At 42.9% G+C, this 144179-nt stretch overlaps 3 protein-coding genes across 11 annotated transcripts in view; 1 reads left to right on the top strand and 2 right to left on the bottom strand.

The window, feature by feature from the left end:
- Positions 1–62023: 62023 nt before the first annotated feature.
- On the top strand, positions 62024–65846 carry IZUMO1R (IZUMO1 receptor, JUNO). Its single transcript, XM_032426429.1, has 5 exons — positions 62024–62274; positions 63435–63604; positions 64338–64526; positions 64960–65095; positions 65203–65846. The coding sequence occupies exons 1-5, from the start codon at positions 62139–62141 to the stop codon at positions 65595–65597; spliced, it is 1026 nt and encodes a 341-aa protein (XP_032282320.1). The 5' UTR covers positions 62024–62138; the 3' UTR covers positions 65598–65846.
- A 5194-nt stretch (positions 65847–71040) lies between these two features.
- GPR83 (G protein-coupled receptor 83) lies at positions 71041–120075 on the bottom strand. Of its 2 annotated transcripts, XR_004302038.1 has the most exons (5): positions 119627–120075; positions 115271–115396; positions 112782–112915; positions 106734–109912; positions 71041–71071 (listed from the first exon to the last, which is right to left on the bottom strand). XR_004302038.1 is itself a non-coding variant. In XM_032426370.1 (4 exons), exons 1-4 carry the CDS (start codon positions 120008–120010, stop codon positions 109288–109290), a joined length of 1269 nt encoding a protein of 422 aa, XP_032282261.1. In that variant the 5' UTR covers positions 120011–120075; the 3' UTR covers positions 106395–109287. The 2 variants fall into 2 exon arrangements, 1 of the variants encoding a protein (XP_032282261.1); XM_032426370.1 differs by lacking the exon at positions 71041–71071 and having other exon boundaries at positions 106395–109912.
- A 9073-nt stretch (positions 120076–129148) lies between these two features.
- The window catches only part of MRE11 (MRE11 homolog, double strand break repair nuclease), a 78829-nt gene continuing 63798 nt past the window's right edge, over positions 129149–144179 (bottom strand). For 7 of the 8 annotated variants that reach the window (XM_032426228.1, XM_032426230.1, XM_032426227.1 and 4 more), the window contains 3 exons: positions 143917–143984; positions 135671–135749; positions 132245–132425 (listed from right to left, as the gene is read on the bottom strand). In XM_032426228.1, coding sequence (XP_032282119.1) covers positions 132369–132425; positions 135671–135749; positions 143917–143984 — 204 coding nt within the window. In that variant the 3' untranslated portion in view covers positions 132245–132368. Of the gene's footprint in view, positions 132426–135670; positions 135750–143916; positions 143985–144179 lie in introns of all 8 variants that reach the window. The other variant, XM_032426225.1, reaches the window with a different exon arrangement.

Raw genomic sequence — 144179 nt, 5'->3', positions numbered from 1 at the left:
CAGTAGTAAATAACCTTATTCTAACAACAGCTAACCCCCCAAGGTCCTAGAAGCCTTGCTTCCAAATTTCTTAGACCCTTACACTATCCCTAACCCCAGCAAACTAAAAAGTTAGAATCAGTCAGTGTTCACAATCCCAGCACCAGCTCTTTCTGCCCACAGGTCCTGTCCCCGGGCTAGAATAAAAACCTTTTTGTGCAGAAAACTTTGACCGTTTGCTCCCTATATCACATCAAGAGCCACATAAGTAATTTAGAATTTTCTAGTAGCCACATAAAAAAGTAAAAGGAGACACATGAAATTAATGTTCATAATTATTTTAACCCAATATATCAAAAATATAATTTCAATATAGCATATAAAAAATATTGAGAAGTACATTTTTTTGTACTAACTCTGAAATACCAGCATGTATTTTACACTTATAGCACATCTCAGGTCAGACTAGCCTCATTTAAAGTGCTCCAGTGATCACGTGTGGCCAGTGGCTACCATATTGGATGGGGTAGGTCACAACAGAATGCTTTGCCCATGTCTGCTCCCACCTAAAGGCATGTACTTTAATGTGCTTGTATCTTTGCTGGGGTTCTCTTGAAGCCTAGCTCCTTTCTGAAAGAATATGCGTCCCTCTCATCAGAAGGGTGGGATGTTTCACCCTTCTGCTACCTTGAAACTCAACAAGTCTGTGAGTACCTACCACCTGCCCACAAAGAGATGTACATTAAATACCTCCCTTTGAAGCAGTTTTAATCTGGAGTAAGAGTTTGTGGCTGCTTCCCCAACCACATGCTCTCTTGCCTTCACTGTTGTTTTGTTTGTTACTACTTGTCCTTGTTCTCCTCACATGGGCCATGGGCTCTGTTTAATTCAGGCGTCTTATCTTAGGGCCTTCACAGTAGACCTTCCCACCCCAACCTCTGTCTAGCAAGTGCCAAGCACAGCAAGATTAAGTGAGATGGAATTTTCCGGGAGAAAGTTTAAGTGTGTGGATGAAGTGTTTTCTTCCTCTGAGAAAAATCAAACTGCAGGTGCTCAGGGTCATTCTTTCTCCTCCAACCAAAGCCTTGGTGAAGGTGGGCAAAGAAGTGTAATAAGAGCTCATGGTAGATGCCCTCCAAAAAGGCTTGCTCACCAGTGAGCTGGCTAAGTCTTAGACTCTCACCACCCAGGTGGAAAAACATGAATACTTCACATGTTCCCCTCACAGGATGAGGTACTGAAACTCTAAAGAGAGACCTTTGAAGCCAGGAGTGGAGGATGGCATGCGCTGGCTTCTGGCAGCTCCCTTTCCACACCCAAGTCCCTGTGGTAGAGAGAGAAGCTCACGGCTCTGGGGTCAGAGTGTTGTTGAAAACTGACCTCCGTGCTTCAGAGCCAAAATATAACTCAAAGAGAGAATATGGAATAAAGAAGAATAGCTTTATTGCTTTGCCAGGCAAAGGAGGCTGCAGCAGGCTAAGGCCTTCAAAACTGCAACTCTGCCCTGAGGAAGGAGCTGGGAGATTTTTATAGGGAAATACAGGATCTAGTTGTCTTCAACAGGAACTGTGTACCTCCTGTCAGCCTCTTTTGTCACAATTTCCAAGTGGTACCAGATCCCTGAAACAAAAGGCTAAGAAGGGAGGAGGGAAGGTTTGGGGAAGAGAGGAAAAGGTTACTTAGTATAAAACCGAGCTTCGCTAAAGCATTAGTGCAGCCATTTTGATTTTTGTTCAACTTTATACTTTTAAGCAGTTTCAAGAGGAGAAGTAAATCAAATTCTTATTTCCTGCCTAGTGCTATATGACCTCCATGAGACTCAGATCTCTCATCTGTAGAATAGGATAATAATATAGGCTGGATCATGAGTAGAGGATTCGAGACATCATCAAAACCATAAAGTGAAACAATATTAGAATAATTGGAGTCCCAGAGGAAGAGGAAAGGGGGGGGGGCAGAAGGTTTATTTGAACAAATTATAGCTGAGAACTTCCCTAATCTGGGGAAGGAAACAGGTATTCAAGTCCAGGAGGCACAAAGAACCCACCTCAAAATCAATAAAAATAGGTCAACACCCTGACATATAATAGCGAAGCTTGCAAATTTCAGAGATAAAGAGAAAATCCTGAAAGCAGCTGGGGACAAGAGGTCCTTAACCTATAATGGTAGAAACATAAGGCTGGCAGCAGACCTGCCCAAAGATAGATGGCAGGCCAGAAAGGACTGGCATGATATATTCAAGGTGTTAATGAGAAAAATACTCAGCCAAGAATACTTTATCCAACAAGGCTGTTATACAGAATAGGAGGAAAAATAAAGAGCTTCTAGGACAAACAGAAACTAAAAGAATTTGTGATCAATAAACCAGCCCTGCAAGAAGTATTAAAGGGGATCCTTTAAGCGAAGAGAGAGCCCAAAAGTAACAAAGACCAGAAGGGAACAGAGACAATATACAGAAACAGTGATTTCACAGGTAATACAATGGCAGTAAATTCATATCTTTCAACAGTTACTCTGAATGTAAATGGGCTAAATGCTCCAATCAAAAGACACAGAATACCAGATTGGATAAAAAAAAATAAGACCTGGGCGCCTGGGTGGCTCAGTCGTTAAGCATTTGCCTTTGGCTCAGGTCACGATCCCAGGGGCCTGGGATCGAGCCCCTCATCTGGCTCCCTGCTCGGCGGGAAGTCTGCTTCTCCCTCTCCCACTCCCCCTGCTTGTGTTCCCTCTTTCGCTGTCTCTCTCTCTGTCAAATAAATAAATAAATAAAATCTTTAAAAAAAAAAAAAAAGACCCATCAATATGCTATCTACAAGAGACTCATTTTAGACCCAAAGACACTTCCAGATTGAAAGTGAGGGGGTGGAGACAATTTACCATGCTAATGGACATCAAAAGAAAGCTGGGTAGCAATCCTTATATCAGACAAATTAGATTTTAAACCAAAGACTGTAATAAGAGATGAGGAAGGACATTATATCATAATTAAAGGGCCTATCCAACAAGAAGTTCTAACAATTATAAATATTTATGCACCTAACTTGGGAGCAGCCAATTATATGAACCAATTTATAACAGCATTAAAGAAACACATTGAAAATAATACAATAATAGTAGGGGACTTTAACACCCCACTCACAGCAATGGATAGTTCATCTAAACAGAAGATCAACAAAGAAACAAGAGCTTTGAATGACACACTGAACCAGATGGACCTCAGAGATATATTCAGAGCATTCCATCCTAAAGCAACAGAATACACATTCTTCTTGAGTGCACATGGAACATTCTCCAGAATACACCACATATTGGGTCATAAATCAGATCTCAACTGGTAGCAAAAGATCGGGATTTTCCCCTGGATATTCTCAGACCACAATGCTTTAAAATTTGAACTCAATCACAAGAGAAAATTTGGAAGGAACACAAATAAGTGGAGGTTAAAGAGCATCCTACTAAAGAATGAATGGATCAACTGGGAAATTAAAGAAGAATTTTAAAAATTCATAGAAGCAAATGAAAATGAAAACAGTTCAGAACCTCTGCAATGCAGCAAAGGCAGTCCTAAGAGGGAAATATATAGCAATACAAACCTTTCTCAAGAAACAAGAAAAGTCTCAAATACACAACATAACCTTACACCTAAAGGAGCTGGAGAAAGAACAGCAAATAAAGCCTAAATCCAGCAGGAGAAGAGAAATAATAAAGATTAGAGCAGAAATCAATGAAATAGAAACAAAAAGAACAGTGGAACAAATCAATGAAACTAGGAGCTTGTTCTTTGAAAGAATTAATAAGATTGATAACCCTCTAGCCAGACTTATCAAAAAGAAAAGAGAAAGGATCCAAATAAGCAAATTCATAAATGAAAGAGGAGAGATCACAACCAACACCAAAGAAATACAAACAATTATAAGAACATATTATTAGCAACTATATGCTAACAAATTAGGCACTCTGGAATAAACAGATGCATTCCTAGAAACATATACACTACTAAAACAGGAAGAAATAGGAAACCTGAACAGACCCATAACCAACAAAGAAACTGAACCAGTAATCAAAAATCTCCTAACAAACAAGAGCCCAGGGACAGATGGCTTCCCAGGGGAATTCTACCAAACATTTAAAGAATTAATACCTATTCTTCTGAAGCTGTTTCAAAAACTAGAAATGGAAGGAAAACTTCCAAAGTCATTCTATGAGGTCAGCATTACCTTGATCTCAAAACCTGACAAAGACCCCATCAAAAAGAATTACAAACCAATATCCCTGATGAACATGGATGCAAAAATTCTCACCAAGATACTAGCCAATAGGATCCAACAGTACATTAAAAGGATTAATCACCACAACCAAGTGGCATTTACTCTTGGGCTGCAAAGGTGGTTTAACATCCACATATTAATCAGTGTGATACATCACATTAATAAAAGAAAGGACAAGAACCACATGATCCTTTCAATTGATGCAGAAAAAGCATTTGACAAAATACAGCATTCTTTCTTGATTAAAACTCTTCACAGTGTAGGGATAGAGGGAACATACCTCAATATCATAAAAGTCACATACAAAAATCCCACAGCAAATATCATTCTCAACAGGGAAAAACAGAGCTTTTCCCTGAAGGTCAGGAATATGACAGGGATGTCCACTCTCACCACTGTTGTTCAACATAGTACTGGAAGTCCTAGCCTCAGCAATCAGATAACAAAAAGAAATAAAAGGCATCCAAATCAGCAAAGAAGAAGTCAAACTCTCATTCTTCGCAGATGACATGATACTCTATGGGGAAAACCCAAAAGACTCCACCCCAAAATTGCTAGAACTCATAAAAGAATGCAGCAAAGTGGCAGGATATAAAGTCAATACACAGAAATCAGTTGCATTTCTATACACTAACAATGAGACAGAAGAAAGAGAAATTAAGGAATTGATCCCAAACCATAAGATACCTAGGAATAAACCTAACTGAAGATGCAAAGGATCTGTACTCAGAAAACTACAGAACACTTATAAAAGAAATTGAGGAAGACACAAAGAAATGGAAAAACATTCCATGCTCATGGATTGGAAGAACAAATATTGTTAAAACATCTATGCTACCCAGAGCAATCTATACTTTCAATGCAATCCCTATCAAAATACCACCAAGATTTTTCACAGAGCTGGAACAAATAATCCTAAAATTTGTATGGAACCAGAAAAGATCCTGAATAGCCAGGGAATGTTGAAAAAGAAAACCAAAGCTGGTGGCATCACAATTCCAGACTTCAAGTCCTATTACAAAGCTGTCATCATCAAGACAGTATGGTACTGGCACAAAAACAGACACGTAGATCAATGAAACAGGATAGAGAACTCAGAAATGGATCCTCAGTTCTATGGTCAATGAATCTTCGACAAAACAGGAAAGAATATCCAATGGAAAAAAGACAGTCTCTTCAATAAATGGTGCTGGGAAAATTGGACAGCCACAGGCAGAAGAATGAGACTGGACCATTTCCTTATACCACACACAAAAATAGACGCAAAATGGATGAAAGACCTCAATGTGAGACAAGAATCCATCAAAATCCTAGAGGAGAACACAGGCAGCAACCTCTTCGACTTCGGCCACAGCAACTTCTTGCTAGACATGTCTCCAAAGGCAAGGGAAACAAAAGTAAAAATGAACAACAAAACCAAAAGGAAACCGACAGAATGGGAAGAGATATTTGCAAATGACATATCAGATAAGGGCTGGTATCCAAGATCTATAAAGAACTTCTCAAACTCAACACTCAAAAAACAAATAGTCCAGTCAAGAAATGGGCAGAAGACATGAACAGACATTTCTCCAAAGAAGACATACAAATGGCCAACAGACACATGAAAAAAATGCTCCAGATCACTTGGCATCAGGAAAATACAAATCAAAACCACAATGAGATACCACCTCACACCAGTCAGAATGGCTAAAATTAACAAGTCAGGAAACAACAGATGTTGGCAAGAATGCGGAGAAAGGGGAGCCCACTTACACTGTTGGTGGGAATGCAAGCTGGTGCTGCCACTCTGGAAAACAGTATGGAGGTTCCTCAGAAAGTTAAAAATAGAACTGCCCTATGACCCAGCTATTGTACTACTGGGTATTTACCCCAAAGATAAAAATGGAGTGATCCTTAGGGGCACCTGCACCCCAATGTTTATAGCAGCAATGTCCACAATAGCCAAACTATGGAAAGAGCCCAGATGTCCATCAACAGATGAATGGATAAAGAAGATGTGGTATATATATATATATATATATATATATATATATATATATACAATATATATATATATATATATATATATAATGGAATATTACTCAGGCATCAAAAAATGAAATCTTACCATTTGCAACAATGTGGATGGAACTAGAGGGTATTATGCTAAGCAAAATAAGTCAATCAGAGAAAGCCAATTACCATATGATCTCACCCATATGTGGAATTTAAGAAACAAAACAGAGGATCATAGGGGGAGGGAGGGAAAAATAAAATAAGACAAAATCAGAGAGGGAGACAAACCATGAGAGACTCTTAACTCTAGGAAACAAACTGAGGGTTGCTGGAGGGGAAGGGGGTGGGGGGATGGGGTTACTGGGTGATGGGCATTAAGGAGGGCACGTGATGGAATGAGCGCTGGGTATTGTATGCAACTGATGAATCACTGGGCTCTACCTCTGAAACTAATAACACCCTATATATTAATTGAATTTAAATAAATTTTTTTTTAAAAAGATACAGAACTGTTTTATAACTACAAAAGAACTCCATGCCCCTTTATAGTCAGGCCCCCACCTACGCCTTCCCAATCCCTAGCAACCACGAATTCAGTCTCCATCTCTATAATTTTGTCTTTTCTAGAATGCTGTATAAGTAGAATCATACAGCATATCACCCTTTGAAAGGGCCTTTTTTTTTTTTCACTCAGCAAAATGCCCTGGAGGTCCATTCAAGTTGCTGCATGTATCAATAGTTTGTTCTTTTTTACTGATGGAGAATATTCCATACAAGCTTATTTGGAGGATCCTACAGAAAAACACAAAGGCAAGTCACGAGCACCGTGGTCAGTAAACATTAGTTTCCTGGCGAACGTTCCTGGCAGCTGATGCTGAGCTCTTGCTGAAGATGAACACCAGCCTGGGGCAGCGATTCCCACGGCCCATGAATTCACCCTCCGGCTCGGTTTGTCTTTCTGTTGAAAAGAGCCCTGTGGTCAGAGCTCATCGGGTCTACCCCTCCCTTGTAGAATGAAGGATGGTGAGGCCCAGAGAGGGGTGGCCAAGTATAAGCCCCTAGGTCAGTACTCCCTTCCCAGGGCTCTTTCTACTGTACTGGGCCTGCTTCCAAGCCTGCCGCCTATGGCAGCTGGTTAATCCCCCGCTGGGCCGGGGGCAGTCTGTGTGCAGCACTGTCAGCTGGGAAATTGGGCTCCTCACCAAGCCAGTGAGTCACCCCTGAACACTGATTGAGTTGGCCCAGGGAGCCAAAGATGATGTGTTTTTCCCTAGATACAAAGCTCCAGGGAGGAGACTTCACGACTTCAAACTCAGCTCAGCTGCAAGATGAGGTTGGCATTCATTCATTCAACAAAGGCTTTTCAACCTCCTACTGTGACCGATGGCAGATATAAAGTTGAACAAACCAGTGGGCCCTGGGCTTCATGGAGTTTCCTGGGTATGTTGGTGGCCAAAGGGCGGGGGAGGCTGAGAAGGACTAAGGCTTTGTTTCCATCCATCAGTGCGCTGCCCCTAGCCGTGTGCTCGGTCTGAGGCTCAGACTAACCAGCCTCCGAGGTCTAATGTCTGTGCTTCTGGGATCATACTGTCCCACACTAGATCCTTAGACCCCAGACAGAAGAAGGAATTAGTATTTGTTGAGCACCTGCATGCCAGGCATTTAAAAATACACATTAGCTCACTACATCTTCACAAGCTCATGAGAATGTTCCCTTTGTTTTGGGATGAGGGACCTAATCAAGGGGTTATGGGAATGGGTGCTTCAGAAAAGCTGCCAGGGGGCACCTGGGTGGCTCAGATGGTTAAGCGTCTGCCTTCGGCTCAGGTCATGATCCCGGGGTCCTGGGATCGAGCCCCACATCGGGCTCCTGGCTCAGCCGGGAGTCTGCTTCTCCCTCTCCCTCTGCCTCTCCCACTGCTCATGCTCTCTGTATCTCTGTGTCTCAAATGAATAAATAAAATCTTTAAAAAAAAAAAAAAAAAGCTGCCAGACTTCTGTCTGACCTCTGTATGACCCTGGTCCCTGATTCTGCTGGTCCTTGGTCTCCTCATTTATAATATCTATATCAGCATGGCGTTTTTGGTGAGGATCAAAGTACATCGTCTAAATAAAGACCCTAGATGTTGTGCCAGCACAGAGAAAACACTTAATTCTTGTTAAAAAAAAAAAAAAAAAAAAAGTCTAACAGCATTTTCTTTGTTCACAAAGTAAACCACATTTGAATACTAGAAAAGCCCAAACTCTTGGAGCAGAATGAAAGGCAGCTTAGCATCCTGGAAAAGCTCAATTTGAGCTCTGATCAGAAAATCTGGCTTGGCGCCTTAGCTCTAACACTTACAAGAGGTGACTGTGTGAAAGTCACTTAAAATGTTTTTCCTCTTACCAGAGTCCCCCTTTCAGGGCTGTTGTGAAAATTCAATGAAATGAGGCACCTGGCACTGAATAGGAGCTCGACAAATAGTAGCTGCGAATCTTACCTCAAATAGAAACCCACTCACAACAGCTGAGGACAAGGGAAACTGCAGTGTCTTCATAGAACCCAATGGCCAGACATTTGGCTGGGAAAGTATCTGGAAAGGTCATTGCTAAGACAGGAAAACCTTCACCTTTTCCAAGAGCAGCTGTTCACCCTGCCCTTAATCCCCCGGGGTTGGGGCAGCAGAGAGCAAGGATCAGGACGGTAGCTTGGGGCTTTCCAGAACGACTGAGGAGTGTCCCTGACTCAGCGAGCGCCTGAAGATGAGCCAGATGGGCCCTGTGGGCATGAACCTGTGAGCATTTGCAGCGGAGGCTGGAGAAGTTTCCCGGGACCCCCAGCCCCCGGGGGCCTTGTGCTGACAGAGATGAGGGTCGCACATCAGGGCCCCTGTTCCTGCCGGGTGGGTGGGTGGGCGCTGCGTACCGTTCCTGGCCTCAGGGTGGGAGGAGTGAGGCCCCAGGCGGGACCCTGATCCTGTTGCTCTCCCCATTTCTTCCTTTTGGATTACCCCTCTCCCCCCGTCCCCCAGGGCCTTGCTCTGCCCACTTATTGGTTTTAGGATGGAATCATTCAGGAAGAGGAAGAGTGTCATATTTTTCTAACACATACATTTTTCTAGCAACCTGTGACGTTTTAGTCAAGCAGTACTCACTTGAGAGGCATTGTTTTTGGGGTGGATTTAAAGAGGGTTAAGGGGGGGGGTTGTAAGGCTGGTAGGCTGGCTCCTAGTATGGTTTTGCTGCATGATTTCAGGGCTCCTCAACCTTCTTACAACTCCATATTCGACTGAAAAATGGGGATAGTATCACCCACCTCAGAAGCCCCTTGTGAGGCTTAACTGAGGGAAGACATGGAAAGAGCTTCCGTGCCCGGCACCACTGAAGTCTGTTAGCTCTCCTTCCTCGAGTCAAATCCCCTGTGTTTGCCACACAATATACCCTCAGACAGTCATCTTTTACTACCTTTTCAGGCTCCTGGTGGTGGTCTCACAATGAGAATCTATCCCATTTACTGACTCTGAAAGGAGGCTGGTGAATTTAGGCTTCTGAGGATTCTAGAATCCACACCCAAAGGAGTCTGGTCTTATCCTCTTAGACCCTCAGTTTCCTCATCTGTAAAATGGGGGTGAGCACAGAATTATTAAGAAGACCCATCAAATAATGTACATAAAGCACAGAGGCTTGTGGAAACCCACACCCTATGGCAGATGTTGTTTCCAATGTTGTGGTTAAGTCAGAGAACACAGGAAGTGCTTGGGCCAGAGGATGCTCAGTATAAATTAGCCATTCCTATCATTACCAGTATTATGCATAGAGCATGACATCCTGAAGAAACCAACTTTCTATTGGAGTATGCCCAAATCCCATACCCAAAACAGAATTATTGTTTCCATGGATAGCTTCATGTGCATTTTTTCCTTGTACGCAATTGAAGCTACTCAGGAGATAGAGTGTTTGCCTCAAAGCTCATTGTCGATTCCAGCAGATTTCATTTGGATGAACTGCTTGGCTTCAGAAAAAGAGACCTGGATTGCAGCCAGTCACCCCCTGTGCACAGTTAACTGAGCCTATTAAAACAGTGAACTACTAAAATTTAATGCAAAAGTTCTGCTGGGCTTCACCCAGGGTTTTATAGGGCTCTGAAGTCCAAACTGCCCATAGAAATCACTTTTTGTGACCCAAATGTGACCCATCGAAAGGATGTGATGAAGATAAAATTCAGGCAGTTCTGAACCAGAGCCAGGGGAGACTGGGAGACCATAGCCAAGTTATGTCTCGGCTTTATAAGACATATGTAGCCATAAAATGAACATAACATCCAGAAACAATCTTGCCAGAAGTCAGAAATTTTCTGCAGGGGAAAAAAAAAGGGAAGTTGTTGGGCAAGAGAAGACATCTTAAATCTCTTGTTGTCAGAATCACCATGTTGCCGCAGGCCAGGTCCCAGGCTCCCTCGCGCGCAGAGCAGAGCAGGTAGAGACTGACGGTTTGCCCCATCCGTAGTCTTTGCAACAGTTTTGAATTGGACAGTTAAATAACATAGCTATGTGTCCATTCACTCATCAACAAATATGTATTACTACTAAATGCCTTCCTTCTTGGGACGCCTGGGTGGTTCAGTCGTTAAGTGTCTGCCTTCGGCTCAGGTCATGATCTCAGGGTTCTGGGATCGAGCCCTGCATTGGGCGCCCTGCTCGGTGGGGAGCCTGCTTCTCCCTCTCCCGCTCCCCCTGCTTGTGCTCTCTCTGACAAATAAATAAAATCTTTAAAAAATAAATAAATAAATGCCTTCCTTCTTGAAATGTCACAACCCTGTCTCCCATTCCCATATGGTGACACCTTCCTCTTCCATTCTTCTTGTAACTCCTTATTTTCTGCCTCAGAAATCCACAGCAAGCACTGTGGGATAATTTACACAATATCCAGGACCTGCGTGGTGGGCTATGCGTGTTTTTACATCTTTATTTCCTTTTATGCAATGTGATAAATGAGTATTATAGAGAGCCCAAACTGAAGACCTGAATTTGAAGGTTTGGTGATGGCATGCTGAATACAATTTCAGAGCTCGAAGTTTGGATCCTCCTTATATACGTTAAACCAATATTAGACACACTGCTCCTTCAACTACCCTTACCTCAGCTTTTCTCCCCTACTGCCCGATGAGCTCTTTTGATTCTCTGTATATCCCTTGTCTGCCTGGAGCGATTAAGGAGGGCACGTGATGTCATGAGCACTGGGTATTGTAGAAGACTGATGAATCACGGATCTCTACCTCTGAAACTAATAATACGTTATATGTAAGTTAATTGAATTTAAATAAAAAAATAAAAAATAAATTTAAGAAAAGAGAGAGAGAATGGGAAACTGTGAACAGTTGAACCGGTGGTTCTCACAGCGTAATCCCTGGATCAGCAACAGCAATAGCACCAGGCAGCTGGTAGAAATGCAAACCCTTGGTCCCCACCCCAGACCTACTGAATCAGAAACTCTGGGGGTGGGGCCAGCTATCTTCACCAACTGTTTGAACAACCAGATGATCCTGAAGCTTGGAACAACTGGATCAAGTCGTTGCATAGAATGGAAGGCACCAACTTTTGGTGATAAATTAAGCACCTCTATAAAGTATCTGTTTAGCCCAGGCTAAGCTAAGGATTCCCTGGGAGCACTCCCAGCAGGTGACTGCAGGCTTTGTCCTGCCTTCTCACTTTTCAGGGGATCCCAGAAAAGGGCATTCCTTACCAGGAGAAAATAGCAGTCTTGTTGTCCACATTCTCACCCCTCCCACTTTCCAGTGTCCTTGGGGACGTCAACATCAGTGCCCTCTGTGTGTGCCGCTTCAGTGTTTCTGTATCTACAGGGAAACGGAAATGTTTCTTCCCACAAAAAGATTAGGATACGTTTCATATTAAGAGTGAAGTCTTTTAAAAATCTGCTTGGACATATTGCATTATCAGGTCATGAAAAATTGAGCGGGAAGGAACAAGACCCCTTTGTTTATGGATATAGAGCAGAGGCAAGGTTAAATGGACCCCCACCTGTGTCTTTGCAGGGGGTCCACCATATCCTGGGAGGAGGGAGCCCTTAAAGTTCAGTCCCGGTCAGCCCCTGACATAGCCCGACTTGTCTAACTTTCTCTTCCACGTGATTTCAGAAGCAAAACCAGGGCAGGGGCAGGGCCTGGAGGTTGAGCCTGACTGCAGCCACTGGAGAGGCCACGGAAGCGGCAAGCCAGGAAGTGAGGCAGAGTCTCCTCCAGGCAGCAAACGAAGCCTGCTGCCAAATAAATGCCAGCAGCATGAAACCATAGGGGTTGTTTATCTCTTTTTTTGCTTTCAACATAAAAATAACCACAATTTTTAAATGTCAAAAGAGAGAGAGAAACAAATGTATCATTTCAAAAGCCTAACCTAATGGCTACTGTAGGTTTTTGCATGAGCTTTTCAGAGCCATTTGCGCTCTGTGCTGAAGTATGCCTGGCGTTTTGCAGGGTGGTCTTCTCTCTTAACCTTGATGCATTTTCTCCAGGTTGTTGCCAGGCCAATCCTGCAATCTAACCAGAAGACTGCCCTAGAATCATGGAATATCAGAATGATATAGGACTCTGGAGATCATCTTCTCAAGAAATTCTTAGCTAGTTCTTCAGAGATGGGCTTCAGGCTCTTAGTGTCACTCCTGAAATTATTTGCAGAATTCTACCAGCAGCATGTACATCTTTCTTTCTTTCTTTCTCTTTTTTTTTTAAGATTTTATTTATTTATTTATTTGTCAGATCGAGAGAGAGAGCACAAGCAGAGGGAGAAGGAGGCAGAGGGAGAAGCAGGTTCCCTGCTGAGCAGGGAGCCCGATGCGGGACTTGATCCCAGGACCCTGAGATCATGACCTGAGCGGAAGGCAGATGCTTAACTGGCTGAGCCACTCAGGCGTCCCCATGTACATCTTTCTAGGGATAACTGATATCTCTGTTTTTCATATGATCTTCCAAGAAGTTTAAACCCCCCAAATGGTATCCATTCTTTCTACAAGGGCCACTATGTACAGCCCTTCAGGCTGTTCCTTACACAATTCTCGGGGTTGGGGGTGGGGAGTCATAGACTATAACACCCTGTAGAAGTGTGCAATGCACAACTGTATGCCCATGGATGATGGGCCTGCATTCTATTCTATACTCATTTTATGGTTAGCACCAAAGAGCTGAGAAGTGATTTGCCCTTTCCCTGCTTCCATAGCTCTTTGCTTATATTTCCCTCATCACTTAGATTATATTTAAATGACATTAGGAGGTACGTCTAATTCTCGAATTCAGTATTAAGAAATCCACTGTTGCACCTATTGTCATATTTTCCAGTGTCAGTTTTATTACTAACAAAACCAGTATTTTATTCTCCCCGAATCCAACTCCTTTCTATTTTTCAGTTGGTTCCCAAACTCAGGTAGACAAGAGGAATGCTATTTATTGTCCCCTAAATCTTTTTTTCTAAGATTTTATTTATTTATTTGACAGAGAGAGAGACAGCGAGAGAGGGAACACAAGCAGGGGGAGTGTGAGAGGGAGAGGGAGAAGTAGGCTCCCCGCTGAGCAAGGAGCCCGATGTGGGGCTCCATCCCAGGACCCTGGAATCATGACCTGAGTCGAAAGCAGACGCTTAACAACTGAGCCACCCAGGCACCCCTTTTGTCCCCTAAATCTTAAGGATGTTCATGATAAGCCGAGCAACAATTCATGAATAAAAGAAGTATAAAATTATCTGTACAAGGCAGTAAGGACTAAGGACCTAATGAAAAATTAATTCCTTCTCTAATTCTAGCTGCTAGAAATAGTTTCCTTAAGGGTATTTTCATACTTTGTTATTTCTCTATTTAGAAGCCTCAACTCCCCCTTCTATTAAATGTTGCAAGGGCTTCTATTAATTTTATCAATCAATAGCTGATGCTTACAGTTCTAAAAACACAATTACGTTAGTTCATGTCTCAACAGGAAGAATAGGTGTCCTCTTCATTTTACACAAAGAGAAAAAAATCAGACTAGGGAGATGGAGTGACTAGACTTTGTGAATGGCACAGCTGGGACTCAAATAAGGTGCGTCTGACCTGAAATTCATTACCCTCAGGCCCCATGCCAGGCAGTGTCGCAGAGAATACAAATGATCAACAGCAGGTTCTTTTCTAGGTAAACAGAGGATTGTGCTTCCCTGCTCCCTTAGAGTTGGACATGATTGTTTATATTGGCTAGATATGGCCAATAAAATGAGAAAAGGGATTTGCGTCACTTTTGCTCCAAAGCATTTAATTCTTGGTGGTCACCTCATCAGCTCTCCTTATTTCCTTGTTACAACTTCTAACACACAGAAGCAAGTTTTGGTATGGAGGTGCTGCAAGGTCAAAGTGGCCCAGAATGATGAGACAAATGGAAGACATTTACTCTGGTGAGCCACCTGGTCCTGCAGCTGACTTTGCTAGGGCAAGAACCTAACTTTCACTGTAGGCAGACAAGATCTGGGGACTGTTTGTTATCACAGCATAATCTAGCCCCATCCTAATTAATACTGACAGACTCTATATGGGACTGGGCTTCTCTCCCTTACAGCTCAGACTGGTGCTCTGAGAGGCCCAGGAAGTCATGCCCAACTGTACTTCCCTCCTCAAATTCAGCAATCTCCTTGGTACCTGGAGCCTTTAGTTACCACATTTTAAACCATGAATATGGCAGGAGATAAGGCCCAGAGGAGGAGAGTTGGGAAGGGGCAGATTCCTGCATGGCTGAGGGCAGAGATTGCCCCAGGTGTAGTACATGCTGTGGACTGGGTCCTGTATGAATTTCCCATGACTGATTGCAATGGCCTAATGAGATGAGGTCAAGATCATGATTCCAAGACCAGAAAGATAGGAAAAGATCTATGTAGCGGAGATCAGGGTCAGGTTAGAGAGAAGGGTCAACCTGGCAGGGAGCTGATTCAGCACCACAGACAGATCCCATGAGCCTATTCTACTGATTATTTTTCCTGGGTAGCTCAGTCTTCTCCAGTTATCCCTCCTTTGAAGTATCCTTGTAGGTACCAAATGCCCAGTGCCTCCCAAGTAAGAGCTTGTCGTGCCATAGGCCAGGGACCATATCCTCATTCATTCAACGTGGTGCTCCCAACTTATTTTTCTCCATTTTACGTCATGCATGAAAATATTTACCTGGCATTCTGGGATAAAAGCCTGGGGCTGCTTCTGGCTAGAGGTGACAAACCTGTGAGCTCCAGCTATTCTAGGCCCTCTCTGATGGGTGGAAGGGGATCAATATCCCAGCACACTTGTAATATGCTCATAGGAAGTTCTGACCCAGTGATCCTTACCCTCCACTTCTCAGGGGCTTGGCTAGATCTTGTAGATGACCTTTAGGCCAAGCTAGGTCTGGGTCCTCCATCACTTAATTCTGGCTCCTCTGGATGCTCTTCCCAAATCTTACTATGCTTGTAGCCAGGCCAGAGGTCCAGAAGACCAAGGCAAAGCACCTGGGACTTTCCACTCCCTTCTACACTCCCTTATTCATTTGGCAAATACTGAGCACCCGCCATGTGCCAGGCTTATACTAGCCTCTGGGAATACAGTGCGGAATAAGATGAATATGGTCCTGCCCTTCCATAGCTGACAGTCCGTTAGGGGAACCCAATGATTAACCAGCACTTATAAGAAAGTCTAATTAGTATTATGATGGGTACGTACACAGATGCTATGGATTGCCTAGCTGAGAAAACTAACTTGGAGGATGGGTGAGCTCAGGGAAAACTTTTGAATACTTTTAGTCCCCTTTTGAACTTTTCCTTAATATGTATCTAACTATATGTAACTGTGGGGATTTAGGGGGTGGCATGTAGTATGAATTTTCCAGGACCTTAAATTCCACAAATATTTTCCAGGCACTGTGTGGGATGTTTGCCCTTACATTATGTCATGACAACCCTGAGAGGCAGGGTGTTCTATTTTCTCAGTTTCTGTGCAGCTCAGAGAGGCCTCACAGCTAGTTTGCAATGGACTCACATGCTGGGCTCTTTCCTGTGCTACACTGAGCCTATGGGAGCCCCACTCACCCTTTGTTCTGCTCCTGAGAACACACACCTCTGAATTCTGAGAGCTTGGGTCCTCCTGCCCTTGAAGTCTTCCGTGTAGAAGCAGTATCCAAGTTAGCTACAATTTCCTCAAGATGTTTGGCTGCTTCAGAGAAGTGTTCAGTGCACACAGGAACAGCAATAGGGCCGCTCTCATGGCCCCTCTATGTTAGAAGGTGGCAAATGTCCCTGCATCCCTCACCAAGGCTTTCCTTTCTGCCAGGTGGAAGTGTCCTTGTGGAACAGAATGGTGACCCTCCAATCCTCACATTACTCCAGCCAGAGGCCCAGATAATGGCAGAGTGAAATCCCCAGACACACCCCTGTCCTGTCCTATTGTGGAAGAGATGTGGCTCTTCCTTATTGGGATTTTTACTTCATACTTGACGGTTCTAGCTATATTCTTGCCAGAGTTGCCCATCTTCCTCTATGTTTAAAAATGAGGTAACTGCTTGCCTCTTTTCTTATGGGTTTCTGAGGCAATGCTTCTCAAAATAAAGTCAGAGATCACTTATGCCCAGAGGAGCACCCATGGATAGACTCTACTAGTTTTACTGCATATAATGTGAAAAAGTCTGGGCTTTCCTCCAAGGAAGAACTTTAATCTTCTTTTTCTTCTCGCCTCAGGTAAACACTACTTCAGGCCTTTGCTCCCACTGTTCTCTATCACTGATGCCTTCTCTCTTGCTGATTGCCTGGCCAACATTAGCAAGTTTTCCAAATCTCTTTTCCACCTCCTTCATGAGCCCCTTCCTGACCACACTCCTCTGCGAGGAACTGATCTTCTCACTTTGTGCCTCTACTGTGTGCCGCACACACATCTATTGTGGCATCCATGATGTCCTGTCACAGCTCATCCTTCACAGGGTACAGGATGGCCGCTCAGCAAATACTTGTTGAATGAGCTTCGGGTGTTACTGTGGAAAGAGCCCTGAAGCCAGAAGGCCTGGGCTTTGGTAAGTGTGTGAGTTTGGCTAAGTCACTGCACGGCCCTAAACCTTGTTTTTCTCTCTAAAATGCACAAGTTGGAATCTATCAGGTCTAAGGCAACTTCCTGCTCTAAATTTCTATTTAGAAGGCAAAATGGAAGGAACACTGTGATGGTCTTTTGAAGTGTTGACTTGGCTAGTCTACAGTTCCTACTTACTCAAACACTAACCAAAGTACTGCTGTGAAGGTATATTTTAGCTGTGATTAAGGTCTATAATCAGTTGATTATCCTAGATAATATGAGTGGGCCTGGTTCGATCAGTTGAAAGGCCTTAAGAACAGAGCTGAGGCTTCCTTGAAAAAGAAATTTTGCCTGTGGACTCCAGCATCAGCTCATGCCTGAGAATGCCACCCTGCCTTTTCTGACGGCCTACCCTACACATTTCCAACTTGCCTACATAGTCCTCACAGTTATTTAGACTAATTCCTTGCAATAAACCTCTTCTTACATATCTCTGATTGGTTCTGTTTCTCTGGTTGAACCCCAGTAAAACCCCTCTCATGGCCCCTCTATGTTAGAAGGTGGCAAATGCCCCCGTATCCCTGACCAAGGCTTTCCTTTCTGCCAGGTGGCAGTGTCCTTGTGGAACAGAATGGTGACCCTCCAATCCTCACATTACTCCAGACAGAGGCCCAGACAATGGCAGAGTGAAATCCCCAGACACACCCCTGTCCTGTCCTATTGTGGAAGAGATGTGGCTCTACTAACTACTCATTAGTTGTGTGATCTTAGGAAAGCTACTGAATGACTCATTTATCTATAAAATAAGGGGAATAACTACTTCATAATTAATAATAAAAACTATTCTTATTTATGTATTTTGGAGCACTACAATTTTTGGTGTTTCCTATGTATCAGTTTATATGACAAGCACTTAACATATGTGATCTCATTTAATTATCTTTAAACCCTTATATTATTAAATGACATAATGCATGTAAATAATGATAAACATAGCCATGCCTGGTACACTGAAGATGCTTAATAAGAGTTGATTCTGACTTTTCCTTTCCTTAATGTACATGATATTTCTAAATGATAAGCTGTCATAAGGTAAATCCATTCTTTGTATCCATTTGAATGAGACTTTACAGTGATGGGGCAGGGGAAAGGATGGGGGGACAGATCTGAATGGGGCAATTTGTATATTAAAAAAAGCACTCTGTAATTTTATGGGATTTTGGTTTTCTTTACCCCACTGGTCTGTACCATTAAAAAGTTCTGGAAACAATGGTTTAGACCGTGTACGTGACTTAACGAAAACAAGCTATGAGATTAGAAGACAATTAGCTTAGTTTACCCACAGTCATCTCCTGTTTGGTTTGCAGATACACCCCTCTGAACATTAAATTGCCTTGGAATTCCAGTACCTTCTGTGTGGGGATTTATGAAGATGGTCCATATGAAGCAGAGAGGAAGAGGAGCTACCCCTCACTCCATGGAAAAAGTGACCAGAAATGTCATGAAGTCAAATTAGAAAATATCTGTTTTCTGGGTTAATCATACATTTGTTTCACACTCTGTAAATCAGATTAAAAAGCACTGCAGATGAAACACTAACTGAAAGCACAGGGCTGGACTAGGATTTGTGAGGGTATAGTATAGAGACATAGAAGTCCCTACATGCCAGTAAGAAGTTTACTTAATTCTAGAAACTCAATGCCATTTAATAGACTCAACTTCACTTAATCATGATGATCTAGTCATTGAGCAGATTCAGGCCTACCCACCACCTCATCTTCATGCTCAAGCACAGAGGAAGAGGAGGAAGCCAAGGCAGTAGTAAATGGGGGGTTTGTGAATGCGGGTAGAAGGTGCTTAGATACATAGTCTGGGAAGGTAGTGCCTGGAATAAGGGGTGGATTGATAAGTAGGCGCATGGGAGGAATTGTGTAAGCACAGAAGCAAAGGATTAGACAGTCAACCCTGGATGCAAGTTTCCATGCTAAGTTCCAGTTTCCATTTCGACTTGGCTCTTCCCCAGGTCTACAACCCCTTATAATTGGCCTTACTGATGTCCATCCATCAGTATGCAGCCTCTCTTGTGCCGCTTTTCCAAGCCAGTCCTGACTGATGTAGGAATATATTTTCAAATTGTTTACTACAGAAAACAAACATACAGAAGTAGAGAGAATAATATGATGGATGCATGGACCCATTCCCCAGCTTCAACAATTTTCAACTCATGGCCGATCTTGTTTCATTTATACTCCCACGTACTTCTTTCTCATTCCATGAATAATTTTGAAGGAAATTCCAGACAACATATAATTTCATTCATAAATATTTCAGTATGTATCTCTAAAAGAAAAGGACTCTAAAAAAATAATATATTTATCACACCTATATATTCATCATAATTCCTTATTCTATCAATGAATCATCTTTTTGTTAATTTAGTGTTCTTGTTTGAACTAAGTTCCAACTAAGACCCATTCATGTCATTTCGTTTTATATCTTAGAAGTCTCTCTGACCCAGAAATACCCGCCACCTCTTTTTTTCTTCCCCTTGCAATTACTTGTTGAAGAGAACAGGCTGCTTGTCCTGTAGAGTTTCCCACAGTGTTGATCTTACTGATTGCATCTGTATGGCATCATTTAACAGGTTTCCCTGCCCTCTGTATTTCCTGTAAATTGGCAGTTATGTCTAGGGACTTAATCAGATTCACATCTGATTTTTTTGGCAAGACATCTTTTAGGGGGTGTTGGGTACTTCCTCTAGGAGTTGTATAAGGTTTGGTCATCTCTCTCTATGTGTCAGCAGTTGTTGCTGATCATTGCCAAGATCCATTAATTAATGATTGCAAACAGTGATTCTCTAGGTTTTTCTTTCCTTTGTTACTTATATAGAAACTTCCCTTCATTGACCATTTGTTATCCATGGAAAAGACAGGAAAAATGTCATTTCTTTTATTTGCTAATTTTCAAATGAGTTGGTTTTAGAGCATTCTTCAAAGATGATCAATAAATTTTTCTTGGCATCATTATATAATAAAAACATGGATTTAAACCTATTTAATGTGTTTCAATCCATTGTAGTTAATATCCTTATTGTTGCTCAAATTGTCCCATCTTTGGCCAGCGTTAGTCTCTTCAAGTTACTTCCTGAATTCTTTTCACAAGGGCTTACTGGTTTTCAATAGATATCTTACATTCCAGTATGACATGATGTTCTAAACTCCACTTGTGCATTTTTCTGCCTCAGATATGGAAACTGCCATTTTTGCAAGGAGCCCTGGTTTCTATTAGTGAGAAATGGTATTTGGAGACCACAATCTGAGTACGAGGGTACTCAGTTCCTATTGATGGACATTTGGTTCCTTCTAGTCTTGTAGTACAGGAATGTTCCTCTGCTTCACGTGTGGAACATAGCATTAGTTCCCCCGTACAGCCATTGAAACAATATGGTTTTCCTACTTTTCCTTTTCTGCCACTCATTCACTCTACAGAATATCAGTAAGTACCTAATGTTTAAGAAGCGAAATAGCGGGGCGCCTGGGTGGCTCAATCAGTTAAGCGGCTGCCTTTGGCTAAGGTAATGATTCCAGGATCCTGGAGTTGAGCCCTTCATCAGGCTCCCTGCTCAGCAGGGAGTCTGCTTCTCCCTCTCCCTCTGCCTCTTCCCTCTGCTCATGCTCTCTCTCTCGTAAATAAATAAATAAATAAATAAATAAATAAATAAATAAATCTATCCTTTTTTTTTTTTTTTTTTAAAGAAGCAAAATAGCATAGCTGTTAAGAAGTCATATTCTGGAACCAGTCTTCCTGGTTTTAGATCTTAGCTCTGTTATTCACTAGTTCTCTGGCCTCTATACCTCAATTTTCTAATCCCTAAAAGAGTGGTGATAATAACAGTACTTACCTAATGGCATTATTTTTGAATGAGTTAATATACATAAAGAATTTTTACAATATCTGGTACATAACAGGTATAAATACTTTCCATTATTAATATTTTCAATGGGCGTTATACATGTGTAACCATATATATTTCAGCATGTAGCAGGCAATAGAAATTCAGCTCAGACTAACTTAACAAAAAAGTAGGACTTACTGAATTACAAAGCTTGCAGTGGTCATAGGGAGGTGACAGAATCAAGGGATGAAGTGTAAGAGCTAGAAACTTCAGTCAAGGACTCAAGGATCCTCCCTCTACACATCACTGCTCAATTCTCCTTGTCTTGGCCTCACTCTTTTTCCTGCAGATAGGTTTACGTGGTATCAGGGAATTTGGCTGCTGCAGCCCAAAAGCAATGTTCTTTCAGCTCAGAATCCAAGAAAAATGGTTATCCTGTTCCTTCCAATTCAGAGAATTTAATGAAGGACTCTGATGATTGACTTTGAATCATGTGCTCATCCTTGGACTAATCCATGGCTTTGAAGGAGTATCAAATTATGGTTTTCCCTGTCTGGGTCACATGCCCATCCCTCTGAATGGGGGAAATCATTATAAGTTAAAGTCTACCAGTACCACATGGAGTAAGGAAGACATTTCCAAAGGAAAGAACACCCCCTTAATGGAAGAAGAGAGAAAGGAAAGCATGCTGGGAAGATAAAAAATAATAGCTTCCAGAGAAGACTACAGAGAAAATAAAACATGGTTCCCACTTTCAAGGAACTTGTATTCTAGTTGGAGAACAGGCATAATAGATAAATGAATTACACCATTACTGAGCAGCTATGCTATGTCAGGTACCACATGGTGGGGGTCCAGGAAGGAGTAAGAGACTCCCTCATTCTCAGCTGCTGGACCCATAGAAGTACCTTAAAAAAAAAAAAAGATTTATTTATTTGACAGAGAGAGAGAACGTGCACGAGCAGGGGGAGTGGGAGAGGGAGAGAGAGAATCCTAAGCAGATGCCCCACTGAGCAGTAAGCTGGAGGTGGAGCTTGATCTCATGACCCTGAGATCATGGTGTGAGTCAAAATCAAGAGTTGGATGCTTAAGCGACTGAGCTACCCAAGAGCCCTCATAGAGGTATCTTGCTTTCCCTGTGGTGTTCCTGAATGTCTTACGATCACTCTGATATTTGAAATGCAGCAGGCAAATTAGGGGCAGAGATTTCATGCCAGACTGCAAAGGAATAAAATACAGGCTCTCGTTTCTAATTTTGAAAGGAGTTTGTCCGGACAGTCTTTCTTCTTCTCTTTTTTAATCTTTTAATTACATCATAGAAGTCACATTTATAGGTACTGGGGCTAGAACTTCAACATAACTTTTGGAGGACAGTCAACTCATAATAAGCTTCATCTCATTTTCAAAAGGTTTGAGGTAACTTACAAAAATGAATGAAACTTGAATGGCCCAAGCCTCTCATCAGCTTGATAGTATGAGGAGGTCACACTCACACCAGCATTCATCTCTTAACTACAGTGGCAGCCCCTCTCTACTTGTTTATGGAGAACTTCCAAAACAAAACCAAACAACAACAAACCTAAAGCTCTTTTTTAGAGATCTCCACATCAGGGAAGAGGACCATATTCTCACTCCTGAGCCACATCTTACCACCTGTGTGGCTGGTGACTCCCTGAGAGTTCTCTCCACTGGTAGGCTCCCTGCCTTCCTATTGCCAAAGCTGCACTGTGGTTTGTGGCCATGGCAAGGATTTAGGTCTTTGTCCTCCCTCTGGTTGCCCTTTGTCACCTTACTGCCCCATTTTACAAAGTCTGTCCTGAGCCAATCCCTGCAGCCTGGGGCCCTGCGTATTCTCACAGAGGCTTCTGTTTAGGCTGGGGCCAGACCATACCACTCTCTCCTGGGCATCATTTCTGACTGTCTTCCCAAGCCGCAGGACACACAGGTCTCCCATCCTTTGTGTCCCCTTTCTCCTCCAAACCACACAGAAACGCAAAAGCCCTTTCTATCAGTTTATGAAATTAGATCCCCAAAGAGCCCAGAACAAATCTGTAAGAGCCTTAACAAACAACCAGACTTTGAACCTGGGTTTGAGCTTACTCCAAAGGCGGGAGCCCCAAATCATCTGCTTCATATGCAAACCCATCTTTCCAAAATAAATAAAGAAATCTGAGAAAAAGGAAAATAATGTAGATTTAGTACAAAGAAATAAACATAAGGCCAGAAGAAAAAATATATACATAGAAGCAGACATTGTTAAGTTCTACAGCTGAGCTTTGCAGTGGCTAAAGTGAAGAGAGAAAAAGAATCAGGAGGGGAGGAGCAAGATGGCAGAGGAGTAGGAGACCTACATTTCGTCTGATCCCAGGAATTCAGCTAGATAGGGATCAAACCACTCTGAACACTTACAAACTCAACAGGAGATCAAAGAAAAGAATAGCAGCAACTATCTGAACAGAGAAGCGACAACTTTCTGGAAGGTCTCTTCAGATTTGTTTAGTGTATATTTTTCTGGGGTCGTTGCTACCCTGTTAGCATTTTGTTCTCTCATTCATCTATTCTCCTCCGGACAAAATGACAAGACAGAAAAAAATCACCTCAAAAAACAGAACAAGAGGCAGTACCGACTGCCAGGGACCTAATCAGTACAGACATTAGTAAGATGTTGGAACTAGAGTTCAGAATGATGATTTTAAAGATACTAGCTGGGCTTGAAAAAAGCATGGAAGATATTAGAGAAACCCTTTCTGGAGAAATAAAAGAACTAAAATCTAACCAAGTCGAAATCAAAAAGGCTATTAATGAGGTGCAATAAAAAATGGAGGCTCTAACTGCTAGGATAAATGAGGCAGAAGAAAGAATTAGTGACATAGAAGACCAAATGATGGAAAATAAAGAAGCTGAGAAAAAGAGAGATAAACAACTACTGGATCACGAGGGCAGAATTTGAGAGATAAGTGATACCATAAGATGAAACAATATTAGAATAATTGGGATCCCAGAAGAAGAAGAAAGAGAGAGGGGGGCAGAAGGTGTATTGGAGCAAATTATAGCAGAGAACTTCCCTAATTTGGGGAAGAAAACAGGCATCAAAATCCAGGAGGCACAGAGAACCCCTCTCAAAATCAATAAAAATAGGTCAACACCCCGACACCTAAGAGTAAAACTTACGAGTCTCAGAGACAAAGAGAAAATCCTGAAAGCAGCTCGGGACAAGAGATCTGTAACCTACAATGGTAGAAACATTAGATTGACAACAGACCTATCCCCAGAGACCTGGCAGGCCAGAAAAGACTGGCAGGATATATTCAGAGCACTAAATGAGAAAAATATGCAGCCAAGAATACTATATCCAGCTAGGCTGTCATTGAAAATTGAAGGAGAGATAAAAAGCTTCCAGGACAAACAAAAACTAAAGGAATTTGCAAACACGAAACCATCCCTACAAGAAATATTGAAAGGGATCCTCTAAGCAAAGAGAGAGCCTAAAAGTAACATAGACCAGAAAGGAACAGAGACAATATACAGTAACAGTCACCTTACAGGCAATACAATGGCACTAAATTCATATCTTTCAATAGTTACCCTAACTGTAAATGGGCTCAATGCCCCAATCAAAAGACACAGGCTATCAGAGTGGATAAAAAAACAAGACCCATCGATATGCTGTCTGCAAGAGACTCATTTTAGACCCAAAGACACCCCCAGATTGAAAGTGAGGGGGTGGAAAACCATTTACCATGCTAATGGACACCAAAAGAAAGCTGGGGTGGCAATCCTTATATCAGACAAATTAGATTTTAAACCAAAGACTGTAATAAGAGATGAAGAAGGACACTATATCCTACTTAAAGGGTCTATCCAACAAGAAGATCTAACAATTGTAAATATCTATGCCCCTAACATGGGAGCAGCCAATTATAGAAGCCAATTAATAACAAAAGCAAAGAAATACATTGACAACAATACAATAATAGTAGGGGACTTTAACATCCCCCTCACTGAAATGGACAGATCGTCTAAGCAAAAGATCAACAAGGAAATAAAGACTTTAAATAACACACTGGACCAAATGGACTTCACAGATATATTCAGAACATTCCATCCCAAAGCAACAGAATACACATTCTTCTCTAGTGCCCATGGAACATTCTCCAGAATAGATCACATCCTAGGTCACAAATCAGGTATCAACTCGTATGAAAAGATTGGGATCATTCCCTGCCTATTTTCAGACCACAGTGCTTTCAAACTAGAACTCAATCACAAGAGGAAAGTCGGAAAGAACTCAAATACATGGAGGCTAAAGAGCATCCTACTAAAGAATGAATGGGTCAACCAGGAAATTAAAGAAGAATTAAAAAAATTCATGGAAACAAATGAAAATGAAAACACAACTGTTCAAAATCTTTGGGATGCAGCAAAGGCAGTCTTAAGAGGAAAGTATAGAGCAATACAAGCCTTTCTCAAGAAACAAGAAAGGTCTCAAATACATAACCTAACCCTACACCTAAAGGAGGTGGAGAAAGAACAGCAAATAAAGCCTAAACCCAGCAGGAGAAGAGAAATAATAAAGATCAGAGCAGAAATCAATGAAATAGAAACTAAAAGAACAGTAGAACAGATCAATGAAACTAGGAGCTGGTTCTTTGAAAGAATTAATAAGACTGATAAACTCCTGGCCAGACTTATCAAAAAGAAAAGAGAAACGATCCAAATAAATAAAATCATGAATGAAAGAGGAGAGATCACAACCAATACCAAAGAAATACGAACAATTTTAAGAACATATTATGAGCAACTCTATGCCAGCAAATTAGATAACCTGGAAGAAATGGATGCATTCCTAGAGATGTATAAACCACCAAAACTGAACCAGGAAGAAATAGAAAACCTGAACAGACCTATAACCACTAAGGAAATTGAAGCAGTCATCAAAAATCTCCCAACAAACAAGAGCCCAGGGCCAGATGGCTTCCCAAGGGAATTCTACCAAACATTTAAAGAAGAATTAATACCTATTCTTCTGAAGCTGTTCCAAAAAATAGAAATGGAAGGAAAACTTCCAAACTCGTTTTATGAGGCCAGCATTACCTTGATCCCAAAACCAGACAAAGACCCCATCAAAAAGGAGAATTACAGACCAATATCCCTGATGAATATGGATGCAAAAATTCTCACCAAAATATCAGCCAATAGGATCCAACAGGACATTAAAAGGATTATTCACCACGACCAAGTGGGATTTATCCCTGGGCTGCAAGGTTGGTTCAACATCCGCAAATCAATCAACGTGATACAATACATTAACAAAAGAAAGAACAAGAATCATATGATCCTCTCAATAGATGCAGAAAAAGCATTTGACAAAGTACAGCATCCTTCCTTGATCAAAACTCTTCAGAGTATAGGGATAGAAGGTACATACCTCAATATCATAAAAGCCATCTATGAAAAACCCACAGCAAATATCATTCTCAATGGGGAAAAACTGAGAGCTTTCCTCCTAAGGTCAGGAACATGGCAGGGATGTCCACTATCACCACTGCTACTCAACATAGTACTAGAAGTCCTAGCCACAGCAATCAGACAACAAAAAGAAATAAAAGGCATCCGAACTGCCAAAGAAGAAGTCAAACTCTCACTCTTTGCAGATGATATGATATTTCATGTGGAAAACCCAAAAGACTCCACCCCAAAACTGCTAGAACTCATAAAGGAATTCAGTAAAGTGGCAGGATATAAAATCAATGCACAGAAATCAGTGGCATTCCTATACACCAACAAGACAGAAGAAAGAGAAATTAAGGAGTCGATCCCATTTACAATTGCACCCAAAACCATAAGATACCTAGGAATAAATGTAACCAAAGAGGCAAAGAATCTGTACTCAGAAAACTATAAAATACTGATGAAAGAAATTGAGGAAGACACAAAGAAATGGAAAAACGTTCCATTTCTCATGGATTGGAAGAACAAATATTGTGAAAATGTCAATGCTACCTAGAGCAATCTACACATTCAATGCAATCCCCATCAAAATACCATCTACTTTCTTCAAAGAAATGGAACAAATAATCCTAAAATTTGTATGGAACCAGAAAAGACCCCAAATAGCCAGAGGAATGTTGAAAAAGAAAAGCAAAGCTGGTGGCATCACAATTCCAGACTTCCAGCTCTATTACAAAGCTGTCATCATCAAGACAGTATGGTAGTGGCACAAAAACAGACACATAGATCAATGGAACTGAATAGAGAGCCCAGAAATGGACCCTCAACTCTATGGTCAACTCATCTTTGACAAAGCAGGAAAGAATGTCCAATGGAAAAAAGACAGTCTCTTCAACAAACGGTGTTGGGAAAATTGGACAGCTACATGCAGAAGAATGAAACTGGACCATTTCCTTACACCACACACAAAAATAGACTCCAAATGGTTGACAGGAGTCCATCAAAATCCTAAAGGAGAACACAGGCAGAAACCTCTTCAACCTCAGCCACAACTTCCTCCTAGAAACATCACCAAAGGCAAGGGAAGCAAGGGCAAAAATGAACTACTGGGACTTCATGAAGATAAAAAGCTTTTGCACAGTAAAAGAAATAGTCACCAAAACAAAAGACAACCGACAGAATGGGAGAAGATATTTGCAAATGACATATCAGATAAAGGGCTAGTATCCAAAATCTATAAAGAACTTATCAAACTCAACACCCAAAGAACAAATGATCCAATCAAGAATTGGCGGAAGACATGAACAGACATTTTTCCAAAGAAGACATCCAAATGGCCAATAGACACATGAAAAACTGTTCAACATCGCTCAGCATCAGGGAAATCCAAATCAAAACCTCAATGAGATACCACCTCACACCAGTCAGAATGGCTAAAATTAACAAGTCAGGAAATGACAGATGTTGGCAGGGATGCGGAGAAAGGGGAACCCTCCTACACTGTTGGTGGGAATGCAAGCTGGTGCAGCCACTCTGGATAACAGTATGGAGGTTCCTCAAGAAGTTGAAAATAGAGCTACCATATGACCCAGCAATTGCACTACTGGGTATTTACCCCAAAGATACAAATGTAAGGATCTGAAGGGGTACATGCACCCCGATGTTTATAGCAGCAATGTCCACAATAGCCAAACTATGGAAAGAGCCAAGATGTCCATTGACAGATGAATGGATAAAGAAGATGTGGTATATATATACAATGGATTATTATGCAGCCATCAAAAGGAATGAAATCTTGCCATTTGCAACAACGTGGATGGAACTGGAGGGTATTATGCTGAGCGAAATAAGTCAATCAGTGAAAGACATGTATCATATGATCTCACTGATATGAGGAATTCTTAATCTCAGGAAACAAACTGAGGGTTGCTGGAGTGGTGGGGGGTGGGAGGGATGGGGTGGCTGGGTGATAGATATTGGGGAGGGTATGTGCTATAGTGAGCACTGTGAACTGTGTAAGACTGTTGAATCACAGACCTGTACCTCTGAAACAAATAATACATTATATGTTTAAAAAAAGAAGAAGATAGTAGGAAGGGAAAAATGAAGGGGGGAAATCGGAGGGGGAGATGAACCATGAGAGACTATGTACTCTGAGAAACAGACTGAGGGTTCTAGAGGGGAGGGGGGTGGGGAGATGGATTAGCCTGGTGATGGGTATTAAAGAGGGCACATACTGCATGGAGCACTGGGTGTTATACGCAAACAATGAATCATGGAACACTACATCAAAAACTAATGATGTAATGTATGGTGATTAACATAACATAATAAAATTAAAATAAAAGAAAATAATAAAATAAAAGGAAATAAAAGAAAAAGAATCAGCAAGAAGATTCAGACTGTTATTGAAAGAAAACAAAGCCAATAGTTCAGGAGGAGTGAGGCTTGGGGTGGCATGGTACTCTGGCTTCTTTATTTCAGTTAACTTTGAATTTTTGGTTTGTTGCTTTGTCATATCCTTTCCCTTTCCTCCTGGGACACAGCTAGCCCATTTTCCCCATCTCCATTGCAGTCAGGTGTGGCCATGTGACCGAGCTCTAACCAAGGAGATAAATATGGCCAGAAATGCCGTGTGTCATTTCTGGGCAGACTCCGATAAGAAGTAGGTGTATCTCTCCTATAATTTCTGTTCCCATCTACCAGTTGAATGGGAAAAACTCTAACCCCCACAAGGAGAGTGGAACACAAGCTGGAAAGAGGCTGGGTCCCAGAACGCTGATGTGGAAGGCTGCTGGGCCATGTCACTCACCACAGACTGCTCCTTAGGGAGAGATAACCCCTTATTGTTAAGCCACCAAGCCACCGAGACTGCGGTGTTCATCTGTTTGAACAGTTGGTGTCACCGTAACTAAAATAGGTGGGATAACACTGGCCTCCCTTGTCTTGAACCTCTCTTCCACCCACTTTCCCTGATGCACCAACACACGTTCCAAAATTTCGTCTGCAACCTCTCCAAGCACAGTGGAAAATATTCTATCGGGGAGGGCTCGATGCCACTTAGATGAATTCTGAGCTCTCCTATGATCTTTTTTTTCTCTTGGATCTCTAGACACTCCAGCTAATATGACCCCGGCCTTTCCAATCTGACAACTCTCTATTCTTCTTGACAGAAGAGACTGAACGGAGGTGGAATTTGGGAAGTTCTGCCTTCTCTCTGAACTGGCAATACCGCAACACCTGAGAGTTGTGGTTTCCTTTGAAGACAAACAACAAAGCAAACGTCCCTCCTGCTGAGTGACAGAACAGGCTGCCCATGTGGCACACGGTCCAGAACAGCGGGTCCTCACCGTCTGCTCAGAAGAGCCAGGGGGAATGAAGGAGGAGAGGGGGTCAAGCCCAGCCAGTCATGTCTTTCACAGATTAAATTAAGCACTGGCCTGGCAGGAGGACCAGAGTCATGCTGATCAGGCTGCTGGAGTCCTGAGTGTCACACCATGAGTACTCTGAATGACTCAGGTACTATTGTTTTCTGGTAGGTCATGTTGACATAACACTCTCATGGTAATTGGCCTTGTAAAACTTACTGGTCAAAATGTTCATTTCCTGAGCAGAGCTCGCAATTAGTAGCCAGTCCACGAGGCCAATCACTCAGTACTTCACACATCAAAACTTGAAGAATTCGGAGTCTCATGGTCACTTTGGGCACTTGCTGAAAGCTAGAGGAAGTCCGGGTCTGGATGTCATCATGCCTAGGTTTCAACGGATCCAACACTAGCCACCACTTATGGGGTACTTACTATGTTCCAGATCATTCTGGGCATTTTGTGTGCATCATTTCAAACATCTCCTTTGAAACAGGATATAATTTGCACATCCAAATATTTTATAGATAACCTCATTTTACAGATCAAAGACATTGAAGCCCTGCCCACTGTCCGCACAATTGTATGCTAGTCCCTCCTGGAAACAGATGAGGACTCTGATTTTGTGGAGGTTAAAATTTCTTTAAGGAAGTGAAACTTTCCAGAAATAATTTGAGAATCATATACAATAGCATACAGAGCTAGGGGATGCTTTACTCTGCTCAAAGCTAGATGGAGACTGAGCGTCCCGACTAGAGAAAGGGGGTTGGGGGTGAGAGTCGTGTCTGCCTGAGGTAAGACCAGGACTACAGGGCACAATCAGCTCAGCCGCCATGTTTCTGGATGGACAAACACCAGTTGCTGAGTGGGAGTTCAGCCACCACTGAGGTGCAGTTGAGGAGGCGCAGTGACACCAGCTTGGGACAGAAGACACAAGGTACTCAGGGAGAAGCTTGGGATAGCCTGGTTTTTTTGTTGGGCAGCTGTCCCTGAGATGCCCTCAGAGCAGTGACCCTTCATTTTGTCCGCACCTAAAGGATGTTCAGGAAAGCTTTTACCAAATACTGATGTCTGGGCCAGGATCTCTTTCCTCACTTCCTTGAAGGCAACTAAAAACTTGAATATCCAAATGGACAATGGCCAAACCATATGTTGAAATAGGACTCTGACCCACAAACTGCAGGGACCAGCCTGCGAAGCCAAACCAGTCTGTAGGAACCAGTCAACCAAAGCAAACCGCTCTAGCAACAGGCCCCAGGTGGTCAGGATTTGATCAATAACTGATAGTTTCCCTAACTTTTGTCCTCACTTCCAACTTAGGATCACCTAGAGAAAGCCAAATATTTTCCCCTCACCAATTACACAGGATGCTCTGCTTCTGGTCATCCCACCTCCAGCATCCCTATGCAAACAACCTCCAACTGGCACACACCTGAGGCCTTCCCTTTCTTCTTACTATAAAGCTTTTCTGCTCCTTTGCCTGCCTTTGAGTCTCTGCCAAAATGCAAGTGATGGTGGCTGACTCCATTGTTAGAGCAAACTCTGAATAAATAGCCTTTACTTGTTCTCATGTGGGCGGTCTTTGTTTATTTCCACATAACCAAGCATGGATGAAAGAACATGAATTAAAAATCAGACTGAATGATTCCATTTATATGAAGTCCACCAACAGGCAAAAAGAATCCGTGGTGATAGAAATAAGAAAGCAGGTGGAGGGGTGTGTGGGTGTGTGTGTGGGGGGGGAGTCGGGTGAATGACTGGAAGGCGTCATTGGGACACTTTCTATGGGATGGAAATGTTCTATACCTTGAGTGATGGTTACATGGTATATACAGTTGTCAAAACTCATTGACTTAAATCCTGAAGATTTACAGTGCATTAAACTGTGATAACTTTATACCTGTGGCAGGCAGCCTCTAAGATGGTCCTCAATTCCTGGTATTCCCACCCTTGTGCGATGCCCTGCCCTGGTGTGTGGGCCAAACCTAAGGACTGACTCCCCACAAATTGATACAACACAAGTGATGGTTCATCACTACTGAGGTTACATTGAGAAGATCGTGGCTTTCAGGAGACTGTTTTTCTCTTGCTCTTACTCTGGGAGAGGCTGACTGCTCTGCTGTGAACTTACCCTCTGGAGAGGGCAATGTGGCAAGGAACTGAGGCTTCTGACCCATAGCCAGGAAGGACCTGGGGCCTGGCCACAGCTAACGAACTTGAAAATGGAATCCCTCCCTGGTCAGCCTTGATGTTACCTTGATTGCAGCCTTGTAAAAGGCCCTGAATCAGAACCACCCATCTACACTGTGCCTGGATGCCTCCACCACAGAAATGGTGAGATCATAAATATTGATCATTTTAAGCTGCTAAGTTTTGGGGTGAGTTGTTATACAGCAGTAGATTACGAATACACAGATGGAATCTGTTCTATATCAAGTTAAAAAAAAAAACAAATCACTTGTGAAAAAGAAAATGAGGCACAGTACCTGGTAATACATATGCCTCTGTTCTTTTCCTAGCCCAGGGGATCTGCTGTGCCCACCATGATCTGCTCAGTTGCCTACCCCAACTCTTTTCCTGGAAAACCTTATTCTAGAAGAGCAATTTCACCATGTAAAATTAAGTAGGACATGCAGACACATTCATGGAAGACCTTGTCTGAGGCATGGGGAGAGAGATTTTTCACATTCTGTCACAGGAACATTCCTAGTTCTGAGGTGCACATGGAATTCAAACATGCTGATACCCAGAAGGGTTCACAGAGAGAGGGAGAGAGGTGGGAGAAGGGGCGATCTCTTCCCTCAGATAGATGGTCTTTACCATGCAGTTCCTCCTCACATCTTCCCCTCTCTTAGCTGGTAAGGAGAGCGAGAGATCCTCCTTGGCCAGGATTGCCAATTTGTTGGGGGCATAGTGGAGGGAGTATGGACTCTGGAAGCACACAGACCTGAAGTCAGGTCCACCTTTATGAGCTGGGTGAGCTTTAGTTCACTTAAGAAGCTCAGGACATGTCACCCCAAGATATGCCACTTGGTATAGTGATTACTTTGAGCTGAAGGCACTTGAGAAACAGCAAATGCAGAGAGAGACTTTCTCTGTACACCCTTCTCCGCCTAAAGACAGAGCCTCCAAAAGGAACTCAACGGTCATAAATCCCCTTCCTTGAGTTCCATCAACCAGAGAAGATGGACTCCTATCACAGGGAAAGAGACAAGAAGTGGACACCACACCCACGCAAACTTTGTTACAAACTATCATCTCTCCCATCTATTTTTCTAAGGGCCCATTCATCTTTTCTAAAAATCATTTACTCTCCCCTAAATTGCTACACCCACCCTTCACTTCCCCTATTAAGATGGCACATAAGTTCTGGAAATCTCACCACGTCTGGGGGTATTCACTTTTTTGTGAGTGCACATATTAAAAATGAATAATTGTGTATACCTTTTCTCTGGAAAGGGCAAAACCAGAGGGGCAGAAGACAGATCGGAGGCAAGGGGTGGGAGGAGAGGAGGAGCACAAAGTGGCACAAGAGAATTTGGGGGGGCGGTGACAGAAGTGTTCTAGATCTTGTTTATAGTGGTGGCCGCATGCCTGTGTCAAAATTCACAGATTTGTACATAAACGTGATGAATTTTACTGTATGTAAATTATACCTCAATACACCTGCTTTGAAAAATAGGGGGGAAGGAAAAGGCACAGACACAATAATTGTCTTGCTCTAGCCCACTGGGGCAGCTGCCCAGGGTCACAGCCTTTAAGACTGGCCACTGACTCCTCCCTGCCTTGGGGAATTTGTCATTTGGGGGCACACAGACTCAGCCCTGGGAAGAGGAGGATCAGGGCCACTCAGAATCAGCATGACCTTCTGTTCCTGTTGAAACAACGATCACGCACTGTCCTCTACCTCGGGTTCCCATCAACTAACAGGGGAACATTATCATCTGTCATAAGCATCTATACAAATTCATGTATGTTTTTTACTCCAAGCCAGCAAGTAGGATGTTGACAAAACCATGAAGCAGTGCCTACAAATCAAACATATATGTAATATGTCAGCTGCTAGCGAACTGATGAATTCGCCCTCCTTTGCACCAGCAAGATCAAGAGCTGGGATGTGAGGTTTTATTCAATTCAGAAAGTGAGAAATAAATCAAATATGGCAACGGTGCCTGTTAATCTCCTTGAAGTTTCCACAAGGATGGGGCCAGCAGGAAGCCTTCATGTCTATGGAAACTACAAAAGGCAATTTGGACAAAAGGAAATGAAACCAGGGCCAGGAAGTGACTGGCTACATTCTGAGCAAGACTGAGCTCCAACACTGATCAGTTGAAAGGCAGCTTTAGAGCTCAGAAGGCAAAGCCTTGGGTTACCCAGCCCTGAAAAAAGTTATCTTGCAGCCTGGGGGGCTGGGAGGAAGCCTGGATGTCCAGCTTCTCTAGGCTGCAGGGATTCCAACCAGCGAGGTTCATATGGGTGGGGCAAGGCAAAAGCACAGGGCGGAGAAAATAGGGAGGGGAAGAATATGTCCACCAGGAAGAAGTTCCTGACACCCCCTAAGTGGGATGGCACCTCTCCTCTGCAGGCCCAGAGGTGTCCTGCACTTGTCTGCACTCTACCAAGGATCAGCTATTGTAATAGGCTGCTTGCTTGCTGTCTCCACCACTAGATTCCTCATTAAGGGTAAGGGTGTATTTAACTCCTTATTTCATTAACAGCTTCTAGCTCAGTGCCTGGAGCTTATGACAACAGTTACTACAACAGGAACAGCTAACACTTCTATGATAATAACAACTAACACACATTGCCCTCAGAGTGTGTCACGTGTGCTCTCAATTCTTAACGTCTGTTAACTTTTTTAAATTTTCAGTGTTAATATTATATCCATTTTAGAGATAAGGAAACTGAGGCACAGAGAAGTTTAAGACGCTTGTCCTAGGCCGCACTGCTGGTAAATGGCAGAACTGGGCTGTCTGCTCCAGACTCTATTTTCGGCCCTAGACTAATGTGCTCAGCAAAGATCTGTTGACTGAACAAGCCAGGGCCCTGTCCTTGTCCTCTTCTCTGGGACTCTCTTTCTCCAGGGCCTCATCTGTCTCTTCAGTCCCAGCTATTACATCTCAGCAGGTGACTCCTAGATCCGTATCTGCAGCCCAACCTCTCTCTTCAGTGTACTGCCAATCAATAAAGACATCTCTGCCTTTCAAATGCTTATGGTTTAATCAAGAGACAGATACATAATCAAATACCAGTAAATCATTCATTCTGCCAGTGCCACCCCATCTCTCTCCCTGCTCTCTTTTTACGTGTGCGTGTGCACACATGAATCCCCAAAGTCCATACCCTACTGCCTTCTCCTTGGCAGGGTATAACTGACCAGAAGGGGCATGTCCTGCAATTAACCTACTGAACAGCAGAGTCAGTTACTCAAATACCTTTCTCTGTTTCTAACACCAGTCCCTCAGCACACAGAGCAACTAGTAGGTAGCAGTATTTGCCCTTGGCGCAAAACCTGAGAAGACCGGCTGTACCAGGAAGAGTCTGCGTGGAGAGACCAGGGTTCTCAGTGTGGGAGCTTGCTGCCCACCTCAGAGTGAACCTATTCATCTGTAAGGGTGGAGATAAGGGTGAGGGGTGATCCTGCCTGTCTTCTTCCCACAAACAGTCATTCACTCAACGTACTCTGTACAGTACACAGAGCTCACAGCCAGCCCTCTCACTTGGGAACATATGTGTTGGAGAAATGGCAGAACCTCTGCCAGCATCTCTTATTAACTGACCTAGTCTTTCATAAATACAAAAGGAAATCCAGGATCACAGTCTTTCTGAGGAAAATCAATAGGTTAAAAGACAAGGACCAACATGAGAAAACAAAACAAGAAACTCGTTCAAAACAAATTCTAAAAAGGAAAAGAAAATCTGACCTTAGAGGAAACAGACTATTCAGGAAAAGAAGGAAAATTTAAAACAGTCTTTATTAAAATGCTCAGATATTTGAGAAGCTATTACATCAATGGAACATGAATCAGCTGCTAATATATAGGACATTGAGAAAATAATTGATTGGAAATTAAAAATGTGATTTCTGTAATATAAATTTAATAGTAGGGCTGGATGATAAAATTAAGGAAATTGTCAAGAACATGGAACAAAAGAAAAAGGATATAAAACATGAGAGAAAAGACATGAAGTGCCTGGGATCAAGCCCTTCTCCCTCTGCCTCTCTTCTCCTCTCATGCTCATGTTCTCTCTCTCTAATAAATAAATAAGATCTTTATAAAAAAAAAAAAACCCAATATGGATTAGAGGCGTGTCTACAACAAGAGAAAGAATTAGCCCATGGATACAATGAAAAGGCATATTAGATGACAACTATACAGCGAGTTTATAAAACAATTGGCCCAAACTAGAATTTGAAGTCAAAGGACTCCAAGATGATGATCTCCAAGAAAAAAAATGGATTTCGCTCAACAGATAGTATTAAAAACCTGGAAATATCTTGTAACTTAATTTTAAAAAGGCACTTATTTCTCTCAACAAAAAAAACAAAAGAATTAGAAACTCCAGGAAAAACAAGCAAATGTGAGAAGAATCCCAGTGCAAAGATGAAGCAAACTTTAAAATGGCGTAGTTTTGAGCAATGGTGGAACTTGAGAGAATTCATTTGCTCCATAGGCTTGTATATTCTTTGAACTCCACAGGATTAGCAACATATGATTTAATTAGTATTTGGGTCTGCAATAATTGAAAAATATATAACTATAATATTGGTGGTGATATCTTATTTTTTAGAGTCAATCTGTAGACAGAACATGATATATAATTATAGGTACGGAGAAGAATTCAAATGGTATAACCTGGTAAAAATGATATTCTGTAATTGACAAAAGAAACAGTAGATGTTGCATTGGCTCTGATGTGCCCATTCCCCCCGCAATGGTCATCTCAAGTCTATTGAGCTGGAAGTACATATTGGAGTATATTGTTTAGTTCAGTCTATAATTACGTATTACATGCCCTCCACATGCCCCTCATTGCTCTGGGTCTTGAGAGACAATGCTGAACACGTCTACAATGCTGAACATGTCTACAATGCTGAACACATCTACAATGCTGAACATGTCTACAATGCTGAACATGACAGGCTGCCCTCATGGGGCTCACGGGCTAATGTGCATGAGAGTGCAAGTGACCGAAATTCATCCTCTTTGACAGCAGGGAAATAGTGGAAGACTAATCTACAATTATGGTAATAACCAGAACAAAAAATAAAGTTAGAAATGGTTAAAAGCACTTGCCTCTAAAAAGTAAGACTGGTCGGTGAGGCAGCAGAATTTAAGAAAATAGTTTTTTGCTTGACTCACTTTGCACTACTTTGAACTCTTCTAAGTAGAGAGGGTTATTTTAATAATAATTAAAAAAACCTGTGATAATGCTTTTTCTAACCAACACAATCGGGATGGCTTACACTAAGCCTAAATGCTGCACAAAAGACCTGATGTCAGGGCTTTATGATCCCAAATTTTGTGCAAAGAATGTGAAATGGTGCAGCTGGGAGCCATTTGCCTCAATATACATTGAGAAGATTTTGGTCCTATAATTGTACATCTGGATATTTTAATACTGGCATGATATAAAATAAGCCTCTAGAAATATACCGTGTTGCCCTTTCTGCTTTATTTATTGCTATAAGTTGACTTTTAATTTTTTAAAGCAGTATATATATATATATATTATATAAATAAATTTATATATATAAATTTAAAAAAATTAAAAAATATATATATATATTTTAAAAAGCACCGTGAAAAACTGTTTAAGAAAGTACATGTCTATATACAAAAACATGTATTTGGGTAGTTCAATCTCTCTTACAGCACATATCGAATAGTATGTTGGAATCTAACCATCGTGGGCAAAAATGACCCCTGAAGAGGTGTGTCCAGGGGTCCGTTTTTTCTGACCCCTTCCAATCCCTCTCGTCATTCTCCCCCAAACTACCTGCAGCCAGGTCCTTCATACCTCTAGGACTCGGGGAGCAGGAATGGTCGTGGAGGAGGATGGTGGTCAGAAGGTGGTGGGGTGAAGTGAGAGAGAAGGAGGGGCACTGGGACAGGCCAGCTCTGGTCTGGGATAGACTCTGGGGACGTTCAATTTGAGGTGAGCAGTGAGGGGCAGAGCAGAACGGATCTGCTCCAAAGGCAGGAAGAGGGTGTGAGGGCGCTGGGAGAGCTGGTGTGGTTTAGAGAAGTAGACAGAGTGGCTCCAAAGGGAATGGCAGGAGGGACAGCAAGAGGCAGGGGTGTGGTGAAGGAAAAGGGAGGGCAACACAGCCAAAGCCTTGTGGTAAGAGAGATGCACTGCAGTGATCGTAGCAGGCATTGCTCAGGAAAGGGTGGGCGTCACAGGCCTGCCTGAGAGGACATGTGGTATGTCTTGAGGGGATTCAACTGCATGGTCCAGAAACCAAGCCCACTCCAGGGACTCGGTGACATAGAATGGAGATTCTGTTTAATGAACTCAGAGCCATAAAGAATCCTATCAATGAAGCATGAAACCCACTCGAGGATTACCCCTAACCTCGGCTGTGCTCAGCTGCATCTCTGTTTGTGGCCTACTTCCTGCCAACCTCTGCTCTCATCCTTAGAGCGGATGTACTCACGCAGTCATTTCTGCCGCCACCCCCAGTCTGTCCTGAGACAGAGGTCTGGGTCACAGCTCCTGGGTACTGAAGAAATGCAGAGGGAAAATGAGTCTGTGCCCGACTATCCAAATCAGAACCATAGTGATTTCAGAAAAAGGAGCTGCCTCCACTGGCCCATGTTTTCAGAACTCCCCTTCTTAACCCTGCCATTTCGGGTGGTGACGGCTGCCGAGCACTGTTAATTCTAGACCTGTCATCAATCCGCTCCTCTGAAGAACTCAAACACAAAGAACCATGAACCATTCTTGCCTTCTCTCTGCTGTGTGGGAAGAAAGAGGCCTGTTTCCTTCCACCCTGAGCTTTCTGAGAGTCAATGTAGCATGCCATGGGCTTTGGAAGCAGATTGAACAAGGCTTGAGTTCCAACTTCACCATTTTCTAGCTGTGCAGCCTGAAAATTTTCTTAACTCATTTGAGTTTTAATGTTTAAAAATTAACAACTCAATAATTACCTCATTGTGTTATAGTGAGAATTAAATGAGATATTATGCATAAAGTACCTAATTCAGAGTCTGGCACATTGTACAGAAATGTACTCATCTTTGTTCCCCCTTGCCTAGACATAGTTGGTGTTGAAAGTATCCTTGCCCTCATTTCCTGGTAGAAAACTCTGGGACTGCAGGATCTGGCTGCCTCTCATACCCCTCAGGCAGGCCCACACTTCCTTGTCACTACCTGCACATTCTAGGATATGATTTTCAGGTATATTCTCCCTTCTTTCTGTTTATATGATAAGCATGCTGCAAGCAAGTGGCAGTCTCTGGCTCTTGTCACATCTGCCTTGAGTTGCCACACTCCCTGACTTTGTGCACGGGGTATAGCTGGATGTCCAATTCCACCAGTCAGCATTAAGGCTGGGTCTCAATCCTGGACTAGCTCCCCAGGGTTGTTCCAGGCCCCCTCACCAACCCAGCAGAGCCGGTACACCAAAACCTCAATCCTAGATTTTCCCTCTCTGGCCTCACCCCATGTTGGCACCTATCTCCTTCAGCAGCTGGAAGAACTTCCCAGATGTGAGGGCAAATAAGTCTGCAGGATGGTTCTTGCCTCTAACTGGAGATCAGCATCCCAGATTCAGAAAGACCTGGGCTCCAGATATAGCAAAGGCTCTGAGTAGCCTGCCTTTTCCTCTTTTCTTCTCTGCTCTTGTGTTATTCTATTTTTTAGAGTTCCCAGCAATGGAGAAACATACTTTTTATTAACTACACTGACAATTTCAACATAACATAGCGGTTGAGAAGATAGGATTTAAATTTGGATAGAACTAGATTTGAATTTTGCACCACAATTTACCAGCTCTATGACTTTGAGCTGGTTACTTTAATCTATCTTCTCATCCAGAAATGAAAATGATAGTATCCACAGAACACATTTTTTATCATTTGGTTGCAAGTAAAGAAATCAGACTCAGTGGCTTAAACAAAAAGGAATATAGTTTCTCTCACTTAAGAGCTCTGGAAGTGGTGACTAATTGTGTTGCTTCAGTACCTCAATAATATTTCCCTGATTCTTTTGGCCTTTATGTCATCCTTATTGCCTCATGCTCATAAAATGGCTGCTGTGGCTCCAGATACCACATTTATATTCGAGGTACCTATATCTTTCCTTTTAACAGGAAAATAGGGGATTGGAAAAGATGGTGGAGGAGTAGGGGACCCTATTCCAAACAGTCCCCGGAATTGAGCTGGATATCTACCAGACCGCTCTGAACACCCATGAAATCAGCCTGAGATGTAAGAAGATGGATCTGGATCTCTACAGAGTATTGCAGGTGGTTGGTTTCAAGGTCGGAAGCAGGGAGCTGTTATTCCACGGGCAGATATTGGAGGATAAATGGAAGGGGGAGGGAGCAGAGCCGTTGGGATCCTACACCTCTGGTGAGCAATAACCTCCTGCACTGGGGACCAGGCACAGACTCACAGACCGGTAGCAGCAGGAAAAGGACTTTAGGGCAGCCCCCCGGAGGGAAACTGGAGTGGCGGGGCCACGCATGCGAACTGGGGGTGGCTGGTGGTTTTAGAAGCACAAAGGGCAGAGACATGCCCCGACCTGGAGGCAAGGACTGGGTCGCTGCTGAGGGGCGCACAACCCAGGACGCTGCAGTTTATAGCAGCACAGACAGAAATGGAGATAGTGTGGCCTGGAGAGCTCACTGAAGAACAGACTGGGATCTCTCTCTCTGAGGCAGAGGGTTGGAAACGGTCTCTTCTGCTCTGACTCTTGGAAGAGACATGGAAACCCACCAGGGAAAGCCGCCAGAGAACAAAAGCCCCAAAAAACTGGTTTTCACTGAGCCCATCTCCCGCCACAGGGGGCAGGGCAACTCTGCCCAAACAGGGTTGCCTGAGTAACAGCACGGCAGGCCCCTCCCCCCAGAAGACAGTCCAGCAACCCTAAGGTCCCCATAAAACAGGTGCATCTTGCTTGGGTTGTGGTCAATAATTTGGACTCTATATATTCCCTCAACACCCATCAACGGAATGACTAGGAGGAGGAACCCCCAAAATAGGAAAGACTCAGAGACTATGACTTATGCCACAGATTTACAAATAGATACAGATATAACCAAGATGTCGGAGATGGAATTCAGGCTAGCAATTGTGAAGACAATAGCTAGAATGGAGAAATCAATTAATGGCAACATAGAGTCTCTAAGGGCAGAAATGAAAGCTGACTTGGCAGAATTTAAAAATGCTATCAATGAGATTCAATCTAATCTAGATAATCTAACAGCTAGGGTAAGGTTAGGGTAAGAACAAATTAGGGATCTAGAAGACCAATTAATAGACAAGAAGGAAAAAGTGGAGGCCAGGGAAAAACAACTCAAAATCCATAAAAATAGAATCAGAGAAATAAGTGACACCATGAAATGTTCCAATGTCAGAATTATTGGAATCCCTGAGGGGGTGGAGAGAGAGAGAGAGGACTAGAAGATATATTTGAGCAAACTATAGCTGGGAACTTTCCTAATCTGGGGAATGAAACAAACATTCATGTCCTAGAGGCAGAGAGGACCCCTCCCAAGATCAAGGAAAACAGGCCAATGCCCCGGCATGTAATAGTAAAACTCGCAAATCTTAGAACCAAGGAAACCATCTTAAGGGCAGTTAGGGGGAAGAGATTCCTTATGTACAGAGTGAGGAACATCAGAATAACGTCAGACCTATCCACAGAGACATGGCAAGCCAGAAAGGCCTGGCAAGACATATTCAGGGTTCTAAACGAGAAGAACATGCAAGGTTATCATTTAGAATGGATGGAGAGATGCAGAGCTTCCAAGACTGGCAGAAACTGAAAGAATATGTGACCACTAAGCTGGCCCTGCAAGAAATATTAAGGGGGGTTCTATAAAAGGAGAAAGACCCCAAGAGTGATATAGAACAGAAATTTACAGGGATAATCTATAAAAACAACGTCTTCACAGGCAACATGATGACAATAAATTCATATCTTTCAATAATCACTCTCAACGTGAATGGCCTAAATGCTCCCATAAAACAGCACAGGGTTGCAGATTGGATAAAAAGACAGGACCCATCCATATGCTGTCTACAAGAGACTCATTTTGAACCTAAAGATACATCCAGACTGAAAGTGAAGGGATGGAGAGCCATCTTCCATGCCAATGGACCTCAAAAGAAAGCTGGGGTAGCAATTCTTATATCAGACAAATTAGATTTTAAACTAAAGACTGTAGTTAGAGACACAGAAGGACATTATATCATTCTTAAAGGGTCTTTCCAATAAGAACATCTAACAATTGTAAATATATGCCCCCAACATGGGAGCAGCCATCTACATAAGCCAACTGTTAACCAAAATAAAGAGTCATATTGATAACAATACGTTAATTGTAGGAGACCTCAATACTCCACTCTCAGCAATGGACAGATCATCTAAGCAGAAAATCAAAGAAACAAGAGCTTTGAATGACACACTGGACCAGATGGACCTCATAGATATATACAGAACATTCCACCCTAAAACAACAGAATACTCATTCTTCTCAAGCGCACATGGAACTTTCTCCAGAATAGACCACATACTGGGTCACAAATCAGGTCTCAGCTGATACGAAAAGATTGAGATTATTCCCTGCATATTCTCAGACCATAATGCTTTAAAACTGGAACTCAATCACAAGAAAAAATTTGGAAGAAATTCAAACACTAGGAAGCTAAAGACCACTCTGCTCAAGAATGTTTGGGTCAACAGGAAATCAAAGAACTTAAACAATTCATGGAAACCAATGAGAATGAAAACACATCAGTCCAAACCTATGAGATACTGCAAAGGTGATCCTAAGGGGGAAATACATAGCCATCCAAGCCTCACTCAAAAAAAAAAAAAAAGAGAAAAATCCCAAATTCACCAACTAACGTTACACCTTAAAGAACTACAGAAAAGGGGCGCCTGGGTGGCTCAGTCGTTAAGCGTCTGCCTTTGGCTCAGGTCGTGACCCCAGGGTCCTGGGATCGAGCCCCACATCGGGCTCCCTGCACCGCGGGGAAGCCTGCTTCTCCCTCTCCTACTCCTCCTGCTTGTGTTCCCTCTCTCGCTATGTCTCTCTCTGTCAAATAAATAAATAAAATCTTAAAAAAAAAAAAAAAAGAATCATTCTAAAAAAAAAAAGAACTACAGAAAAAGCAACAAACGATGCCTAAGCCACGCATTAGAAGAGAAATAATTAAGATTAGAGCAGAGATCAACGAATTAGAAACCAGAAACACAGTAGATCAGATCAATGAAACTAGAAACTGGTTCTTTGAAAGAATGAATAAGATCAATAAACCACTGACCAGACTTATCCAAAAGAAAAGAGAAAGGACCCAAATTAATAAAATTATGAATGAAAGGGGGAGATCAGGACTAACACTAAGGAAATAGAAAGGATTATTAGAAGTTATTATCAACAACTATATGCCAATAAATTGAGCAACCTGGATGAAATGGATGCCTTCCTGGAAACCTATAAACTCCCAAGACTGAAACAGGAAGAAATTGACAACCTGAATAGGCCAATAACCAGTCACGAGATTGAAGCAGTGATCAAAAACCTCCCAAAAAACAAGAGTCCAGGGCTTGATGGATTCCCTGGGGAATTCTATCAAACATTCAAAGAAGAAATAATACCTCTTCTCCTGAAGCTGTTACAAAAAATAGAAACAGAAGGAAAGCTTCCAGACTCATTCTATGAGGCCAGCATTACCTTAGTCCCCAAACCAGGCAAAGACCCCACCAAAAAGGAGAATTTCTGACTGATATCCTTGATGAATATGGATTCCAAAATCCTCAACAAAATCCTAGCTAATAGGATCCAACAATACATTAAAAGGATCATCCACCACAACCAAGTGGGATTTATCCCCGGGATGCAAGGGTGATTCAACATTTGCAAATCAATGTCATAGAACACATTAATAAGAGGAGGGAGAAGAACCATATGGTCCTCTTAATTGATGCAGAAAAGCATTTGACAAAATACAGCATCCTTTCCTGATTAAAACTCTTCAGAGTATAGGGATAGAGGGAACATTCCTCAAGTTCATAAAATCCATCTATGAAAAACCCACAGCGAATATCATCCTCAATGGGGAAAAACTGAGAACCTTTCCCTTAAGTTCAGGAAAACGACAAGGATGCCCACTCTCACCACTATTGTTCAACATAGTACTAGAAGTCCTAGCAACAGCAGTCAGACAACAAAAAGAAATAAAATGTATTCAAATTGGCAAAGAAGAAGTCAAACTCTCTCTCTTCGCAGATGACATGATACTTTATGTGGAAAATCCAAAAGACTCCACCCCAAATTACTAGAACTCATACAGCAATTCAGTAATGCGGCAGGATACAAAATCAATGCACAGAAATCAGTTGCTTTCTTATACACTAACAATGCAACTGTAGAAAGAGAAATTAGGGAAACGATTCCATTTACAATAGCACCAAAAACCATAAGATACCTCGGAATAAACCTAACCAAAGAGGTAAAGGATCTATACTCTAGGAACTACAGAACACTCATGAAGGAAATTGAAAAAGACACAAAAAGATTGAAAAAACATTCCATGCTCATGGATCGGAAGAATAAACATTGTTAAAATGTCTATGCTACCCAGAGCAATCTATACCTTCAATGCCATCCTGATCAAAATTCCAATGACATTTTTCAAAGTGCTGGAACAAACAATCCTAAGGTTTGTATGGAATCAGAAAAGACCCTGAATAGCCAAGGAACTGTTGAAAAAGAAAAACAAAGCTGGGGGCATCACATTGCCTAATTTCAAGCTATATTACAAAGCAGTGATCACCAAGACAGCATGGTACTGGCACAAAAACAGACATATAGACCAATGGAACAGAATAGAGAGCCCAGATACAGACCCTCAACTCTATGGTCAAATAATCTTTGACAAAGCAGGAAAAAATATGCAATGGAAAAAAAGTCTCTTCAATAAATGGTGCTGGGAAAATTGGACAGCTATATACAGAAGAATGAAATTTGACCATTCTCTAATGCCATACACAAACATAAACTCAAAATGGATGAAAGACCTCAATGTGAGACAGGAATCCATCAAAATACTAGAAGAGAACATAGGCAGGAACCTCTCTGACATCAGCCACAGCAACTTCTTTCAAGATACATCTCCAAAGGCTAGTGAAACAAAAGCAAAAATGAACTTTTGGGACTTCATCAAGATAAAAAGCTTCTGCACAGCAAAGGAAACAGTCAACAAAACAAAGAGGCAACCCACAGAATGGGAGAACATATTTGCAAATGACACTACAGATAAAGGGCTGGTATCCAAGATCTATAAAGACCTTCTCAATCTCAACACCCAAAAAACAAATAAGCCAAAAAGTGGGCAGAAGATATGAAAAGACACTTCACTGAAGAAGACATACAAATGGCTAATAGACACATGAAAAAGTGTTCATCATCATTAGCCATCAGGGAAATTCAAATCAAAACCACATTGAGATACCACCTCACACCACTTAGAATGGCAAAAATGGACAGGGAAAGAAACAACAAATGTTGGAGAGGTTGTGGAGAAAGGGGAACCCTCTTACACTGTTGGTGGGAATGCAAGTTGGTACAGCCACTTTGGAAAACAGTGTGGAGGTGCCTCAAAAAATTAAAAATAGAGCTACCCTATGACCCAGCAATTTCACTACTGGGTATTTACCCCAAAGATACACATGTAGTGAAAAGAAGGGCCATATGAACACAAAGACAGTGTTCATAGCCACAATGTCCACAATAGCCAAACTGTGGAAAGAGTCGAGATGCCCTTCAAGAGATAAATGGGTAAAGAAGATGTGGTCCATATATACAATAGAGTATTAGTCAGCCATCAGAAAGGATGAATACCCAACTTTTACATCAACATGGATGGGACTGGAGGAGATTATGCTAAGTGAAATAAGTCAAGCAGAGAAAGTCAATTATATAGTTTCACTTATTTGTGGAACATAAGGAATAGCATGGAGGACATTAGGAGAAGGAAGGGAAAAATGAAGGGGGGGAATTGGAGGGAGAGACAAACCATGAGAGACTATGGACTCTGAGAAACAAACTGAGGGTTCTAGAGGGGAGAGGAGTGGGGGGATGGGTTAGCCTGGTGATGGGTATTAAGGAGGGCACGTACTTCATGGAGCACTGGGTGTTATATGAAAACAATGAATCGTGGATCACTACATCAAAAACTAATGATGTATTGTATGGTGACTAACATAACATAATAAAATAAAATTTTTAAAAAAAGCAGGAAAATAGGCCTCCCGGTAGTCCTTGTATTGGACTTTTCTTTAGGGGCTAGTAGCCAGAACTGAGACATATGGCAACTCTGTGAGGTCCAATACTATCTCCAGGTAGATAGTAATAGAGTTGAGTTGAACTGTTGGACACCCAGTGGTGTCCCCAGAGAATTGGTGGTGGTGTGGATAACCACCCCACCCCCCACATTAGAATTGAGTCTGAGAACCATTTTACCAAGTAAGAGGGAGGTATGGCTAAAGGGGAGGGAACCAGTGAAGTTTGATTTGACACAGGGCTATAGTATTAAATTTAACAATATTTGTAAAGTGCTTGGCACAGGGCCAGACTTATAAATGGTGTTTAAAAAATTACAGCCATTATTAACAATAAAATATAAATTGCCAAAGTTGGTTGGTCATGCCCTATATGTAATTAAATATAGTACTTAGAAAATGATAAAACTGATAGCAGAACTCAGCTGTACAGATTTCTGAGTGTCCCCCAGCCCTACCAGCTTTGAAGTCTTGCTCTCTTTCATTCTTTCAGGCATAAATACTAAGTACCAACTTTGCATCAAGTACAAGGCCAGGTACAAGCAATAGGCCTTCTCCCTGACTCCAAGGGGTTCCCAGGTCTCAGAAATTTAATTTCCATGCCTTTTGTGCTCATGTTCCCCCTGCTGGAACCTCAGGCCCAAGCTCCTGCAGACCCATGGATCTGCCCTTTTTACCCAAAGACAGAAACCACGAGAATGGTTTTAACTTGGAGAAGGGCAGCACCGTAAATTGTGCCAAATCCACAACTTCCTTTTTGGATTTTGAGATCCCCTGAACATAAATGCGAATGACGCCGACCATCCAAAGAGCTAGCAGGGAACTCTTCACAAAGCCCATACTTCTCAGGGGTACCAAACAAGAGCTTCCCCGGATTCTGTCAACTCTTCATTACTGAATTCAAACGTTTGCCAAACATGGGCTATCCCTAAGCAGACCTTCTGTGCTGGACCCCAAGAACACTTAACAGGGCCCGTTCCAAAGCACATTCTCATTTTCATCACCAAAGAGGTCCTCAAGGCAGACCTCAATTATCCTCAATTAATAAAGGTGTTAGGACCCACAAAGCGGCTGTGCATGGTGCCGGGCTCTGTGCTAGGCACTTTATACACATCCTCTCACTTAATCTGCATGTGCTTCCAGATAGGCACTATTATCTCTAGTTTACAGACGAACGATCCAAGGCCCAGAAACGTAATTTATCTAAGGTCACACAGAGCTGATGGCAAAGCCACTGCTGAAACCCGAGCCTCCAATTTCTAATCCCAAATATCCCAAATACTGCTTCCTGGGCCATGAGGTCCCTCACTACATGCACTCTCTGGGATAAGTTTTCTAAAGAAAGTTGGTATTACTGAAGCTATGTGTGTGGATTTCAATCGCCTATATTTTCTATAATTGCATTTATAGAAATTACAAAATTGCATTAAGTGCTTTACTTGTTCTACAATTATATTTTTCTTTCCCTTCCTGTACCTCACCACCATCATTACCATTTTGCACTCTTTTTTGCCACAGGAGAAGAAGCTCCTGGAGAGAGCGTTAGAACAAGTTTGACAACACAACTGCAGAGAATCACTGAAGGGCTGTTAGCATTAGTCCCAAGGGCTGACCACCTCATCTCAACTGTCTCTACAGTAAGAGACCCTCTAAGTACCAAAGACACATCGGGAAGAATATTGTGGAGAGAGAGGTCAGAATAAGGATGGAAACTGCCAATAGGTTGAAAAATGGCTGAGAGTCAGAACCCTAAATCTGGTAAATATTAAGAGGAAGTGAAACAAAACACATCCTGAAATGGAGATGGGGCAGACCTATTTCCCTTTACCTTGTTCCTGAGGCAGAGATTACAGAACAGGAGCATGACCTCCCTTTGAGCCTGGGAGGGTTAGAGGGGCCTGTGCCACATGGAGAGAGGGAAGGCAACAAATTCACTGTGTCCTATGCTCAACCGAACTGTTGCTACCTACTTGGTCTGACCAAATTCCAAGCACAGCCTCCTTCCCCTTCCAGTGCATTAGGAAACAGAAGGCAAGTTCCTATACCAGGTCACCCCTGAAAGATTTCTGAAATTATACCCTGCACTGTCTCATCCCATGGTACTTTATGTCAATGCCATGTCAGAAAACCGGTGCCTACCTTAGGGTCAACACAGAACAGAAATATCCAGCAGATAGGCTAACACTCCATAACCTTATCTGGACATTCTATCATGAAATTTGAATCCAAGAGTTCTTGCAAAAAAACTCCTGAATGTCCCAGTGTTCCTGTGACTGTCCTCTAGTCTTTCTGGAAAGCAGGGCCACGTGGTGCCATCTTTGTTTCTTGTCAGGACAATCTCAGGACCTGCTGATAACATCAGCTTTCTCTATGACAGCCAGGTGGGTTCCTGCTGTTTCCTCCTGGAGAAGGGAAGTGAAGGGGCAGACCTATGAAGCACAGAGGATCTGGGACAGAATCACAAAGCCCAGAAAGCACAGCCACAAGCTGAGAATCCTCTTTTTGGTGGGCGTGGGAGGAAGGAGGGGACAGTGTACCATGACTACCCATATTCTTAATTTGAAAGAGACTAAAATAAGTAGACCTATGTGTCTGGGTGAAGTATGATAAACTGAGTGTCAAAGACTGTGAAAAGGAACATGACTCTGGTTCATTCCATTATCAATGATTCACTTATGCAGTGATTCACTTCTCATTCATTCATTTATTTGCTCATTCCATAATCATGATTGTGTACCTGCTATAGCCCTAGAAAGAAGGCAGGGAAAGACCCAAGGATATGAATACAATCCCCCTGCTTTATGGTGAGAGCTAAATGAATCCATGAAGGGTTCACCTTCTAGATGCTCTTTCCTCTTTTTCTCTCTCTTACCCACACCCTGCAAAGGTCTGATTTCTTATAATTTGCCCGAGCTTTCCTCATCCACTCTCCAGAGCTCTGGAAATGCTATCTAGAGCACCATTTAAACAAAAATGATGAAAATGATAATAATAGGCAACACTTATTGAGAGCTTTTTGTATGTCAAACAATGTTCCAAACATTTTAAATAATCTTATTTATACATCATAAGAGTATGATGAGCTAGGTACTATTAATATGCTTATTTTTCAGATAAGAAAGCCGAGGCATAAAGAAATTAAGCAACTTATGCACTGTCACCCTACAGATATGAGGGAGAACTGGGATTTGGATGCACGCAGTCTTGCTCCAAAGCCTCCGCTCTTAGCCATTACACTATCTGTATAATGGATGAAGTGTTTGGCCTTTGAGAAAATTTAAAGCATATACAGTTTTCTTTGCTGACTTGAATGATATGATTTTAAACATGCTATAGCAGTGGGAGTGGAAACTACTGGAAGCCTCTTCAGTAATAAACCCAGTCATTAATAGCCACTCTTGAAGCCAGGCTGTGTTTAGTCCTCCACCAGGGAAGAAACACATTTTGCTGAGAATAAGTCAAAGTCACACAGCTAATAAACCATGGGGCCAAGGTTCAAACCTGTGCCTAGCATGTGGTTTTCAATAAATATTTATTGGGCAATGAATAAATAAATGCATAAATAAAATGAAAAAACACGCAAGCAGGCAGGCAGGCGGGGCTATGTAGCCCAAAAGTTCATGCTCTATCCTCTGTACTGGTGGTTTTAAATTGTGTGCCACAAAGCCCTCAGGTAATATGAGGAGGGATAATGTGGAATAGCTACCTGCAAGAGTGGAACTCCAGGTGTCCTATCCCTGCTCCAACAAGAGCATCTCTGCTTCCACTTGTGTTAGGTATTGGAGGACAGGTGTCACCAAAATTAGTGGAGCAGCGAGCTCCAAGTATCTATCCCTCCACTGAAGAAAACATTAAGCTGGCAAAAACATTCAGAATCAGGAATGTAAAAAAAAAAAAAAAAAAACTTGCAACAACAAGGGGAATGCTTAATGAAGCAGCAGCTGCTAAATTTTAGTAAGAGCATGTGGCATTTTTCTTACCCACCTACCATCCCCCATTCCCTAACTTGGCCAGTGGCCATGGTGATGATGACTCACATTCTTGGTAGTGCAGCTTGCTAATGCCAGAGGGGCAATTCAAACTTTGTTATCAAAGAACTGTCAGGTGGTTCCCTAAATGAGTGGCTCAGAGGCTGCCTTTGTTTTGATCTTCTTGAAATTTTCTCAGGAATAGAATGGTCCTCTGGACAGCATTTGTCAAAGGATTTAAAAGCATTATACTAGCGACAGTCACCTGGGGAAGGGATGAAGAATGGAACAAGCAACTGACAGACCAAAAAGCTTGGGAAAGAGGAGTCTAAGGAGGAAGATGGCTCCTGGGTATGCCAGGGAGTCTGGAGGCCCATGTGCATGCCCAAGTCTGAATTCATACTCAGAAAAAGCCTGAGGTGATCCTATGCTTATACCTCTGGTTGATCTTTGGGCTCCATGTAACAGGAGGTAAAGGTTAAGACAGTTGTAGATGGTCTGACTAAGCACTGAGGGCTCTAGTTCAGAAACAATCTACAAAGACTGCAAATACCATAAAGTATTTTCTGTTTTGTTTTCTTTTTGGCAATCGCTTCTCGACCTTTTGGCTACAATCAAGTGTTTTCTTCTTGGCTCCAGGGCATTTAAAGAAATATCTCTCAGGTCACTGCCAGAGAATGGAAGGCATGAGCACACATGACAAGAAATACACTGTGCAAAATCATTTGGAAAAGTCACTAAATAAGTGGATGATTGCAGCTCACAATAAGCAACAACAGCAAATCATGGAAAGGGGGGAGAATATGATTTCTAGAGTTATCACATTATAATATTTAAAGTGTCAGATTTTCAACAAAAAATTAGGAGCATGCCAAGAAACAGAAAACTGGCCAATTCACAGGAAAAAGAAAATAAATTGACAGAAACTGTCCTTGAGGAAGCCCAGATACTACAGTTACCAGACAGACTTTAAACAACTGTCTTAAACATGCTCAAAGAACTAAAGGAAACCAGAGGAATGATATCTTAACAAATAGAGAGTATCAATCAACAATAAAAGGAACCAAATAAAAATTCTGGAGTGGAAAAGTACAACAGCTAAAATGAAAAATTCACTAGAGGGGTTCAACAGAAGATCTGACAGGCAAAACAATCAGTAACTTGGAGATAGTTCTATTAAAATTATCCAGTCTGAAGAGAAAAAAAAAGTGAACAGAGCTGAAGGGACATGTGGAACATCATCAAATGTACCAACATACACATTATGAGAATCTCAGAAAGGAGAGGAAAGAGAGAAAGAGGCAGAAAAAATATTTGAAGAAATAATGTCCCCAAAGTCCCAAATTTGATGAAAGACATGAATCTACACCTCCAAAAAGTTCAATGAACTCCAGTAAGATAAATTCAAAGGTATCCACACTGAGATACATTGTAATTAAATTGTCAAAAGACAAAGACAATCTTGAAAGCAGCAACAGAGAAGCAACTAGTCAGGTACAAGTGATCCTCAATATAATATCAACTTATTTCTCATCAAAAACCATGGAAGCCAGAGGACAGTGGGGTGACATATTTAAAGTACTGAGAAAAAAAAAAAACTCTCTCAACCAGTAAGTCTATACCTGGAAAAAGTATCCTCCAAAATGAAAGAGAAATTAAGATATTCACAGATAAACAAGAGCTGAGGGATTTTATTGCTAGTTGGCCTGCCTTACAGGGTATACTAAAGGGAGTCTTTTAGGATGAAATGAAAAAACACCAGACAGTAACTCAAAACCATGTAAAGAAATAACATCACTAAAGGTAACTACATAAGCAAATATGAAAACCAGTATTATTGTATTTTTTTGGCTTGTAATTCCTCTTTCTTTTCCTATATGACTTAAAATAAGAATGCATAGGGACTCCTGGGTGGCTCAGTTGGTTAAGCGGCTGCCTTCAGCTCAGATCATGATCTCCAAGGTCCTGGGATCGAGCCCCATGTCAGGCTCCCTGCTCAGCAGGGAGTCTGCTTCTCCCTCTGCCCCTCCCCACACCTGCTCTTGCTCACTCGCTCTCACTCTCTCTCATTTATATAAATAAAATCTTTAAAAAGATAAAATAAAAAATAAAATATGAATGCATAAAACAATAATTATAAATTTATGTTAACAGGCACCAATGCATAAAGATGTAATTTGTGACAAAAACAACATAAAGAGGGGTGTGGAGCTATACAGGAGCAGACTTTTTGTATGCTATTAAAGTTAAGTTGGTTTCAGGGGCACCTGGGTGGCTCAGTCGTTAAGCGTCTGCCTTCGGCTCAGGTCATGATCCCAGGGTCCTGGGATCAAGCCCCGCATCGGGCTCCCTGCTCGGCGGGAAGCCTGCTTCTCCCTCTCCCGCTCCCCCTGCTTGTGTTCCCTCTCGCGCTGTGTCCCTGTCAAATAAATAAATAAAATCTTAAAAAAAAAAAAAAGTTAAGTTGGTTTCAATTCAAACTACATTGTTAGAACTTTAGGATGTTAATTGTAATCCCCAGGGTAATCACTTAGAAAATAACTTGAAAAAAATAAAATAAAAATTTTAAAAAAATTTTTAAAAAGCACTTAAAAATATACAAAAAAGAAATGAGAGGAAATCAAAATGGCACACAAGAAATGAAAGAAGAATTGAGAGATTCTCAGGCTTATTCTGCCAAAAGATGCAAGAATTGTTTTTCACTGGAATCTGACATGTAACCTATGGGCAAAATGAGGCTCCTCTGAAGAGAAGTTAGCCCACACAAGACTTTTACAAAATGTGATATATATATGAAACATTATCTAAGTAACATGCATGGCCCAGGAACTTGATATGGTCTGAGCACCTTCCCCATTGTTGCTGCTGTAAAACCAATGCCTAGTGCCACACAGCAGCCCAGGATTCCCCTAAGTGTGATCAGCAAAACCCTCATACCATCATGCTGATGGTTATAAAACACACTAGGGCTGCTGTGGTCAAATATGTTTGGAAATGCTGGGTTAAGAGGAGTTTGGAAATGCTGGGTTAAGAGGAGTTCGAGAAATGTCTTTACTGGAGGACTCCTTGAAGTCTGTAATATATCATGCATATACCCTGAGTCCTCAGGAGGTGGTGATAGCATGACTACTTCCCCAATTTTTGGTTCATGGAAAGAATCTGTCATTTTGGAGACTGGAGTTTCAGGGAACATACATTAGGAAACGGTGCAGGAAAGAGTTAAACATAATATGGAGGTTTTCTAGACCCCACGTTCTCCATGACAGTAGATGGAGTGATGGTATTTAGGGTTGCTGCGTAATAACCTGAGTGACACCCATGGCCCAGTGCCCTAACAGGCATGCAGTACTTTGCAGATTTTATTATAAGATTTTAAGTGCCAAGGAATAATTCAACAGACCTTCTTTTTCCCTGTTTAATGTAACACAGGAAAACACAGACTTTGAAGCTAGATAGACCTACACTTAAATCCTTATTTATTCCTTCCATTACTCATGGACTTTATTAAGTTCTACAAAACATCCTCATAACAACATCTAGATTAGTGCTCCTGAATAACAGGGGATACTAACCTAGACAAGCGGACATATGAAACTGACAATTACAGTCTACTCTTGTCAACTTGGCACCTGTACAGCTCTTAAACCATACTTAATCTCCAAGTAAAGACAATAAAGTCATACTTCCACAAGATACAATTATCCCATAAACAACCAGAAATATGCTAATCCATTCCCCAGAAGAGGATTCAGATCCTTGGGTGATATTCACTCTTATCCTTTGATATCCTGTAACTTAAATACTGTGACATAAAGTTAACTACTACTAATACATCTTATATTAGAGGGTAAGGAGAGAAGACCTCAAACAACTTGTATAACCTGTCTGAGGTCATCTGTAAAATGGGTTTATAATACTTATGCAGGGTTATTTGCTCATTCATCAGCAGTCATTTGTATCAATCAATACAAACTATATAGTATACAGTGTTGAAATGGACACATCTTTGCCCCTGACTACAATATAAGGCAATGAGATGAGGTCTATCAAGAGTGTGCCATGTGGCCTAGAACAAAGTAATGCTTGAGAAGCCTCAGTTGACTTTCCCTTCCTCCTAGAATGGGGAAGCCACAGGTCTCAGAATAACCAGTGGTAGCTTGTGTCTCTTCACTCTACCCAAAGGGACCATTCATCCTGCAGTAGAAAGTCCAGAAAACTTCTTCTGAATCCAAAGAAGCCACCATGCCAGAGAGATAGAGAAGATAGAGATATTTCTACATTTCTGTGGATGTGTGCAGTGCTTTGTCTTTACGGACAATACAGTAAGATGACTCAGTGGTTCCTCTTAAACGCCAGTATCCATAGCAACCAGATATTCCAAAAGCTTTGGTAAATAAACAACAGAATCATCAACTCAAGTGTGAGCAGACACTTAGCAAATTAAAATCTAGTTTTGTAAACTGAAGTAATTGAATATTCACAACCATTAACATTTTCCAGAGAATTAAGTCTTAAGTAAACATAATACATTCAAGAGCTTCACACAGGGTTATATTATAGTGTTTATAAAAGAGGTCATGGAAGAATCACAAAATTCACTTTTCTAGAAATGGCAACTGCTTAATCATTGCATTACCAGAAGGCAATTTACCCACAGTTTCTTGCAAAATTGATTTTTCCCATCTCCATCTTTTCATCTGTAGGTACAAGGGCCTATGGAGTCAAATATTTGCCAGTTTAAAATGATTTGCTTTCTACCACTTTCTTTCTATAAACAACAAAACACATTATGGACCTTCCAACCCTTCTGTGCATTTTCTCAGGCATTTTCAATATAAGATCAAGACCAAGACATAAAGACAAAAACAAATCTAGAAAGATATTTCATAAATCAAAGAAAATATACAACTGACCCAATTCCATTTTTGAACTTGAAATTGTGTACATGTCCAAGAGAAAAAGAATTCACCAACCACATTTGCCAAGCCTCATGGTTATCAGAGCTGTGGGGAGTCAAGAAGATGAGCAAGAAGAGACCTTCCAAGCACAGGTCATTCAGTAATAAGTGAGAGGTGAATGAGGGACAGAAAAACAATAAAAAAAAAAAAAAGGTGGAAATCCACAAGCTTGTATACCACATACACATCACTCTTATCACTCTGACCATACACAAAAACTAGTTTTTGGGGAAAATGGGTTGATCTCTAGAGTTCCTAGAATTTGTCCTTGTATGCTTCTTAGTAAAAAATGAATCATAGGAGAGAATCCTTCTTACCAAAAAAATCACTTGTTCATTCAACAAACACCTACTGAGTGTCTACCATGTACCAGAGACAGACGCGGTCTCTACCAGTCCAGGAGCTTTCAGACCAGTAGGGAAAATGTGAGTCAGCAGGCTATTCCACGATAGTGTGGCATCATGGTAGAGGTCACCCATGGGCTGTGACAGCACCAGGAGGGACACCTAACTTAGACTTGGGCTCCCTTGAATGTGGACCACTCCAAATTGAGACCTAAAAAATAAAGTGTCTGTTAAGGGAAGTACTAAGAGCGTTGAGGGAAGGGGCAAGGTCCCAAGTGAAAGGGAACAGCATGTGTGAAGATCTGAGGCAAAAGTGACCACAGAATGTTGAAAGTATTAAAGTTGGTTCAGTTTAGCTGGGGTTCTGGACCCTGTCTCTTTCTCTCACAGGTGGGATAGGATGATGGTTACAATTTTAAGGCTAACACCAGCATTGGCTCACATCCCATAGATGGTGGGAGGGGGAAATGGAGGGGGGGCACAGTGGTGCTAAACATGCTCTAAACAGCCATGCCTGGACGGGGCCACTAAACCATATGTATTATAACCATGTCAATTTGTTCCAGTGTAAAAGATCCTCTGAAAGGACCTGCTGATAGGTTTGGGCCTTTCCAAACAAATTTTCAATTTTAAATATACTAGGCAGGCGTGCTGGAACGTTCAAGGGATGGGTGCTGGAAATTGGACCATGAAGAAAGAGCACTGTCCACGGGCTCAGAAAGACTGGGTTCTGCATGTAGGCGCAGGCCCCTGTGCATTGTCGGGATGTGGCACATACCACTCACTCATTTATTCAGACATTTAAAGGCTTGTATATGGACCATTAACTAGGGGCTAGCAGCAGCAGGATAAGATAAAGTCCTCACCCTCAGGGAGCTCAGAATCTACATGGGGAGGCAAGCAAATATGCAGAAGATTATACCACCTTGTGATCAATGCAATACTAAAAAGAAGTACAGAAAGCCATGTGAGTCCACAGAAGGGACCCGAACCCAAGGAGGGGCAAAGGTAGCCTGCCTAGAGATGACGATGCTTGAGGGGAGCCCCAGAGGATGAGAACTCGAGTGAAGACTCAGGGAAAGACATTCGTGGCAGATGGAGCTGTGGGTGCGAAGGTACAGAGCAGTGGCAAATTCAGACAGCAGCAAGCATGTCAGTACGGCAAGTGTATAGAGTGAGGATGCGGAGGGGAAGAAGAGGAGTTTCCAGAGTAACCAAGTGCCAGGCCATGAAGAATTCTGCATGTCATGTTAAAGTGTTTGTACGACGTGGGGGAGAAAAAAAAGAGGCCATGACCTGGATGACTAGAAGAATAAAGGTCCCATTAACCAACGTAGAAAAGCAGATTGAATGGGGAGCAAACAGCTGGGTCATATTGAATGTAAGGTGCCTGTTGGAAATCCAAGTAAAATACTACTGGAGATAGATCAACACACACACACACACACACACACACTCACACTCACACACACACACACAAGCAGCCATTCTACAGGTCAGGACTGGAGAAAGATTTAGAAATTATCTGCATATAGGAGATCATGCACAGTGTAGAAAGAAAAGAGGCCCAAGGACAGAGTTCAAAAAAACACTTAAATAGCAGATGGAGGAAATGGAGCCTACCAAGGAGACAGAGAAGGAACAAGTCAAGATGTTGGAGGGAAACCAGGACAGAGTAGAGCCCTGGGAATCAAGGAAAAGGTGAATTTCAAGAAGGCTGGAGGGATTACCTTGGTCAAAGACAGCCAAAAGGTCAAGTATGATACAGAATGACCCTTCCCATTGCGTAGAACAATTTGGAGGTTGCTAGTGAATTTGGCAAGAGTGGGTTCTATGGGATGGTGAGTACAAGCTGAATACCAGTGGTTGATAAATGAATGTGAGGTGACACATGGAACCACAATGAACATACACAGGTCTTTTAGGAAGCAAGGCTGGGAAGAGAGAGAGACAGGTTTGTAGCTGGGGCAAAACTCGGAGTCAAGAGATATTTGCGGGGAGGGATGTTGGGAGGACTGAAAGAGAAAATGGGCTGATCTCAGCTGCACATTGTCAAACTGCCTGCAAACCTCAGTCACTTATTAACACGGTCTCCCGGACACCCGGCAGTAGCCTGGTTTGAATGTCACAGTGAGACATGGCAACAGGGAAACTGTGTTGAAGAGAGAAGAATCTAGCAGCCTGAGAAGAAAAATAAGTAGGAAACTAAAGACATTTGTTCTTTGTGGCATACCTTCTCTGGTTTTCAGCTCATCTCTTTCCCGTAGGACCTTGATGTTTTTCTCTCTCTCTACCTGCTTAGACTCTCTTCAACACCTGACAGGCTTCCCACTCATTTCCTTTGTTATGATGAGACTGAAAAAGTGGTCTCTTCAAGGGGTAATGAAAGCCCCAGCATTTACACACTGAAATCTCACAGAAATCACCAGAAACTGAGATGATCCCATGTGAAAGTCTGAGGGTTAGGGAGAAAATTGAAGGGTGAGGGAAGGCGGAGCGGAGAAGGAGGGGAGAGAGAGGAGGAGGGTGAGGAGAGAGGACAGGGAACAGAAAATGAGAGGTTCTTTCTAACTCCAGGGGGGGAAGCATAGGTGAGGGTGGAATAAAGGGGGGAGAGAAAGGGGAGGGGCAAGGAGAGGGAATAAGTCAGGTTAAACTGGGGAAGCATGTGAATTAAAACAGTGTGTATAAGAAATGCAGTTTTAGGGGCGCTTGGGTGGCTCAGTCGGTTAAGCATCCTGCTCTTGGTTTCGGCTCAGGCTGTGATCTCAGGGTCATGAGACTGAGCCCCGGGTCAGGAGCTGCACTCAGTGGGGGGTCTGCTGGAGTTTCTCTCCCTCTGCTTCTCCCCGTGCACTTGTGCGCAAGGGCCTGCGCTCTCTCTCTCTCTCTAATAAATAAATAAATCTTAAAAAAAAAAAAAAAAGAAATGCGCTTTTATTCTACTCAGGTATTTTCTGCTCACTTACCCCACAAACACGTGCTGGCTGGCCACTCTGGGCCAGGCACCGTGTTTGGTGCGTCAGCAGTACTGTGCCTGCCCCGAGCTGAAGCAGCCATTCACAAGGACGGGCGGTAAATCCCACAGCAGGGGCCAGCGTAAGACCCTGAGAGAACAACTCACCAATCCTGGGCGGGTGGAGGGGGGCACAAAAGTTCCCTAAGAAGCCATCCGTCCTCTGAGCTGACGGGTCAGGAGGAGGTAGCAGCCACAGAGCGTGCGCTCGGAGAGAACCGCCGGGCAGAGTGAGGGCACAGGGCAGTCACGATGTCAGCATGAGGAGGGAGCGCCTGCGGACAGACACACAACAGATTAGCAGGGAAAGTAAACAGCGACCTAATGAAACAGGGTCCTTGCGACAGGTTAAGGATTTGGGACTTATGTTAAGCCCAGAAGGCTTTTTAAAAAAACATGGGAGTATCCTAACCACCTTTACCTTTTAAAAAGATCATTCCAAAGGGAGGGGGGAAACACCTGCAGGCAAATATTGAACTTGGTTAATGGTAAGGATGCACAGATTAGGAGGAAGTATACTGAGGTCTGTGATTTACTTGGAAATGCATGACGGAAAAGAAGCCTGGTGGGTAACTAGAAACCTGGAAGGCTGGCTAGATGTGGGACAACGAAAATACGGTAAAATGGTAATGGTAAACCGAAGTGGTGGGGATAGGGGGCTCATTGTAAAATTCTCTCAACTTTCCTTATGTTTGAAAATGTTCATAATAAAATACGGGGAAATTTAGATCATTCTGGCTGCTTGGAGAACGTTCTAGGAAGGGACACAGGAGCCAGTGAGGAGGTGGTTGCAGTAATTGAGGCAAGAGGTAGTCATGGCCCCCGAAACTGGGGAGAAACAGGGAGAGAAGAATTTGAATTCCAGAGCCATTTCGGAAGTTACATCAACGGTTTGGTGAGGGAACGGCTGTGGAGGAAAGGCAGGCTAGGGATAAACAACAAACCTACCAATCAAGAGTTGAGCAAGGATGGCCAATAGATTTTGGGGTGAAAAGAAGGACTCATAAGAGCCATGAAGAACTCTGAGTCACCGGTGTCCCCTTCAACTGGCCTCTGACTTCAGGTCCTCACCAGGAGATTCCTGGCACGAATTCTTTGCCTTCCCGGTCTGCTCTGGAACTCGTGGGGAACTCAGTGGGCTGTGGCAACTTGGCACCCCTCGAGCAGAGCAGGGGGGAGAGCCGGAGAGCGGCTACTTCCCTGCAGGGGCTGGGCCGCCCCCCCCCCCCCCCCCCCAGCCCTCCCCTCAGCCCTCCCCGAGCGCCACTGCAGCTCTGCTCTTGTCAATTTAAGTGCTCTGTTTTCTCAGAACAAAAGTTGTTTGGGGTCAGCTGCTTCAAATGGCTTCTTCATCCTCAGCCAGCTTTAATTTATCAGCTTTCAGTTGCAAACCAGATTTCTCGGGAGGACTCAATCACAATAAAGCAAAAATGAGTTTTCCTCAGGGCTGGAAACTGCCTCTCAGCTGGAGCAGATGTTGGCCTGATGGTTCTGGGAGAGGCAGCCTCCGGGGTCCCTCCCCAGGGTCCCTCCCTCCCCGGAGTCCCTCCCTCCCCAGCACCTGCGCAGATTGTAATTTCAGCTCATTTCCTACAAGCCTTGCGCTGGAGACTGTTAGCAAGCCCCTCCTCGACCTTCTTCCCAAACGTCCTGTTTTCCATTTCCATAATTACTTCTGGGCCTCAGTGCTGGAGGCTTCTCCTTGTCACGCCCAGGGCCTTGGGAGGCTTAGGCGCCTCGGGAGTGTTTGTGAGGACTTGAGCAGGGCGGGCAGGCCACATCCACGGGGATGCGCCTGGCCACAGAAATGCAGTGACTGTTTGGCATCGGACCCTAAAAGGGGGACTCCCAACTCTGCTTAAGGACATGGGAGCCTGGGGGCGCCTGCGTGGCTCAGTCGGTTAAGCGGCTGCCTTCAGCTCAGGTCATGATCCCAGGGTCCTGGGATCGAGCCCCACATCGGGCTCCCTGCTCAGCGGGAAGCCTGCTTTTCCCTCTGCCCCTGCTCCCACTCAGTCTCTCTCTCTCTCAAATAAATCTTTAAAAATTAAAGAAAAAAAAGGACATGGGAGGCTGGGCCAATAATCATCACTGCTCCCAAATAAAGCTAGACACACATGCCTCCCGGCAACCGTCTGATTCTGGCCTTTGACTTTCTGAAAAACAGACCTCACTTGAGACCCAGACAGCATCTACCCCTTCAGTCTTGGAGGGAACCCACTCAGGTAGCCCTTAGGCATCAGATATGAAGCTCTGCCCCTCCCCCAGCTGAGCCTCAGGCTCCCCACAGTGAAATCGGGGAGGGCGTTCAGGCTGGGGGTCATTTCTAGGGGTGAGTCAGACCATGGAGCGCAGGCTGGGTCCTTCGTGGCGCTCAGCCCGCCGTGGTGGTGACCACGGGGCGGAGAACTCCATTTTCCGGCGTGATGACTAACTCACGTCTGCACATCAGCTACGTAGCTGAGCAACCCAGAGTGGGCTTTGTGTGCTTCAAGTATAAAAATGCTCTTATTGTTCTAATTTCCTAGGTATTGGTAACACTTCAGTCACTTTGGCTGCTTGTCCCTTGGAGAGGGGACTTGTTTTAGGAAACAGGCAAGGAGAGGGGCTCCTTTTCCAGCGTTTTCATCATCTTTGGGCCTCTCCCAAGAGTCCTGTTGGAGTGTCCCAGCCTCTCCTGGTTGAGAAGGACTTTCTTGTGAACATGATCACTGCCGAGGACACTTGCAGAGTATTTCACGGGACAGGGGCCTCTGCATGCTCAGGGAGATCGTTTTGTGGGCTGTGGGGGGGACTGTTTTGGTTTTGTTGGTTTGGGCTTTGGTCACACATTTAAATTCTTGGGTCTCCAAGGCCCTGCTTTATCTCTGGGCCACTGTGTCTGTTCCCCAGCAGGAACCTTAGCTCCTGTGCGCTGACAGAGGTCGCTGTCACTCGAGCCACCAGGTGGTGCATCCCAGGCGTCTGAGCCGAGGAAGGGGCAGGTGGAGAGGCAGGCAGACCGGGGCAGGGACCCAGAGACAAAGGCTTCACAGGATAAAGGAAAAGAATTAAAGCCAAAAGATTTACTTTGTGCCAGGCACGATGCCAAGTCCTTTCTGTGAATTTTCTCTTTCATTTCTTTCCCCCAGCCATCCCTGTTATGAAACAGCCCTTTATACTATAAAGAGGCCAACTTGGAGAGTGGGCCACGTTCTCCAGGTCATCCAGCTGGCCCGGGGCAGAGCAAAGGGCAGAAGTCAGCCGCTGACCAGAGCTCAGGATCCTTCCCGCTCCTGGGTCTCTGCTTCTCTGAGGAAGTGGAAGCCTCCAGCTCCAGCCACAGGAGGCCCCTCCACCTGGGTGAGATGGATGCCCTTGAACTGGCGCCACCTGGAGCTCTGTGCCCGCACCTGGGCGGCTGGGGAGTGGAGGGGGCGATAAATGGGCAAGATGGCAGCCTCCCATCTCTGGAAGTGGGAGGGAGCGGCTCCTGCTTTGAAAGTAAGTATTCGGAAAGCACTAGAAGGGGCAGCATCTTTCCTCTGTTCCCCTGTTACAGCAGCTTCTTTAAAGATACCGGATGGCCGCAGCTGGGCCTGACACGGGAGTGGGGGCAGCTGCACGTTTGGGCTTGAGGGTGGGCTTGGAAGGCGGGGCCGTGGTCTCCATCCCCAGCACACTGGCCGCTCTAAACTCAGGTGAGGCCAGGGGTTTTCAGTTTCACTGAGATGGGCCACGGGGGCCTTCCTGCAAGGCCCGGGGGACTGTGGGAGCCAGGGGCTCCTGGGGGCGTGAAGGCCGAGGGAGCCCTGTTTCCCAAGGCATTGGGCACTGGACACAGGGTGCTCTTCTGCCTTTCTTCTTTTTAGTCTCTCGTTCCCCTCCCTCGCGTTAACAGTACTACCCAGAACCGAGTGGGAAACACAGTGCTCAACAAGCAGCAAGGGGAAAGCAAGCCAGGCTCCGCGCTCCCGCGCTGAGGAGCGGGCTGTGGGTGTGCAAGGCTGGCCCAGCTGACTCTGTGTGGGCACGCTCCCCCTGGGCTCTGCGTCCCGCGGCTCGCGCTCGGAGGGTCGGAGCGTCGGAGATGGGTTGGGGCTGCTGGAAGCAGAGCTACTGCTCCCTGGGGAGGACCAGCTGCTTGGGGTGGGGGGCTGCATGGATGCCTCAGGGGGGCTGCCATCAGGGCTGGCCTTCGATGGCATAAGGATGCACCTGTCCCACCACCCCATCCCACCGTGTCCTCTGCGCCCTGTAGAATCTGGTTACGGAGCATTTGCTCTGTTACTCATCCAAGATCTCTGGATGATCTCTGGAAGATCTCTGGATCTCTGGAAGTGCTCTGACTTCCCAGCCCACATGTCAGGGGGTTGGAAAGTCTGCCTCCCAGGGGGATGCTCCAGGATAAGTTCCCAGGCTGGAGCCATTCCACGCTGACCCTCCCTCACCTTAGGGCTGGTCTCTTCCTGGGAGTCTATTTTTGGGGGTGGGTGTCAGAATGCTAAGGCGTGTTCCACCTGCCCTGACATTTTATGATGCCACCTCTGATAGAGGTCCTACAAGCAGCCAGAGGGTCATGGTCACTTGAGAGAGCCCTGAAACCCATCCTCACTCCTTGGGATGGCGGAGGGCATGGAGTGCCTATCCCATCTATCGCACAGGCAGGCGGGGCTCCTGTCTGCAGTCGGCCATGGAACGGTGGTGGCAGCTCCTGTTAGGGCTATGGACAGTCACGCCGCCCACCTGGGCTGGGGACGAGCTGCTCAATGTCTGCATGAACACCAAACACCACAAGCGAGAGCCTGGCCCAGAAGACAAGCTCTACGAGGAGGTACGGAGGCCGGACCTTGCCTGGGGGTGGGAGTGAGGCTGCTTTGGCAGATCAGGGAAGGGACACAAATTCCACGACGGTTTCTGAGCCACCATCAACCCTGACTCATGTGGTTCCTTACATTGGCACTGAGGCCAAGGCCACTGGAGGGACACTGTGGCCTTTTGAGATCATAGCCATTGAGTGCTTCAAAGTTCCCATCTCTGAGCTGCCCAGCCTGGGGGAACAGGGGCAGATGGTGATCCCAGAGGCCCAGCCCTGGTTCAGCATAGATGCAAACAAGGTCCTCCTCCTCTAGCCTTCTTCCTACCAATAGGCACTGGGGAGACCTAGGATTTAGGCAACCCCTCCCCAAGCCCTAAAGGCAGTTGACGGGGGGGGGGGGGGGGGGGGGGGGGGGGGGGGGGGGGGGCACGGGGGAGGCAGGGAGGGGTTGTGGAGCTGGCCTTTCCCTGTGAGCGCTTCTTAGTGCTCCACATCCCCTTGGGGTTCGTGGGGCTCCTCTGCCACCCCCCGGGAGCTGAGACCCTGCAAGTCCTGTTTCTAGAGGACTGCAGCAGCCTGTGGTGGGGAGATCAGCATGCAGGGCCCTTTGGCTGGGGATTCTGACACATTCTCAGCATTTCTTCTATATGAGTATGATCGGCTTGAAGCCATCCCACTTGCCCAGGTCCTCCTCCGTCTCCTGCATCTTAGCCAACCCCATGCCTTTTCCTTCTTCATCGGCCTTCAGTGCCTCCCCTGGCAAGACAATGCCTGCTGCACGGCGGGCATCAGCTGGGAAGCCCACCTGGACGTGTCCCTGCTCTACAACTTCAGCTTGCTCCACTGTGGGGTGATGATGCCAGGCTGCGAGAAGCACTTCCTCCAGGCCGTCTGCTTCTATGAGTGCTCCCCGAACCTGGGGCCTTGGATCCGGAAGGTCAGAAGGCTGGGCTGGGGAGGCGGGAGGCATGTCCGCGCAGTGCCCTGTTACTAAGGGCCTGAGCCCCGCGATGCTGGCAGGAGCAGGCTGCGCTGTCCCCCTACAGACAAGAGCAGAGTCAGAGGCCGGGTTGGGGAAAAGGTCAGAGAGGAAGCCACCTCGGGCCCTGCAGAACAGCGTAGCGGGCAAGAGATGAGGACTGTAGGATGAGGGACTACTGCAATCCCATTCTTCTGGATGCAGGAAGCTGTGTAGCCTGGGCCAAACAATTGAGCCTCTGAGCCTCCTTGTTCTCCTGGGTAAAGCAATGCTTACAGACTCCATAAGAGAATCTATTCAGAGGGTACCTGGCACAAGTACCCTCGTCGCTACTGACGACCTTCAAATGATTGCTATTAGCATTCTTGTCTCCTGCCATGCCTGTACCCAGATGGACTCGGGCGGGCCAGGAGAGCGAATTCTGGATGCGCCCCTGTGCCAGGAGGACTGTGAGCAGTGGTGGGAAGACTGCCGTACATCTTACACTTGCAAATCCAACTGGCATGGCAGCTGGGACCACAGTGGGGGTGAGTGGTGCTCGGCAGGGACCCCACCTGGGGGCAAGCGCAAGCTCCCTCTGCTCCCCGAGGGCAAAGGACGGGGAGGTAAGGGTGTGCCTCCATCCCCCCCACAGGGAAGAACCGCTGCCCTGCAAGGGCTGTCTGCCGCCCTTTCCCCCATTACTTCCCCACCCCGGCTGACCTGTGTGAGAAGATTTGGAGCCGCTCCTTCAAGGCGAGCCCCGAGCACCGGGGCAGCGGACAGTGCCTGCAGAAGTGGTTTGAGCCTGCTCAGTGCAACCCCAATGTGGCTGTGGCCCGCCTCTTTGCCAGCACGGCCCTGTCCTGGGAAGGCTCCTACATGCTCATGGCCTTCTCCCTGCTCCTGTCGTTCCTATCCCAAAGCCCCTTCTTCTCCCACCCTCAGTCCTGTGCTCCCCCAGCTGTGGGTCAGGCTGGGCCACAGCAGCCCCCTTTCTTGGGTCCTTCAAATGGAGCAGCACGGGCTGGGGGGTGGGGAAGACACTGAGGCTGCAGATGCTGGTACCCGAGCCGTGAGCATTCAGTTCAAGGCCTCCACCCCACCCTCCTCTGCTCTGTTCTGCCTTCCTCTGCCTGGAAGGCAGCCAGGGGCTGGGAGCACCAACGTGACCTGCCCCCTTCCACCTTTATGGCCGGTGGGACTCTGATGTGGGACTCCAGGCCCTTCTCATCCAGTGCATGCCCACCTCCTTCCGTGGCAGAGCTGGTGGTCACAGCCCTTCCCACAATGGTGCCTCCAATAAAACAGCAGTTGACCTTTCCCCTCTGTGTGACCCCCTCTGTCCTAGCTCTATGGTCAGGGAGTCAGGCTGCACAAAGAGGGAGCCAGTCCACCGGCCACACTGAAGTCTCGAAGTTGGTTGCCACTTTTAACTCATAACAATTAGCTTCTTCACATGTGCCAGGACCTCTCGTTACATCCTCACAACACCTCCTGGTGGGAAGACTTTCAACACCGCCTCCCCCCCTCCATAAGCGGTACGCCATACAGAAGACCCAAAGGCAGGGTAAGGACCACCCAGACCATCGGTTTTATTTTGGATACAAGACTGAAGCCCCTCAACTGCTTTAGGCATTTCCAGTTCTTTTTTTTTTTTTTTTTTTTGAGAGAGAGCACAAGCAGCGGCCGGTGGGGCAGGGGTGGTGGGCAGAAGGAGAGGGAGAAGCAGACTCCCCGCTGAGCAGGGAGCCTGATGTGGGGGTTTGATCCCAAGACTCTGGGATCATGACCCAGGACAGATGCTTAACGGACTGAGCCACCCAGGCGCCCCATTTCCTGTTCTTTTAACCCCAGAATCACAACACACAGCTCTGGAATTCTGGAAGCCAAGCTCTAATCCGGTTTTACCACTTTCTATATGACTTTTGGCAAGTCCACTGGCCTTCATTTAAGACTGTCTATGCTTCCCTCTCCCCTGAGAGGAACGAGGGAGTTGGACTCCATGATTTTAACTTACAAAAAGAAAAAGGAAAAAGCCAATGCCATTGTTTGTTGGGATATAGTCTGTGCTTCTCAGGCAGTCCCACACCCTAAAGAACAAGACAGAAGTCAGAACTGAACTCGAGAAGGGGCACTGGGGCAGCCTTCACATCCCTTCTGTAAGTAGACTGGGAGCCGACCCACCCACTCAGAACCATCCAGAGCCTGAAGCCCAGCAGCTTCTCAGCATAGATGGTGCCGTCCCTACAACCTTTTCGTTGACAAAGAGGGTTTCTAATATGTCAGCACCTGAGGTAGTTGGCTTTTCCAACAGTTACTCATTCTCACCAGACATCAGTAAGCCTTGCTTATAATTAAACTCTATCTCCATTCCTCCCATGCTTACCCTGAATGTGCTCCTTCACTGAACAGATCCTGTCACAGGGAGGGCACTCGAGTTCTAAAACCAGTGAGGACAGACCTCCTAACTGAGGTGCTCAGAGTCTGGAGTAGGACACGGACACTAGCAGTGGAGACAAAGCACTTGGCTTTTGGGGAGCCTGAAAGAATAGGGACTGGGCTGGGGGTCCTCACAAAGGGAGTGATGCCTGAGTCCACTGAAGAAAGGTCTCTTCATTAGGCACACACACACAAAAAAAATGCTAAACAAAAACCAGCCAGTCCCTAAAGCATGAACTATCTGAAGCAGGAACTTCACCTGCTCTTAAGTGAATCAATAAATTATGGCTTCAAAAATACATATAGTTAAAATTTCTTAAGAATTAAGGACTTGGAGTGTCTGAGGATATGTGTGTGGTAATAAAGCTGAGAGTTGAATGACTTTTAAAAAGTATTTTTAGGGGCCCCTGGGTGGCTCGGTCAGTTAAGCGACTGCCTTCAGCTCAGGTCATGATCTCAGGGTCCTGGGATCAAGCCCAACATCAGGCTCCCTGTTCAGCAGGGAACCTTCTTCTCCCTCTCCCTCTGCTCCCTCTCCCTCTGCTGCTCCTCCTACTTGTGTTCTCTCGCTCTCTCTCTGTCAAATAAATAAAAATAAAATCTTAAATATTTTTAGGTATTTTTACCTAAACATAATCAAAGTAAGGTTAAAATTGAGTTAGCCCAAACAAGACTAGTTCTGAGAGCTTTAGTGACTGCTACTCTTTATTGATCATTTACTCTGTGTCTGGGGCTCTGCTAAGCTCCTAACATGCGTTAGCTGATCTGATCCTTCCAAAAGCTTTGAGAGTCACTCTTAAACACCCATCTTTCAAGTTAAGACAGACATATGTGGGTTTGAAACCAGGTAGGTCAGACCCCACAGTCCCAGCTCATGAGGCTTACACAGAACACCTTGGCAAGTGGGACTGGGGCAAATGTAAGGAGTGAAGGGAGAGGGGGCAGGCTTACAGCAAGTGATGGTCAGGAAAGAGAGACTAAGCTTTCTCCCTGTTTGTGGTTAGAGGAGTGACAGTTTTCGGTAGTGGAATAGAATTGTTTAGATTTGCAGTTAAATGATTTGTTTTAAGCAGAGAGATCCATGCATATGACTATAACACATAGGTAAAATGACCTCTAGCACAGAATGACAGAGCCCCAGCCAGTCAGCCCCTTGGTTCCAGAGGTACTCACTTTGAACCATTTCTGGATTTAGCTATGAAAAAGTTACAAAAGGTGGCTTATCTTTTCTGCCACACAGACTACCTTTTTGCTCTCTGTTCTGTTAGTTTCTTAACTTAATCTTCCAATCTTTTTAATTTTGGCAATCCACTTTTAATTTCCAGGAGATTTTACAACCTGCTGTTTTTGGTTTTATGGATGTAATATCTTCTCAAATCTCACTGAGGGGGCGCCTGGGTGGCTCAGTCGGTTAAGCGGCTGCCTTCGGCTCAGGTCATGATCCTGGGGTCCTGGGATCAAGCCCCACGTCCGGCTCCCTGCTCAGCAGAGAGCCTGCTTCTCCCTCTCCCTCTGCCTGCCACTCTGCCTACTTGTGCTCTCTCTTTCTCTGTCAAATAAATAAATAAAATCTTTAAAAAAAAAAAAATCTCACTGAGAATCTAATTAGAATTTTTTAAAGTCTTTTTTTCTACAGGAGGGGCAGAATGAAGGGGGGAATCGGAGGGGGAGACGAACCATGAGAGACGATGGACTCTGAGAAACAAACTGAGGGTTCTAGAGGGGAGGGGGTGGGAGGATGCGTTAGCCTGGTGATGGGTATTAAAGAGGGCACGTTCTGCATGGAGCACTGGGTGTTATGCACAAATAATGAATCATGGAACACTACATCTAAAACTAATGATGTAATGTATGGTGACTAATATAACAATAAAAAAATTTAAAAAAAAAAGTCTTTTTTTCTAGTGTCTGAATGACCTATTTCTTCCAAGGGCAATCTGTTCTCTTTACCTTCATCTTCCCCTGTGTGCCGCTAGTTTTCTCTGTGTCTGGTTTCCTTGGCTGTGTATCCACATTTAAGAATGATGAGCTGGGTTGAGTCTTCTAGCTAGCTGGTCCAAGGGTCCTGGGTTGTATCTGTGGCTCTTTCCCCTGACTAGCAAAGCTGAGGGGGAGTTCTGGGTATATGGGGGAAGGCTCGTGGGCTAGAAGGCTGCTCCTGAGGGTGGAAGTAAATGAGAACAAGCAAAGGCTATTTGGTCAGAGCTTCCTGTAACAAGGAAGTCAGCCACCATCACTTGAGTTTTGAAAGAGACTCAAAAGCAGGCAGAGAGAAAGCTTTGAAGTGGGAAGCTTCAGGTATGCCCTAATTGAGGCTGTTGGCATGGGGAAGCCGTAGGCAGGCTAACTAGAAGAGGGGCATCCTATGTGATTGATTAGAAATGTGTATTTGGCTTTCTCTGGTTGATCCTCAGTTGGAAGCAGGGATAAAAATTAGGGAAGCTGTCAGTCATTAATCAAGTCCTGGCTGTTTGGGGCCGATTGTTAAAGGGGTAATTGTTTGGCTTCCTGGGCTTGTTGTTAAAATAGTGGTCTAATCTCTTGTAAATCTGGTTTAGATAGCAGGTTGGCTTTCTGGGCTGATTACTGCAGATAATGGATTAAAACTATTTTTATATACACCCAGCCATCGTCCATTTGTACGTGCAGTCTCGCGAGACCGAGTTGGCAGGAGCTATATGGACAGCAGACCCCTCAAATACTGGCATAAAGATGGTTCTCTTTGGGATGCCACACCATAAATTTCACCATACTTGAAACTTCAGCACTATCTAGGAATTGACTTTTTGGAGAAGAAATCATCTGGGGGTTAAAGTTGGGTTACCTGAGCTCCAGATTTGGGTAGAGGACATGGGAGTGAGCATGTATAGACTTCTTCTCTCTGCCCCTCATGCCTGCCAGCGCTGAGCCCAGAGCCTCTCAGAGGTTCTGCGTGGAAGATGAGCTCCTCCTTCCACTGCAGCTGCCTCTTCCACTTCTAGCCACCCCTGTTCCCTTTGGTGCACTTCCATATGCTATCTTCTAAATATTTATTGAAATCTCTTGTTCACTGGTAGTTTCCTTCACACTCTTTCGTAAAGGAACATTGAGAAACAAATATTTTAGTGAGATCCCAGTAATTCATTCTACCTTCTGTAACCAGAAACTGCAGGTTTAAAAAAAGATCTCGTTGTATAAAGAAAAGATTACAAGGGGGGCAAACTGGAGACAAAGAGGCTGAGGACAATGTGTAGGATGAAATGTACAGGAGGGGAATGACATAAGAAATGCAGATGGTAGGAACTAGGCATTAAGTTAGACTACAGGAGAGACAGTGAACCAGAACATGGCAGATTCAGGAACTATTAGAAAGATAGAACCTATGGAAATTTGGACCATACTTTTGTACACAGTGCCCCAAAATACATATAAGATGAAATGTTGGGGAGAGAGAACAATCACAAAGGAAACAACAGCCTTGGATAACTCAATTCTGATGCTCCCGTTGGTAAGAGGTATTTTCCCTAGCCTAGATTGTACGAGGCAGGTCTTGGGTAGAGGACACTCCTTCTACTGGAGGCAACCCATTCACTTTCCCACTATGGGAACATCAAATCCTATTCAAGTCCTTTCTCAGAGAATTCTGGGAAGCTCTGGGTAGCAGGTAAAAAACAAAAACATGCATGCTTCCCTTGCTTTAAGATTCCTTTTTGAGTAATTTTCCTCAGTAAGACTTCATATCAAAGTGGGTAAGTCACTGCAGCCTGGCATGCATGCACTGGGATCTTGTTCCCAGACCAGCCTCTGCTGCCAGAAAAAGGAATGCTGAGCACCCACCCCTTCCATTCCTCCTCCACCATGTCCCTGTCCACTCCTTTTCCCAACCCATCCCCACTGACCCCCTCCACAAAAATGACAACTTCCTTAGGTATTTCCTGTTGTCCCATTGGTTTTGTTTGGGAAGGGGGATGGAACACACCAATTTGGAGATGATTCTGGTGTCCAAGGCAGGTGTCTTTCATACCGGATCACATTCCCCAGCTCCAGGCCTTGAGATAGCTTGAGTGTCCTGTGTCTTCTTGCATTTCAAAGGGGCAGTATTCCTGCCAACAAAACCAATCACTTGTTTTCATTGTCCATCTTTCCTTCTGTTCTCACATCCATCCTCAGAATTTACCCTCCCAAGAACCAGAAACTACGTTTAGTAGTGCTTTTGCTACAAATGAACTAAACAGAAAAGTCTGGAGGAAGAGCAAGGACTTCCCAGGAAGGAGAGGCTGATCATAGGCTTGAGATACTAGTCAGATGTCAGCATAGAACTATCTATCAAACAATTGGCTTGGGGTACATAAGAGAGGTCAGAGCTAGGGATAAGAATTTTGGAATCACCTCTCTGGAAGTGTTATTTGAAGCTGTGGAAGTAGACATGTTTTCTAAGAAAAATGTAGAGAGAAAAACAAAAAGCTTGTGGAGAATCCCTAACTTATGGTTTGGAGAGGACAGGGAAAATGGAGCTAGTCAAGATGCAGGAAATCAGAGGCTAAGGGTAGAAGAGAAATGAAAAGAACTGTATCTCAGAGGGATAGCATCAAACCCTGAGTTGCCATCCATATATTAATTCATAAAAAACTACTGAGTTATAACTCTGTGCTAGACACTGTGTTGGTCCTGGGGACTGAGGGACTGAGTATACAATGAACAATGACTAGACTGTATATAAAAATAGGACTCTTTCCCATAACCAATAACAATCAGCCCCAGAAGTCAGCTACTTCCTGCAGGAACCAGTCCAAGAAGTCAAACTACTATCCATAACAACCAGTTCAGGAAGCCAAATAATAACCCCTCTAACGATCAGCCTCCAATGGCCAGGACTTGATTAATTACTGACAATTTCTCTTTTGTTGGCCCCTGTTTCCAACTTAGGACCAATTGGAAAAAGCCAAATATGCATCCATAACCAATCTCATGCAATGCCTCATTTCTGCTTAGTCACCTAAGCTTCCCCATGCTAACAGCATCAAATCAGGGCATACTCAAATCCTTCTCTTTTTTCCACTCTTCTGCCTGCCTTTGAGTCTCTGCCAAAATTCAAGTGATGGTGACTGACACCCTTACAAATTAGTCTTTGCTTGTACTCATTTGGTTGGTCTTCATTTACTTTCACAGATAAAATAATGAGTGAGGCAAACCTGATTCCCGTCCTCAGGGAACCTATATAGTAATGAGGAATACAGTAAAAATATGAGTAAGCAATAAGAAATAAATAAATACAAATGAGACAATTGTTTAGAAGGAACCATACAAGGGACACAGAGAGGACTGGGGGAGGTGGCTAATTTGGATGAGAGAGATCTTTTAAAGGAGGAGGAAGCTTAGGGAACATTTTTGAGGACTGAGGGGTATGTTTGTAGGACAAATGAGGTTTGTAGGATAAAAGGATTACTGGAGATAAAGTAAGAGAGCTGAAGAGTTGAGGGAATGAGTTCAAGGAGGTGTGGGTGATCCATGGCATAAACACAAAGATTGATCTTGGCGAGGAAGGGGGACACTTCTTTTCATTGAGACAGAAGGAGAAGGGAGAAAATATGAAAAAGTGATTTCAAATTAAAATGCTTCAAATATAAACCACTGACTAATTAACATTAAGACTTTGCCACCTGCTGGGAGTTTAGATATCCAGACCACTGGGCCAGAGGGAGTGTTCTGACCAAAGCATCGAGCCTGGACTGCTGCTCCTCAACCAGCTTTCCAAATTCACACCCCAGGCAGTTAGTCTATCTTAGCCATATGGTTAGTGTAAATTTTCCAGAGGATTAATATCTACCCAAGGGTGAGATTCAAAAAACTGAAACAGGATTATTTTCACGGTCAGGACATTTTATGAATAGAGTGGCTAAGAGTTAGTGCCACCAATGAAAAATCAAAAAATTTAAATTCATCCTGGCCTTTCCCAAGCTCCGCATGTATCTGCAGAGACAGGGGCTATATTCCTGTTCCCAGAACAGCCTCTGATTGTGAAGCTGCTGGTCTCGGGTCCTTTGATTCCTGCTTCACAGAGGAAAAATCTAGAACTTAACAGGTTCTGATTACTTTGAATCAAAGGTGAGCTTTGGAAGGAAGGAGTAGTTTTCCCTGGAGTGGATCCTGGCACCTTAGCAGAGAGCTCCAAAAAGCCAGATCACAGATGGGAACAAAGAAGAAGGGCCCATTTCTCATCAATGGCTAGGTTTAGAGTTTATCCTCCATAGACATAAGCCAAATATGGGTGTGGTTTTTTTTGCTCTCCAAGAGCATCAAAATAGCCATACCAAAACATTAAATAATATATGTTGCTATGTTTTCATTATTAAGTAAGAGATATAACATCACCCAGTTCTCAACCCATTTCCTAGCCTTGGTCCCTCCAGGGAGATTCAGAGGTGGGGTGGAAATGTTTGTCTTGCACGTGACTTAAATTTTAAAAGTAACTGACAAATTGATGGTGTGTGAAAGTAATGAGGGAGATGGAAATTTGGGTGAATATTTTTATAATTTTGGTGAGAAGAACTTTCACAAGCCACGAGCTACAAAATAAAGGATTAATAAATACTTTTATTTTTAAAAGGCACAATAGAAAGGAAAAGGAATGGGATTTTTAAAAACATTGTAAACAAAGGTAAAAGACAAATGAAAAATAGAGGGAAATATCTACAAAACACACACACATATACATAGATGTTAATATTTTTAATACAAGAGTTTTAAAAAATCAATATAGGGGCGCCTGTGTGGCTGAGTTGGTTAAGTCACTGACTCTTGATTTCGACTCAGGTTGTGATCTCAGGGTCGTGAGATCGAGCCCCACACTCATCACAGAGTCTGCTTGAAATCCTCTCCCTCTGCTCCTCTCCCTGCTCATGCACTCTCTCTCGCTTCTCTCAAATAAATAAATCTTTTAAAAAAATCAATATAAAATATGACCACTCCAATTGAAATATGGGCAAATGATTTGTATAAGTAATTCATTTAGAATAAAATCTAAACTCCTTACTTTGACCTTACAGATTCCACGGATCTGCCACTGCCTACTTCTCTGACCTCAGCTCCTAAGACTTTCTCTCCTGCTTACTGTTTGTTCTCTAGTCACATGGGATTTCTTCTAGTCCTCAAACAGACTAAACTCCTTCCTGCCTCAGAACAGTTGCACTTGCTGTTTCCTATTCCTCTGATGTCTTTGCCCCATATCTTCGCATATCTAGGTCTTTCTCATAAGTGGGTATTAGTTCAAATGTCACATCTTCAGAGAAGCCTTCTGCAATTACCCAATATATACTTCATCATATTATCTTATTTTTTTTTTTTGTATAGCTTGTATCACCATCTGAAACTGTGTGTGTGTGTGTGTGCTTTCCTTTTCCCACTCCCACTTGAAGGCAAGCTCCCTGCGAAGAGAGCCCCCTATCTCTTGTTTGTTGCACTATCCTTACCATATAGAATGTTTCCTGGCTCATAGCAGGAGATAAAATGACTAAACAAATTAATGAAGAAAAATAAGACCACATGATCAATTAACATGAATAAAGGTTTGATTCCATAGGTAATCAAAGAAGGTAAATTAAAACAATAAGAACTTTTAAAAACCATTTAGATTGACAATAATGAAAAAGAATATCAAATTGTCTACTAGTGGGAATGTAAGCTGGTTGATATTTTATGAAAGATAAATTGGTAAAATGCATCAAAATTTAAATTTTCAAATCTTTTGAGCCACAAGTCTATGTTTATGAAGAGTCCTAAGAAAAGGTCACTTCTGCTTCAAACCCAAATGATAAACCCTTTAGATAGATCCAAGAAGCTCAATGAATCTCCAGCACAAGAAACATGAATATAACACCAAAACAAATCATAACTAAGTTGCTCAAAATCTTGAGTAAAGAGAAAATCTTAAAAGCAGCCAGAGAAATAAAAGATTAAATATATTCAGAGGAACAAAATTAAGGGTGACAGCATATTTCTTATGGTAAACAATGCAAGTGAGATGATAGTGGAGCAACATCTTCAAAATGCTGAAAGAAAACTGTCAACCTATAATTCTATACCTGGAAAAGTATCTGTTTGGGGCTACTAGCTCAGAATGTCACTGTATTTGGAGATAGGGCTTTTAAGAGGTAATTAAGATAAAATAAGGTCATATGTGTGGGCCTTAATCCAATATGATTGGTGTCCTTATAATAAGAGATTAAGACACAGATGCACTCTGAGAAATAACCACAAGGACATAGTGAGAAGGCAGCCATCTACAAGCCTAAGAGAGAGGCTTCAGAAGAAACCTAACCTGTGAATACCTTGGTCTTGAACTTCCAGCCTCCAGAACTCAGGGGAAATAAATTTCTGTTGTTTAAGAAACCCAGTCTGGGTATTTTGTTATGGCAGCCCTAGAAAACTACTATGATATATTTTTAAAATAAAGACAAAATACTTTTTTAAAAAATATTTTTTAGAAAATTTGAAAGTAGTCATTGCTAGCAGACCCACACAGTAAGAAATGTTAAATAGGCAGGAAAAAATGATAGATCAAAATACAGATCTATACAAAGGAGTGAGGAACATTGGAAAGATTAACTACATGAGTAGATATGTAAAAGCTTTAAAAATTATTTAAATCTCCTTAGAATATTATATTATGTGGTGGGGGAGAAATGGCAGCATGTTATTGTAAGGTTCTTATATCATAGTGAAGTGGTATAATATGACTTTACTGGTTCTGGACCCAATTTCAATGTGTATGTGTGGAGTTTTCCCCATATCACCAAGAACTTCTCCAACACCAGCTGGATGTCCTACAATTTAACTCAATTTAACTCAATTTAACTCAATTCTGACACTGTCTACATGGAGAAAATGTCAGATTCCACAGGTAAAGTGGGATCCTATAAGACTGCCCCCTAACACACACACACACACACACACACACACACACACACACACACACTTCAGATGCCATTCACAAGCCCAGGTTATCACCTGCATGTCTATTCAACTGGCCATAGATTGGAGGTTCTCCCTCCTTCATTTCAATTAATTTGCTAGAGTGGCTCACAGAATTCAGATAAATATTTACTTATCAGATTACCAGCTCGTTATAAAAGGATATAACTTAGGAATAGCCAGATGGAAGAGATGAAATAGGTAAGGTATGGGGAAGGGGTGAAGAGTTTCCATGCCCTTCCCAGGCACACCACTCTCCCTGAATATCTACATGTTCACCAACCTGGAAACTCTCCAATCCGTCTTTTTTTTTTTTTTTTTTTTTTAACAGAGGTTTCATAACATAGGCATGATTGATTGGAATTATTGGCCATTGGCAACTTAATTCAAACGCCAGCCTCTCTCCACTCCGTGGAGGTAGGGAGGTAAAACTGAAAGTTCTAACCATCTAATCATATGGATGACTCCACTGACAACCAGCCCTTATTCTTAGATGATTTAGGGGCTTTCCAAAAGTCAACCTCATTAACATAGCAAAAAACACCTTTATCACTCTCACTACTTAGGAAATTCTAAGGGTTTTAGAAGCTCTGTGCCAGAAATAGGGGTGAGGTCAACTATACATTTTTTACTGAAAAATCACAACATCACAGACTTGAAGGTAAGCTGGAATAAGTTAAATATATATATATTATATAGACACTAAAACAACCACTAAAAACACAAAAATAGTTATAGTTATTTACAAATAAATAAAAATGGTATCATAAAAATAATCCAAAATAAAGGCACACAAAGATAAAAAACAAACAGTACAGATGGGACAAACACAAAACAGTAAGATGAGAGACTTAAATCTCATCATATCACTAATCACATTAAATATAAATGATCAAACACTCCAATTGAAAGGTAGAGATTTTCAGCTTTGATTTAAAAAAAGAGAAAGAGGAAGACCTAACCATATCTTGCATATAAGAAATGCACTTTAAATGTAAACACACAAATAAATAAAAAGAGAAATATCATGTTAATACCATGCAAAAGAAATCTGTATTGACTTAATGTCTGTATTAATATCAAAGTAAATTTCACAGCAGAGTATTACCAGGGACAAAGGAGTTAATTTTATAATGATAACGGGTTAATCCAACAGGAGGACATAACAACCCATACAAATGCTTGTATACAGAATGACAGAGCTATAAAATACATTAAGCAAAAGCTGATAGAATTGCAAGAAGTAGACAAATTCATAACCCTAGTCAAAGATATCAATCCCCATCTCAATAATTATTACAACATATAGACAGAAAATGAATAAAGATATAGAAGATTTGAATAAAACAATAAACCAACTTGACCTAATTGACATTTTTAGAACACTCCACCCAAGAACAAAAGAATATCTATTTTTCAAGTGTATATGGTATATTTATCAATTTAGACTATATTCTGGGCCACAGGACAAGTCTCAATATATATATATATATATATATATTTTTTTTTTAAAGATTTTATTTATTTGACAGAGAGAGTCACAGCAAGAGAGGGAACACAAGCAGGGGGAGGGGGAGAGGGAGAAGCAGGCTTCCTGCGGAGCAGGGAGCCCGATGTGGGGCTCGATCCCAGGACCCTGGGATCATGACCTGAGCCAAAGGCAGACGCTCAATGACTGAGCCACCCAGGCGCCCCAAGTCTCAATATATTTAAAAGGATTAAAGTAAAAGCAGGCTTATTCTTAGACCACAATAGAATTAAATTGGTAATCAATAAAAATATGACCTCTGGAAAAATCCCAAATGTTAGGAAACTAACTGGTGCATTTTAAATAATGGATCAAAGAAGAAATCAAAAGGTAAATTAGATATTATTTTAAACTGAATGAAAATAAAAACACAACATACTAAAAATTCATAAGATGCTGGTAAGGCCATACCTAGTGGGATAGTCATATTGCCAAATGTCTATATTAGAAAAGAATAAAAGTCTCAAATCAATGACTTCAGCTTCCACTTTAAGAAATATTTTTTTTATTTTATTATATTTTTAGAGATTTTATTTCTTTTTTAGAGAGAGTGTGTGTGTGTGAGCAGGGGGAGGGGCAGAGGGAGAGAGAGAATCCCAAGCAGACTCCATGCTGAGCATGGAGCCCTACACGGGGCTTGATCTCATGACCCTGAGATCAGGACCTGAGCCAAAATCAAGAGTTGGTCACTTAACCAAGTGAGCCACCCAGGCACCCCAAGAAACTATTTTTTTAAGATCGAATTGAACTCAAAGTAAGCAGAAAGAAGGATATAAAAAGGGCAGAGTAGAGATCAATGAAATAGAAAAGAGAAAAATAATAGAGAAAATCAATGAAATAAAAAGCTGGTTCTTTCAGATGATCAATAAAATTGATAACTCTCTAGCTAGATTGTTAAGGAAAAAAAGAAAGAAGACACAAATTGCCAATATCGGGAATGAGCAAAGTAACATCATTCTAGAGTCTACAGATATTAAAAGGATAATAAAGGAATACTCTAAACAACCTTATGGTAATAAGTTCAACAACTTACATGAGATGAACAAATTCCTTGAAAGACACAAACTATCAAGAAGACACAAAACTTGAGAAGAAATAGATAATCTGAATAGTCCTATATCTATTAAAGAAATAAATTTGTAGTTAAAATAAACTTGTAGTTTAAATGCCCATAAAGAAAACTCTAGGTCCAAAAGGCTTGGCTGATGAATCATACCAAACTTTCAGAGAAGAAGTCATACCAACTCTACACAAACTCTTTCAGGATTTAAAGAAGAAGGAATATTTTCAAATATATCCATTTTGACCTAATAATATATTATGTATAATTTTAATCAATACCCTTTCATTAACACATAACTAGCACCTGGGCATAACAGCTCTGAAGAAAAAACAAAGTTGACTTTGGGGGTGCATGAGTGGCTCAGTCTGTTAAGTGTCTGCCTTCGGCTCAGGTCATGATCTCAGGGTCCTGGGATTGAGCCCCACATCGGGCTCCCTGCTCAGCGGAGAGTCTGCTTCTCCTTCTCCCTCTTCCCCTCACCCCGCTTGTTCTCTCTCTCTCTCTCTCAAATAAATAAATGAAATCTTAAAAAAAGGAAAAGTTGACTTTGATGAAGGAGAAAGACGTTAGAGGAGATCCCAGGCAAAGCCCTCTGCTATAAAGAAGGAGAGAAGAGGATGCTTATAAGGGAGAGTCACTTTCTCCAGATGCTCTCAACAACCCAGGGACAAGAAATACTGTCTATGTTTCATTGAGGTTGTACCAATATTTCCAGAGCATTGCTAGAGGAAAGGTTGTAGCTAATAGCAATGTTTCATTCTACATCAGCACCTACCACCATTTACTGAGGATCACCCATATGCTGGCTTCTATGCTGGAAATCTCTACGAGTAATATTTCTTCCTATCCTTACAACCACCTTCTATTTTAGGAACATCATCAAGTACAGTACACCCCTGCCCAGATTTTGAGTTTTTCATCAGTCAGGAGAGGCACAAGATGAGATAAGGAAAGGCAAAAAAACATGAGAAGAATCAGGTTAGATTTACCCAATGATGTAACCCATGTGGCAAGCTTCTCCTTTCTTTCGTCCACAAATGATGTCTCTAATCACCTTCCAGGAAGGAAAAACAGGCAGCAGGGAGGGGCAGGGGGCAGGGACAGAATCTACCTTATTCGGTCTCCAAATGGGCCGTTGTTCTCAGGGCATATCCTCATCACTTTGTGCTCTGTAATGAAGTTGTTTCCTCAGCCTAATAGATGAGCTCTACTGATCATTTTTTCTGTTTTCCCACCTTCCTTTCATTGAATTCTGGTGAAAAGTTATGCCAACCCTTACTGCTGAGGCCACATAGGGTTGGAGAGAAGTGATGAAAAAAATCAATTGTCTTGTCCCTGATCCAGCTTCAGTTCTCTGAACAAAAGAATAAAGCCTATTGTCCAGAGCTTAAAAAGATATGCCATTTTCTAAATTTTCCTTCTCTTTTTGTCTCATAGTCCTCTCTCTTTTGTGCCTCAAACACCTCTGTCTGACTCTCCCTTCAGAATAATCAATCCCTAGTACCCTTGTTGGGCATTAGAATTCCATAATTACAAGCGTTTGGTGACTGCCAATGGCTTTATCTGATTTAGCAGAACTTTTGAGTGAACTCCGGTCTTACCATCTTCTGGCTCTGCTAGGAAGTAAGGGAGTGGGAGAGGGAGTTTTGGGGCAGTGGAATGTTGGAAGGATAGAAGAATGGGGCGTGGGGGGAGGGTGATTTTTCCAATCTGAGTTAAAGCAATTTTTCCCCCAAATGCATTTGAAATGAAACATTTTACCACCATGAGGAGTCATATCCTTCTTCAGACTTTCCTATCCCCAGGATGGGAAATTAGAGAAGTTCAAATTCCTTCTTTAGGCCTATTTCTTAGAAAACTGTAACACAAGCTATGGATAGAGAGTGCCCCTTTCCACCCTGGTTACAGTCCACAACTTTCTCCACTGTCTGACAATTAGGGCTCCATAACTTCATTCTGAACCCATGTTTCTCTTTTGAACACTGGAGTGAGGAAGAAAGGGGAGTTTTGGTTCACTTCACCAATGCCACCCCTCAATTTGGATAAATTAAAGGCTCCAATCAACAAGCAATTAATCACAAGGTAACCTACAGTGAATGCCATCATATAGAGTGGAGAAGAAAGAAGATAACTGGCTATTGGCCACCTGGGTTACTACTCCTACTGTTTCTGCTGAAACATCTAGAACAGCTTGGCCCTACAGATTGGAGGCAGTGGAATACATGTAAGCAGAGGAGCAGGGTACATGGAAATAAATGAAGATTACCTAAAGAGAACAAACAGAGGCCATTTATTCAGAGTTTGCTATAACAAGGGAGTCAGCTACCATCATTTGTCATTTGGTAGAGATTCAAAGGCAAGCAGGAAGCTTTACAGTAAAAAAAATTAAAAAGGTATGCTTCAGGCATGCTCTGATTGGAGTTTGTTAGGATAGGGAAGGTGGAGGCCAGATAATTAGAAGTGGATATAATTGATTTGGAAAGCATATTTGGTTTTTTAAGCTTGGTCCTGAGTTGAAAATAGGGGCAAAAAATCAAGAAGCTGGCAAGATCTGTTGGAAGATGGAGGAGTAGGAGGACCCTAAGCTTGCCTTGTCCCATGATACTAGATAACATTCACATCAGTGTAAATAACCCAGAAAATGACCCAAAGACTGGCAGAAGAAACTACACAATTAAAGGTAGAGAAGAGGCCACATTGAAGAAGGTAGGAAGAAAGAAGACATGATCTGGTAGGAAGGATGAAGATGTGATCTGGCCATCCATGGTGGGGATGGAACTGGTGGTGCAGAGAAGGGTGAAAAACAGACTTTCACACCAGGGAGGCCACTAATGAACAGGGAACAGGGAGGATGAATCCTCATAACATTTGCCTTTGAAAGCGAGAGGCACCAAATTTCATGAGTTCTTACAACCAGTGGGACTTAAAGCCTGGAATTTAAAAATCAGTACTCAGCTCTGGGAGAGCCTGGAGGGCATTAGGAAGTAGAATCCCTGCCCTTAAAGAGATAGCATGATAGCCCTTGCAGATACAGTGTAGAACTAACACTTTCAAAAATGCCAGGGGTAGACAGGGAGGGAGAGTGATTTGCCATCTCAGAGCATGGCCTGGGAGAGAAGGATCAGGGGGAGAGTACTACAGGAACAAAGGGGCTAGCAGGCACCATTTCCCTCCCCACCCCCAGCATAAACAATGGCCACCTGTGGGTACCAGCACTGCCCCAACACTCATTACCTAACTTGCTTACACCAAGCCCCAACCCCTATACTTTGGTGGATTCACCCTTCCCAGTCAAGATGGCCTTAATCCCAGTGCTGTGGGCCCCCTCCCCCAGAAGACTGGTGCAAACCCTGCCAATACAACATCTTCTCGCCTGCGTGTTTTGTGGGACCTCAATTCTGGCAGCAGTGGGGGCAGGTCTCATTTCACAGGCAGACCACCACATACCTTGTTCAAATCCCCCCCCCCCCCCCCGCTGGTGACCAAACACTGCCCATAATAGGCATAGAGGGCCTCTGCAGAAACTGGACTGAAGGAAAAAAAGAGGCCAAGCCTCAACAGCAGAGAACACACACACATTCCCTGAAGCAGCAGGCTCTGGGGAACAGGGGACACCACTGCAGGGCACTACATGAACCTCTTCTTCATACGGCTATTATTGTTAAGAGCAAGAGAGGGGCACCTGGGTGGCTCAGTCGTTAAGCGTCTGCCTTTGGCTCAGGTCACGATCCCAGGGTCCTGGGATCAAGCCCTGCATGGGGCTCCCTGCTCTGCAGGAAGACTGCTTCTCCCTCTCCCACTCCCCCTGCTTGTGTTCCCTCTCTCACTGTGTCTCTCTCTGTCAAATAAATAAATAAAATCTTAATAAAAAAAAAAAAAGAGCAGGAGAAGTGGCTGACTTTCCTAACACAGAGAAAGAGACACAGAAATCAGACAAAATGAGGAAACAGAGAAATATCTCCCAGATGAAAGAACAGGACCAAACCACAGCAGGAGACCAAGCCAAATGGGTATAAGTAATATGTCTGATAGAAATTTTAAAGTAATGATCATAAAGATACTCACTGGACTTGAGAAAAGAGGGGAGGATATCAGTGAGACACTTAACACAGAGATAGAAAAGAACCATTCAGAGATCAAGAACACAATAAATGAAATTAAAAATACTCTAGATTGAATAAATAGGCTAGATGAAGCAGAGGGACAAATTAACGACCTGGAAGACAGAGTAAAGGAAAGTAACCAAGCTGAGCAAAGGAGGGAGAAGAAAATTACGCAAATTGAGAATAGTCTTAGGAAACTCAGTGACTCCATCAAGCATAATACATTCGCATTACAGTGGTCTCAGAAGAAGAAGAGAGAGAAAAGGGGGCAGAAAATTTATTTGAAGAAATAACAGCTGAGGGGCGCCTGGGTGGCTCAGTCCTTAAGCGTCTGCCTTCAGCTCGGGCCATGATCCCAGGGTCCTGGGATCGAGCCCCGCATCAGGCTCCCTGCTCAGCGGGAAGCCTGCTTCTCCCTCTCCCACTCCCCCTGCTTGTGTTCCCTTTCTCACTGTCTCTCTCTCTGTCAAATAAATAAACAAAATCTTAAAAAAAAAAAAAGAAAGAAAGAAAGAACAGCTGAAAACTTCTCTAATCTGGGTAAGGAAACAGATATCCAGATCCAGGAGGCACAGAGATCTTCCCAAAAATTCAACACAAAGATGTCCACACCAAGACACATAGTAATCAAAATGGCAAGTAGTGATAAAGAAAAAAATTTAAAAAGCATCAAGAGAAAAGATAGTTACATACAAAGGAAACCTCATAAGGCTATCAGCAGATTTTTCAGCAGTAAGTTTGCAGGCCAGTGGCAGGATATATTCGAAGTGCTGAAAGGGAAAAATCTGCAGCCAAGAATACTCTATCCAGTAAGGCTATCATTCAGAGTAGAAAGAGAGATAAAGAGTTTCTCAGACAAAGAAAAATTAAAGGAGTTCATGACTACTAAACCAGCCCTACAAGAAATACTAAAGGGGACTTTTTGAATGGAAAGGAAAAACCATAAGTGAGAGTATGAAAGGTTTAAAAAAAACACAAAAGCAGTAAAAAATGAGTATTTCTGTAAAAATCAGTCAAGGGATTCAAAAAATAAAAGGATGTAAAATATGACACCATATACCTAAAATGGGGTGGGGGGGGAGAAGGAAAGAATGGATTTGTACTTAAGTGACCATCAACTTAATATAGACTGCTATATGCAGAAGATGTTATATACAAACTGAATGGTAACCACAAATCAAAAACCAGTAACAGATATGCAAAGAATAAAGAGAAAGGGGTTGGAGTATATCACTAAAGAAAGCCAACAAACCGTGAAAAAGAGAAAGAGAAGAAAGGATCAGAGAAAATCTATAGAAAGAACCATAAAACAAGTAACAAAATGACAATAAATACATATCTATCAATAATTACTTTGGACATAAATGGACTAAATTCTCCAATCAAAAGACATAGGGTAAAGAAATGGATAAAAAAACAAGATCCATCTATATGCTGTCTACAAGAGACTCATTTCAGACCAAAAGACACCTTCAGATTGAAAGTGAGGGAATGGAAAAACATTTATCATGCAAATGGATGTCAAAAGAAACCTGGATTAGCAATACTTATATTGGACAAAATAGACTTTAAAACAAAGACTATAACAAGAGACAAAGACTATATAATAATAAAGGAGACAGGGGTGCCTGGGTGGTTCAGTTGGTTAAGTGACTGCCTTCAGCTTGGGTCTTGATCTCAGGGTCCTGGGATTGAGCCCCACATGGGGCTCCCTGCTCAGGTTTTTATCCTTTCTCTTATTGATGTTTTCTTTCTGTGGTATCTTTATCTGGTTTTGGTATCAGGGTCATACTAGCTTCATAGAATAAATTTGGAAGTTTTGAGCAAGACTCATCAAAAAAAAAAAAAAAATAGGGCACCTGGGTGGCTCAGTCATTAAGCGTCTGCCTTTGGCTCAGGTCATGATCCCAGGGTCCTGGGATCGAGTCCCACATCGGGCTCCCTCCTCGGTGGGAAGCCTGCTTCTCCCTCTCCCACTCCCGCTGCTTGTGTTCCTGCTCTCACTATCTCTGTCTCTGTCAAATAAATAAATAAAATCTTTAAAAAAAAATAGAGAAAGAACCCAAATAAACAAAATCACTAATGAAAGAAAAGAAATAACAACCAACACCACAAAAATACAAACAACTGTAACAAATATGAAAACCTCTGCCAACAAATTGGACAAGTTAGAAGAAATGTATAAATTCCTAGAAACAAATGACCTACCAAAACTAAAGTAGGAATATATAAAAAATTTGAACAAACCAATTACCAGCAATGAGATTGAATCAGTAATCAAAAAACTCCCAACAAAGAAGTCTGGGACCAGACAGCTTCACAGGCAAATTCTACCTCACATTTAAAAAAGAGTTAATACTTATTCTCAAACTTTTCCAAAAAATACAAGAGGGAGGAAAACTTCCAAATTTATTCTATGAAGCTAGTATGACCCTGATACCAAAACCAGATAAAGATACCACAGAAAAGAAAACATCAATAAGAGAAAGGATAAAAACCATACGATCATTTCAATAGTTGCAGAAAAAGCATTTGAAAAAGTACAACATCCATTCATGATTAAAAAAAAAAAACCCTCAACAAAGTAGGTCTAGAGGGAACCTACCTCAGCATAATAAAGGCCATATGTGAAAAACCAATAGCCAACATCATACTCAATGGTGAAAAACAGAGTTTTTCCCCTAAGGTCAGGAACAAGACAAGGATGTCCACTCTCACCACTTTTCTTCAACATAATACTGGAACTCCTAGCCACAGCAATCAGACAACATAAAGAAATAAAAGGCATCCAAACTGGTAAAGAAGCAAAACTCTTACTAATTTGCATACAACATAATACTATATATAGAAAACCCTAAGGACTCCATCAAAAGACTAAAAAACTACTAGAACTGATAAGTTCATAAAGTTGCAGGATACAAAATCAATGTACTTCTGTACATCTGTTGAATTCCTATACATTAATAATGAGGCAGCAGAAAGAGAAATTTTTAAAAATCCCCTTTACAATTGTACCAGAAACAATAATCTAGGAATAAACTTAGTCAAAGAGATGAAAGACCTGTATTCTGAAAACTATAAAACACTGATGAAAGAAATTCAAGATGATGCAAAGAAATGGAAAGACATTCCATGTTCATGGATTGGAAGAATAAATATTGTTAAAATATCTATACCACCCAATGCAATCTACAGATTTAATGCAATCTCTATCAAAATACTGACAGCAGAACTAGAACAAACAATCCTAAATTTGTATGAAACAACAAAAGACCTCATATAGCCAAAGAAAGGGAGTTTTCTTTTATAAAGCAGAGTATACAAGGCTAGAAAGAACCCATGTTGTGAAACGGGATGAAAGGAGCTAGTATATGCATGATTGTGTAGCAGTTCAAAGAATGTCTTACCCCGAGGCCAGCCTCTTTTCCAAAAGGACCATTAAGGAAAGGCTATATACCGGCTGAAGCTGAGGGTGGGCCAAAGTTCAGGGGCCTGAGAGAACCGAATATTTAGTCCCTAGCATCCCCATTCTGTAGTCATCTTAAGATCAACTGGGGAAAGATCCACTGCCAAGTCTATTCATGACTATTCCGCTCACATGGTTGTTGGCAATATTCAGTTTTTTGAGGCTTATTGGACTGAGGTCCTCAGCTCCTCACTGGCTGTTGGTTAGAGGCCTTTACCGCCTTACTATTATTTATAAATAATTCCTAGACTGCAGGCTGAGTGACCCACTCACTTTTGCCAGTTCCTGGGCCTTCCGTTTTTTTTATCTGTAAAAACTGAGACTGGAGGAGTGAACACTGTGTTGCGTTTACAGAATCTTAGATTTTCTGATTCTCAGGTGACCACAAACTGCTGGAAATCAGCCAAGCAAAGTCTCAAATCCATCTCAGAGAAGGAAACTTTCTCAACAATGGTACTTATCAGGCCTTTCTCATTGTAACAGAATCTTCTGCAACATTCTACCAAGGCCATCCCTCCTCTGATCCCACCACAAATAGAGCTCCCTCCTGCCCCATAACAAACCCTTCTGATACTGCTTGAGGAGTTTCTTATCTCCTTTTCACAGTATTCAAGAACTGCTTGACATTCAAATAACTTCTTTGCTTCTCCAACCATTCCCAACTTCCTGGCACCTACCATAGTGTTTTAAATTCAACCTATCCAACAAGGAAGCCATTTCCTATAAAGAAGGCCATAAGACACTATAAATTAGAGGAAATGCAGGCTGTAACAAAGGAAGATAATCCCATAACTACTCAAAGAGCTGCTTGGCCTTGTGGAGAATGACTCACACAATCTGCAAAGCACTTCTTAGAATGCAGAAGTGGAAAGTAAGCTTATTCTAAACCCTTTTGTTTTTTAGAGCTGTAAAAATCTATTGTGTTAGGAAATAGACTTCTATAAAGATTAACCCTCAGCTTCTACATCAGTAGAGACAAACCTTGTTTCATTGTGCTTCGCAGATAAATTGCTTTTCTTACAGATTGAAGGTGTGTAGTGACCCTATGTCAAGCAAGTTTGTCGGTACCATTTTTTCCAACAGCATTTTCTTAGTTTGTGTCTCTGTGTCGCGTTTTGGTAATTCTCATAATATTCCAAACTTTTTCATTATTATATTTGGTATGGTGATCTGTGATCAGTGATCTTGGATGTATTGTAATTATTTGGGGGCACCACGAAACTTGCCCACATAAGACAGTGAATTTAATTGACAAATGTTGTGTGTGTTTTGCTTACACCCCATCTCTCCTCTCTCCTCAGGCTTCCCTATTCCCTGAGACACAACAATATTGATTTAGACCAGTTAATAACCCTACAGTGGTCTCTAACTGTTTAAGTGAAAGGAAGAGTCAATCGATACAGCAAATTTCACTGTTGTCTTACTTTAAGAAATTGCCACAGCCACCCCAGCCTTCAGCAACCACCACCCTGATTGGTCAGCAGCCATCAGCATGAAGGCAAGATCTGTCCCCAGCCAAAAGATTACAACTCACCGAAAGCTCAGATGATTTTTAGCATTTTACAGCAACAAAGGTATTTTTAAATTAAGGAATGTACATTGTTTTTTTTAGACATAATGTTATTATTGCACACTAACTAGACTACAGTATAGTGTCAACATACTGTTTATGTGCACCAGGAAACCAAAAAATGTGTTCGACTGACCTTATTGTAATATTTGCTTTTTTGTGGTGGTCTGGAGCCAAACCTGCAATATCTCCAAGGGATGCCTGTACACAGTAATGAATGCATTATTGTCTCCGTTGTGTGAATGAGATTACCAAGTCTGGGAGCACACTCAAGGTTATAGAGCCCGTAAGTGGCAGAATGGTTTACAAACCAGCCTGACTCCAAAAAGCGTGGGGCCCATGCACCCTGAGTAGTTCTCTCCCCCACCCCCCACCCACGCAATGCGGTGTCTTCCTGGGAGGCATGACGATATTTAACAATTATTGTGCAACTTACATAGTGCTTTGTACATTATCAATCTTCAGTAAGTATTTAGAATTCTAGACCTATGGAAACCTACCAGTTGGAAATGGTTTCAAGTGCATGTAACAGAAAATCCAAGTAATGGGGGTTCAGTTAAATAGGGCCTTGTTTTGGTCACATAACAATGTTTTGCTCACCTGGAGGTAGATGGCTGGCTTAGGTTCAGCAGTTTAGGACAGCATCTCTGGAATGCTCTTGAACTTTCAGAATGGGTGTTTGGGTAGCCAACAGGCAGTGTTGGACACAAGCCTTTACAGGGCATCTGGTCCCAAACCTTCATGTTACAGGTGAGGGACTGCAGCACACAGAAGTTAACCGACTTGCCCAAGATCTCACAGCTAAGTGGCCAAGGTCAGGTTTAAACCCAGATTCCCTAAACCATGGCCTCTTCTGCTTCTAAGAATTGATCCTTCTGGGATCCTGCTATCTACTAGAACTAACCTGATAGTGGATTTTGAATTGGTCTTTGATCACCCATATCCTCACCAGATTAATAGATTTACTTATAACCTAACCTGAGATTTCAATGACTCATTCCCAAGCAGTGGTCATAATGGTGGAAATTACAGTTGCTGTGTCCTGCAGAGTGAGGAAAGGTGGTTTGGAGGCCAGGGTTGGCAGTGTCTCCTCAGTCATATAGAAAAATGGTGACTCATTCAGGATGTCCATCTACTGAACTTCTGTTCAACCTTCTAAATCCAAGGGTGCTATGATAAAGAATTTGTCTCATCTAAGTCCAGGGTTCCTGGCATGGAGCTCCCAAAGCCCTTGGAATTCCCTGATTGATAGCAATGTTTTATTATGCTACTGAAGTGACTCATGGTGGGCCCCTGGATAGCTTCAAGCTGGGGCTGATCACCATAAAGTCCAACTACATGATTAGGGTTTGGAACTTTGGGCCAGCCTAACCTCTGGGGAAGGGATGGGGGCTGGAGATGGAGTTCAATCACATGCCAATGATGTAATCAACCATGACTATATAATAAAACCTAAATGAAAACTCTGGACACCAAAGTTCAGTGGAGCTTCCTTGTTGAATACACTGCTATGCCAGAAGGGTGATACACCCCTACTTCATGGGGAGAGGACACAGAAGCCCTACATCCCTCCCATACCTCACCCTATGTGTATCCTTTATATTAAAACTGCAATCACAAATATAGTGTCTTCACTGGATTCTAGTGAATTATCCCACCTGAGGGAGCCTGGGAACCCCTCTGAAACCAGATGGTCAGAAGTGTGGGTGGCCTGGAGACCCCTGGAATTTGTGGCTGATGAGGGCCATCTGATGGAGGAGTCTGCCCTGAACCTGCAGGATCTGCGCTCACTCTGGGTAGTTAGTGTCAGAACTGAATTGTAGTGTGCCCCGTTGGTGTTGGACAAGTTGGGGTGGAAATGGAATACCAACTCAGATTCACCCCCTCCTGGATTCCCCTCCCTTTCCAGATAGGAGGACAGCCAACCCTCCCTCTCCTGTGCTACCTTAAAATACACTGTATTTATCACACTACATAATGATATATTTATATCCTTGTTAATGTCCTCCAACTAGATCATTAGCTCCTAAAAGAAAAAGATTATACTTTATTAATTTTACTTCCATTTCTTTTTTTTGTAAGATTTTATTTATTTATTTGGAAAAGAGAGTGAGTGAGAGAGAGAGAGAGCACAAGCTGGGGGGAGAGGCAGAGCAAGAGGGAGAAGCAGACTTCCCACTGAGCAGGGAGCCCAACATGGGGCTCAATCCCAGGACCTTAGGATCATGACTCGAGCTGAAGGCAGACACTTAACCGACTGAGCCACCCAGGTGCCCATTACATGTGTTTCCATTGTGCTTGGCAAATATGAGTGCTCAGTCCACTTTTAATGAGCTAATGGATAAATGGATGAGTGTGTGACTCCCTCTATTCAGCACCCCCATCTCTCTGCCCTTGTTTTGTTCCTCATGCTGTCCTGCTTCACTCTTTCTTGCACAGACCAGGATAATTGTTCCACAGAAGCACCACTTTATCATAGCTGCTCTTTGTTTTCTGCTGAAGAACAGAGGCTGCCTGCCACACAGGAGTTTAATTTGTTTGTGTCTCAGGCACCTGGGTGGTTCAGTCAGTTAAGCGTCTGCCTTCAGCTCAGGTCATGATCCCAGGGGCCTGGGATCAAGTCCAGTGTCGGGCTCCCTGCTCCGTAGGGAGTCTGCTTCTCTCTCTGCCCCTTCCCTCACCCATTCTCTCTCTCTCTCTCTCAAATAAATAAATAAATAAAATATTTTTAAAAATGTGTTTGTGTCTCTGAGCCCTGTGCCCAAATGACAAGTGATTGGCCGGACATGGCTAGCTGAAGAGCTGATGGGTTCACAGGTTCTGAGCATTTCTCAGGCACTGTTCCCTGCTCAATCTCCACCCTCACCCCCCTGAAAATGGAATGGTGTTGTTTATAATGATATCAGGTACTGGAAGAAGTAGATGCCACCAATGAAACATCTGGAGCACAATAAGAAATAATTAAATAATTATATCCTAATCTCACCAAGACCCCCTCACCCCACCTTGACTGCTCTTCTGCTCCCTTGCCATGTTTGACTTGGCCCGTGCCTCTCTATGAAGCTCCAAGACTCCTCAATCCACATCTGAGAAAGCAGGACACCAGCCGAGGGATTCCTCAATCTCTTCCACACCCGTGTGCGTGTATCTAGCATTAGCCCCTTCAAGGCTTGGGGAGAGAAGCATGGGTTGGGAGAATTCTTGCTCTTCTCTCTCCCCTTCTCCATTTTCCCAGCACCACAGGGGCTTTCTCCTTCCTTTTCCTATGTGACAGGAGCTCCCTTTTGTGTCATTTCTTCCTTCTTCCTTGCTTTGTGGGCTTCTTTCTTCTAGGTGATGTTTACAATCCCCTTCTCTGAAGTCTTACGGCCAAATCTTAATGTCTTTATATAAATATCTTTAAATAAATAAAGATTTTATTTATTTATTTGAGAAAGAGAGAGAGAGAGAGAAAGAACAAATGGGGGAGGGGCAGAGGGAGAGGGAGAAGCAGAGTCCCTGCTCAGCAGGGAGCCTGATGGGGGGCTTAATCCCAGGACCCCAGGATCATGACCTGAGCCGAAGGCAGATGCTTAACGGACTGAGCCACCCAGGCGCCCCTCAAATTTTAATGTCTTAAGGGTCTTTGAGGATGAAAAGGAAAATCTCTAAGAGGAGAAATACAGAAGTCTTTGTAAAATATTATCTGTGTTACATAGACATCTAACCAACATTTACTCCTAGTTACTCTGTGCTGGGCACTCAAGAGAAGTCTAATCAAAAGGTGAGACATAATTTCCTCCCTCAGACAGTTAATGGGAGAGACAGACAAGCAAAGAAGCAATTGTAATCCAAAGAGCTTGAGGAAGACCAGAGTTCTGAGCTTTCACAGAAGAGGGACTCCTAACCCAGATTTTGGGGTCATGAGGCAAGGGGCACGATTCTGAGCTGATTCTTGAAAGACATAGAAGGTAAAGAAAAAACCTTTGGTAAATAAGGGATAAAAGCAGGAGCATCTGCCTGTGCAGAGGTCCAGAACATTAAGGAACTTCAAGTCAGTAGTTCAACTTAGCAGGAGCTGAGGCAGGAATAAAGGGAAGAGGTGAGACTCTGTGAACAGGTAGGGTTTTGTAAGCAATGAGGGCCGGCAAAGTGTCTCAGTTAGGAGATGACAGGCTTGGCTTTGGGCTACTTTCACCCATGGCATGAAGAATTAATTGGATGGGATAAGACCAGCACTTGGAGGCCAGTTTGGAGAATTGGGCTACCCAGGGGGAGGCCCCATCCTATTCCAAGCTCTAGTTGAGAATATGAGCTCATGCACTGATAACTGATCATTTACGTGTTTACTGAGGTATTTGCTTTGGTAGAAAGAACCCCCAAGCTAGAGGAGTAATTACTATAAATGAGATCCTATGAAATTCTAATGTACCCAACACACAACAGCATGCATAAACATGTCCACAAGTGTTACAAAAAGAGCTCCATTCCTTTCTTGTTTGGTCAACCCAGTGGGTTTGACTGCTCAGGATGAGGTTCTTGAGAAAGGGAGAGAAAGATGTTTTTTCTTCTAATGTGGGAGCAACTTTATCAAAAGAGATGGGGGCTCTTCAATGTGGTTTTAAGAGCCAAGCTAATGTTGAGACAGGCAGTGTCCATCCATGCCCAAGGCAGCCTCACAACAGAATCGACATCCTTTGGTGCCCCCAGTGTGCTCCAAGGCAATGGCCTTCAAGCACATTTAGGGCAGATGCCCTCTAAACAAATCAATCACAAACCAAAACAAAAGCCTCAAGAATGGGAACAAATAAAGATGCAGAATGGGAAGAATAAAACCTTACAAGTTCATTGTTAAGATTAAGTGAGTGAATAAAAAGTCCTGGCGGCATAGTACCCACCAGACTCTTTGTTCCATCAATGTTAATTCATTTAGCCTTCCTTTCTGAGCTATGTAGGGAATCTTATAGATGATAAGCAGAGTTGCCATTTATCGAACATTTATGGAACATTTATTGAATTGCAAAAGAATAAACACTTTACATGCATTATTTCATCCTTACAACTGCCCCATTTTACAGATAATGAAATCAAGGCCCAGAGAAGTTAATTGAGTTGCCCAAAAGCACACATGGGTGAGACGGACTTAAGCCCGTTTGTCTAACCCTAGCAGAGCTGAGGCATTAACCACTACACCCTCCTGTCCCTCCTGGCTTCAGAGTCACAAGATGAGACAAATGCCCAGCAAAGGACTCTTCACTGAGCCCTACTTCCAAAACAAGCACCTCTGAGGAAAGAGATTTCTCAGCCTTCCTGAGAAAACGATTCCATGTCCTAAAGCCTCATATTCACTGCTCAGAGAACTCTCCTCTGTCAAAACCTAATGGCTTCTTGCTGTAATTTCAACTCATTGCTTCTTCTTTAGTTTAGTTGGCAAGGCTTAGAATAAAATGAAATTGAAGTGTTATTTCAAAATACTTGTGTCTCCATCCTTCATAAAAAATGGTTCCATCTTTTTTTGGACTTGTTGGCAACAGTGATTTATTTCTTACTTTCAAGATCATGCTCTAGCTAGTAAAAATAAAATGGTGTGTTTTTTTTTTTGGCTGGTGGGGGGTGGGGTTAGCAAAAATAAAAATTATTCATTGCCAAGGGAATGAAGCTTGAAAATCATTTTTCTTTGAAGAGAATTTGGAAAAAAAAAAAAAAAGAAAAGAAAAAATGAATGCTCTCTAAGCTATGGTTTTCTTCTTTGTACTTTTTAAAGTAAGTGCTATGCTTTTTTTCTCACGCTGAGGTATGAGGGCAACTTCACATCCTACATATGCTCAGATTAGTCTATTTCTAGCCCCATATAGTTCTAATGACAAATATTCACCAAACAACATATACTGAACTTTCATTATTTTACCTGAAAAAGAAGAAAAAACAAGCTGTTCAGGTCTCCCTCTCACAGGACAGCAGATCCTTGACATTTTCGAAGGAGTGTTCCCAAGATTTTGGCAAACTCCTAGGAATGCCTTTTGTGAGAATGTTTAGACCGGCACCTAACTGCCCTTTAAGTTAGTTTAGTCAAAAGTCACTTGTCTCCTATATAGAACCACACAATCTAAGTTAATTAAGTTTTTATTTTTCATTCAAGTTTTATCTTCCACCTAATAAACAAATTAGGGCTGACTCGACACTCACCGAGAATTCCATAAAATCCACTTTACCTTTGCCCCCCCCTTTTTTTTTTAGAGAGAGAGAGTGCACAAGTGGGGAGGGGAGGAGCAGAGAGAGGGAAAGAGAGAATCCCAAGGAGACCCCACACTTAGCATGGAGCCCGACGCAGGGCTCGACCTCACGACCAGAGATCATGACCTGAGCTGAAATCTAGAGATGGATGCCTAACCAACTGAGCCACCCAGGCGCCCCCAATTTACCTTTTTTGTGTGGATTGGTCCTGTTTACATTAAAGACTTGAGTCCTTCCTAAAGCATCCCTCCTTAAAGTAGCCTGAACTTCTAATCTCTGGACAGTCACAACTATTTTCTCTTGGAAGTAAGTGTAAGAAGCTATTTTGGTCATTTTTCAAGATAAGTAATCAAATTAAGTGGTATAAATGTAACAGAACAAGAAAGGGATGTTTAAGCAAATCATTAATAATAATACTTATTATGGACTGAATTGTGTCCTCCCAAATTCATATGTTGAAGTCCTAATCCCCAATGTGACTAGATGGAGATAGGGCCTTTGGGGAGGTAATTCAGGTTAAATGAGTCATAAGGGTGGGACCCCAATCCAATAGGTCTGGTATGTTTATAAGAAGAGGATGAGACACCAGAGAGCATCCTCACTCTCTTCCCCTCACCCTTAGCTTGAGCATACAAAAGAAAGGACACAGAAGGACACAGTGGGAAGGGGGCTATCTGCAAGCCAGGAGGTGAGGTTTCACTAGAACCTTGGTGACACCTCGGCCTTGGACTTATAGCCTCCAGAACTGTCAGAAAATAAACTTCTGCTGTTTAATGCACCCAGTCTGTGGTATTTATTACGGCAGCCCTAGCAGACTCACACAATACCACTCGATGGAATTAAAATGATTATTTAAGCAACAAAAGGAGGAAGCAGTGAGGGTCTGGGAAAGAGTCCAGGAGAAGTGAGGAAGTGCGGACTTGTAAGTGAGCTGATTACTCGTGTCTTATGACAGGGAATCAATAGATATTGGAGCAAATTGATAATCAAAAAAGGGGAATTTTGAATACATTATTTAAAGTTATAGAGGTGAACCATTGAAGAATGCTTCCGCTTCAGTTAATAGAAAATCTGCATATTGTGGATTGAAGAAATAGTTGTTTTTTTCTCCCCATCCCTCATAACAAGCAGTGCAGGGGTAAGTAGCTACGAGATTAGTTCAGAAATACCCATTGACAGGGCCAACATCACCGCAATTCTCCTGGCCTTCTCTTCACGATCAGAAGTTAGATGTTGCAGCTCCAGCCATTAAGACCTCATTCCAGACAGGATTAGGAAGTGAGGGAAAAGGGATAGCACCAGCAGACTAGCTTATATTTTTGGCCAGAACTGTAACATGGTCACCTTTAGCTGAAAGAAAGAAGGGGCTTAGGAATGGGTATTGCATTAACCTTACCTACCTGTCTGTCACCAGAAGGGTTAAAAGTAGTGTCCTCTAATGTGTGAGGCCATGGGTAGGTGGTCAGAGACTTTTGTTTCTATTTTGATCTTTTTCATGTTCAATCATTTTTTAAAACTTTAAAATTTTGAAAGCTTTGAAGGATGAAAAGAAATCATGCCTCAGGTTTGTAAATTACTACATGTCATGGACACCTTGGGGTGTGATCGTTGAAGCCACAAATTTAAAACAGGGACTGCCAAGAATCTGCTTGGTATGATGTTTCCTGGGGTAGCCCAAGGAGGTTCCAAATTCATTTAGCGCCTCTGAGAGTCTCATAGCTAGGTATTAAAGGCAGCCTCTTTGAGCTATCTACTCCAGGCCTTCATCATGGCTACTAGATAATTTTTGGCAAGACCCACAACCACATAGAATAGTGGTCAAAAGCATGACCAGTGGAATTAGAAAGATTTGGGTCTAACACCCACTATACACTTCTTGCCAGTTGTGAAATTGGACAAATCACTTCAGCCTCACTTTTCTGAGTCTGTTTCCTTGCTTATAAAATAGAGATAGTAACACTTCCTAGCACAGTTTACAGTGAGAATTCACTACTGTTTTGCTTGCACTTAGAATGCTTGAATCAATAAATATTTATTGAATACTTCCTGAACCTTTTCATTTACAATTTCCCTAAGAATTTGTCATAAGGTCTGAAATGGGCACATTATGTTTGGTTTATGGTGACTCTAAAGTAAGCTTGCAACTTTCAATGGACTAAATTGCATACTAAATTGCATTTCTCAATTAGTTAATGCATAATAAATAGAAGCTGGATTTAAAACATACTTTAAGAAATTCTTATGCAAAGTGAATTATTGAACTTTTTGTTGAAAATGTGCGCCTTGGGGTGCCTGGGTGGCTCAGTTGGTTAAGCGACTGCCTTTGGCTCAGGTCATGATCCTGGAGTCCCGGGATCAAGTGCCGCATCGGGCTCCCTGCTCGGCGGGGAGTCTGCTTCTCCCTCTGACCCTCCTCTCCCTCTCATGCTCTCTGTCTCTCATTCTCTCTCTCTCAAATAAATAAATAAAATCTTAAAAAAAAAAAAAGAAAATGTGTGCCTGGGTTCATGCAGGATGCTGTCTGCCTACTACAAACGCCTAGCAATGTTGTTCAAAACTAAAAAATGGAAAAATCCAAATTCTATAAACAAGGAGTAAACTGAAAGTTAAACTGGTAAGTAGGAGTTGATATCAGAACTGCCCATAAGACTATCAGGATTGACTATACATTTTAGATGCTGAGGTTATACTGGGGTCAGGGCTGGAATTTCCTGCCTGAAGATGGAAGCCTATGAGTGGTTGTGTTCTCAGACTAAATGGTGTAAGTGGAACTAGGGTATGGAGTAGCCAGGGGAAATGATCTGGAAACTTCCCACTCCTCCTGGGCCAAGGGTGGAAAATAGAGTTACCCACAAGAAACTGGAAATCTAAGCCAGCTCTATGCTTGGATGTGGCCCCAAACTCGTGGGTTTGGAAAGCCCAAGCTGAAAACAACCTTACAAACTCATTCAGAGTGGTAATAACAGAAAATCTAGGTCGGATTAATCTTTTTGTATTAACAACTAAAAATCTGGAAAAATATTTTAAAGCAACTTTACAAAGGCATTGGAGAGGGACAAAAAGCAGGTAGAAATGGGGATGAGCCCACTCTTGAAATACAATGGCAACTGGTGTGATTTGGGAGTCAGAGGCTTTTGTCTACAGAAATTACTTAATAATGCATGAAGCTCAGGGTGGCAGAAAGCCAGAATCTTCCTCCTTGAAATAGCCCAAGACAAAGTTCAGGGCTTGCGGAGTGACTAGAAAGTTATGGGTAGAAATTGTGGAGGATAAGGAGCTGCAGAAGGAGTGAAACACAAAATCTTAATATAAACTGAGCCAAAATCCTTGGCAGAGCACTAAACCATGCATGTGTTGGGGAAGCCCTGCAAAGCCCAGCTGATAAGCAGCAGGTGGACATTGAGGGAATTGAGAAGAGATTATTTTCTGCTGGCCACCATAAGGGATATCAAGGTTACTGCCTGCTAGATCAAAATAAGAGAAACAAAACCCTTCAGAGAAACATCCGGAATATGTTCAACATACCGTCGTAATATTCATAATTCAATCAATTAAACAAATCACTAAACATGCAAAGAAACAGAAATATGTGACCCATTCTCGAAAGAAAAATCAGGCAATAGAAACTAATTCTGAGATGACCTAGAAGTTGTACTCAGCAGACAAGAAACTTATTTAAAACAGCCACTATTGGAATTATTCAAATATTTTACAGGAAAATATACTCATTGTGAATGAACAGAGTGATAATCTCAGCAAAGAAATAAAAATTATAAAAAATAATCGAATAGGGGAAGGATGGTACTTCTGTAATGGTGGCATAAAAAGTTCAGGCAATTGCTTTTGAAGATAAAAGTTATAAAATGGGACAAAATTATTTAAAACAATTTCTATTCTGTGAAAGATAATGTCAAGAGAATGAGAAGACAAGCCACAGACTGGGAGAAAATATTTGAAAAAGACACATCTGGCAAAGAATTGTTACAAAAAAAACTCTTAAAATGTAGTAATAAGAAAAGAAACAACCCCATGGAAAAATAGGCCAAAGACCTTAACAGACACGTCACCAAAGAAGATATACAGGGGGCAAATAAGCATATGAAAAGATGCTTCATCTTGTCAACAGGGAAATGCAGTCAAACAACAATGAGTTACCACTACACACTTATTAGAATAGTCAAATGTGGAACCAATTAAAAATTTTAAAGCTGAAAAATACAACATCTAAAGTCCATGCCCAATACTTCAATTCACTATGGTAGAAGAAAATCTAGTTAGTATAATAAGACAAGAAAAGGATATGAGTCATGTATATTACAAAGAAGTAAAGCTGTCTTTATTTGTAAATGACATGATCATGTACATAGACAATCATAAAGAATCTATTAAAAAAAAGTCTACTAGAATGAATTACTGAGTTAGCATTGTTGCAGGATAAGAGTTCGATATAAAAAGAAATGTTTTCTGTATCTTGGATCAACAGAAAGGAATGAGAATTCCAGAAGTGATGGCCTAACAAATGCCCTTAGGGCCCGACAGAGGTAGGGAACTTTAATAAAACATAAAATTAGATGGAAAAAACGCTTCAGCAAAACTTTGTATAATAATGGAAAGAAGAGGTTCCAGCTTCTCCCAGAAAGAAAAATCACGCTTCTCACTGATAAAATGGCTTTGAGTGGATAAGGACTAAAAACGTATCCAGTATTTCTGAGGCACAGAGCTAGGTAACCCTTCCTTTGAAGTGACTATGTCTGGGTTGACTACCTGTACTCTTTCAACGGCTCTGCAGACACTTCCCAAGGGCCCTATCATGCTTTAAATTCCATGCCTGGAATGCTTTAAAATTTTGCATATTCCATAACTTGCAACTAGCAATCTTTATGTGGCCCAGGTTCTGGCAGACATAGTCACAGAAGTGAGCTATGTGAAGGTGACGTCAGTAGACCTGGGTAGACCAGTGATCCGGGTAAAGGTCAGACTGTTCTTCTTGGGAGCACTGAGCTTGAGGCATTTGGTTGATTTGTGGCAGCTGTAGCAGAGATTCTACAATGCGGGGTGGTGAATGACGGTCAGTTGTATCAGTGGGTTTCTTCTAGCATTGTCCCATGGACTAATTGAGCATTTCTCTTGGCTGCTGTGCTTCCGCTTTTAAAACATCCCAACTGGGGCGCCTGGGTGGCTCAGTCGTTAAGCATCTGCCTTTGGCTCAGGTCATAGTCCCTGGGTCCTGGGATCGAGTCCCACATCGGGCTCCCTGCTCCGCAGGGAGTCTGCTTCTCCCTCCCCCACTCCCCCTGCTTGTGTTCCTGCTCTCGCTGTGTCTCTCTCTGTCAAATAAATAAATAAAATCTTTAAAAAAAAAAAAATAAAACATCCCAACTAGGTTCCCTAGTGTTCCTGAAAATCTTCTCTCTCTGATATCCTGTAAAAATTGCACTTAGATTTAAACTAGCTAGAGTGGGTTCTGTTTTCTGTAACAAAGGACATTGATTAATAAGGAATTTGTTCCAGAACTGGTGGCAGGCTATAGACTTTCAAAGAAATGGGGATCTGGAATTAATTATCTTATTTCATAGGGTTTGAAGGCAGTGGGGATTGGGTTAGCATTACAGGATGAGGCACAGGTGTTCTAGAGCATGTTTGGGCTGAGCAGTCACTTAAATGATCCACCATGGTCACTTGGAATGAAATGCATATTGAAAGCAAAGCTTTGCTGGCCACAGCAATTGACCATTATCATGGACATAAGAAATATCTGAGTTGTGGGGACCTGGGTGGCTCAGTTGGTTAAGCATCCGACTCCTGATTTTGGCTCAGGTCATGATCTTGTCGTGAGATCGACCCTTGCGTCGGACTCTGCACTCAGCATGGAGTCTGCTTCAGATTCTCCCTCCCCACCCCCTGCTTCTCCCCCTGCTCATGCTCTCTCTCTCAAACAAATAAATAAATAAATAAAATCTTTTAAAAAAAGGAAATATATATGAGTTGTAATTTGGGATGGATGCTTCTAACTAAGTTATAATAGTTTTAAAAAGAAAATGATAGCCTGAGAATTTTACATCAGAGAATGAAGGATATTCTACGATTGTCCTGAAAGACTTTCCTGTATCTCAAAACTGCAGAGCCAATGTAGCTAATATAGTGGTTAATCAGACATAGTGGGCTGAAAAATTACAACAGAGGTTTAATTCAAAGCCTCACTTGGTCTCTAACGTGAGTTAAGGCATTTATAGGGGAAGTATGGCACCCTGAAAATTGGAATGGGAATATTTGTGGGTATTCAGATGACTCCAATAACCCCACATTTCACTGAGCCTTTCTTGCTGAAGAAGTAGTTACTCCTCTCCATTGGATGAGGCCAGCCCACCCTGATTACAGACCTACAGTAACTCATCAAAGAACACCCGATATAAAATGTCAAGCCTCTTCAAGTTCCACTGCTAATGCTAAGGCCCAGGGTGCCATAAGCGGCCATTTACAACAACAAACCCAGAGGAGATATTACACACCAAATAACTGTATGATTTAAATAATTGAATTATATAAACATGGAGGTAACATATGTGCGAATGGATTATCAGAGTGCTAGAACAGGGAGGAAAGAATAAAAATGTAAATTAGACTGAATTTATCAAATTGAGAAAACACACCAGAGATTCTGGAATCAGTGGGTTAAGTTTGGGCTGCTGAGAATAGCTTTTTGTTTTTGATATGCAGTTTACATTCTTTTTTAAAAATTGTGGTTAAGGGCTGCCTGGGTGGCTCAGTCTGTTAAGCGTCTGCCTTCAGCTCAGGTCATGATCTTATGATCCCAGGGTCCTGGGATCGAGTCCTGCATCGGACTCCTTGCTCAGCCGGGAGCCTGCTTCTCCCTCTGCCTGCCCCTCCCCCTGCTTGTGCACGTGCGCATGCACGCATGCTCTCTCTCTTTCTCTCTCTTTGTAAAATAATAAATAAAATCTTTCAGAAAAAAGAAAGAAAAATTTAAAAATTGTCATTAAAATGCATATAAAATTTACATGTATGTTATAATGATATTCTAAAATATATTATATTATATTTATTTATTTATAAATATAAATATTTATCATCGTAACCATTTTTTTAAATAAAATAAGACCAAAAAAAAGAGCACATGGTTCTTTTTTTTTTGTTCTATTTACCACGGTAAGTGATGTTTACCATCTTAATCATTTTTAAGTGTACAGTTCAGTAGTGTTAAATAAATTTATATTGTTGTGCAACTAATCTCCAGAACTCTTCATCTTGCAGAACCCCAAACTCTATACCCATTAAATAATTCCATATTCTTTCCTCCCCCAGTCCCTGGAAACCACCATTTTACTTTCTGTTTCTGTGTATTTGACTACTCTAGGGACCTCATAGAAGTAAAATCATACACTATTTGTGTTTTTGTTACTGGCTAATTTCACAGAGCATAATGTCCTCAAGGTTCATCCATGTTGTTGCATGTGTCAGAATTTCCTTCCTTTTTAAGGCTGAATAATATTCCGGTGTGTGTATATATACCATATTTTGTTTATCCATTCATAGACTGAGGGACACTTGAGTTGCTTCCACCTTCTAGCTTGTGAATAATGCTGCTATGAAGTTGGGGGTACAAATATCTCTTCAAGACTCTACTTTCAAATCCTTTGGGTTTACAACCAAAAGTGGAATCTCTGAATCATATGGCAATTCTATTTTTAATTTTTTTGAGGAATTCTCATACTATTTTCCCTAGTAGCTGTTCCCTTTTATATTTCCATCAACCATGTATAAAAGTTCCAATTTCCCCACATTCTCTCCAAATTGATTATTTTCTGGTTTTTTGATACTAGCCATTCTAATGTGTAGTATCTCACTGTGACTTAGATTTGCATCTCCCTAATGATTTCTGATGTTGAGCATCTTTTCATATGTTTCTTGGTATATTTTCTCTGGAGTAATGTCTATGCTAATCCTTCGTCCATTTTTTAAAAAGATTTTATTTATTTATTTGCGAAAGAGAGCGAAAGAGAGCACAAGCAGAGGTACTGGCAGAGGGAGAGGGAGAAGCAGGCTCCCGATGAACAGGGAGCCCAACCCATGCCTTAATCCCAGGACACTGGGATCATGACCTGAGCAGAAGGCAGAAGCTTAACTGACTGAGCCACCCAGGCACCTCTCCTTTGCCCATTTTTAATTGGATTGTTTTGTTGTTGTTGAATTGTAGGAGTTCTTTATATATTCTATTAGCTCCTCATCAGATATTTGATTTGCAATTATTTTCTCCCATTGCATAGGTTGCATTTTCACTCTGTTGATTGTTTCCCTTGATGCACGGAAGTTTTAAATTTTGATGTAGTCAGATTTATCTATTTTTACTTTTGTTGCCTATGCTGTTGCTGTCCTATCTAAGAAATCATTGTGAAATCAAATGTCATGAAGACTTTTTTCCCTATGTTTTTTTCTAAGAGTTTCATAGTTTTAGCTCTTATATTTAGGTCTTTGATCCATTTTGCATTGATTTTTGTATACAGTATGAGGTGAGGGTCCAACTTCATTCTTTTGCATATGGATATCCAATTCACCTAACATCATTTATTAAAAAGTCTCCTTTCCAGGGCGCCTGGGTGGCTCAGTTGGTTAAGCGACTGCCTTCGGCTCAGGTCATGATCTCGGTGTCCTGGGATCGAGCCCCGCATCGGGCTCCCTGCTCGGCGGGAAGCCTGCTTCTCCCTTTCCCCCTCCCCCTGCTTGTGTTCCCTCTCTTGCTTTCTCTCTGTCAAACAAATAAATAAAATCTTTAAAAAAAAAAAAGTCTCCTTTCCCCCATTGGTCTTTGCACCCTGGTTGAAAATCATTTGACCTTATACGTGAGGGTTTATTTCTGGGCTTTCTATTCTATTCCATTGGCCTCTAGAGCTGTCTTTTTGCCAGTTATCACACTGTTTTGATCACCATAACTTTATAATAAGTTTTGAAATCAGGAAGTGTGAAATGAAACCTCCAACTTTATTCTTCTTTTTTCAAGATTATTTTAGCTATTTGGGGCCTTGAGAATGATTTTAACTAATTTAATAAGCAATAATAATTTTATAATTAATTTAATGATCTGCTAGGTTTCTATTGTCTCTGGGCTCAGTACTGGTCTATGCCAAATGAGCTTGAGATGTCATAAATTCCTTTATAAGTTAGGAGAAGTAATGCAAAGACTTTGAGAAATAGGAATAGTGCAGTGGATTTATTAGGTATGACCCATGCATTCACCCTTAAATATGTCCTCTGAGAGGGCCCAGACCTTTCCAAGGCATAGAGAAACACACCAGTGAGAGAAATGCAGACATATGTGAAAGTGCTAGAGTGGATCTTTTCCGTGCATGAAAAATGAATGTGAAGAGGCTGTCTTTGAAATGGACTTCCTAATATGAGTGAGGTTGATGGGACTGGATTCTGGGATGGCAGAAGCCAAGTAGTAGTACTCATCTCTAGGGGCACAGAGGGTATGGTTACTATGACAATCAGCAGGGTCAGCTCATTAATCAATTATTTGTCCTACAGGAACTTCATAGTGACTAAATTATCACAGGGACCTTGAATGAATAGAAGGACATTCTATTAAGGTACTACTTGATTTGTAAAACAAAACAAAACAAAAAAACCCATAGGTCTGGCAAATGGAGACCTAACTTTAGCTATCACATTTGAAATTCAGAGCCCCTCATTTAATTTCCATACCCAAGTTAGTTTACAGATCATGGACCCCTTGAATAAAGAAAAGACTATGACAGTATCACAGTAAGTGCTATAGTTCTCCCAATCAGCTTCTCCAAATGGGCTTATGGAATGACCAATTTGGGGATAACTGGACTGGCTTTTTGTTCACACCAATTCTTAGAGATGAAAAAAGTCATTGTGATCCATAGGTGAGAGTGAGGTCTTGTAGAGGTCAAGTGATAAATGGAATTTTGGCTTTTGTCCCACTCATATGGGGTCCATGGATTTATTCTGTGGCTAATTCCTGAGTTTCTAAGTGTAGAGTTGGAATACTTAGCAACCAACAGAATCTACACATGAGGTCAGTTATAGTAGTATCAAATGGAAGCCCCTGGAAGCTCCTCCTCCCAGTGAAAATACAAGCCAAAAGCAATGTCATCTCTCTGAAGGAATCACAGAGGTTTGTGCCAATATTAAATACTTCAGGTGCAGAGGTAATGATTCTTACTAAAGCCATTCAACTCACCTGCTTGACCTCTACCTAAAATAGATCATCAGGTCACATACATAGGACTAGGAATCAAAAAAGCATCCAATTTCTCAGCAGACATGCTGGAAAGTAGATGAGCAACGCTAGTAGGCAGAATAATGGCCTCCCACCTCCTGATTCCCAGAACCTATGAATATGCTCAGGCAAAGGAGAATTAAGGTTGTAGATGGAATTTTGGTTGCTAGTCACTGATTTTAAAATAGGAAGATTATCCTGGATTATTCAGGTGGACACAATGTAATCACAAAGGTTCACAAATTACATCCTTGTAATCACCTTTGAAAAGTGGAGTGGATAGGCAGAAGAAGAAAGAAGGAAATGTGACTTTAGAAGGTCAGGGAGATACCATGTTGCTGGCTTTTAACATGGATGAAGCAGTCCATGATCTAAGGAATGTGGGGGGGGGTTCTCTAGAAGCTGGAAAAGACATGGAAATGGATCCAACCCAGAGCCTACAGAAAGAAATGCAACCCTGAAGACACCTTAATTTTAGCCCTAGGAGACCTGTGTCAGATTCTGACCTACCTACAGAAATGTAAAATAATAAATTTGTGCTGTTTAAGCCACTAAGACTGTGGGAATTTGTTATGGCAGCAGTAGAAAACTAATAGAAATGTTTTCAAAATTCACTTAGTTTCTATGTACCTTTTCTTGGGCAACTGCTAGAGAATGTGGTCTTCTAAAATAAAGGAGTAAATTTAAAAAAAGAGGAAAACAGGTATCTAGGAAACTGCAAGACCTAACCACTGGGTAGAGGAGAACGGGGATCCTGGAAAAGCAGGTGTTCTGCAGACAGAAAGATCTGCCAGCCCAGGGAGGAGCAGCTGACAGCCCAGGAGGTGTGGGGGAGGGGTGATGGCAGACACTCTATGTGCGTGGGCAGGTCACAAACGGGTTTTTAACTCTTCCGAAAAATTGGGGAGGAATTAGTGATAGTGACATAGAAAACTAAGCCAGAAACAAAGAGGAAGTTTTAACTCCAGAAGAGCAAGTTTGTTTGTAAAAACAGAAATATAATTGTTATACCCTACTCGTCTTGGAAGTGAACTCTATTTGCATGTTTTAATAATACAGACATAGAAGTAACTTGATTGGAAGGATACAGGGAAGAAAAATAAAGGCTTAGACCTCTAGATCTCCATTTTTATTGGTTTACTGTTTGTTTGTTTGTAGACTACAGAGGCACAGAACTGAATTAATCATAATCCTTGGTTTATGCCTCACTCTTAATGTTGCCCCAAACAAAAACTAGAACCTTGACAATTATTTATAACCCCATCACCCTAACCCCTTCTCCTCCATCTCAAGTAACCAATATCCTAAATCCTGTGTTCATGATTCCTTTGCCTTCCTCACATTTAACCTGAGCACTTTCAATCCATGACCAGACTGAGGATAAGGTTCCTGCTAGACTAGAAACAGGAGGAGAGAAGGAGCTAGTAACATCAACCGCTTCGTACCCATAAGGCAGCAAATAGCTTATTCTCAGCAAGAGAGGCTACAAAGTCTCAGAAAGGAGAGTGAACTCAGGGCTTTCTCACATTAAATATCATTAGAATATTTTTTTAAGTGCCATCCAGCACTGCACATACCTTATTTGTTCCCTCTTTAGCTACTCCTTGAAATGAGAGAGAATGGCGGGGGCGGGTACACAGAGATGCCAAAGCAAGATGCTAATGACCTGAACTCAGCACTATGAGCATCTTCTACCACCTACAGGCAACACTCTAAGACAAGCTGTTTCCCCAGTCGATGTTCCCCTGCCATCTTCCAGATTTGCCTTTGGCCCCCAACACTCTGGCATGCCTCCTATTATCCTAGAGCCTGTACCTTGGACAGCAGCACAGAGGCCCTGAGGCCTGCATGTCACACCAGTTTGGAGCAGTAAGGGTTTAGCTGAGTTCTGCCTGTGCCATCTGAGGACCCCGAGGCCCAGGCTGGCTAAAAGACAACTGTTTGCCTTGGCAACCTACCATGGTCAGTCAAGCAGGGCACCAGCAATCTGGAAGTCACTTACGGTCTGTTTGGAAGATGTTTCTAACCAGAATTGAGTTCTACTGTATTAGAGCCATGGACTCATTGGCCACGGGGTCTACCTAGTCATGCATTTCCCAAAACGTGTAACTCAAGCACTTATTTTTAGGACGGTTAACAGGTTTTACCCCAAAAGTGTCTCACAGTCAAGGAAATTTGTAGAACGTTGAATTAAAAACAAATCAAGATTCTTTCTCTACATGCCTTCTCAAAATCTAATTTCCAAGAAGGTAGCATTTCCCCAGTTTTGCTGTGTGCTCTATAGCTGAGCCTCAGTCTCCTCAACTGCAATGTAGAAATGATAATACCCACCCTGGAGGATTGCTGCGAGGGTGAATGAGATCATGAGCTGAGAAGCATTTAGCATAGCATCCCTCATATTAGGTGTCAGCAAATCTTACTACCCTTCTCCTTTTCCTATGCCTTTCATTTTTCTTTCAAGTCTTCCCCTAGGCTCTGTAAATTACCCCTATATACAACCTTCTATAAAATTATGTGACACTGATTTCCTGGGCCCTGGGTGGCATCAGAGTAACTATGTATACCACAAAGGCCCCTATCCAGCTTACCTGGTAGGACAAGGGGACCCCAGGCCCAATGGGGCAGAAATCCTGGCCAATGCGGGAATGTGGCATCCAGTGCACACTGTGGGTGGGGAATCCAATCCCGAGGCTCCAGTGGCAGCTCTGTCTCCTCCCAAATCACCAAGGACTCACGGGTAGAGTCCTGGGTCCTCACAAAAGAGGGGGCATGGCAGCCAGCTCAATGAAAGAAGAACTAGACTGAGAGCAGAGCTTTCCAGCTGGCCATTTACCCTAGCCAAAGCATGTTTGCACTTCCTCAGTTGTAACACGCAGGTGTGTGGACAGATGGTCTTCATGTTCTCTTTGTGATCCACACGGACCCCCATTTTAAAGGCTACAAACTGTGGTTTAATCAGAAGTCCAAGAAGCATAGTCCATGCATCCAAAATATATTTTATTGAGACTGGAGCATTGATAGTAGAGTACTCATTATGACAGACTGGAAAGACTCAAGTTTAATAACTTTCACATTCACAAATACGAATTGCTTTTGGCTCTGAGGCACACAGAGAACAAGGGGAATGGGGAAGACAAGGTACTGACAGGAGACCTAGACCTAATGGGCCATCTGTGGGTCTTCCCCTGCAGAGAAGGGTCTCCTCTGACTTGGTAGTATTTCTAGATGTCCTCAGCAAGGAAAAGCTTCACTTTTCCCATGATTCCAGAGCAGGACAAATTATTTGTAGTCCTCCTGTCTGTTCTCTGTCTGGTTCAAAGAATTTCCATGGCAGCATTAAGATGAAACAATTAGCTACTTCTTGACACCACAGAGACAGTAGGCACAGGCCTGGAAGCCATTTGGCCTGAAAAATCCATCTTGGGATCCCTATGGGCTTAGAAGCCTCTCTGTCCCATGAAAGTCAAACATTTCAAACATTCTCATAAATAGAATAGGATAATGAACCCCCATGGTTCATTATAGGAAAGCAGATGATATGACCAAGTTCAGTTTCAATGAATAGTCAAGAGATCTAAGTGAACCTTGGACAAAGCCCTTCTCCCCAAACCTCAGTCTTCCACTCAGCTCCATATCCATGTTTGCTTTCAAGATCTATCTGGTGCTAGAAAGAAACCCAAAACCAGTGTGAGATTGGCAACTGTTTAGGGTGGGTGAATTAAGTTCTATTCTGCCTATGTCTCCTGGGTGACACAGTGAGTCACTCAGGACCAGACGGAAGGTGATGAAAACACTCAAGTCTCTGGAATGAGATTTCTCTGGCATGTTGAGTCCTTAAGGACTATGATGATGTCATAGGTTTCTGAAGGTGACATGTGAGCTGGGTGATGTTGACAAGTAAGTCGTCTTTGGGGAACTGGCGTGAAGAAGCCTTATTATTCAGACAACACAGAGAAGTGGCCTGTCTAGACAGCTTGGGAGGATTTGAAGTGTCTAAGTGCAATTATTTCCAGCATGTTGGAGAGCCTGCTCCATCATCTCCTGTAAAGGCAAGGCAACGTTTTACCACCACTTGTTCCATGTGAGTGCAGGAGAGAAGGAATTATGCCTCCTGGATGAGTTTTGTTCCCCGGCTCCTCATGATGGCTGCCATCGGAGAAGAGATACTTCATCCAGACCCTTCCTACCACTGGTTATGAGATGAGGGCAGTCTGTTGGCTCCATGACAGCCTTCTCCTTGGGTTCCTCTCCCACCTCTTCTTTCAACTCTTCGGTGTACACTACTCCTGGGAGAAGTGCTCAGAAGTTCTCTGTTATGCCCTGTTTCTTGCTTATCTCTACATGGAAAAGTGTAATTCAGAATGGAAGGAAGAGTGTGCACACACACGCATGCAAAGGAAAAAGTTGCAAATAAATCCACAGTGTATTAACAAAACTCATCACCATTGGTGACAGAAGGGGGTGATTTTTGTTTTCTTCTTTGTGCTTTTCTAAATTTTCCCAAGTTTTAATAATAATTCTTCTTTAAGAGAATTCAATAATTCCTCTTTGTTTTAAGGGAATTGAATTGGTCCTTTCTTGTCATCTATCTAGCCAGCCGCCACACTGTTGTGATTCATCCTGGCCCAGGACATCAGAAAGTGAGGCAAAAAACCCCCTCCGTGTCAGCTGTGGCTCACTCACCTTTCACTGGCCAATGAATCTTGTTCAAGTGGAGTTTGGCGCATCTGGGTCAGCCACACCCCCAGGATGACTCAGGTGTCCTTTATGAATGTTTGGTGGCAGGGAGGGTTGTTAGGCAGAGGGCTGACTCAGCCCTCATGCGGGCTGAAGCTGTCCTGGTTTCTCTGGCTCAGGGAACCAGGGTGATATGCCTCACAGCATTTCTTAGACAGGAATTCATAAACATGTGTCTAATTGGTAGTTATCTTTTAGTTTTCACATCAAATGGGGTAGGAGGCTAGACAGCATTTCCTAGGAAATCACGGGTCCCATGGCTTCTGTAGGACCTTGTTTCAAGCACTGTGAAGGTCATGTGTGAGAGGACAGGCTTTTTTCCAGGTTCTGTCCTCAGGCCCTTTCCCAACCTTGGCTGGAGACAGCCCTCCCCCTGCCTCTCACCGCCCAACCCCCGGCCCCCCTCTAACTCACTGCCACAATGGGCTCCACAGAAGACAGGTCTGTCTTCCCAGGCTGGAGTTGGGAGGAGGCCAGGAGGTTGTTGGCTAGTGGAGCCCTCCGGCCATTGCTCTTCTCTGTCCAGGCCACCCTGAAGGAAGGAACTGGGGAGGGTGGCCTTTCCTCCTGGGGCTTGGGCAGCCTTTGGCACATGCTCAGCAATGCCTTCAGCTCAACCCTGAAGTTCTCGTTGAGCCAGCAGTAGATGAAGGGGTTGTAGCAAGTGCTGCTCATGGCAAACCAGTGGAAGGCGAAGTAGAGGGCATTGTTGGTGTGGATGACCTTGCTGGACAGGAGGAGGACATAGCAGTTGAGGGGGAACCAGCAGAGGGCAAAGAGGACCACCACCAGCATCAGCATCTTGATGGTCTTCTTCTTCTTACGCCGTAGGGCCAGGTACTGTTCTGTGGTCACATCCCCGATTGTGTTGCACAACCACAGCTTCTTGGCCACTCGGGCGTAGGCCACGGAGATGATGAGGAGGGGGAGGATGTAAAGCAGGATGAAGGTGGCCAAGTCCAGGTACTTCCAGAAGAGGTCAGCTGGCTCAGGGAAGTCTGGCAGGCACAGAGAGCGGACAATGTCCTCACTGGTGGCAGGGGAGAGAGGGAGAGAGAGAGAGAGAGAGAGAAACAGAGAGAGGCAGAGAGAGAGAAAGAAAGAGGAGGGTGTGCCATTAGTGTGGAAAGGCCTCATCCCAAGAAGCACTGGCCTTTCTCCCCATTGGGCACATCCCTTAGAGCGCTTTTGCTATAGAGTAATTATTTGATACATTTCTGGCTCCCCACTAGGTTGGGAGTTCTATAAAGATAAGGAAAACACCTGCTCTCTCTGTGTCCTCTTAACCTTACATTATTCTTGGCCTATAACAGAGACCCGGTAAATATTTGTTCAATGAATGAGTGTCAACACTGATATTCCTAGCCTTAGAACTAACTCAACCTGAGAGCACAATGTGCTCAGGAAATCTTGGAATTCCTCATGTTACTACCTACTCCCATTCCAGAGGGGTATTAAGGAGTGGGGCAAAGAAATGATGGGTCTTAAGAATGTGAGTGGGAAAGCCTAAACTAACATACCTTCAGCCATTCATATAACAAGTATTTATTTTCTATGGAATGCACCTGGTTCCTCTTTGAGGAACCCCTAGAGCTGGTGTGTTAAGACTCTGCAGATTATGACCTGCTGAATGAGGAGGCCTGAGTCCCCAGGCAGGGTTGGCAAGTACCTCCCTTGGCATCCAAGCTCCCACTTTGGGGAAGTGAAAACCCTAGGGCCATTTTGATGGAAGGCGCAGTTTCACTACACTCACACAAAGGAAACAAAGTCCCAAGATTTATTACTTACAAATCCCAGAATGGAGGCACAAGGAGCTGGGGGAAGGACAGTCCTCTGTCCCGGGTCATGAGTAAGCAGGAGACAGAGAGCAGGGTTGCAAGCACCTCTTGCGTGGAAGGTGGTCGGGGCGGTGGTCACTAATTTTTCACAGCCTCAACTCTGAGTGGTCCTTTTAAAAGGTGACCCGGGAAAAACAAGGCAGGAACTTGTGGTGGGAATCCTAACCCCGTGTCCTAATCTAAATGTCCAGACTGTGGGTGTGAATGGGGTTGTCATATTATAAAACATCTGAGCAGCAACTCAAAATGGCTGTTTTCTCCTCACACCATGTGGCTTGTTGCTCTTGTCATATGTGCTGGTGGCCATCACTACTGAAAGAGAGAGAATTCTCTTTGCTTTTGTTAGCAGGAGAAAAAAACCCCAGCTCCCCACGTGTGAAGGCAGATGGGAGTCTGAGTGCTAGGGGAATTAGATATGTGATTCATTTCAATATTGTAGAATCTGGGGAGGGAGCCCTATAAATTACAGCTCACCCTTGAGCGACATCGAGGTTAGGGGTACTGACCCCTGCACAGCTGAAAACCCATGGATGACTTTTGACTCCCCCCAAATTTAACTACCAGTCACCTACTAGTCACCGGAAGCCATACTGAAAACCTGAATGGTTGATTAACACATATTTTGTATATGTATTATATACTTGTATTCTTCCAATAAAGTAAGGAAAAAAGAATGTTATTAAAATCAGAAGGAAGAGAAAATACATTTACAGTGCGGGGCTGTATTAACTGCAAAAATCCACATAGAAGTCGACCCACACCATTCAAATGAGTGTTGTTCAAGGGTCAACGGTAGCTGTGACCGGCCTTCAGAGCTTAGTCTCCTGACCCTGCCCGTGTCACAGAAATGCGTGTTTTTAAGTGCACGGTTCAGGACGAGCAGTACACGGCTACTGTGGGACACACCAGCACTGCACCCCTCGGTCCCTCAAATCCCCTTCACTGATCTGGAGTGCCAGGCCTCCAGCCCCCCCGCCAACCCTGCGATCTTGTAGGTGCCTCGCTTCAGGGGTCCCTGGAATCATTTCCTACAGATCCCCTAAGAGCCAAAAGGGGCTGGGAGTTTCCATTTTCCCCAGGGAAGCCTGGAATATGAAAGCCCAGCTCCCTTGCCTCAAGGCTGCACAAACTCTATGTTATCTTTGCTCTAGAGCCCCCCTGCAACTGGCTGTAGCTACCCGACATCCCTCCAACCCCTGAACTGCACCTTCCCTTGGACCCCCATCCCCTTGCTATCCTGCGTCCCCGCTCCCTCAGCCATGACCCCGAGGAGCACTTCCTTAAAATCACAAAGCACGATATGTATCCCAGGGTCTGTTTCTAAGGAACCTCATCGAAAACAACCGTGAACTGATGAAAATCACTCGAAGCTCATTCGTTCATCCATTCATTTATTCAGTAAGTAAGTAATTATGTACTCAGGGCTTGTTATGCGGAGACAGTAAGTTAGGTGCTCGGGGACACCAAGGTAGCAGAATCAGAAATGGCGCCAACTCTCCCCGGCCTCATAGTCTAGCTGGGGAGAGCACCTTCGATGAACTAGTAGTACACACAAGTGTTTAAATTTAAAAAAACATGAAGTGCTTTGAAAGACATTCTCGTTCTGTGAGAGCATATGACAAAGAAGCCTGAAAGGGAGGTAGGGGAAAGTGGAGCTTCGTGCCTCGGACACACAGACACGGGCATGTTCCGTTTGCAGGCCGGGCGACGGAATTTGAACATCGCCACTTTAGACAAGGCCTGCGCGATTTTGAATCTCGGTCTGGGTGACCGTGTAAGTACATGTTCCCGGTGAAAGCTGCTGCTCGCTCCTGCCTTGACCTTGCAGACAAACTGGGTGGAGGACAAGCAGGGAGCTAAAGTGGTTGAGAGGAAAAGCGGAGAAAGAGCGGAAGGAATGTGGCAGATAGGCCTTGGGGCTCAGGGGCAAGAGGACGGGAGAGGGACGGAGGGAACAGCCGGGTGCAGCGGGCACTGGGTAACTCGGAGGCAGAGGGGGCTCCGACTTCCCTCCATCAAGGGCCTAGGAGGCCCCAGGCTACTCCTTACTAGTCAACTCACCTGTACTTGAAGGTAAATAATTTCTGGCAGATGGCGTGTGGGAGCGAAAAGAACGTGGCCATGGTCCAGATAACTGTGATGTAGATGACGCCTTTCGTGATGGAGATCCGGGGTTTTAACGGATGCATGATGACCTGGAAAACAAGCAAGGTGTGCATCACTGGCTGAAGCAGTTCAGAAGCAGATGGAATCCCGACAGAAGCGGCTCCTGTGTGGCAGTAAGCAGGTGGGTCCTATTTATAAAGAGGCATCCTTCATTCAGGATGAAGCCCCTGGGCTGCCCCACCCCCACAGCTCCCCTCCAGGGTGTCCTCTGGACTCAGAGGCCTCTTGCAGCTTATATGTGGCAGAACCAGGGGCCAGTGAGGGGACGGGGCAGGGGTGGAGTAGGAGGTCTGCCTGCATGACACCCACAAGGCCAGCAGAGGGACAAACCATGGTTGGCCTCCATCTTGGGATCTGATCGGGCCCCACCCCCCATGATTCTGGACCCCTTAGGTTATGGAGAGCTCTGAGAGGGTCTGAGGTGACAAACATGGAGAGGAGACTCTCCCCACCTGTCATGGGAAGTTAAACTGACATTTATCTGGGGAGTCACAACACTGGTGATACAATTCTTTGTTTATTTAAATTATTGCATTTATTGCTAAAATTGCAGTGGGGTCCGGTTTTCCCATGCCCCTAGTAAAGCCCGTGTTGCAGGCTTTGGGCTGAAAAGCATCCCGGAATTGCTACAGTATGACAATCCATTCTCCTAAAAGGTTTAAATCAAGACTTGGGAATTTCATGGCATCCTCATTTTAAGACTAGGGACATTATTTCTTGATGAAGGCATCCTGAGACAGGTGAATCCAAGGTCAGGGGGAGAGGTCATAAAGAGCTGCCACCACTTGAGGATGTCATCCCAGGACACAGTGGACATTCTGGCTGTGTCACCCCAAATTTTTCTCCAGTTTTTTTCTAGGTTTAATGGGAGGAAGTGACTAGGCTTTAGAAGCTGCTTAGCACATCCCCCTTCTGGATTTTGTCATCTTTGCCCCTCACGCTCTCTCGTTGTTCAGGTTGCTGAGGGAAGTGAGAGCCTGGATCAGAGGCCCGGACATCACTCAAAGATTTCACTGGCTTTGGGACAAGGCCCCATTTTGGGGGTTTATGTCACAGCAACGGGGTCAATGTGGGCAAGACTTATCCCCTTGTTCCTCAGACCAACCCACCTTTGGCCCAAGGGTCAACTGTCACTTAGCTATGTTAAACGGGGGTAAGCATGGGCCAGGTAAAGGCAATTCAGAGTCCCTCTTGTTGAATTAGGGAAGAAGGTTAAGAAAAGGCAGAAAAATATTTGTATGCCGCCTTTTCAGACTTTGCCCAAAGCATCTGCAATATAAATGCCAAAATGATGGCATTTCAGGGCTAAAGAAATCTCATAGTTTGCCAAGCCCAATTCCCTACCAGATGTCCTCTAAAACATCCTTATCAAGTGTCATACAGCCCTTGCTTAAAAATGGCCAGTGAAATGAAACTCATTACCTCCCCAGGCAGCTTTGATCTGTTAGAAAATTCTTTCTCATACTGAGTTGCATCGTTGAATCTGCATCTTTGAAGCCTCCTCTCCCTCGGTCTTTGTTTGCACCTCTTGGAGCTACTCAGAATAAATCCTACCCTCTCTTTGTCCTGGTGGTCCTTATGATATTGGCCTTGTAGATGCCTCTGAGCCTTCTCAGAATAGGGGGGTCTAGTGATCAGTGCAGAGGCTTGAAGCCAGACAGACCTCAGTGCTAATCCTAGCTTCATCATTCACCAGGCAGGTGATCTTGGGAAAGCTACCCATGCACCTTCCTTAGCTTCCACTCCTTGATTCAGCACGGACCTAAGGATGCAACATGGATTTACTGGGTTAGCATGTGCGAGGTACTTGTCATGGAGCCACCCTCCTCCAGGATAGGCACCCCCAGGCCCTTTTGGTTTCCTTTACCATATCCACCCATGTGCGTCTGATGGGGCAGGACAGTGAGGAGGGCCTTCCTGCCCTACCCTGAGGCCTACTCCTGCCACCTGGACACCCTAGCTTGTCTTCCTCCACAACAACTGGGACCAGGGAATATCCATCTCCCTTGTCTCTGCCCTGCAATGATTTGCCAATCTCTTTTCATGTGTGACTTTCAGGTTTGCTTTTCAACCCCCAAAACAAGCTCATTAATTTCTGAGGCACAAAATGGAAGCAATGAGCCTTTGTTGGCAGGCGAGAATTCTACCACTGAACCACCAATGCAACGAGCCTTTGTTGGAACAACAAACTGGGAATAATCATTTTTTGTAGTACTTAGCACACATGTTTTAAAATGCCTAGTCTAAGTGCTCATACTGGTCAATAAGAAGACAAATATACTTATTGAAAAAGGTGCTAAAACACTGTCGTGAGGGGCCCTGCAGTTCCCTGAGAAGCAAAGCCAGAGGGGGAAGGACAGGGTGTTGGAGGTAAGTGCCCTCACCTGGTGGCGGTCAACAGCAATGGCTGTCAGCGTCAGTGCTGAGACGTGCAGCGAGCAGTACTGGGCAAAGCGGCTGACATGGCACATGCCCTTCCCGAACACCCATGTGCTGTTCACAAAGCGGACCTGGAAACCAGCCCACAGAGGTCAGAAGACAAACAGGCCTTGACTCTGACACCCACCCCTTGTGGCCTCTGAGGAGCATCCCTCAGGAGGCTTCTTCCAGCCCCTCCCTTCTTCCATTCTACATTACTCAACTGTGGGTCACACATGATTTTCTCTGGCATGACTGATTTTCAATCACTCGATTCAACAAAACCTGATCATATCGCTGGGGCTAAGCCCTCTTAGGTGCCAGGAGAGCGTGGGAATCCATGGGCTTTGGACTTGGACTTGCAGCCTCTACTAGTTTCTAGCTGTGTGACCTTGGGTGAGGTATAAAATCTCTCTGAACCTCAGTTTCCTTATTTGCAAAACAAGGCTTAAAAATCTCTACCTTGTAGGCTTATTGTAAGGATTAGGTTTTAAAAAGTCTATAAAGGGTAGAATTCCATGTCTGGCAGATTGGTAGAAAGGTATTATCAGAAATAAATAGTAGCTATTTTTCTGGTAACAATAAAACCCATTCTTAGCCCACATGAGTTCAGACTTAATGGGAGAGACACATCTGAAAAATCACAACACAGCGTGGGGGCTGTGTTCTCTAATGTTGACTAAGCAAACCTTGCAATTTCATCTGGGAAGGGGACTGAGGAGCCTGGAGAGGGGTGGGCAGGGCAGGGGGAAGACAAGCTCCAGGACTGCGTGGGGCCCTAGGAGCAGGCCTAGGCCTCATCCCACATCACCCATGGCTGCCTGCTCACTCCCTCAGCCCTCGAGCCGCTCCTGAGTGATGCCCCATGCCCAAGAAAGACCAAGCGCTGATTCCGAAGGAGTCTGGGGAGTGGACTCAGGTATCTCAGGATGCAAGAAGGGAAGTATTCAGTGCCCTACAGAAGGCCAGGACAGAGGCATCAGGGTCACAAGGCAGGGTGGGAGGGGGCTGAGAGAGAGAGGAAAAATGATACAGAAAGAAACCAAGCAAGTCAGTTGGACAGAAAGAATATCATGTAGTGATTTATAGCAGAGTATTTGCCTCTTACGACTGTCACCTGGGGCAAGGCTCTTAGGCTTACAAGCTTCACTGTCCTTGTGGGTAAAATGGGCTAACCGTTGTTAGGAAAATCAAACAAGAGATAACACGTGAAAAGAAGGTAGACCAGTGCTTTGTACAGAGGAAGCACTTAACACGATTAACTACCCTCGTTCTGACACATGAGATACCTGAGATGAGCTTTAAGGAGTAAGTAGCCTTCGTACCCGTGGCAGTACGAACAAAGGGCTTGGCACTGAGTCAGAAATCCCAGGCCCTGTTTGAGGAATAAGCAGTGGGATGGTTTAGCGGGAGTGTGTGGAAGAGAGTCATGAGGGACGACGAGTGTGGCCAGATTATGACACTAGGACAGCAGACTGTAGCTTTACTCTCTGTGGGGTTGGCAGGTAGCAGCCCTATGAGGCTTCTGAGCAGTCCATTAACATTATGGAGCTAGACATCTTTAGCAACTCCTACTTCTCACCTCCCACATTCAATACAGTACAGAGCCAACCAGGGCTGCCTCTCAATGGCTTTCAGATCCATTTCCTCTTCTCCAGTCCCAAAGCCATGGCCCTCATGGAGTGCCCCATCATTTCTCGCCTGGACCGTTTACAGCCTCCTAGCAGCTTCCCCCGTCCTCCAGTCTTGTCCCACTTGCAATTCAGCCTTCACACTGCTGATGGTATTTTCTTAACTAAAAATCAGATTATTGTCACCTTCCTGCTTCACACCATCCTGGCCCTGGGGACAGAGCCAGATGCCTCCAGAGTATCCAGGCCCATTCACAAGCTGGCCCCAGTCTTCCTTTCTGGCCCACTCTGCTTGTCTCCAGCTACCCACCCCCACCATAGCACACCCCCCACTGTGCTTTCTACCTCACTGTTCCAGCTCCATTGAGCCATTCAACATCCCCCCAGACACACCATGAGCCTTGATGCCCTTTGCCTTTGATCTCCCCTTTCCTCTATCTGCATGGAAGCTTCACCTCAACCTGGGAAACTCCTGCCCTTCCAGGCCCCTTTGAAATGTCACGTTCTTTGTACAGTCTCCTTTGACCCTCTCCTGGGACTCTGGCAGGACAGAATAAATGATTCTCTCCTCCAGGCTCCATCACACTCTGTGTATGCCTCTGCCATGGGAATTCCAAGTACTGTTTGCATTTCTCTCAACGACTAGAGCTGTCATGTGTAAAGTGGACAGGAAAGGAAACCAGGGAGGAAAAGCATGGTCACCAACTAGCTGGAAGACAGGATGCCTTACCTTAGAAGACCCTCCCCCCAACCCTTTCATCCTCCCTGCTTGCCAGCACCTTGTAAGCTCTGACAAGAGTTTAGATTGGGGCAGTTACACTGGTCAGGTTCAAGGCCAAGCTGCGCTGGATTATCTCGAAGGCATTCTGCGTTCTCAGGACCCTGCCACTTCCTCTCTTGCAAGAGATCATCCAAGGCAGGACATGTCAGGTCTCAGTTAGTCTAGCCTGGGGTCCATGGCTTCTCTCCTCCACCCCCTTGTGTCTGTTGAAGATTTAATTTTGCATCCTGCTCTGGGCAGAGCAGCCCAGGGGCCATGCCCTGGGGCCAGTTCTCATCCTGGATGGCCCAGCCCAACAACCCCCTCCTCCACCCACATTGCAGACTATCAGGATAGAAGCCAAGGGGGTGGGGGGGGAGCCAAGGGGAACCAGAGATACTCTCTTTTGTGCTTCAAGGTAACAGGGGGTAGGGGATGGGGATGTCCTTGGCTAGTAACGAGAGGATTCTGAGTAGCCAGGACTGGGTTAGATATAAGCGGGCCGGCGAGCAGGAAAAGTCCATGGTTTGGAGTAGTGGAAGCTTAACATGGCCCAAGAAGCCCTCCTCACCTGCCACCCCCAGGTTCGGTGGCTTAGTGGACAGACCTCTGGACTTGAGTCAGAAAAGTAATTCTTACCCTGTTTCTGCCAATTACTAGCTAAATGACCTTGGACAAGGGATTGAACCTCTGTGCCTTAGTTTCCTCATCTGCAAAATGCAATGTTCTCATAAACGAGGACAAAAGAGAGAATGTAGTTTTAAAATGTGAGGTTTGGCAGGATGTTCACACAAGTGGATGGACTTGTGGGAGTTCACCTTCTTCTTTTGGCTTCTCTATTATTTCTGGTTGAGTGTGTGTGTGTGAGAGACAGAGAAGTACGAACAGATACTGCTTTGGTAATAACTCAAATAACAATAAGGTTATTCCATAAAGTGAAAAAAACATTAACTCATGCTTCAGAAACCTCAGTCCTAGCCCTCACAGTCCCAAACCACTGAGGAGCACCGCACTCCCAAGTCACGGAGGGACAGAAATGACACCACTGATGCTAAGCAGCCAGGGCTTGTTGGGGGGGGGAGCGCATCTGCCACTCATGTGCAAATGCCCCTAGTCTGGTCCTGGGACCAAAGCCCACCTCATCTTCATCTTTTCCCCAACACTTCTTACCACAGCCTCATTGTCAAACCACAGAAGAGAGACACAATTTGAATAAGTGGTCTAGGAAAATGCACTTAAGTTTCTGTTAACAGTTAGCAGTTGTTTGATGTTGCAGCTGCAGCACAAAGCAGCATCCTAGGGTGGCGGTGGAGGCGGGGGGCACGGAATGCGCTGGAACTTCGGGGATGGGGGTGACTTAGCAATCTCTGCCAACATTTCTAGGAGCTTCGATTTACTGCTTGATATCAAATAGGCCCAGTGCCCAGTGATATTAAATAGGAAGTGGTCATTCGCTCCGGGATGACTGAAGACACTCCAGTCATTGACCCCAGTGCCCCCAGCTGCAGAAGCTCGGGCTCAGAAGGTGATGAGACAGAAGAGAAAGAGACAGAGAGAGGACAGAAAAACAAAACCACAGAGAAGGACAGGAGGAGAGGGAAAGGGGGGGATAGAGACAGGGCGGAGGAACAGAGAGACAGAAGGACAGTCACAGGGAGGGAAAAAGATGAAGACACAAAGAGAGAGCGAGACAGAGCAGAGGGACAGAAAGTCTGCGAGACAGAACAGAGGAGAGAGTTGCGACTTGAGCGAGGAGGGCAGAGGGGAAGGAGCTGGGGAGGCGAGGCCAGCCAGCCGGACCCGGGGAAACCGGAGGAGGAGAACTCCGCGGACGGAGGAGAGGGGCCCGGGGGAGCGGGCCGGGCGGGGGCGTGGAGGGCCGAGGGACGCAGACCGCGCCCGCTGAGGCAGGCGGGGGGCCGGGGCCTCACCAAGGTGAAGGGCGTGTTGAGCAGTGTGATCATGATGTCGGCGACCGCCAGGTTGACGATGAAGAGGCTGGTGGCCGAGTGCATTCGCTGGTTCTTGAAGATGACATGACAGACCAGGACGTTGCCGAAGAGCGAGAAGACGATGATGAAGGAGTAAGCCACGATGAGCAGGGCTTTCACCGTGGGGTTCTGGGACTCGGCCCCGTAGCGCCTCCGGCCCACAAAGTTCTGCCAGTCGGAGAAGGTGTAGTTGCTCCAGAAAAAGTGCGAGGCGTTGGGCACGGCCAGGGCCGCCTCCAGGCCCGGCTCGTCGGTCCGGCCCTCGGGGCGCCCGGCAGCTCGCACCAAGGGGAGCAGGCAGAGCAGCACCCCGCGCGGGCCCATCCTGCACGAGCCCCGGCGCCCGAGCCCGCGCCGCGCCGACGTCCGCCGGGAGGGGAGGGCGCGCGGCTGCGCTCGGGGCTGCTGGCCGCACTTGCCGGGCTCTGCGCAGCACTGCGGCGCGCCCCGGCTCCCGCTCCCGCCCCGGCTCCGGCTTCGGCGGTGACGCGCGCCCGCTCCGCCAGCTCGGCGGTCGCTCCCGCCAGGCCGGCTGCCCCTGAGGGAATGCAACTCCGCGGGGCTTGCGGGGCTCTCTCCCCGCGCGCGCTCGCCCGCTCGCCCGCGGGCTTTCTGGCGCTCGGCACCCGCCCGCTCCCACGCCGGGAGTAAAACTCCGCCCGGCTTCCAGGGCTCTTTCCCGAAGTCACACTCGCCGCTCCATCCCGCCTCAGCCTCGTTACTGTCTAGGGAGCAGGCAGGCGGGTGGGAGCCGCCCACGCGGGGGCCTCGCGGTTGTGGCGGGCGTGCTGTCAAGCGGGGTGTGCCCGCTCCAGGCGGCTCCCTGCGCGGACACCGGGTTGCACTCCACCTGTTCCGGTCTGAGCGCCAGCCCCGGCGCGGTTTCGATACTGCGGTGGATCCCCAGTCCGTTAGGAACAAGGCGAGCAATGCAATAGATGTCAGGGCTTTTCCAAGCCCCTTCACGGACCAGACTTCAGATTTGCTGGGGGGCTTCCCAGGTTTTGTTTCCTCACATGTATTAAGACATTGGCGGGGGGGGGGGGGGCGGTTTCCAAGGAAACTTCAAAGCGGGACAATCTGCTGACAGGATCCAAGAATCAAAGGAGATAAATAGCTATGTGCCACTTCTTGCCATAGAAGCTTTTGAAGCTGTAGTAGGGGGTGTATTACCCACGTTTTTGTTCTCTGCCTACTTTACAGGAAATCTTGATATCTTGCTCACCTGTTTTCATTCCCAGAGAGACTGAGTCTCTCCCAGTCACCCCAGCCCGGCCACCCACGGATCCCATCCTGTGGAGTCAGAATCAAATCACAGCTTTGTCACTTCCTAGCTGTGAAATCCGGGGCAAGTTATTTAACTTGTCTGCCCGTGGTGAAAACCTTTCCTGGGCACCTGGGTGGCTCAGTCCATTAAGCGTCTGCCTTCAGCTCAGGTCATGATCCCAGGGTCCTGGGATCAAGCCAGGAATCATCTGCTTCTCCCTCTGCCCACCCCACCCCACTTGTGCGCTCTCTCTCTCTCTCTCAAAAATAGTAAATAAATAAATAAATAAATATCTTTCAAAGGAAAAAAAGCTTTCATTTTCCTGCATGTGGGGTTTTCAGAGACACCTGTATGGATGTCCCCACCACCTTGCTCTCTGGTGCTGGATATGCAATATCTAGTACACAAGTTGACTACTTGTAACTGCGGGCCTCACCCCCATTCAAATGGTAAAGGTCAGGTAGACTGTCTATTGTGTCATCTCACCATGCTGGGACTCCCGCAAATGACTTAAGCCCAGGTTCCTTCTGAGAATTCCACTTGGCCCAGGGGAAAGCCTGCTCCTTTGTCCCATGGGAACCCTGGAGAATGGGCCCCTCCCACCAAAGTCTTCTTTTCTTACAAGGGCATGAGGAGAGGCCCCAGCCACCTCTCACTTCGGAACTTTTCTGGGAAAGTTAGATGTCAGTTTCTGTACCTCTTCAAACTTTAGATATACATTTCGAGCTCTCCTACTAACAAGCAGCTAGGAAATGGTTTAAGTGTCATCATAATAAAATAACAGGTGCACTTATCCAGGTGGGAAGGAGTCTGGGAAGTCGTCCCAGAAAAGTGATACTTTGGCTCAGTCCTAATGGACCAGCGAGAGACAGGTCACAGAGGAGGAGGCAGAGGGAAGAAGATGGAGTATTCCATAAGGAAGGAACCATGATACATGCAAAGACATGGAGGTGAGTATGCTTGTGGCACATTCAGCAATGGCAGGAGGGATTTGAACACTTTCCTGAGGGCATTGGGAATTCATAGAAGGGCTGTAAGTACAAAACTGACAAGATCAGGCCTGCATTTTAGAAAGAACACTCTAGTGACTTCCTGGGAAATAGAGGGGCTGCAGCCAGAAGCAGGAGGTTTGGAGGCTGTTCAAGTGATCCAGGAGCAGAGGGGGGACCTGAATCAAGGTGCTGGCAAGGAGGGAGGAGCAAGGGTGACAGAGACAGAAGGGAGGGAGCATGGCTGACTGCCAAGTTTTCAGCTTGAAGTCAAACACAAAACATACCCAAGATCTTCCTCTGACCTCACCCCCTCCTGGAGCTTTGAGCCTACCTTTCTCCATTATTTTATCAGCAAGTTCAAAGGAGTCCACTCTTGTCTCCAGTTTTCACTTCACATTCACTCTTTCAGCAACTCTGTGTAGGGGAGAAGGTGGCGAGCAGCTGTCCTTCGATTCTGCTGATGGACCTGGCGGTGTGTGACTGGTATGTGACTGGTCCTCCGAGAAGGGACAGGAGTGCCAGGCAGATGAAGTAATAAGTATTTAGCTCTAGAAAAGAAACCAAGGGACTGCCTGTAAGCATGTAATTCAAGAGCTTGGGTAGACTTGATGTTCTACTAAGATGACTTGGCACCATTTCAGGGAGGCAAGGCTGGAATGTGCTGGTAATTCAGAGAATAGAATCCTACTTAGTCAAATTGTTTCCACTGTTGAGAAAGAATGAATGGGCAGACTAAGGCTGGTCAGCATTGAGCACAGAAAAAAGAATCAAAGGTAGGCAGTGGCCTTCCAGGCACTGTCTTCCAAGTATCCTGCTTGGTGCTCTGTGACAGGTGCACTAATCTGGAGAACCTACTAATGCCTTCACTTTGATTCCTTGCTCCCCATGCCCAACCTTGTAGATGTGAGGGCATTTATGCCAGGTGCCTGAAACCTTCTCCCCGAAAGACAAGGTGACATATTTTAGCTCTTAGCTTTCCACAGAAGCAAATCCTGAGACAAAGATTCTAGAGCAAGGGTTTATATTTGGGAAGTGAAGGCAAAAACCAGTAAGGGAGTGGAAAATCGAGACAAGGATGGGAAGCTGGCCAATGGTCTATTGTCAGGCCAGCTACCGCTATGTGACTGCATCTTCATCCTGTTGGGAAAGCCGTTGTAAAGCAGACATGTCGGCTATCCAAACCAGTGGGCAGGAGCTGGATATCTACCCACTAACTCCCGTCAGTCACTGGTTGAAGGCTTCTCCCTGGGGTGTGAGAATTCTCTTGCACTTCCAGCCGTCAGGTAGGCAAGTAAGTATTGGTGCTGGTTGGAAGTTGGACTGATGTGCTCCAAAGGGGTGGAGGGTGCTCACAATATCCAAGGTTAGGCACAAAGTCTAGAATCACTTCTTCTTCCTCTTCCCCGGGCATTCGGCTTTCCGCTCAGCCTCCCAAGTTCCCAGCGCCCAGCTCTCCTGGCTCCAGTTTACCCTCAACTATAGCAACAGCCCAGTGCTTAATGAGAGAAGAACATCCCCCCACCCACCCCACATCAAGACTAAGGTTTAAAAAGAAGTTCCTTCCTCAGAGACTTTAATGGTTCTGTAACATTATCACTTGCTATTATGAAGATGATTTGGGAAGACACAGAGCTGCTCTTACAGAATGAGACAGTTCCTTCCTTTGTGCATTCTGAATAAAACTGAGGACACTGTGTATAGTCAGGATGGGCCAAATAGTAATTATATTTCTGTCTCTAATAATAGTCACATGTATTAAACATACCGAAGAGCAGAGAGTTTAACTCTTTCAAATGGACTTGAAACAGAAGAAAAATAGTAAATCACCTCACCAGCATTCACAAGACAAAGAATAATAATAATATCACATGGAGGCCTCAGAAAGAAGTGTTTGAGAGCCTCACTACCTTGACAGTCCCGGTACTGTGAGCAATTTCTCCCCTAAAGCCAATGGTATTTCCTGAAAAGGTCCTAGTTGAGTTAAAAACTCACCACACCCACAATTCTTCTCTGGTGCCAATCATAGTGGCAGAAGGGAAAAAAGAACAATCAGCATCATGTCAGGCACATGACAGTCCCTCAAGTTGATCTGTTTTAATGGCAAAGGTGGGATGTCATCATACTTTAGTTACAAATGAATCACGTAGACCTGAAATATAAAGTATGGCTTAAGATATATTCCCAATGTAATAAAAACACAGTGTGTGGGCATGTTACCCTTGGAATCGGTTTCCAAGTACACCGGAAATATTCCAGTACACTGGAGCCATAGGCTAAAATGATATATTTAGGGGACGCCTGGGTGGCTCAGTCGGTTAAACGTCTGCCTTCAGCTCAGGTCATGATCCCAGGGGCCCGGGATCAAGTCCAGCATTGGGCTCCTTGCTCAGGAGGGAGCCTGCTTCTTCTCCCTCTCCCTCTGCCTGCCACTCCCCATGCTTGTGTTCTCTCTGACAAATAAATAAAATCTTTAAAAAAATGATATATTTAGGATAAGTAAAAGGAAGTACACCCAAATTCCAACATACAGTTTGTGGCTCCAAATACTTCTGTAAGTGGTTTGAACTTACTCTGCACTTTTACATAGAAAGTTTTATAAATGGTGGAGTGGGTATTGGGCCAACTCATAATAGCCCGTTTAATCCATACAGTCAACAAATGGTAGCATTACCTGTGCCACCACAGACCTCCCAGCTACTGTTCGTGCTCCAGAGTGCCATCCTCCATTATCTGGTCCTCTTGAATTAAATGTCCCCCTGGGTGATCTCAACCATCTCCATTGGTTGAACCATCACTCACAAGTGGCTCCAAGATCTGTATCTCTACTTACCAATCCTCTTGAAAGCTCCAGGTTGATATTACACATTCGACTGTTGCCTGGACATTCCCACTTGGAATACCCCCACACACTTAAAATTCAACATGCTCCAAACTAAACTCATTATATCCTCTTCTTCCCTCACTTTCTTACACTTGCTCCTTTTCTTGTTGATTTGTTCACCCATGGTTAGACTCTTGGGGTCATTTCACAGCCCACCCCCAGTTCATGATGCTATTGCATTCGAAGACGCGATTTGTCTAGAATTATCCTCTCTCTGATCCTAGGGCCAGAAAAACTCCTCTTCACTGAAGACCTAGCTGAAGTGTTCTCTCTCCTGTGAAGACTCACTGACCCCCTTGATTTCCACAACCCAAGAACAAGCCGTGTTGCCATATCTACTCAGTTAAAGTGCTCCTGTAACATGAGATCCATTCTCTGATGTGCACTTCCCTTGTGATACTCTATTTGTGACTAATCTGTCAGCTCTTCCAGGTCAGGATGATGTTATTCCTAATGTCATGTCTTAGAGCCTCACACAGTGCCCAGACAGGGGAAATGGTCGTATATATTGTGGTAGACACTGGACCTGGAGTCAGATAACCCAGGAAGCAAGTCTTAATTTTTCTGGGTACTCCTTTTGCTATCTAGTAGGATCCTGGGGCATATCTAAGTTTTCATCATAGAAAATTATATAAACCTTCATCTTCTAAACTCAATGTAAAACCTACCTTCTGTGAAAATATCTGATTTTGTTGCTAGTTAACAACTTAAAATGAGGATTTCTTCATTAGATCTCTGAGGGGGCAAAGAGAAGATAGGATTCCTCTACCAGGTGGAACCATGGAGTTCATGTTTCAAGGAGATTCTCTGTAATCCTACAGGTTGAGTCATATTTCCTAGCACAAGCTCTAATTCTATGTTCTTAATTGCTATTGAGCTATTTTTCTTTTTTTTTTTTAATTTATTTGAGAGAGACAGAAATAGTGAGAGAGAGCTCGAGCAGGAAGGAGGGGGAGAAGCAGACATCCCGCGGAGCAGGGAGCCCGATGCAGGGCTCGATCCCAGGACCCTGGGATCATGACCTGAGCCGAAGGCAGAGGCTTAACCATCTGAGCCACCCAGGTGCCCCTCTACTTCTCTTATTTCTGCTGTGTGCTTTGTTTCAAATCAGATCCTTAGAAAGTGAAAGAAAATTAAGCATGGTATCTAAACCATTTGATTAATACTGCATCTTATAGAGGGAGGACGGATGTTTCCTGGGTTTTGTTTTTTTTTAATAATACCAAGTAAAAATTATATTTCTAGAAGGCATCACTGGATCTGCAACTCATTTTCACAGGATGTAAGCAACAGCTATTGTTGATCCTACACTCCTGAAAAGTGCTTTAAGAAGTTTTTTTTTTTTAATTGTCACTTGAGGTCATTAGTTTTGAGCACCAGAAAAAAAGTTGTATTTTCTCATATTAATTTTGTGCTGATTTCTATTTTAGTTAATATAATAAAGATAAATTCTAGCAATTACGGTTGAAAATTCAGCTTGCAGGCAATGGAATCAAGGAAGTCTGTGGTGTTTGAAATACGATGATCACATTTCTCTGAGGAAGAGTTATTATACACAGTCAAGTAAACAAGTCAGATCTAAATGTAAAAGTCAGATCCCTACCAACCTGGAATTAAGGGCTTACCAGTAATAAAATCTACTTTAAATTGTGTGGGGAAGATGACCACACTACTCATACTACACCTAGAAATTTAACTGCTAAATAAAGGATCTTAGCAGCAAGTGACTTCAAACTATAAGCATACAAAAAGAGAGTAGGAGTAAACTCCTCTATAACCTGGGTTTAGAGGCAGACTTTCTAACTATTTAAGTCCAGATGGCAAAAGAAAAAAAAAAAATTAGGACTAATTAAAAATAAACTAGTGCATTGCAAAAAATACTATAAGTAAAATCAAAATACAAGTAACAAATTGGAAAAAAAAATGGCATTATTAGACAAAGAGCTAATATCCTTAATATAAAATTTGTTTAATCCAAAGAGAAAAAGGAACTAAAAACCTTAGAAAAATGGACAAAACACATGAAGTTGGTGGCAATTCACCAAAAATGGATACAAAAATGACCCTTAAACATGTTTTTACAAGTTTTTCATTCATAATAACAAAAATGCAAACTAAAACTACAGTGAGAATGGTACCACCTCTATGGTAGAGAATTTGGCAATGTTTAATAGAACTACATATACATTTACTCTTTGACCCAGTAACTCCAACTTCTAGGAATTTACTCTTTGAGATATACTTCCAAAAATGTCAAAATACTAACATGTGAGGTGAGTATTACTGCATTATTTGTGTAATTGTAAATGTTGGAACTACTTAAATACCCAAATATGAGAGAATGATAGTGTAAACTGGTATTTAAACTCAATGGAATACTATGTAGCTATGAAAAAGAGGATCTTTGTAAAATGACAGAGTGATTTCCAGCATAGATTATTGGGGGTGGGGGGGAAGAGCACACAGACAGACACTTTTTGTGTAAGAAGGGAAAAGTAAAAAATACACAAAACTGCTTATTATAGCAAAAAGAAATGCAGAAAGGGTAAACAAGAATGGAATTATTTACCTACAGTTGGTAGAGCAGAAAGGAGTGAAAGGGATAGGGAAGGGAGAAAGATTTGAGTGCACATTTTGAATGGTTAGACTTCTGAAGTATGTAAATGTTCTACATATTAAAAAAATAAAATTAAATCCTGGACTAGAGGGAAAATCATGCTATGTAAGGAAATTATTGGGACAACTGACAAAATTGGAATATGGACTATAAAGTATTAAAAAATAAAAATTTTAAAAATTAAAAAAATAAAGTATTAAATCATTGTTAAATTTTCTAAAAGTCTAACTGTACTGATGTCATGTAAGACAATATCCTTATTCCTAGGGAATATACATTAAGTATTAGGGATAAAGGAGCATTACTCCTTGAAACCTACTCTCAAGACTGAAAAAAATTTTTATATGTGTGTGCATATTCACGTCTTAATATGAATATGTATGTATGTAATATACACACATATATGATTTTTTAAATGACAAAATGTTAAAAATTAGTAAACTGAGTAAAAGGTAAAAAAGTTTTCTATTATTCTTGCAAATCTTCCACAAAATTCAGTATTATTTCAAAATAAAAATTAAAAAAACATTATCTGGGGGTGCCTGGGTGGCTGAGTCAGTTAAGGGTCTGCCTTCAGCCGAGGTCATGATCAAGCCCCAAACAGGCTCCCTGATCAGTGGGGAATCTGCTTCTCCCTCCCCCTCTCCCACTGGTGCTCTCTCTTTCAAATAAATACGTAAAATTTTTTTAAAAATTAAAAAAAAACCAACATGGTCTAGCTTTAAACCATTACTAAAACTCTGTATCGAGATTGGGATGACAAACCATTGGGAGCTTTTGTCTATGATGGATGGATAGATGGATTGACTGATTTCAATATTTATAGTAAGACATTTTAATAAATGTAAAACGGATACCTTCATTTTATGCGTCCTATTTCCAGATTGTCACAGGACCAACAGAAATGTAGTTATGCCTCTCACCCTATTAAGCAATGGCTTTTTGCCTTTGGCAATTTGCTCCAAGTCCAGATACACCCTGTAATCAATTCAAATGCACTAATAGGTAGACTGGATTTACATTTATATGCTTACAGTTGAGCAAATACTGATTTTTAAATACAATAAACATGAAACCTTTGAAACTAAACAGGAGATGTGATCAAGGGTACTTAATAGTACAGTAGTGTTGGTATCTCCACGTAAACCGTCGGGACCGCAGAGTGGCTCTAAGAAGCATTAGAGTGTGGCCTCAGTCAACCAGCCTGATATGCACTGCGCTTCCTTCAGTTAATCAACCATCATGTGCCATCACTGGCCAAGAGCCCTTTGAAAATCACTTTACTATTTCTGATGGCAAGGCACACAGATTGAACATTCTTGCATTTGACCCAAATGGAGTGGTAATATTTCAATTATGCATTGAAAAGCAGTACAGTTATCCTTCAAAACAGACAATGGTGGTTTAACTAGAAGAGGTTGACAAATCGGATGTGGAAACATCAGGATGTCAAGTACCAAGCTGAAAATACACCTTGATATAAGGACTAAAATATTTGACTACATAATTGGGGGTTCTAATTCAACAATTTTTGTCAGTAATCATGCTAAAGCAATTGCAGAAATATGCAGCTAATTGTTCGGAGTTAAGTCTGGGGAGAGGATTACAGGGAAATATACACATTTTTAATACATATTCCAACGTCTGAATTTTAAAGAATAAATATACATTGCCTTTATAATTTAAAAACTGTATTTAAACTATAATTTAAATCTAGTGAAGTGTCACGGTCGAGATATACAAATGTGCTGCCAATAGCAAGCTGTGTGGACTGGCTTTACAGAACCAAACTAAAATTCTAGTATCTTCAGACTTGGCTAATAAACAATGACTTTAAAAGTATTAAAAGGGATAAGCAAATGACAAAACGCAGACATTTTTCATTCAAGAATATGGAAACTCTTTGGACTTAAAACACAAACCTTTATTCTATAAAACCTTTACAATAATCTTAATGGTAATTAGCTTTAAAAAGCTACAGAACACCATGAATTAAATGCATGATAGATTAAAAAAATCAGATTACACTGGGGGAAAGTTATTTTTAAATATAGCACATTTCAAAAGACAAATTTCACAATGGGAAACTTTTTAATTTTTCTAATAAAGGGTTTTCTCTTTGAAACAGTTTCTTCTTGAACCATTATTTGTAAAATTTATCAAACTGGCAATTTCCTTAGTAACAGGCAGAGCCAGGTGAAATATGTAAAGCAATTTACATCTAAGATTAGAAGGCTAATTTGGTATTACTGCATAGGCTTAGTATTATTGCATAGGTTCCAAATTTACTGCAAAACTATACTAACTTCCTCCTTTCAGATTTGCTGTTGTATCATCCTATTTGCCATCTAACAGTGGAAGCACCACCTTGTGGCAAAAATAAGAGCTTCTCAAAGACAGAAGTCAAGACTGGTTAGCCAGAGGAGAGGGGAGAACACTCAGCGGGCTTCCAGGGCGCTAGAGATAGTCTAGTTCTTGAGCTGCATAGAGGTGACATGAGTACTCACTTTATAATTCTTTATTAAACCACATGACTTTTCTGTTTTTGTACTCTGTAAATTTTAAAAGTTTAGGGGAAACAAAAATGGTTTCTATGGACCTGATTTAAGTCATATGCCTAAATGCTTGAACTTTCTAAGCACCAGTCATACTTCCTAGAATTTCCTAGAATTACAATGCATTCTTAACCTTGTAAATGCACTGCTATATTTTTATGATAGGAACAAAACACCAGAAAGGGGTACATTCTTTGGTAAATGATGGAAGGATTTTTTCCCTCAGAATGTTTTCATCACTGCTCTCTCAGCCTCCAAGAGCAACTGCAGGTGTTCTGCGATCATCTGGAATCACCTATACACACCTATACTAACATGTCTGAAAACCCAAAAAACCCTAGATTTTATGGCATCGATACAGAACAGCAAGGCTATATGGTATATTTAACTACATTAACAATATTCCATCAGAAAGGATTTTCTTTCACGTTTTATTTACCATATTGAAGCGACACAAACTGTTAACAAAATGACTTGCATTCGCTGAGAATTTCACTTCTCTAATTGCCATGGAATCACCTTTCCTAGGAGCCATAGGCATGACATTTAGTACCTTTGTCATACCGTGGAGCAATTTTTAGAGAGAAAGTCTTTTTTTCGCAAGAACTTTGTCAGCATGCTTTCGTGACTGTCTCCTACATTTCCCAGACGCCGCCACCCAAGCCAGCTTCCATTGTACATGGAAAGCAACTCTCACTCCTGGCTTCACTGCTGCTGGGGACAGTAAAGATGTCGGGACAGGTACCTGAGAATATTTCACAGGCCAATGCCTTTGCTGAGTTAATGCTGTCTGCTCACCTAATCTCTTTGCTCAAGTTGGGTACAGAAAATATTTTTTAAAAAAATATTTAAAACACATGTTTCACCCCAATTTATCCCACAGAATGTTATATCCCAGTTCTTGACCGAGGCCATTTCCAAGGGCTATAATATGGAGAGAGCCACTATGCAAATGTTCTGTCTTTTATAATTTGACATAGTCCAGGTGTGACCATGCCAGTAATCATGAATATTGCTCAGTCAAGTGTTTAATTCTGCAAGTGAAGAAACGTCAGGCTGTTGTACCACCAAGACCTGTGGCTTCCCTAAGGAGTCTTTCAATATAGCTACCTCAGAGATGAAAAGAAGAAATACTCAGGGGGTGTTCTAACAGTCTTAAGATGGAGATGGAATTATTGAACTTAGATCTGAAGAGGTCAAATTATGTCCCCTGCCCCCCAAGGAAAGAAATACAAGCTTGCCCACGGCTGTACCCCCTGAACGTGCCTGATCGCAGAAGCTAAGCAAGGTCAGGCCTGGCCAGTACTTGGATGGGAGAAAATATGGACTTGACAAAGCTGCTTCACTAAGATTTCTGGAACTGGGCATGTCCGATGTTAAGATAAAACATTATTAATATGAAATTTTGGCATTGAGAGTCCATAGAAATTATATTTCAATATCTTAATCTAATATAATGCTCAACTGATCACTCTACCTAAAAAAGTTCTTCAATATTTTCTAAGAAAAATACAGTTAAGAATAGTTTTTTTTTTTTTTAATACTTTTCCTTGTAGAAATAGATGAGAGAGCTCTAGAGTAAGAGAAGAGAGAACCATAAACAATGAAGAGAATGACTAATGGGAACCCAATGGGAACACAATCTTTTAAAAATCTGCTACAACTAAAATCAAAAGCTTAATAATTCCGAGATTTTTCTATTTTTTAATACAAATATGTCTAATTATTCAAAGCATAAGGTACTTCTAACATTCAAAGTCTCAGTGGCTGAACTACCACAAGCTTTAGAAAAAGAACAATACAGAGTAATGAACAGCGAGCGAGCTTAGGCACAGTTTCACAAAGATTATTTTACCTTCAGGAAATCCAGAATCTCTAGAAATTAGTAAAATTATAAAGGGGTGAAATTTTATAAGCTCTTTTCCTCAACTTCGGCTAAACGTAACTACATTAAAATAGTCATAGTCTTTGATCATGAAGCAGAAACATATAGTGATAGATTTCTTTTAATCCTTACTCTCAAGAATGGTATTTAAGCAAAGCCCTCATTCAGTACGACATACACTAATGTATATGAAGAAAATAACATTCTGATTTTATAGAGCAGCCCCAGGTAATGTTAACAACTAGATTAAAAAAATAAGGAGAGCCAATGTTATTCTGTATGTTCTTGAGCTGGGAAGCTTCTCAAAGGAGTCATGTTCAGGAAATGATACTCAAAAACATAAATTCTTATACATTAAATTTCCCTGTTAAGTCTCTTTCAAATTCTTTAGTTAACAGCAATACTTTAAAAAACTGTAAACTCTTAAGCTTGCAATGTTTTGATTTTTCCTGAATCTTGAAAACTTCAAAGTTATATTAAATATATTATCTTCTGTTTCTTCTTAAAGAACTCATGTTCATAAAAGGATCGTCATCATCATCCTGAAATGACATACAAATGTTACGTGAGTGACCGTTCCATGCTTCACTCAGACAAGATAGACATGCTCATGGGAAAACAACAATACCAGTAAAAGCCGTTTCCTCCTTTCACAAGACATGGACTTTCATTTTTCTATTTCCTTTATGAATATGAATAGTCTGTTCATTTATCTTTTCCTCCCTTCCCTAGTAGCTATTTCACCGTGGAAGTAAGTCAATTAAATTCTTAGGAAGCACTGAAAATAACTGATCCTGATATATATATATGTGTGTGTGTGTGTATCCCTACAATATATACCATATACACTTCTCTCAATTATTAACCTTAATAAAGGCAAATAAGGTATGGATAAGCCAGGAAAATTAATACTCTTCAAGTCATTTCTGTTTGCTTTTTGAATAGGTTTTTTTCCAATTACATTTTATTACTCGTGTTACCTAATGTTCTGGAAACTCACTCCCCAAAATAATGAAGGCACATGACCTAACTCAGAAATAGCTATAATTCTTATTTCCTGGTACCCATTTCATGCCAGCAGCAGACAGCTACTCTCAGACTGCTGCAAAAAGCACCAAGCAAATCAAAATCTTTCAAATCTCTTTCTGGAAAAAGAAGCCGTATGAAAGAGTTCTCATGCTGGAATGAGGCTGAAGATTATATGCATATAAGAGCAGACAGGAATATCAGATATTAGAATTAGCAATTTGCTTAAAGAGTAGGAAAATTAACAAATCTCAGATAAGCCCAAATTATAAAATTTAGATGAGGATAACTTAAAATTGATTTTTACGTATTCTCTAGTTAAATATTCAGGGAAAGCAAATTTGCCTGTAAATTTTTTTTTTCTTTTTTAATTAATTTATTTGAGAGGGAGAGAGAGCAAGAGAGCACAAGTAGGGGGAGTGGCAGAGGGAGAGGGAGAAGCAGGCTCCCCACTGAGCAGGGAGCCCGATGCAGAACCCTGGGATCATGACCTGAGCAGACACTTAACCGACTGAGCCACTCAGGCACCCCTGATTTATGTTTAAGACATTGATAAAAAGGGATAATTATTTGGTGTTAAGCTTTGTTGGTGATATCACCATCAACACATTCAAATGTTAGCTAAATTAACTATCTCTAGTGAGAAATGAATGCCTTGAAAAATACAAACTCACATTTGTTGATTCATTTTCTGCTATTAACAAAGGCAGAACTTATTAAAAACCAGAGATAAATCCAACTTGAGGCATAATAATTTGCTCATTGTTTTCCTTTGCAGTTAACATGAACTATATACAAATCTTTAACTGTAACATTTAACATGTCTATCTAGATGTTTGGAATGAACAAATGAGTCCACAACTGCTTGCTTCCCTCCTGGAGGCAACACTTGAGTATTTCACAGGGAGACTGAGCTCATGCTGCCATTCTTCTCTGCAGCCTGAACTGCTGGTGAGTCCTCTCCTCAAGCTGGTTCAAAACCACAGCTGGGATACAGGAACATGACAGCAACAGCCGAAGCTCAAAAATGAAAGGTGTGAGTCACATGCTATAGCAGGGATGAACCTGCAGGACATTATACTGAGTGACATAACACAGTCACTAAAAAGATAAACACTGTGATTCCATTCACAGCACTGTATCTAAAGCAGTCCGATTCAGAGAGACAAAAATTAGAATGGTTGTTACCAGGGGCTGGGAGGAAAGGGAAATGAGGAGTTAGTTGTTCCATGTGTGGATATTTTTAATTCTGGAAGATGAAAAAATTCTGGAGATCTACTGCACAACGAAGTGAATATACTTCACACTAGAGCACTGCACACTGAAAAATGTTTAAGATGGCAAGTTTTTTTTTTTTAAGGATTTTATTTATTTATCTGAGAGAGACTAGGAGAGTGAGAAAGAGAGCACGAGCAGGGGCAGAGGGAGAGGGAGAAGGGAGAAGCAGATTCCTTGCTGAGCAGGGAGTCCAAGGTGGGGCTTGATCCCAAGACCCTGGGATCATGACCTGAGCCAAAGGCAGACGCTTCATGGACTGAGCCACCCAGGTGCCCCTAAGATGGCAAATTTTACACCATATGTTTGTACCACAATTAAAAAACTTTTTAAATAAAAATAAAGAAATGGGGCACCTGGGTGGCTCAAGTTGGTTAAGCATTTGCCTTTGGCTTAGGTCATGATCTCAGGGTCCTGGGTACAGCTCCCTGCTCAGCAGGGAGCCTGTTTCTTCCTCTCCCTGTGCCCCTCCCCCCTGCTTGTGCTCATTCGCTCCCTCAAATAAATAAAATCTTTTAAAAAGTTAAAAAAAGGGGCGCCTGAGTGGCTTAGTCGTTAAGTGTCTGCCTTTGGCTCAGGTCATGGTCCCAGGGTCCTGGGATCGAGCCTTGCATCGGGTTCCCTGCTTTGCAGGGAGTCTGCTTCTCCCTCTCCCACTCCCTCTGCTTGTGTTCCCTCTTTCGCTGTGTCTCTCTCTGTCAAATAAATAAATAAAATCTTTAAAAAAATAAATAAATAAAATAAAAATTAAAAATTAAAAAACAAAATAAATAAAAATAAAGAAATGAAAGGGGTTATAAAGCTAAGAAAAACATGTTAAAGCAATTCAACAAAAACTAGAAAAGGCCCTTCAACTGGCTGCCGTGGAGGAACAGGAAAGGCCAGGCTTTAACGCAGCTGAACCAAAGGATGAGTAAAGCCAAGAGGCTAGTCTTGAGTCTGCCTCTTCCTATTCCTTCTCATTCAGGTTAGAAGAGATTCGATAGTTTTCTGGTCCAGACAGAAACTGGAGTTTCTTTCACATGTCCTGCCATGTGGCACCTTCAGTCAATATCTGAACCCCTCTGTAAATGAAAATCACCACCATATACCCTTTTGTATATGAAATGTGTAAAGCATATAGTAAGTACTTAATAAATATTTTATTAAAGTAACATTAAAAACTTCTAGAATATCATCACCACTTCTTCAAATACAAATGACAGAAGCTGAGAAAAACTATTCTGATCCACGATTAACAGGGCAAATTAAGTTAAGAATTGAGTGAATATCATATTTTAAAAATTGGCAGGCTTTTTATATCTGAGTATTTACATTTACTCAACAAATGCTACTTGTTGACTCTTAACATTAAGTACAGTTCAAAGGAAGGTTATCAATGTAAGTATTTAAAAAAAATAATTTCCAGCAACTAGCTTAGCAGTCCTTATTTAAATTTTATAAACAGCTAAAAATTGATGAAGATTTAACAATATTACTTTATTACCTCATCTGATTCAAAATCGACCCCTTTAGTTATTTGGCTCTGGGACATGCGCTTGCTTGATGATGATGTGGTTGACCACCTGAGGCAGAAACATGGAAAAAACAAAGAAAGCGAACCAGAGAATTCATAAGCCGTTTTAAGCTCAATTTTTCATTCTAGTAGCAGCCATGAATAAAAATAGCTAATACCTTCCCTTCAACCTACGTTAGAGACAGTAAAAACTTAATGGTGAGGAAAAGGACTCTAGGGCCAGGGTCTGAATTCCAGTTTTGTCTTTGCTAGCTATGTGGCTTCAGGCAAGTTACTTAGCCTCTCTGCCTCAATTTCCTCATCCATAAAATGAGGATAATAATAATGTTTTAGAGATCTACTGTGTTAATATACTAGATCAGTGCCTGACATATATTCAAAACTACACTGATCCTTGCTTATTATTACAGTGCTTAGCATATATTAACATGCATCTACTATCATCCCCCACTCCTGAAAACTGTAACATTGAAATATTTGTATTTAAATACCAGTTATGTTTCCGTAACAAGATAAAGAGATTTCAGGGGAGGCTCACCGCTTTCTAGGGTTACCTCACTGTTCGTATTATTCGTGTTCAATCCAAATCAAATAGCAAATATATACTGAGTGCTTGCTCTTTTCCAGGTACTCTGATAGGCCCTGGGAAATATCAGCGAACAAGATCATGATTCCCATCCTTATGAAGCTTAACTTGTGGTAATGGAACTCGTATTTGTATGTCTTTTTATCAGCAGGAATTCTAAATCCTCTTAGATCAGGCCACTGCAGCCTATCCAGCCTGCCTGATTTTTTACTGCCACTGAGAATGGTTTTCCCACTTTGAAATGGGGTACATTTAAATGGTTATACAAATACCTACATGATATCCTCAATTTTGCCTCTTGGTCTGCAAAGCCTAAAATATTGATTATCTGGCCCTTTCAGAAAGTTTGCTGACTCCTGTCTTAAATGAAAGCAGCATTTGTAAATTCTTAGCTAATAATTTATTACCATGGTTTGGGATGTTATAGCAAGAGAAGTATGTCTGAAGGTCTTGTCTGGACAAGTAGGTTGAGAATCAAGAGGTCATGTGTCAGAAGGAAAGAAAAAAACCACAGGTTCATCTACATAAAAGTAAAGGACAGGAGGATCTATCAAGCAAACCTGATGGGCAACAAGGCTTTAGAAGTAGAGATCAAGGAAATTTATCAAGTGATCCATCTGGGGCGTGCCCATCTCTCTATACTTGACCTAAGCAGGAACTGGTCAGTTGTTGACTTGTTTCTATCTGTGACAGGAAGAAGCAGATCATTAAGAGCATAAAGCCACAGTGCCAAGGTGGCAAAGTTAAGTGAATGTGTTCTTCTTGGGGTTGGGCAAAGGGGGTGGTTTACGGAAGGAAACACCCACTGAGACCTGACTCTGCTTCTGATGACTCCCCAAATAACCAATAGGACCCAGAAACAAGCCAGTCATCTCTGAGGGACAGTGGCTCATCTGATCATAGCAAGAGTCCTAAGTTCTGCATCGGGAAACCCCACAGACCTACAGATCTCATCTGCAAAGGATCCCTTATCCTTAGAAATCAACAGTGGGGAGGGAAAGAAATGGTTTTATCGTTTTGATTGCTGGGTCGAATAAATGGGCCTTGTCCTGGATATGAGAAAGGGTTTAATTTGATTAGCTTCATGTGGATGGCTAAAATAAATAGGGTGTGTCAAACTGAGCGCCAAGGGCTGTAAATTTTCTACCTTTCTGTTCAGATATCATTTGGGGTCATAAATTAGAGGTCCCGTCTAGAGATGTTCAGCCAAGAAGTCCGCTGTAGCAGTATTCTAAGCACAAGGTAACATGTTAAATTGGCTTTATATTGTATATGGCACATAACAGGTGCCGCAAAAATGTGAGTTCCCCCCCACTCCAAGGTGCAAGGACAAAGTCTGGACAACTTTTCCAGGGAAAAGTAGGCTTTCTGTTACCTGTCTGGCAGAAGGGAGTTTTACAACTGGAAGTTACTTCCTTTTTCACGTTAACTGCCGGGCATATTAATGCTTTTATTGCTTACCATTCCTCCTATTATTCTTGCTCTATTTTCCCTAGCCTGTTACTTAATTTATTTAATAAACACAGAGCTGTTACTGTGTGTCAGGCACTGTACTTAGCACTTTATAAATATTAACCCACTTAAATCTCATAACCCTATGGGGTAAATATTATTATATTCCTTTTACAAAATGAGGATACTGAGGCAGAGAGAAGTAAAAAAACTTGTACAAGGACCATACCTAGTAAGCTGCAGAGCTTAAGTACCGTAAATAATCAAAATAACCATACAAACCATGCCATTAGTAAATAATTCTTCAAAACCCGCCTAAATTGTGTCATTCAGTTGCTGTCATCAGAAACTACAAATCTACGGTGGGGCTGATTTCAGATCTGCTGCTAAAATGTTAATTTCTAAATTGCCTTTCATCATTTAAATGGTTCTTATTGCCTGCACAATGGTTTGAGAGGTGAATCTATTATGCTACGAAGCAAAAGCAGAGACAGATCTGGAGCAGAATGCCTGGAAGTGTGACTAGCTGGGTCACCGTAGGTAAGTCACTTCACCTACTTTCTTCCAAGTGCCTCACTTTCTTCCAAGGGAAAAATGAGGATAACGTAGTTATAATTTCATCCTCCTCCTGGGGTGTGTGTGAGCATGTAAAGGCTCAGAAGAATAAACAACTCCACTATTCTTATTACCTCACGAGTAAATAAGAAAGCAACAGACATTTATTCTACTGAAAAGCAGACAACCCCAAATGGTAACAAAATCAAGATATTTTTCTTTAGTACCCTTAAAATATATGTCAAACATACTAAAATAGTATTTTCATTAGTTCCAATAATGAAAAATAAGGACCTCATGCAAGCTAAAGTTCTACATTCCTCTCAACTACTGATGCACTACTGGGGGAAAAAACCTCAGAAAGCTACACCTGTTCTTGTTTGTGTGTGTTTTCACTCACAAAGACAAAAATGACCCAACAAGTACGAAAGGGACTCTCTCTTCCTTCAATGGACATATTCTGATATTCTTTCAATAAATCTCCTTTTCCCTAAGCAAATGTGAGTTAGGTTTCTACTGGACCAAAAAACCAAAGGAGGCCTGATTAATATAGGACTCAAGTTTAAGACAGTAACTCAAGACTGAGAAACTCTATCCCAATTATCCTCAACTATGGACCACAAAAACACAATCTGACTCGCATCTGAGCCTGTCTTGGTATTCTGCGCTCCTAGTTTTACCAAGGCTGGCACTGGCTTTGGTAACTCTATACTCTTCTGGGTCTTTCTCACTGCTTCTACTTCTAAATTCTAAAGGTTAAAACCCAGGTACTGGAACACAAGCCCTCTTTTCTCTCTACCTTCTCTTTTAAGGTGATCAGTCCATTCCAATGGCTTCAAGTTAAGTATCTGTGTATCAGTTATATGCTGTTGAGAAGTAAATTTAGGTATCATTCAAACCTCTTATCTGAACTCTGGACTCATATATCCAATTGCCTACAACCACCCCCCCCTTCATATAAATTTCACAGGCATCTCAAACTTTCCACGTCTAAAGCAGAACTTTTGATTATCTGCCTATCATCCTTTATAAAAATCTGTTTCTCTTCTTTTATGTCTTTCTCAGTGTATGGCACCAAGTGTTCAAGTAGGAAACCTGGAAATCAACCATGATACCTCATCCTCCCTCACTCCAAACATTCAATACATCCCCGACTTCTGTCATGTCTACCTCCCAATATATCCCGAAACCGTCTATTCTCTCCCTTTCCCCTGCTACTGCTCTGGTGCAAGCCTCTGCCCTCTTCTGGGGACTACCCACAGCACACTCCTTTCAGGTTAGCCTGCTTCTACCCTGCCTCCTGTACCACAGGGATCCTTTATAAACATAATCAGATGGTGCCACTACTCTCTCAAAATCCTTCCATGATGTCCCTGCATTTATAATGAAGTCCAAATACCTTACCCTGCTCAACTCTTCCTCCTTCATGAGGTACTCCTGCCTTTCCTATTCGTATCTCAAATCCCTTCTTTTCCATGTTTTAGTCACTGGCTCCTAAACTACAGTAAACTTGTTTCTTTTTCAAGAGGCAAAGGATCTGTACTCAGAAAACTACAGAACACTCATGAAAGAAACTGAGGAAGACCCAAAGAAATGGAAAAACATCCCATGCTCATGGATTGGAAGAACAAATATTGTTAAAATATCTATGTGACCCAGAGCAATCTATACATTTAATACGATCCCTACCAAAATACCATCAATTTTTTTCACAGAACTGGAAACAAATAATCCTAAAATTTGTATGGAACCAGAAAAGACCCCAAATAGCCAGGGGGATGTTGAAAAAGAAAACCCAAACTGGTGGTATTGTAATTCTGGGCTTCAAGCTCTACTACAAAGCTGTAATCATCAAGACAGTATGGTGCTGGCACAAAAACAGACACATAGTTCAATGGAACAGAACAGAGAGCCCAGAAATGGACCCTCAACTCTATGGTCAACTAATCTTCGATAAAGCAGGAAAGAATATCCAATGGAAAAAAGACAAATGGTGTTGGGAAAATTGGACAGTCACATGCAGAATGAAACTGGACCACTTTCTTACACCATACAGAAAAATAAACTCAAAATGGATGAAAGACCTAAATGTGAGGCAGGAATCCATCAAAATACTAGAGGAGAACACAGGCAGCAACCTCTGTGACCTCGGCCGCAGCAACTTCTTGCTAGACTTCTTGTCTCCAGAGGCAAGGGAAACCGAAGCAAAAATGAACTATTGGGACTTCATCAGGATAAAAAGCTTTTGCACAGCAAAGGAAACAGTCAACAAAACCAAAAGACAACCGACAGAATGGGAGAAGATATTTGTAAATGACTTATCAGATAAAGGGCTAGCATCCAAAACCTATAAAGAACTTATCACTCAACACCCAAAAAATAAAAAATCCAGTCAAGAAATGGGCAGAAGACGTGAAAAGACATTTCTCCAAAGAAGACATACAAATGGCCAGCAGACACATGAAAAAATGCTCAACATCACTCAGCATCAGGGAAATACAAGTCAAAACCACAATGAGATACCACCTCACACGGGTCAGAATTGCTAAAATTAACACGTCAGGAAATGACAGATGTTGGCGGGGATGCGGAGAAAGGGGAACCCTCCTACACTGTTGGTGGGAATGCAAGCTGGTGCAGCCACTCTGGAAAACAGTATGGAGGTTCCTCAAGAAATTAAAAACAGAGCTACCCTATAACCCAGCAATTGCACTACTAAGTATTTACAAATATATATATATTTGCAAAAATACAAATATAGTGATCTGAAAGGGCACCTGCACCCCAATGTTTATGGCAGCAACGTTCATAATAGCCAAACTGTGGAAAGAGCCCAGATGTCCATCGACAGATGAGTGGATAAAGAAGAGGTGGTGTATATGTATACCACCTATATATAGAGTAGTATATGGAATACTATCGGCCATCAAAAAAAAAAATGAAATCTTGCCATTTGCAACGACGTGGATGGAAGTAGAGGATATTATGCTAAGTGAAATAAGTCAATCAGAGAAAGACGATTATCATATGATCTCACCCATGTGGAATTTAAGAAACAAAACAAAGGATCACAGGGGAAGAGAGGAAAAAATAAAATAAGATGACATCAGAGACGGAGACAAACCATAAGAGACTCTTAATCATAGGAAACAAACTGAGGGTTGCTGGAGGGGAGGGAGGTGGGGGAATGGGGTAACTGGGGATGGACACTGGGGAGGGCATGTGATGTAATGAACACTGGGTGTTATATTAAGACTGATGAATCACAGACCTGTACCTCTGAAATCAATAATACATTATATGTTAATTAACGGAATTTAAATTAAAAAGAAAAAATAAACTAAAAAAAAAAAAAGAGAGAGAGACTCCATATGTGCTTTTCCCTCTTTTTGCAAGGTCAAGTCTCTCAGTAAGATTTCAGCTTAAACGTGACCTCCGCAGACGCCTTCCCTGATCTCCCTTTCAAAGCAGATGTCTGTGGCCTGTGACATTACTCTTTATTGCTGCACCCTGATAATTTTGTAGGGCCCAATGGCAGGCCACCCCAACATGGGTTACTTTGGCATGAAGATTATTTTGAGTTAAAAAGCAATCAAAACTCAGCAGATTCAGGAAAAGCTCTTTACCTTCCCCTCAAATGCCTAAAAAGGATTTAGATAGATATTGGACCTGTTCCAGGAAAAGAGCTATCACCATAGATAGGTAACTACATTACGGTATGAACTAGGTATGGTAGATAGGGAGGAACCTAGCAAGGCCTGTTTGATCAAAGTCCTCTCTGTCCTACTGATTCTGAGTGGCCCGGCAAACATTTGTTTACCAAGCATTTACTCTCTTTTATCTTCTTGTGAATTGCTTTCTTTCCAGTCGATGTCCAAGACCCCTACGCCTTCTCCTTAGTTCAGAATGACATACATACCTCATTTTGTCTGTCTTTGGAATTTCCGTGTTTGCGTGGATTCCCCCTATGTATGAAATTAAATTTGATTTCCTCCTATTAATCTGTCTCATGTCAATTTGGTTCTTAGCCTAGCTAGAAAGACCTTAAAGGGCAGAAGAAATTCTTCCTCCCTGACAAATTATTTTAAACATTCTTACACACCTGTTGATCATCAGCCCAAACGTTAGCTACCTTCTTTGTGAAGCCTTCAGTGACCTATTCTAGAAGACAGTGAGTGTCACTTCCCTTAGATTTCATTACTTGAGTAAAACATTTATCTTACTGGATTATTAGTGCCTTGTAATTAGCATACGGTTAAAGTGGAAATTCCTCGAAGGAAGGAGACATTTCTTCCGTTATTTCTACCCCCAGCTCCTAGCATAACATGTAACTGAACAAATACGTGGTTGTGTAACTACACATACCCATTTTCCTAACAGAGACCCTTAATTCACAAAAAGCATATATTATCAGTGGGGTCAATATCACACACGAGGAACAAAAACTGGTTCTAGGAGATGGAGTAGGTGAAAAATCTGAGATACTACAATGGTTTTGGCCTTTCCCAAGCTCAATCCTACCCAGCAAAATTTCATTTTTTAGCATTTAATTTCTCTTGTTATTTTAATTAATTTAAATCAAATTTAATTTTTATCTTTAGGTAATGAAAACAAGGTTGAGATCATGAAAACAAGGGTGGGAAACACTGAGGTAGGGTTTTTTCTCATTCTCCCCCTTATTGCTAACAGCTCCTGCTTAGGCCATTCCTCTTGGCTGTCCTTCTCCACCCCTCTGCTCCAGATGATTCCTATCTCAAAACCTCAGCTAAATGTTACTCCCTATAGAATGCTTTTTCTTCTTCCATAGCCCATAATTCTTGCTCCGTTTTCTAAGCGCCTATGAGCGCTCACACCAAGTCTGTATCATAAAATTTCACACTTAATTATGTACTGACTCATCATCCTTTAATGGACTGAAATGTGTTCATCTCTCTTTTTCCACTATAACTTATGTTGCCTAAAGGCAGTAACCATGTTAAAAAATTTATTCTGTCCCCCATCAGACCTTATATAATGCTCACACAGAAAATCAGAGTTAAAACAAGCTCTCGATTATTTTCTTAAGCAGAAATTTTCATTAACTGAGCTTCAGTTAAGCAGTGTCCATCTAAAATACTAACACAGAAATGCTAACAGTGCATCAAGCCAAGCTTTACAGTAATAGCAAAAATGGCAAAAACCAAAAGGGACAAGAAAAAGCATACAAGTGCTCCAAAGGCAGGAAGAGCCAATGTGATCCTCTCTTTAGTGTTCAGCACAGCACCCTGTGTAACTCAGTATGTAAAAATGTGATAATGAAGAAGAGAAGCTGAAATCAAATATTAAAAAAAATACAAAACTATTTTGTTAATTAGAGAGAACACAGAACTCCATCAGGAAAATTCTTGAGTAATAAAGGCAAAAGGAAATAAATTACAGGTTAAGTTTCATTGAAAAACACCTGCAGTAATGCTGCATCACCTCTATGAACTAGCCTTTGTTCTGTTTTTCACTTCTCTATTTACTTGACCAGTTGAAAATAAATCTATTAAACTTCTATGGCACAGAAAAACATATAGGTAGAATTCTGGATAATTTTAAATTTTTTCAGATGTTTCTTCTTGCAGAAAATCACTGCACCTACCTCTGTTCTGTTTTTGAAGTGGTAGGAAAAATGTCTTCTTCCATATCTGACTCACCCATCTCAATCACCTAAGGGAAAAACAAAACAGGGAACAGTTTCTATGGAAATGGAATTTATCTGAATAAAAATAAATAGTTGCATCTCAAAAAAAAAATTTTCAAATATACAAAAAAAAAAAAGTCAGAAAAAAGGGGGCAGAAACCAATTGTTAAAACTGAAGCTTTGGGCCCCTGGGTGGTTCAGTGGGTTAAGCGTCTGCCTTT

This window comes from Phoca vitulina, unplaced genomic scaffold (assembly GCF_004348235.1).
Source record: "Phoca vitulina isolate PV1807 unplaced genomic scaffold, GSC_HSeal_1.0 scaffold34, whole genome shotgun sequence".
NCBI classification, from domain to species: Eukaryota; Metazoa; Chordata; class Mammalia; order Carnivora; family Phocidae; genus Phoca; species Phoca vitulina.
This window is presented reverse-complemented; position numbering and strand designations above follow the sequence as displayed.

Coding starts and splice junctions, on each gene's coding strand:
- IZUMO1R (XM_032426429.1), top strand. CDS start 62,139: ATGGATGCCCTTGAACTGGCGCCACCTGGAGCTCTGTGCCCGCACCTG. Junction 64,527..64,959: donor TGGGGCCTTGGATCCGGAAG/GTCAGAAGGCTG, acceptor GCCTGTACCCAG/ATGGACTCGGGCGGGCCAGG. Junction 65,096..65,202: donor CAGCTGGGACCACAGTGGGG/GTGAGTGGTGCT, acceptor TCCCCCCCACAG/GGAAGAACCGCTGCCCTGCA.
- GPR83 (XM_032426370.1), bottom strand. CDS start 120,010: ATGGGCCCGCGCGGGGTGCTGCTCTGCCTGCTCCCCTTGGTGCGAGCT. Junction 112,916..115,270: donor TTGCTGTTGACCGCCACCAG/GTGAGGGCACTT, acceptor CTTGTTTTCCAG/GTCATCATGCATCCGTTAAA. Junction 109,913..112,781: donor TTATTTACCTTCAAGTACAG/GTGAGTTGACTA, acceptor CCCTGCCACCAG/TGAGGACATTGTCCGCTCTC.